Source organism: Schistocerca americana, chromosome 4 (genome assembly GCF_021461395.2).
Source record: "Schistocerca americana isolate TAMUIC-IGC-003095 chromosome 4, iqSchAmer2.1, whole genome shotgun sequence".
In the NCBI taxonomy this organism is placed as follows: domain Eukaryota; kingdom Metazoa; phylum Arthropoda; class Insecta; order Orthoptera; family Acrididae; genus Schistocerca; species Schistocerca americana.
In genome coordinates, this window is record NC_060122.1 from 485649699 (window position 1) to 485793877 (window position 144179).

Here is a 144179-nt window from a genome sequence, read left to right on the forward strand (position 1 = left end):
TTGGCGAAGAATTATACTTAATAGGAGATGTGTGATAGGTTACCTGTGATCAGCGGGCTTATAAAGTGTTGGTTTGTAAAGTTAATGTGGTCATTGTTCTGATATGTGCAAAGAAAGTAGCTTTGTCTTGTCATGCGGAAGGTATGGATCTGACGTGGAAAACTGTGATTTCAGCGAATCGATAGCTGTAAAGGAAATGAAAGACTTTTTTAAGCATAAAAGTACGTCCAGTCATAAGAATGGTACAATTTTGATATTTCCAGTGCCACAGTCGTCAGAAGGGGTCATTTTCGATACTTCGCCCATAGTCGAATGTCATCTGACTGAAGCTGCATATATAATCGGAAGTACAATGATAAATATGTGGCTAGTTTCCTTGGATGATTCTGCCTGGCGTGCGGGAGCGCGTGGTGGAGGTAGCCTGTGACCAGAACTACTGACATTTGTGGCTTATGGCGGGAGCCCCCCGAATTGGAGAGGCTGGGGTACAAGAATGCATCATGAGCTAACGGTTTCGTTCTCTAGGCGGCTGAATAGCGAACTAATACTCAGTACGTGTTGGGCAGCCTTTGTGATCGTGTGTGGTGCGAGTATTATCTGTGGAATTCTGAGAAGATCGAAATGGGCGAGTGTTTGCGCTGGACAATTATTCTCTCCCACGTAAACTGACTTGTTGACTGCTTGTGCTGCCATTCTACACATTTCTCGACTTTTTTTGGTTGAGAGAACATCGGTTGTGATGTGTGTGTTGTGTGCATCTAGATTGTGAAAAACAGTGGAAGAGACATCTGCCAGTTCTCTAGACATGAGAAACATACGATTGTAAGTATTAAAACTTTAGTAGACTTTGTAAAGTACAAGATGATTTGGAATCAGTTATATCATTGACATCAGAATTCATTAAAAAATACGACTGGAAACACCAGTTTGCTTTGCTTTAGAATTTTCACGTAAAGATTTTATCAGACGAGATAAGTTTCTAGTTACTCAGTAGATTGCAGCACATCCCACCTCGCTGCGCCTCGCTAAAAGTTTGGGTTGCTAGAGATATTATTTCCACTCTCCATCTTCGGAATTATACTGTGCAAGCTACAGATAGCATACTGCTATGTGCTTGATATCGAGAGCGATTGCGTAAATGGTATGATATTCTGTCAAACCATGTGAAAATACATGTTCTTTTAATCTCAGAGACGATCGCAAGTTGTTCCAGGAACCACAGTAGCAGACAGACCAGATCCGAAGGAGTACCATCAGCGGATGCCTTTGTGCCGGGGGAACCAGCCCAGCCTTTGTACACCAATTCAGAGAGTGGCCATTGTCTGCGGAAGGCGCTCTGATCACGCATCAGCCAGCGTGTGAGGTGGGCAGTTGCCTTGTGACCATTGGCTGCAGTGGATGACAGACCGACCGCACGGGAAATATCTAGTGCTGCGACTATAAATGGGGCACGTGCTTACGTTTTTGGGATCTGTCTGTCTTCGCGGTATGCGTATGAATGGCTAGTTGTCGATAGTTATATGCAGGATGCAGAAGTTTTCTATTGTGCAGGGTACAAACTGTGTATAGTGCCACAACCGAATGCCCCACATATCTGGATATTTTGTGATTCGACCAGCCGAAGAAACGGAGACCAACAAGGAAACCCCTTTCAAATTCTGTTAGGCACTGATGAAGCTATTATACGAGTACACGGCATCTCTGTGGCATTCACAGTCATCATTCAACATTTGGCACTGTTGACGCCCTATATAAGCGCTACCGTGTCTAGTACCAACACTAATTTAAACATGAGCAATACTAATGCACTCTCGTGACTATTCTATGGGTCACACAGGACTGCAGTTCAGTCGTTTACATATGCGCTAATGTTGTGTACGAATACGAAATTACATTGACACCCATTCAAGTCTTCTAGGTCTACATTTTCATCAGGCAGTGTAGATCAATTGGCGCCGGCCGTAGTGGCCGTGCGGTTCTAGGCGCTACAGTCTGGAACTGAGCGACCGCTACGATCGCAGGTTGGAATCCTGCCTCGAGCATGGATGTGTGTGATGTCCTTAGGTTAGTTAGGTTTAATTAGTTCTAAGTTCTAGGGGACTGATGACCTCAGAAGTCAAGTCGCATAGTGCTCAGAGCCATTTGAACTAAGATCAATTGGCCGTTACTTTCATTTTCTTTCGTTCTCAGAACAAATTTATAGTCATAAGCATAGTGACAGTCTACCTGCTCTTGGAATATGGTCGAACCAAAGTAATTCGTATCGGTGGGCAATGAAAAAGAAATAGTAAATTTCAATCGCTACCCCGCACGTCAAGGAGTCACCTTCGCTCTGGGAGTGTCCAGCCATTGGAATAAAATGAAACCAATATGGGAGCTGCAAGTAGACAATTGTCTCCACACGCACTCAGCAAGAGGCAGGTGGTGATAAGACGGTAGCAGTACATGATGTGATATATGAAAGAGTACAACAGCGAATGTGTTATTCATACATGACGTTTGCAGAATGGCTGGAAAAAAAAATAATATACTTGCTAGAATGAAAAGACACCGGCAGTCACCCGATGACGATATCGATCGAATGTTTCCTCATTTCATGCTCTCTGATTTCTGGAATCTTTTCAACGGACATAAGAGATCTCTGAAAATAAAAGTCCTGTTGCTTCTGAAATCGTTCCCGTCATCATGAGCTTCTTCTCGTTGTTCGAACCTCATTTTCTGCCTCAAAGTAATGTCCATAAATACCGATACACAATCAATTACGACGAGTTTGATTTCAAATTCAGATATTTTCCCATAATTGGCATTTCATCTAAATGATATGCAAGAAAGTGGGATTAAGTTATTATAAAAACTATTCTACCTTTGTTCACATGTAATTAATATTCACTAGCAACTCGCTCCGGCTTTTTACGGATAGCTCAAAGTATCTACGGTCGGACAACTTGTCTGGCGTAGCGGTTGTAAATTATACACACTGACTTGCCTAGTGAAGTAGTTTCCTTCACATACAGACAAAAAATCTTGGGGCTGTATACCTTACTGGGTTTCCAGACACCACCTCCTTTTTAGCTAAGCAGCACGTAGCACCAAGCACTGTCACGAGAAGTCACTCCAAAAGCCAATTAATATGGGACAGATAACAACGCATGTGTCATGCATTCATCATTACTATAAAGCCAAATGATTTACACAGACCCTCCTCGAAAATCAGTATATGTATTAGCAAAAACCTTATCAAAGTCTCTAAAGTAGTTCCTGAGATTGGCCATCATATAGAGACAGAAAAACACATCAGGGGACTATGAATTAGTGATGTACACTTTGAGGTGAAAAAGAGATAAAATGCATCCTGGAAGAATTATCCTAATGGGATAAAAACATAAGAAATAGGACGGAAATCGATAGATGTGACGTACATGTACAGACACACCAATTATTGTCATTTATGAAAATTTCTTTTCATAGCAGGACCCCTTTAGTTTCCATCTGCGGCATCCTTGCAGGCAGAGCGGTGCGTCGACCACATTCTACGCCCCGTGGGGCGGCCAAAGATATAGCTAGCTAGGCCATGACCGCCTATGGGCAGCTAACATACACTTACAAGCGATAACACTGGCAAGCTCTTACATATCAACAATACTGACTGGGTATGCCAGCTGCTATCACAGCTGACCAACAGGCTACGACAGGGAAGGAGACAAGCTCGTACACTAACGCATAAACAAACAGCTAACACTACCCTACACTGTGAATCCGATATACGAGCTATCGGACACTAACTGCTGAAGCCAATTGTTACAAGTATGCTGATGCTGGTCAAGAAGCCATGTCAGTATCCAGCTGCAGCCGGAGAGCAATAATGCTTCACAACGTCAAAGATATCCGCCTGCATGATACCAACTACTAACAAAAGTTGCCCTTGCATGACCTGCCGCAGGCAGCAAGAAATCCGCTACTGCTCTTACAGCCCAACCCAACTATTGCAGAGGCTTTCTCCCCTTTGGCTCTTGCCTTGGCACTTTTTTTCTTCTGCCCTTCAAACAACCACCCATCGTTCAACTTTCGACCCAATCTAACTCCAGGTGAGCGCGTATTAACGGTTAATCATTGCCACCCGTACGCAAACATCGCGGTACCCACATCCTGCCAGACCTCACTGAAATCTAAACAATATGTAGAGATGGCAATAGACCTTTTGTGTTGGGCATCATGCTGGTGTGAGCTTGGAGGCGCTCCAAGTTATATAAAATAAGCTAGAGCGTTTGGAGCATTATGGGTGGAGACCTCCAACCAACTCGTTATTTTGATAGTCTAACACAACAGTTGGACGTAATTTGGCATGATATCCCACAGGAGGACATAAAATAACTCTATCATTCAGTGCCAAGACAAATAACTGCTTGCATAAGAGGCAAAGACAGACTATCGTGTTATTGACTTGCTCAATTTCTGGAGCTCTTCCTCTTTAATAAATCATTCAATTTTTCAGAAACTGTAACCATTTGTTAGTCTGTGCATGTACGTCGCATCTATCGTTTTCTGTCCCATCCAGACCATTTATTTGTTGCTCGTTGTCATCTCTCTATCTTTCGTTCTTGTCTTTAGGAGTGTATATAGATTTATGAAATTATTTGAATACAGTATCTTCTTAGGTGAAGAAACACCCTGAAGAAGGTCGCTTGCAACAGGGACCGAAACGTCGGTAGTTTTATATACACTATTTGATCAAAAGTATTTGGACACCCCCAAAAACATACGTTTTTCATATTACGTGCATTGTGCTGCCACCTACTACCAGGTACTCCATATCGACGACCTCAGTAGTCATTACACATTGTGAGAGAACAGAATGGGGCGGTCCGCGGAACTCACGGACTTCGAACGTTGTCAGGTCACTGGGTGTCACTTGTGTCATACGTCTGTACGCGAGATTTCCACACTCAGAGACATCCCTTGGTCCACTGTTTCCGATGTGATAGTGAAATGGAAACGTGAAGGGACACGTACAGCACAAAAGCGTACATTCGGACCTCGTCTGTTGACTGACAGAGACCGTCAACATTTGGAAAGGGTCCTAATGTACAAGGGGCAGACATCTATCCAGACCATCACACAGGAATTCCAAACTGTATCAGGAGCCATTGCAACTACTATGACAGTTAGACGGGAGGTGAGAAAACTTGGATTTCATGGTCGACCGGCTGCTCGTAAGCCACACATCACTCCAGTAAATGCCATACGTCGCCTCGTTTGTGTTAGGAGCGCAAACATTGGACGATTGAATAGTGGAAAAACGTTGTGTGGAGTGACGAATCACGGTACACAATGTGGCAATCCAATGGCAGGGTGTGGCTATGGCGAATTCCCAGTGAACGTCATCTGCCAGCGTGTATAGTGCCAACAGCAAAATTCGGAGGCGGTGGTGTTATGGTGTGGTCGTGTTTTTCATGGAGAGGGCTTACACTCCTTGTTGTTTTGCGTGGCACCATCACAGCACAGGCCTACATTGATGTTTTAAGCACCTTCGTGCTTCCCACTGTTAAAGAGTAACTCAGGGATGGCGATTGCATCTTTCAACACGATCGAGCACCTGTTCATAATGCACGGCCTAAGGTCGAGTGGTTATACGACAATAACGTCCCTGTAATGGACTGGCCTGCACAGAGTCCTGACCTGAATCCATGGAACACTTGTGGGATGTTTTGGAGCGCCGACTTCGTGCATGGCCTCAACGACCGACTTCGGTACCTCTTCTCGGTGCTGCACTCCCTGAAGAGTGGGCTGCCATTCCCCATGAAACCTTGCACCACCTGGCTGAACGTATGCCTGCGAGAGTGGAAGCAGTCATCAAGGCTAAGGGTGGGCCAACACAATATTGAATTCCAGCATTACGGATGGTGGGCGCCACGAACTTGCAAGTCATTTTCAGCCAAGTGTCCGGATAATTTTGATCACATAGCGTACATTGAAAATGCGGTCACAAACCCAGAAAAATTTTACTGAATGTGACAATGGCCGCGGAAGCCTACGTTTATACTTTTATCGTTATGTTTTAAACCAGCGTGTCCATCACTTCTTCCACCACATTCTCTGTACATAGACCAAGGAAACTTCAACAGACGCCCTCTTCCTGATCAGAAATCTGGGGGTATCAAGTCATCGTATCTACTACAGTCCACGCTCCCAAATCAATTCTTGGCTCAAGACTCGAATACCTCTCTCAGTCCCCTGACACTTTTTCATTCCCTCCTCTTCCAGTCTGCACTTATCCATCACATATACTCCCTTCCCCACCATCTCTCTCCGACGTAGAAATCCAGTCCCTGTCTGTTGTCCTATTGCCCTTCAACGCTCTATGCTCCATTCTATCATAATATCACCACAGCACTAATTGTGGCCTGCGAGAAGCAGCATCGACTTCTTCGTCAAAGCACCTGCCTCACCATTGCCAACTCTGTTTTTATAGTAAATCATCGAATTTAATTTTCCATTGCATTTTAATGATTTTATTTTAACCTCTGTAACTAAAAACCTTGCTTTTGCATTAACGTAACTTCGTCCGAGAACAGCAATGTGGATGCAGCCCCCCGTGCTAGTATACGTTTTCTTTTGCCAATAACAGAACAGTCGCATCTAGTATTCTACTTTGCGCTGTTTCTGACGTGCTGTTCCGACGTACAAAAAATTTTGTAACGACGAACTAAGAGCCGATTTCTATTTTGTGATTTTGATGCATTTCAAAATCGTAGGTTTGTGCAAAACTAGGTAATCATCTGAATATGATTGTGCTACGTATTATTGCCCACACCCTCACTTATTTAGCTGCTGTTTCAAAATCGTGTCGCTGAACACCATGCTATCAAATGGATGGTTGCGATTACGAAATGTTACTCTTTACAGTTGATGATATCAGGAAGACAGAGCACTTTGTGAATACACGGCGTTTGATAAACTTCTGAAGGTCACGCCTTGTATGATGAATAGTTTAAACTGATGTCAAGTCTCTCCAGAAAACTGTCCGCTGTAAGTAACCGGACGTGAGCTGTATCAGTAAAGGCTGACGGATGTGGGGACCCAAACTGCAATGAGAGCATTTCCGGCGAAAAGTCCTCCTGGGGATTTGTTGTTTGGTAAGATATTGGCTCTGAGCACTATGGGACTTAACATCTGTGGTCATCAGTCCCCTAGAACTTAGAACTACTTAAACCTAACTAACCTAAGGACATCACACACATCAATGCCCGAGGCAGGATTCGAACCTGCGACCGCAGCAGTCGCGCCGTTCCGGACTGAGCGCCTAGAACCGCGAGACCACCGCGGCCGGCTGGAAAGACATTCTCCGTATGATTTCACGTTTACGGCGCTGCGTGAGACATCAGACAAAGATTGCTACTATGATTCTGTTGATGCGACGATTGTTACCGGAGCTAAATAGTCTATCAAGGAGGAAGAAGGGCATTTCTGTTTCGTAGAAGAGAAAGACGGTAACACCTTACTTGAAGCATGAAACGAGTTCATTTAATCTGAAACCCGACAATGTGTTCAGAATCGACACACACCATAAATCGCGCTCCACATAAATGTATACAAAGCAAGACAATTAAAGACAGCAAACCCTCAACTTGGTTTAATGGTAGCACTCAAAAACAGATCTTGTTACGAACTCGTTTGGAATGAGGATGTACATATACTAATAAGCAAAAATTCAGAGCAAATTGGTTACCGATAAGGTCTATGATCACGAAACCTATTTCGAGCAGAAATTTTAGGCTTTCATACACGTGCGTGACTTTCGAGAAGAATGAGAAGAACATTCCTAATTGATTCATTAAACATGTCGAACTTTGTTCCTAACAAACAGTACTTGCGCGAAATGTTCATCTTTGACCTCGAGAAATCTGCTGCGGAAAGTCATCGTCTACTAGTAGAAGCGTCTGGAGCACATGCTCTGTTGGGAACAATATGCAGAGATTGATTTCGACAATTCAGATACATCTGATTTTGAAGCGTGTGCTGAAACGCGTCCTGGTTGATGCTGTGTACCACGAGCTACTGAAAACGGGTCAAATGGTGAGTGCTGAAAGCTACGAAGCACAATTACTCAAACTGAATCGCGCACTTAAAGAGAAACTCCCGCAATATGCTCGTAGACATGACAGAGCTATTTTGCGCTGCGTGACAGCGGCACATGTTACAAACCTAGTGAAGGAAAACTTGAAGGGACTTTGATGAGATGTCTTAGCCCCATCACCCTTTTCCGTCACCGCATTAACCAGACATCTCCCGATCTGATTACAATATGTTTCGGACATTGGGCTCTCTAACAGTACCTCACATCTTTTTACGATCTAGGAAATTTGCTCCACAAGTGGGTCACCTCAAAACAATCTGATTTTTTTATCGCGGAATTGATTTGTTACTTCAAGAGTGGGAAAAGGTTATAGCTACCGAAGGACACTAATTTCCTATTTTCACTCAACAGAGGAAAGGCGACTGGACTTTATGGAATAACTGTACAATCCTGCATAGGATATGCGAAAGAACTTGCTCCTCTTGTACTATCATTGTATTGCAGGTCGCTGGAGGAGCGAAGCGTTCTCAGTATTTGGAGAAGTGCGAATGTCATTCGCGTTTTCATGAAACATCATCGAACACATGCTCAAAACTATAAGCTTAAATCGCTGACATCAGTACGATGCAGATTTTTGGAATCTGCTTTTAGTTCGCGTATTATGACAATTCCTCTGCTGGGAATAAAAGGTGTTTCCTCAAACAACGATCATGTGAGACTATGCTTGCTCGGTATGTCCATGAAATCCATAAGGTAACAGATACCGACATGCACCTGGATGCCACGTTCCTTGACATGCAGGAGGCGTTCTATACAGTTCCCGACTGTCGCCTAAGAAACAAAATACAAGTGTACCGAATATCAAACCAGCTTTATAAATGGATTGAAGAGTTCCTAGCAAATGGAACACTAGATGTTTTTCTTAACGGAGAGAAATCCTCAGACGTAAAAATGAATCAGGTCGTACCCCGAGCGAGTTTTATAGGATCATTGATTTTCACAATCCATAGCCTAAGAAGAAAAAAAAACGAGGCATCACGAATGAATTATCCGAATGGATCGGAAATCCGTATTTGTGATGCACATGTGCTCACAAATAACAATTTCAGGACAATTCAAGAGAAAGAGCTTCACAAATTGAGAAAGTCAATAATGCGTTCGTCCACTTCTAGCCATTGCGCAAGCAGTTATTCGGCTTGACATTGGTTGATAGAGTTGTGATGTCTTCCTGAGGGATATCGTGCCAAATTCTTTCCAACTGGCGTATTAGATCGTCATAATGTCGATCTGATTGGAAGGCCCTTGCTACAGTGCTCCAAACTTGTTCAGTTGGGGAGAGATCCGGAGACCATACTGACCAAGGTAGGGTTGTCGAGCACGAAGACAACCACCAGAATCTCCCTCTGTGTTCGGGCTGGCATTATCTTGCTGAAATGCAGTCCCAGAATGGCTTGCCACGAAGAACAACAAAACGGGCTGTAGAATATCGTCGATGTACCTCCGTGCTGTAATGGTGCCCCGGATGACAATAAAAGGGGTCCTGCTATGAAAAGAAATGGAGGCCATCACTACTAGTTACGAGACCACATAGGGAGCGACAGCCAGATTGATATCCTACCGCTGCCCGGGTGGTTTCCAGCCACGTCTTCGCTTTTCATCGTGGGTCAGTTCGACCCGAGACTCGCCACTGAAAGTTCTACTCCAGTAAGTGAGATTCCAGGCTGAAGACGTGTCTGCAGACTCACCAGACAACGGTGGGATACAAACTAGATTGTCGCCCGCCATACGACAGATATGATTCCCTGAGATATATCGTGCCATTTATATCGTCAAATTGCCGAGATGCTTGGAGGACCCTACCCTTAATTCTCGGAACGTTCTCAATTGGCAAGATATCCGGCGACCTTGCTGGTCAAAGTTGGGAAGCACAAAGACAAGCAGTGTAGAAACTCTCGCTGTGTGCGGGTGGGCTGTATCTTGGTAAAATGTAAGCCCAGTATGGCTTGTCATGAAGGGCACCAAACGGGGTGTAGCTCCAAGGGTGGTTCAAATGGCTCCGAGCACTATGGGACTTAACAGCTGAGGCCATCAGTCCCCTAGACTTGGAACTACTTAAACCTAACTAACCCAAGGATATCACACACATCCATGCCCGAGGCAGGATTCGAACCTGCGAGCATAGCAGCAGCGCGGTTCCGGACTGAAGCACCGAGAACCGCTCGGCCACAGTTCTAAGGGTGCCGCGGATGACAACTAAAGGGGTCCTGCTATGAGAAGGAATGGCTGGACGGTAGTGGGATACCTACCTGACTGTTGCCACCCACACGACCCGACAACCAGTAGTGATGGTCCGAGATGCCATTTCTTTGCGTAGCAGGACCCCTTTGTTTGTCCACGCGGCACCTCTACAGGAGAGCGGTACGTCGACGACGTCCTACGCCTCTTTTTGTAGGCCTTTATGGCAGCTATCCCGGTCTTACATTTACGCAAGATAATGCCCGCCCGTGCACGTGGAGAGTTTCTACTGCTTGTCTTCATGCTTAACAATCTTACCTTGGTCAGCAAGGTCAACGTTTGGCGCATCATTGGCAGGGCCCTCCAATCACCTTTTGACGATCAATCTCGCTGATTAGCAGGATTTGGCATCCCAGGAGGACATCCAACGACTCTATCAATCAAGCCAAGCCGAATAACTGCTTACACAAGGGCCAGAGGTTGACCAACTCGTTGCTGACTTGCTGAATTTGTGAAGCTCTTTGTCTTGAATAAATCATACAGTTCTTGTGCAATTGTAATCATTTGTTTGTCTGTATATGTGCATCACATCTGATGTGTTATTTCTTTCGACACATCGAAATTAAACACATAACCAGTTTGTAGTTGCCATACCCTTCTTTATTACAATCACATGCTCTTAATGAAATTAACAGTAAAAACGATTATAATAAAAGGCACCTGCCCTACAGAACCCCAGCAGGACTCAGATTAAAACATGAACCTATTTAATTCCGATGGACACAGATCTTTCAAAATAACAATTTTCAATTCTCACTAATTAAAACAATGTTTATAAAACCACCATTAATCAAATTTAACTGACATAACTGAATCACACAAACCTTTTAAACATGTTTCATGACTTACATAGAAACTGGTTTTCATATAACTCATATCAAATTCAAAAACTACTTCCAACAACAAAGACATCTTAAGCAATTCTAACAAATTAAAAGTATTATCAGATTAATACACTCAACTAGGCTTCTCTTTAGTATTACTTACAGATACGAGGATCACATACATTTCATCCCCAGAATATAATAATAGCATATTAATTAGTTTTAAAAAGGGGCTGTTTCGATTTTACGTTGAAAATGAGTGATGGACGCGAGCAGACCGAAAGGTTCTAACAGATACAGGAGATTCACGGATCAGAAGGTGAAATAAAACTATACTGAACTTTGAGCTACAATTAAGCTTCCTGAAAACCACCGGAAAGATGGAATTGCAGGACACTAACAACGTAAGACACCGATCCAGGTGCTTAAATTTCCCTCTTCCACCGTGATACCCCGATCGGAGTTTGCTCGCGTCGACCACTGGCAATTATCTGAAACATAAACACATCAGCGGCAGGCAACATTCTGTCGCATCAGATACACAAAACATATCTGCCCAACTGGTTATAAATAAACCTTTAATTATGCACGGCACAAAATGAACCCAAGCAGAACTAACCTAAGTGACCATTTGCCCAGTAACGGCTCTTAAAATTTGTTTAGCGAATTCTCTAGAACAAACAAATAAAATAATAACATAGAAAAAGGAAATACGGAAAATTATTTCGGCCCGCTCTCGAACGCCAGGCACATACTTACGTACTACTTGGTGTGACCTCTAGCTACGCATTAAGCACGGCTTCATGTCTGTTTGTTGTGCGTAGCTGGCACTTCCTTAAATGCCGTCAACATAACAGGCGGTCAGACCAAATTCAGTGACAAGTAACTGAAACAATCAAGATAGTTTTCAGTGCTCTCGAGTATTCAATTAACATGAACAGAACCCACCAAGGAACAATTCGACGACGCCTTTTCATTCACTTTGAGTAACATGTAACAGACCTGAAGGAAATCTGTTCTTCAAATCTCAAGGAAATCCCAATCACCGTCGGCAGTGGATCTGCATTCCAACGGCTAAACACGCCGCAGCAGCTGCCCACGCTCCTCCGTCGTACCGCTTCGGTCACTCGCCACGCTGCATGCATCCACAGCGCCACACGTCACTGTCGCTCACACAGCTGATATCCCCCACCAGGCGCGCCCGCGCCGCAGTTAAATAGCCATCCGCCAAAGATGCGAAGAAGACAAGCAGGCATCCAAAATCGACTCACAACGATCTGGATGACAATCGATGGAGACCGGCGCCAGCAGCGCACCAGCTCAACATCGAACCGCATTCGGGTAATTTCTTGGTTGTGCGTCTTCTTTTTATCTTATAGTGTATATCTCACGATACTACCAAGGCGGAAAAGTTAGCGAAATTCGAGCGAATACAAAACAGTAAAACCATCTTTTTTGTCGTGCGTCATCCGAGAATGAAACAGAAAAAAGGGGTGAAGGCGGAATGACTCAGGTACACCTTACACCCTCCGCCTAAAGGTGTAGGTGTAGCGCAGGACACTGACTCACTAGATACACAGTTGAGCCAGACGCGAAAGCAATCAGGGTGCCTTATCGAAGGTTGTCAGAACTAGAAGTCGCCTCATCTCCTCTCCGTAAAGACCCAGTTCCGCTAACGAAGAAAAATTTTTACAAAAATGTTCTCTTTCAAAAACACTCACATACAATTTCAACAAGAGATTTCCAGTTTTTTTTGAAACTATGCGTAATTGTGCGAATAACAAAAAGTTGTTAGAAAGTATTTGAACAATCCATGACGTCTCCAATAAGGTCTTAATATCGTTGTTCAAAAAACAGAATGATTCCTTCGTGGACCAGATTCGTATCAGCCATCGCCAGGTATAGAGTTGACTTACTAGTTTAGCAGACAGGATCACAAAAGAGAGCGAGTGACAGTATTATCAGGTTTATCAGTTTAATACTTCTAAAGGCTTGTTTATCGGAAGCACAAAGTAGGGTAGAAAGAGCTGCTGCAAAATCTGCTATATACGGGGGTTGGAACTTAAATAGTGGCAACTATTTATTCACAACCGATACAAAAGAGTTACATGTTTGCACCTGTTACTGTCCTTCAGAGTAGTCACCAGCGTTGTGTAGAACCCGTTTCTAGCGATGTGAAAGGCGTATATACCGTCAGCAGAGCAGGTTCTGTTGATGGTGCGAATGGAGTGGTCTACTGCCTGTCGAATCTCTGGAACAGTTCTGAAACGAATGCCACGATGTGGTTCCTTCGTCTTCGGAATCAAATCGAAGTCACAAGGACTTAAGTCCGGGGGTATGGTGGATGGTACAGCACTTCCCAGTCCCATTGACCGAACAGAGCAGCCACAGCTTGCACTGTATGCGCCCGCGCATTGTCGTGCAAACTGATGGGTGGGTTGCGCAGAAAGTGTCGCCGCTTCTTTCGAAAAGCTGATCGCAGGTGATGCTCGAAAAACGAACAGTAATACTTTGCATTGACTGTCTGCCGTGGAGGAACGTAATGCGTTAGGATAACACCATCACAGTCGTACACGAGAATCACCGTAACTTTCACCATACTGGGGCACTTTCGCCTTCGCGGTGACCCGTAATGACAGTAACAGGTGCAAACACTAACTCTTTTGTATCGGTTATAATAAATACACTCCTGGAAATGGAAAAAAGAACACATTGACACCGGTGTGTCAGACCCACCATACTTGCTCCGGACACTGCGAGAGGGCTGTACAAGCAATGATCACACGCACAGCACAGCGGACACACCAGCAACCGCGGTGTTGGCCGTCGAATGGCGCTAGCTGCGCAGCATTTGTGCACCGCCGCCGTCAGTGTCAGCCAGTTTGCCGTGGCATACGGAGCTCCATCGCAGTCTTTAACACTGGTAGCATGCCGCGACAGCGTGGACGTGAACCGTATGTGCAGTTGACGGACTTTGAGCGAGGGCGTATAGTGGGCATGCGGGAGGCCGGGTGGACGTACCGCCTAATTGCTCAACACGTGGGGCGTGAGGTCTCCACAGTACATCGATGTTGTCGCCAGTGGTCGGCGGAAGGTGCACGTGCCCGTCGACCTGGGACCGGACCGCAGCGACGCACGGATGCACGCCAAGACCGTAGGATCCTACGCAGTGCCGTAGGGGACCGCACCGCCACTTCCCAGAAAATTAGGGACACTGTTGCTCCTGGGGTATCGGCAAGGACCATTCGCAACCGTCTCCATGAAGCTGGGCTACGGTCCCGCACACCGTTAGGCCGTCTTCCGCTCACGCCCCAACATCGTGCAGCCCGCCTCCAGTGGTGTCGCGACAGGCGTGAATGGAGGGACGAATGGAGACGTGTCGTCTTCAGCGATGAGAGTCGCTTCTGCCTTGGTGCCAATGATGGTCGTATGCGTGTTTGGCGCCGTGCAGGTGAGCGCCACAATCAGGACTGCATACGACCGAGGCACACAGGGCCAACACCCGGCATCATGGTGTGGGAAGCGATCTCCTACACTGGCCGTACACCACTGGTGATCGTCGAGGGGACACTGAATAGTGCACGGTACATCCAAACCGTCATCGAACCCATCGTTCTACCATTACTAGACCGACAAGGGAACTTGCTGTTCCAACAGGACAATGCACGTCCGCATGTATCCCGTGCCACCCAACGTGCTCTAGAAGGTGTAAGTCAACTACCCTGGCCAGCAAGATCTCCGGATCTGTCCCCCATTGAGCATGTTTGGGACTGGATGAAGCGTCGTCTCACGCGGTCTGCACGTCCAGCACGAACGCTGGTCCAACTGAGGCGCCAGGTGGAAATGGCATGGCAAGCCGTTCCACAGGACTACATCCAGCATCTCTACGATCGTCTCCATGGGAGAATAGCAGCCTGCATTGCTGCGAAAGGTGGATATACACTGTACTAGTGCCGACATTGTGCATGCTCTGTTGCCTGTGTCTATGTGCCTGTGGTTCTGTCAGTGTGATCATGTGATGTATCTGACCCCGGGAATGTGTCAATAAAGTTTCCCCTTCCTGGGACAATGAACTCACGGTGTTCTTATTTCCATTTCCTGGAGTGTAGATGCCACTATTTAAATTCCAACCCTCGTATATGTGAACAGTTTGTAAGGATCCTGCTAGGTTTGAAAAACGTATTACCTATGAAGATAAGTCCGAATATGCTCTGAATTAAGAAAAATGCCCACTCTCACACCATGAAACAAACTAGTAAATGGATCTGGTTGTATAAATGTTACAGGATAGTACCTAGGCAGAGAAAGCTTACTTGGCGCTACAATTTTCAGTGGTCATAGCAAAAGGAAATTTAATTGACATGAATGTGAGTAATCGAAGCAAACATCTCACCAAGCAGGAAAGAGTGTAATGCAATTTGGCTTATAGTACGTGGACATGTGGACCCTATCTGTTACAATAGATCACAAATACAAAGCGTCAAATAAACACACTTTCTGTCGAATAAACAGCTTCGGATCTGCCTGCTGCGTGAACACCGACACTTACTTTTCATGGTGAAAAATCATGCACAGAACATCAAGTATACTATTCACAATAGCTGTCGCAAGTTTGCTTGTTAGTGGCAGTAAGACGTCGACTGTATTCGTGGTAATACTGCAAAATACATAAAAACGAATAAAAGTGTCTGAAGCTGTAATTGTTTCCACTTTCTGAATCCCGGCTGTTTTTCTTGCCTAAGATAATTACTAATCTGTAAGGTCTAATTATTTTATGAGTTTGGAAAATATTTCATTCTCCCACTATTGTGTTTGTAAACATCACTATTGGAAAATAACTGAAATGAAGCTGAAGAACAGTGGCTCCAATGTCGTGGAAGAAGAAAATACCATAGATCATGCTTTAGCGAATTAAATCTTTTATGAACTCCCATCTCTTTTAAGCACTAGTTGCTCACAAAGCAGAAAAATATTCGTGCAACGGAGACGTCATTGTAGCATCACAAGCCTCTTTTTCTAATTTATTTAGAGCATTTACCTTGAAATTTATTGAATTGCAGTATAACTGCGTCTTTTCTTTTTCAGAAACAGTGAGAGTGTTTAGCTAGAACTGTAATTTCACTTACACCTGCAATCAAAGCTAAAACCGTGTTTGCTCCCATGTTACATGTTTCTTCAGACTGCAGTGATCTCATAAAACGGAAGACCGGAAGGAAATGATGACTGTATGGAGGAATCTTCTCGAGAGCAGGACATTGATAACACACGTGGATATTGATGACATGTATCTAAAAAAACTAAAGTCATTTAGAATATTGGTAATATAACGACCCAACTAGCTTATATATATATATATATTTGCAGATTTCTAATAGAACTACACTACCGAAAAATAATAGTACACCGTTTTTTAGGTTTCTATATCACCCAAGAATTTGTTGTTGCAACAGTGCATATAGAGAACATGAAAGATTACATTTACTGATCAGTAGCACAAGCGGTTCTGATTTAGTAGGTGTCGATTCATCCTGAAACCCTCACCAGTAATATGCGGTGTAGCCTCCACGGGCGGCAATGCAGGCACTGATTCTGATACCCAGTCGATCGTACAGGTAGCGAATACTATCCTAGGATACGTAATGCCACGCTTACTCGACCCTTTCTTCTAGCTCTGAAAGAGTAGTTGGTTGACAAGTCGCGCGAGTCGCTTCTCGTCCCATCATGTCCCACACGTGCTCGACTGGAGGCAAGTCCAGCGTTTGTGCTGGCCAGAGAGTTGCTGCACGTCTTGCAGAGCATGTTTAGTTTCACGACAGTGTGTGGACGAGCATTATCCTGTTGGAAAAACACACTACCTTTCTGTTGCTCGAACGGCAAAAGAGCCGGCCGTTGTGGCTGAGCGGTTCTAAGCGCTTCAGTCTGGAACTGCGCGATCCCTACGGTCACAGGTTCGAATTCTGCCTCGGGCATGGATGTGTGTGATGTCCTTAGGTTAGTTAGGTTTAAGTAGTTCTAAGTTCTAGGGGACTGATGACCTCAGATGTTAAGTCCAATAGTGCTCAGAGCCATTTGAACTGCAAAAGAGCGGATCTAACAACATTATGCACGTACTGAGCTCTGGTTGGCGTTCCTTCCAGAAACACCAAAGGTGAACGAGAGTCGTAGCTTATCGCACCACAGACCAGAAGTCCTGGGGTGAAGCCAGTGTGTCTTGGACGAAAGCACTCTACAAGAGAGCAGCTACCAGGTCTACGTCGTACGCACAAACGACCATAACTTGCAAGCAGACAGAATCTGCTTTCATCACTGAACATCACGCCCCACCGCTCCATCTTCCAAGTGATCCTCTAACAACACAAGTCGAGCCGTGCACGTCGATGCTGTGACGAGTGGAAGACGGCGTAGAAGTGTGCGTGTCTGCAGTCCCACTGCTAATATCCAGTTGAGAACAGAACGTGTTGATATATCGTGGATCACAAGGTCTCTGACCTGCGCAGTTGCAACTGTACAGTCTCTCACTGCTGCACTTGCAATACGACGGTCCTGGCACGCGTCTGTGCTGCGTGCACGTCCAGAACCTCGTCTACAGGTGAGAGAACGCTCACGTGACCAGCGTCGTTCCACAACTGAGGTAGCACGTCCAGAACCACGTCTACGGGTGAGAGAACGTTCACGTGACCAGCGTCGTTCCACAACTGAGGTAGCACGTCCAGAACCTCGTCTACGGGTGAGAGAACGTTCACGTGACCAGCGTCGTTCCACAACTGAGGTAGCACGTCCAGAACCTCGTCTACGGGTGAGAGAACGTTCACGTGACCAGCGTCGTTCCACAACTGAGGTAGCACGTAAAGAACCTCGTCTACGGGTGAGAGAACGTTCACGTGACCAGCGTCGTTCCACAACTGAGGTAGCACGTCCAGAACCTCGTCTACGGGTGAGAGAACGTTCACGTGACCAGCGTCGTTCCACAACTGAGGTAGCACGTCCAGAACCTCGTCTACGGGTGAGAGAACGTTCACGTGACCAGCGTCGTTCCACAACTGAGGTAGCACGTCCAGAACCTCGTCTACAGGTGAGAGAACGTTCACGTGACCAGCGTCGTTCCACAACTGAGGTAGCACGTCCAGAACCTCGTCTACGGGTGAGAGAACGTTCACGTGACCAGCGTCGTTCCACAACTGAGGTAGCACGTCCAGAACCTCGTCTACGGGTGAGAGAACGTTCACGTGACCAGCGTCGTTCCACAACTGAGGTAGCACGTCCAGAACCTCGTCTACGGGTGAGAGAACGTTCACGTGACCAGCGTCGTTCCACAACTGAGGTAGCACGTCCAGAACCTCGTCTACGGGTGAGAGAACGTTCACGTGACCAGCGTCGTTCCACAACTGAGGTAGCACGTCCAGAACCTCGTCTACGGGTGAGAGAACGCTCACGTGACCAGCGTCGTTCCACAACTGAGGTAGCACGTCCAGAACCTCGTCTACGGGTGAGAGAACGTTCACGTGACCAGCGTCGTTCCACAACTGAGGTAGCACGTCCAGAACCTCGTCTACGGGTGAGAGAACGTTCACGTGACCAGCGTCGTTCCACAACTGAGGTAGCACGTCCAGAACCTCGTCTACGGGTGAGAGAACGCTCACGTGACCAGCGTCGTTCCACAACTGAGGTAGCACGTCCAGAACCTCGTCTACGGGTGAGAGAACGTTCACGTGACCAGCGTCGTTCCACAACTGAGGTAGCACGTCCAGAACCTCGTCTACGGGTGAGAGAACGTTCACGTGACCAGCGTCGTTCCACAACTGAGGTAGCACGTCCAGAACCTCGTCTACGGGTGAGAGAACGTTCACGTGACCAGCGTCGTTCCACAACTGAGGTAGCACGTCCAGAACCTCGTCTACGGGTGAGAGAACGTTCACGTGACCAGCGTCGTTCCACAACTGAGGTAGCACGTCCAGAACCTCGTCTACGGGTGAGAGAACGTTCACGTGACCAGCGTCGTTCCACAACTGAGGTAGCACGTCCAGAACCTCGTCTACGGGTGAGAGAACGTTCACGTGACCAGCGTCGTTCCACAACTGAAGTAGCACGTCCAGAACCTCGTCTACGGGTAGAGAACGTTCACGTGACCAGCGTCGTTCCACAACTGAGGTAGCACGTCCAGAACCTCGTCTACGGGTGAGAGAACGTTCACGTGACCAGCGTCGTTCCACAACTGAGGTAGCACGTCCAGAACCTCGTCTACGGGTGAGAGAACGTTCACGTGACCAGCGTCGTTCCACAACTGAGGTAGCACGTCCAGAACCTCGTCTACGGGTGAGAGAACGTACACGTGACCAGCGTCGTTCCACAACTGAGGTAGCACGTCCAGAACCTCGTCTACGGGTGAGAGAACGTTCACGTGACCAGCGTCGTTCCACAACTGAGGTAGCACGTCCAGAACCTCGTCTACGGGTGAGAGAACGTTCACGTGACCAGCGTCGTACCACAACTGAGGTAGCACGTCCAGAACCTCGTCTACGGGTGAGAGAACGTTCACGTGACCAGCGTCATTCCACAACTGAGGTAGCACGTCCAGAACCTCGTCTACGGGTGAGAGAACGTTCACGTGACCAGCGTCGTTCCACAACTGAGGTAGCACGTCCAGAACCTCGTCTACGGGTGAGAGAACGTTCACGTGACCAGCGTCGTTCCACAACTGAGGTAGCACGTCCAGAACCTCGTCTACGGGTGAGAACGTTCACGTGACCAGCGTCGTTCCACAACTGAGGTAGCACGTCCAGAACCTCGTCTACGGGTGAGAGAACGTTCACGTGACCAGCGTCGTTCCACAACTGAGGTAGCACGTCCAGAACCTCGTCTACGGGTGAGAGAACGTTCACGTGACCAGCGTCGTTCCACAACTGAGGTAGCACGTCCAGAACCTCGTCTACGGGTGAGAGAACGTTCACGTGACCAGCGTCGTTCCACAACTGAGGTAGCACGTCCAGAACCTCGTCTACGGGTGAGAGAACGTACACGTGACCTGCGTCGTTCCACAACTGAGGTAGCACGTCCAGAACCTCGTCTACGGGTGAGAGAAAGTTCACGTGACCAGCGTCGTTCCACAACTGAGGTAGCACGTCCAGAACCTCGTCTACGGGTGAGAGAACGCTCACGTGACCAGCGTCGTTCCACAACTGAGGTAGCACGTCCAGAACCTCGTCTACGGGTGAGAGAACGTTCACGTGACCAGCGTCGTTCCACAACTGAGGTAGCACGTCCAGAACCTCGTCTACGGGTGAGAGAACGTACACGTGACCAGCGTCGTTCCACAACTGAGGTAGCACGTCCAGAACCTCGTCTACGGGTGAGAGAACGTACACGTGACCAGCGTCGTTCCACAACTGAGGTAGCACGTCCAGAACCTCGTCTACGGGTGAGAGAACGTTCACGAGACCAGCGTCGTTCCACAACTGAGGTAGCACGTCCAGAACCTCGTCTACGGGTGAGAGAACGTTCACGTGACCAGCGTCGTACCACAACTGAGGTAGCACGTCCAGAACCTCGTCTACGGGTGAGAGAACGTTCACGTGACCAGCGTCGTTCCACAACTGAGGTAGCACGTCCAGAACCTCGTCTACGGGTGAGAGAACGCTCACGTGACCAGCGTCGTTCCACAACTGAGGTAGCACGTCCAGAACCTCGTCTACGGGTGAGAGAACGTTCACGTGACCAGCGTCGTTCCACAACTGAGGTAGCACGTCCAGAACCTCGTCTACGGGTGAGAGAACGTTCACGTGACCAGCGTCGTTCCACAACTGAGGTAGCACGTCCAGAACCTCGTCTACGGGTGAGAGAACGTACACGTGACCAGCGTCGTTCCACAACTGAGGTAGCACGTCCAGAACCTCGTCTACGGGTGAGAGAACGTTCACGTGACCAGCGTCGTTCCACAACTGAGGTAGCACGTCCAGAACCTCGTCTACGGGTGAGAGAACGTTCACGTGACCCGCGTCGTTCCACAACTGAGGTAACACGTCCAGAACCTCGTCTACGGGTGAGAGAACGTTCACGTGACCAGCGTCGTTCCACAACTGAGGTAGCACGTCCAGAACCTCGTCTACGGGTGAGAGAACGTTCACGTGACCAGCGTCGTTCCACAACTGAGGTAGCACGTCCAGAACCTCGTCTACGGGTGAGAGAACGTTCACGTGACCAGCGTCGTTCCACAACTGAGGTAGCACGTCCAGAACCTCGTCTACGGGTGAGAGAACGTTCACGTGACCAGCGTCGTTCCACAACTGAGGTAGCACGTCGAGAACCTCGTCTACGGGTGAGAGAACGTTCACGTGACCAGCGTCGTTCCACAACTGAGGTAGCACGTCCAGAACCTCGTCTACGGGTGAGAGAACGTTCACGTGACCAGCGTCGTTCCACAACTGAGGTAGCACGTCCAGAACCTCGTCTACGGGTGAGAGAACGTTTACGTGACCAGCGTCGTTCCACAACTGAGGTAGCACGTCCAGAACCTCGTCTACGGGTGAGAGAACGCTCACGTGACCAGCGTCGTTCCACAACTGAGGTAGCACGTCCAGAACCTCGTCTACGGGTGAGAGAACGCTCACGTGACCAGCGTCGTTCCACAACTGAGGTAGCACGTCCAGAACCTCGTCTACGGGTGAGAGAACGTTCACGTGACCAGCGTCGTTCCACAACTGAGGTAGCACGTCCAGAACCTCGTCTACGGGTGAGAGAACGTTCACGTGACCAGCGTCGTTCCACAACTGAGGTAGCACGTCCAGAACCTCGTCTACGGGTGAGAGAACGTTCACGTGACCAGCGTCGTTCCACAACTGAGGTAGCACGTCCAGAACCTCGTCTACGGGTGAGAGAACGTTCACGTGACCAGCGTCGTTCCACAACTGAGGTAGCACGTCCAGAACCTCGTCTACGGGTGAGAGAACGCTCACGTGACCAGCGTCGTTCCACAACTGAGGTAGCACGTCCAGAACCTCGTCTACGGGTGAGAGAACGTTCACGTGACCAGCGGCGTTCCACAACTGAGGTAGCACGTCCAGAACCTCGTCTACGGGTGAGAGAACGTTCACGTGACCAGCGTCGTTCCGCAACTGAGGTAGCACGTCCAGAACCTCGTCTACGGGTGAGAGAACGTTCACGTGACCAGCGTCGTTCCACAACTGAGGTAGCACGTCCAGAACCTCGTCTACGGGTGAGAGAACGTTCACGTGACCAGCGTCGTTCCACAACTGAGGTAGCACGTCCAGAACCTCGTCTACGGGTGAGAGAACGTTCACGTGACCAGCGTCGTTCCACAACTTAGGTAGCACGTCGAGAACCTCGTCTACGGGTGAGAGAACGTTCACGTGACCAGCGTCGTTCCACAATTGAGGTAGCACGTCGAGAACCTCGTCTACGGGTGAGAGAACGTTCACGTGACCAGCGTCGTTCCACAACTGAGGTAGCACGTCCAGAACCTCGTCTACGGGTGAGAGAACGTTCACGTGACCAGCGTCGTTCCACAACTGAGGTAGCACGTCCAGAACCTCGTCTACGGGTGAGAGAACGTTCACGTGACCAGCGTCGTTCCACAACTGAGGTAGCACGTCCAGAACCTCGTCTACGGGTGAGAGAACGTTCACGTGACCAGCGTCGTTCCGCAACTGAGGTAGCACGTCCAGAACCTCGTCTACGGGTGAGAGAACGTTCACGTGACCAGCGTCGTTCCACAACTTAGGTAGCACGTCCAGAACCTCGTCTACGGGTGAGAGAAGGCTCACGTGACCAGCGTCGTTCCACAACTGAGGTAGCACGTCCAGAACCTCGTCTACGGGTGAGAGAACGTTCACGTGACCAGCGTCGTTCCACAACTGAGGTAGCACGTCCAGAACCTCGTCTACGGGTGAGAGAACGTTCACGTGACCAGCGTCGTTCCACAACTTAGGTAGCACGTCCAGAACCTCGTCTACGGGTTAGAGAACGTTCACGTGACCAGCGTCGTTCCACAACTGAGGTAGCACGTCCAGAACCTCGTCTACGGGTGAGAGAACGTTCACGTGACCAGCGTCGTTCCACAACTGAGGTAGCACGTCCAGAACCTCGTCTACGGGTGAGAGAACGTTCACGTGACCAGCGTCGTTCCACAACTTAGGTAGCACGTCCAGAACCTCGTCTACGGGTGAGAGAACGCTCACGTGACCAGCGTCGTTCCACAACTGAGGTAGCACGTCCAGAACCTCGTCTACGGGTGAGAGAACGTTCACGTGACCAGCGTCGTTCCACAACTGAGGTAGCACGTCCAGAACCTCGTCTACGGGTGAGAGAACGCTCACGTGACCAGCGTCGTTCCACAACTGAGGTAGCACGTCCAGAACCTCGTCTACGGGTGAGAGAACGCTCACGTGACCAGCGTCGTTCCACAACTGAGGTAGCACGTCCAGAACCTCGTCTACGGGTGAGAGAACGCTCACGTGACCAGCGTCGTTCCACAACTGAGGTAGCACGTCCAGAACCTCGTCTACGGGTGAGAGAACGCTCACGTGACCAGCGTCGTTCCACAACTGAGGTAGCACGTCCAGAACCTCGTCTACGGGTGAGAGAACGTTCACGTGACCAGCGTCGTTCCACAACTGAGGTAGCACGTCCAGAACCTCGTCTACGGGTGAGAGAACGTTCACGTGACCAGCGTCGTTCCACAACTGAGGTAGCACGTCCAGAACCTCGTCTACGGGTGAGAGAACGTTCACGTGACCAGCGTCGTTCCACAACTGAGGTAGCACGTCCAGAACCTCGTCTACGGGTGAGAGAACTTTCACGTGACCAGCGTCGTTCCACAACTGAGGTAGCACGTCCAGAACCTCGTCTACGGGTGAGAGAACGTTCACGTGACCAGCGTCGTTCCACAACTGAGGTAGCACGTCCAGAACCTCGTCTACGGGTGAGAGAACGTTCACGTGACCAGCGTCGTTCCACAACTGAGGTAGCACGTCCAGAACCTCGTCTACGGGTGAGAGAACGTTCACGTGACCAGCGTCGTTCCGCAACTGAGGTAGCACGTCCAGAACCTCGTCTACGGGTGAGAGAACGTTCACGTGACCAGCGTCGTTCCACAACTGAGGTAGCACGTCCAGAACCTCGTCTACGGGTGAGAGAACGTTCACGTGACCAGCGTCGTTCCACAACTGAGGTAGCACGTCCAGAACCTCGTCTACGGGTGAGAGAACGTTCACGTGACCAGCGTCGTTCCACAACTGAGGTAGCACGTCCAGAACCTCGTCTACGGGTGAGAGAACGTTCACGTGACCAGCGTCGTTCCACAACTGAGGTAGCACGTCCAGAACCTCGTCTACGGGTGAGAGAACGCTCACGTGACCAGCGTCGTTCCACAACTGAGGTAGCACGTCCAGAACCTCGTCTACGGGTGAGAGAACGTTCACGTGACCAGCGTCGTTCCACAACTGAGGTAGCACGTCCAGAACCTCGTCTACGGGTGAGAGAACGTTCACGTGACCAGCGTCGTTCCGCAACTGAGGTAGCACGTCCAGAACCTCGTCTACGGGTGAGAGAACGTTCACGTGACCAGCGTCGTTCCACAACTGAGGTAGCACGTCCAGAACCTCGTCTACGGGTGAGAGAACGTTCACGTGACCAGCGTCGTTCCACAACTGAGGTAGCACGTCCAGAACCTCGTCTACGGGTGAGAGAACGTTCACGTGACCAGCGTCGTTCCACAACTTAGGTAGCACGTCGAGAACCTCGTCTACGGGTGAGAGAACGTTCACGTGACCAGCGTCGTTCCACAATTGAGGTAGCACGTCGAGAACCTCGTCTACGGGTGAGAGAACGTTCACGTGACCAGCGTCGTTCCACAACTGAGGTAGCACGTCCAGAACCTCGTCTACGGGTGAGAGAACGTTCACGTGACCAGCGTCGTTCCACAACTGAGGTAGCACGTCCAGAACCTCGTCTACGGGTGAGAGAACGTTCACGTGACCAGCGTCGTTCCACAACTGAGGTAGCACGTCCAGAACCTCGTCTACGGGTGAGAGAACGTTCACGTGACCAGCGTCGTTCCGCAACTGAGGTAGCACGTCCAGAACCTCGTCTACGGGTGAGAGAACGTTCACGTGACCAGCGTCGTTCCACAACTTAGGTAGCACGTCCAGAACCTCGTCTACGGGTGAGAGAACGCTCACGTGACCAGCGTCGTTCCACAACTGAGGTAGCACGTCCAGAACCTCGTCTACGGGTGAGAGAACGTTCACGTGACCAGCGTCGTTCCACAACTGAGGTAGCACGTCCAGAACCTCGTCTACGGGTGAGAGAACGTTCACGTGACCAGCGTCGTTCCACAACTTAGGTAGCACGTCCAGAACCTCGTCTACGGGTGAGAGAACGCTCACGTGACCAGCGTCGTTCCACAACTGAGGTAGCACGTCCAGAACCTCGTCTACGGGTGAGAGAACGTTCACGTGACCAGCGTCGTTCCACAACTGAGGTAGCACGTCCAGAACCTCGTCTACGGGTGAGAGAACGTTCACGTGACCAGCGTCGTTCCACAACTTAGGTAGCACGTCCAGAACCTCGTCTACGGGTGAGAGAACGCTCACGTGACCAGCGTCGTTCCACAACTGAGGTAGCACGTCCAGAACCTCGTCTACGGGTGAGAGAACGCTCACGTGACCAGCGTCGTTCCACAACTGAGGTAGCACGTCCAGAACCTCGTCTACGGGTTAGAGAACGTTCACGTGACCAGCGTCGTTCCACAACTGAGGTAGCACGTCCAGAACCTCGTCTACGGGTGAGAGAACGCTCACGTGACCAGCGTCGTTCCACAACTGAGGTAGCACGTCCAGAACCTCGTCTACGGGTGAGAGAACGCTCACGTGACCAGCGTCGTTCCACAACTGAGGTAGCACGTCCAGAACCTCGTCTACGGGTGAGAGAACGTTCACGTGACCAGCGTCGTTCCACAACTGAGGTAGCACGTCCAGAACCTCGTCCACGGGTGAGAGAACGTTCACGTGACCAGCGTCGTTCCACAACTGAGGTAGCACGTCCAGAACCTCGTCTACGGGTGAGAGAACGTTCACGTGACCAGCGTCGTTCCACAACTGAGGTAGCACGTCCAGAACCTCGTCTACGGGTGAGAGAACGTTCACGTGACCAGCGTCGTTCCACAACTGAGGTAGCACGTCCAGAACCTCGTCTACGGGTGAGAGAACGTTCACGTGACCAGCGTCGTTCCACAACTGAGGTAGCACGTCCAGAACCTCGTCTACGGGTGAGAGAACGTTCACGTGACCAGCGTCGTTCCACAACTGAGGTAGCACGTCCAGAACCTCGTCTACGGGTGAGAGAACGTTCACGTGACCAGCGTCGTTCCGCAACTGAGGTAGCACGTCCAGAACCTCGTCTACGGGTGAGAGAACGTTCACGTGACCAGCGTCGTTCCACAACTGAGGTAGCACGTCCAGAACCTCGTCTAAGGGTGAGAGAACGTTCACGTGACCAGCGTCGTTCCACAACTGAGGTAGCACGTCCAGAACCTCGTCTACGGGTGAGAGAACGTTCACGTGACCAGCGTCGTTCCACAACTTAGGTAGCACGTCGAGAACCTCGTCTACGGGTGAGAGAACGTTCACGTGACCAGCGTCGTTCCACAACTGAGGTAGCACGTCGAGAACCTCGTCTACGGGTGAGAGAACGTTCACGTGACCAGCGTCGTTCCACAACTGAGGTAGCACGTCGAGAACCTCGTCTACGGGTGAGAGAACGTTCACGTGACCAGCGTCGTTCCACAACTGAGGTAGCACGTCCAGAACCTCGTCTACGGGTGAGAGAACGTTCACGTGACCAGCGTCGTTCCACAACTGAGGTAGCACGTCCAGAACCTCGTCTACGGGTGAGAGAACGTTCACGTGACCAGCGTCGTTCCACAACTGAGGTAGCACGTCCAGAACCTCGTCTACGGGTGAGAGAACGTTCACGTGACCAGCGTCGTTCCACAACTGAGGTAGCACGTCCAACCTGTGTGGCAATTCTTGTGAGATAACGGGCGAGTCGTGGCGCCCTCAAAATATTCAAAGTTCAGAGCTGGCGGCCACCGCTCGCGCCGCTCGGCAAGGCGCGGCTCGTTTTAGCAAGCGCGTGGTGCCGCACCGCGGCCAGCGCGTGGTCTATCGAGCACGTGGCTGAGAATTCCTTCGTGACGCTGTGCGGCGGGAGGGCCAAAGATGGCGGACTTTGTGAAACCTTAATGGCAAACATTTCACAATTCGTATAGAAATTAATAGTAGCCAGGTGACTCATGATACCTCAAAAAGAAACGTCATTTTCACGAAAATTCTGATGGTGTAATCAGATTTTCAGTATCTTTATTAGTTTAAAGTATCTGACGGTAAATTATACAAGTAACACCCAGCAACAAATTTCCAAAATACACTCCTGGAAATTGAAATAAGAACACCGTGAGTTCATTGTCCCAGGAAGGGAAAACTTTATTGACACATTCCTGGGGTCAGATACATCACATGATCACACTGACAGAACCACAGGCACATAGACACAGGCAACAGAGCATGCACAATGTCGGCACTAGTACAGTGTATATCCACCTTTCGCAGCAATGCAGGCTGCCATTCTCCCATGGAGACGATCGTAGAGATGCTGGATGTAGTCCTGTGGAACGGCTTGCCATGCCATTTCCACCTGGCGCCTCAGTTGGACCAGCGTTCGTGCTGGACGTGCAGACCGCGTGAGGCGACGCTTCATCCAGTCCCAAACATGCTCAATGGGGGACAGATCCGGAGATCTTGCTGGCCAGGGTAGTTGACTTACACCTTCTAGAGCACGTTGGGTGGCACGGGATACATGCGGACGTGCATTGTCCTGTTGGAACAGCAAGTTCCCTTGTCGGTCTAGTAATGGTAGAACGATGGGTTCGATGACGGTTTGGATGTACCGTGCACTATTCAGTGTCCCCTCGACGATCACCAGTGGTGTACGGCCAGTGTAGGAGATCGCTTCCCACACCATGATGCCGGGTGTTGGCCCTGTGTGCCTCGGTCGTATGCAGTCCTGATTGTGGCGCTCACCTGCACGGCGCCAAACACGCATACGACCATCATTGGCACCAAGGCAGAAGCGACTCTCATCGCTGAAGACGACACGTCTCCATTCGTCCCTCCATTCACGCCTGTCGCGACACCACTGGAGGCGGGCTGCACGATGTTGGGGCGTGAGCGGAAGACGGCCTAACGGTGTGCGGGACCGTAGCCCAGCTTCATGGAGACGGTTGCGAATGGTCCTCGCCGATACCCCAGGAGCAACAGTGTCCCTAATTTTCTGGGAAGTGGCGGTGCGGTCCCCTACGGCACTGCGTAGGATCCTACGGTCTTGGCGTGCATCCGTGCGTCGCTGCGGTCCGGTCCCAGGTCGACGGGCACGTGCACCTTCCGCCGACCACTGGCGACAACATCGATGTACTGTGGAGACCTCACGCCCCACGTGTTGAGCAATTAGGCGGTACGTCCACCCGGCCTCCCGCATGCCCACTATACGCCCTCGCTCAAAGTCCGTCAACTGCACATACGGTTCACGTCCACGCTGTCGCGGCATGCTACCAGTGTTAAAGACTGCGATGGAGCTCCGTATGCCACGGCAAACTGGCTGACACTGACGGCGGCGGTGCACAAATGCTGCGCAGCTAGCGCCATTCGACGGCCAACACCGCGGTTGCTGGTGTGTCCGCTGTGCTGTGCGTGTGATCATTGCTTGTACAGCCCTCTCGCAGTGTCCGGAGCAAGTATGGTGGGTCTGACACACCGGTGTCAATGTGTTCTTTTTTCCATTTCCAGGAGTGTATAAACGCTTCATCCGATTTTGTCGATCGACGTGTCTTTAGAAAGATATTAGTGTAAACCTAATTGGCATGAATTACATGTATGTAACTTGAATAGTACATGAGGTATTGCAGGTAAAAGTGGAAGATTACTATCGATCGCGTCAGGCCATAAGTACTCACAATTACACGAAAAAACTGTTGCAGCATGCTTATAAATATGTTTATTCATCTATGTCTTTGTTTATATCCGATATACAGGGTGTTACAAAAAGGTACGGCCAAACTTCCAGGAAACATTTCTCATACACAAAGAAAGAAAATATGTTATGTGGACATGTGTCCGAAAACGCTTACTTTCCATGTTAGAGCTCATTTTATTACTTCTCTTCAAATCACATTAATCATGGAATGGAGACACGCAGCAACAGAACGTACCAGCGTGACTTCAAACACTTTGTTACAGGAAATGTTCAAAATGTCCCCCGTTAGCGAGGATACATGCATCCACCCTCCGTCGCATGGAATCCCTGATGCGCTGATGCAGCCCTGGAGAATGGCGTATTGTATCACAGCCGTCCACAATACGAGCACGAAGAGTCTCTACATTTGGTATCGCGTTTGCGTAGACAAGAGCTTTCAAATGTCCCCATAAATGAAAGTCGAGATGGTTGAGGTCAGGAGAGCGTGGAGGCCATGGAATTGGTCCGCCTCTACCAATCGATCGGTCACCGAATCTGTTGTTCAGAAGCGTACGAACACTTCGACTGAAATGTGCAGGAGCTCTATCGTGCATAAGCCACATGTGTCGTACTTGTAAAGGCACATGTTCTAGCAGCACAGGTAGAGTGTCCCGTATGAAATCATGGCGGTGAATCGAGGAAGTACAGTACATACTGACGAAAGTTGGTTGGTTGGTTGTTTGGGCAAGGAGACCAGACTGCGTGGTCATCGGTCTCATCGGTTTAGGGAAGGATGGAAAGGAAGTCGGCCGTGCCCTTTCAGAGGAACCATCCCGGCATTTGCCTGGAGTGATTTAGGGAAATCACGGAAAACCTAAATCAGGATGGCCGGACGCGGGATTGAACCGTCGTCCTCCCGAATGCTGACGAAAGTAAAATGAGCTCTAACATGGAAATTAAGCGTTTCCGGACACATGTCCACATAACATATTTTCTTTATTTGTGTGTGAGGAATGTTTCCTGAAAGTTTGGCCGTACCTTTTTGTATCACCCTGTATGCTGTTCTTGAAGAAATTGGTTATTTAAAGTCATTAAGATAGTACCTGCAGATTTTGTTTAATTGAAATTTTTCGTTTATAAATTTATGTTACTTTCATAATTCGCAATTTCCGAGTGATAGAAACCTTCGAGCATCCGATTCATGTGCGTATTCTTATCGTATACTGTAGACTCAGCAGTATTTGACCTGTAATGCGGCAACTACGTACCCTAGCCCCAAGACAACGAAACCAGCCAAAACTTTTAATATTTCAACGTTGAGTCGGAGGGTACGTAGTTGAGGGCCACCTCATTTCATGCATTTTGTATTTGAAAGCCCACATTCTCCTAAAGTACCATTCTGCCACTCGGGAGGCCACAATTTGACACCTTTTAAACTCGCTCAGATGGCTATAGAAAGCACGAGCGCGTCTCCATGGCGTGGTTACCTGATAGCTTCACAAGTTTACACCACACTGAGCCTTTTGGCTGTGAGCATTCCCTATTAAAGGATAAAAACAGTTGGCACTCTGTAAGCTATGCGACTACGCCATCTCTTGTCGAACCACGTTGAAACCATTATCAATATATCTACTATCCCCAGGTGGCATATGCCGTCATCGGATCGAAAGCGACATTGTCTTTCCAGGTTCACTATTCTTTTCCGCTAGTGTGTTTTCCTTCATACTGGATTTTGTGGAGTTTTCGTATATTTTATTTTCTGAGTGGAAATTATTGTGGCTGTGGACAGTAGATAACAACTAGTAGCAATTGTATAAAATGAATGTAAGTTTGTGCCTCAGTATCTGAACCGCAATCAGTGTATCGTCTGAAGGTCGTTACTGAACGTCAAGTTGCGGACGCTACGCCAAATTCTTCTTGATGACGGTAACAGAGGCATCTGTTCTGCTCGCAGTTCTCTCGCACTCTGTAGGAATTATACTAATTTGGATTGGTAGTTACCATCGCAACAATAACAGCGTCGAGGTCACATACCTGAATCTGATAATCACCGGCAGGTGATCCAGCTGCCATTGGAAACGATAGCAGTAGCAATCACCCTATCTCGCAATCAGTACATTCGGAGGCCACTATAGATTACTGCTGATCGGCCGATTAGCGTCCGTGCCACAAGTGGGAATCGAGAGAGCAGACCTCAGCTGTTAGCGTAGAGTTCCGCAGCCTTCGACAAGTGAGGCTACACCGCAGCCATGGAGAAGGGCAGCAGGCGGATGCAGTACCTGGCCACCTTGTCGGGTAAGTAGCCTGCCGGCTACTTTTTCACTTGGCAGAAGCCCAAACTTGTCGCCTCTACTTTAATTTGGAGAGTGTTATGGAGCCGAGTTGGTATTCGTGGAAATCCGCTCCCACTTCACTTACAGCACTCTCGTAATGTTCGTGCACCATGAGAAATTCACATTTTGTATCCATTTCAGCCTTTCTGGGAGAGAAACAGGATGTCAAAAATGCTTTGCTATCATTCTCCATTGACTCAGCTCATAGAGTTATCGTTTAACCGTGGGTTCCATAAATCACTGCAGGCGATTGTCTGTACGTGATGTCTCATGCCTGAAGTTTCAGCTTCGCACTGATTGCTGTGGAGCCAGTATTTACGGTACATTGTTGACATCTCATAAATTTTCTGAATTAAAACTAGGTAGTTTATTCGTCAACGAATCAGTCACAAAAGAATGTTTGACATACCATTTTAATGCAAAGAGATAAGCAATTAAATTTTTTATTAATTTACACACATAACAGTATTACCAGGCATGAAACTCCTTGGCAGATTAAAACTGTACGCCCGACCGAGACTTTAACTCGGGAGCTTTGCTTTTCGCGGGAAAGTGCTTTACCACTTTTTTTACAGTCTTTGATGATTATGAACTCCTCTAAGTTGTACAACCCACAGTACAACCATAGAGTAGAAAGATCTCTGGAGCGAGGGACGAATGTAAAATGGAACCTTTTGAAAGAATGTAGAACCTACAAAAGCCTAGAACTGCACAAGTTGTAGCGAATGAAGTTTTAAAATATTACCTAAATAAAAAAAAAATGACAATTCACTCCAGCTAGATTCGAACGCCTGTTCTTTATCTTCGTAAACCGTGAGCCTATCCACTTTTCTTTTTAATCACTTTTTTTTACACACGAGAAACACACCGAAATACACACTCAAATGGCAGTGCATTCCTTCAAAAAACGAAAATATTCTTTTTTCCAAAGCACATACTGAAGGCAATCAATTAAAATAAAGCAAAAGAAGTCATCTCGACAAAACAAAAGGGTGAAATCAGAATAACGTATATGAAGGAATGGGGCGTTAATTTTAACATGCGCCGGCCTTGGTGGCCGTGCGGTTCTAGGCGCTCCAGTCCGGAGCCGCGCTGCTGCTATGGTCGCAGGTTCGAATCCTGCCTCGGGCATGGACGTGTGTGATGTCCTTAGGTTAGTTAGGTTTAAGTAGTTCTAAGTTCTAGGGGACTGATGACCACAGCAGTTGAGTCTCATAGTGCTCAGATCCATTTGCACCATTTTTTAACATGCCCACACATTTTTCCTCCGTCACTTATACTTATAGAAGTGCCCACAAAAATAAAAAGGGGGGGGGGGGGGGAAATGACAACTAATCCAACGCCTTGCCGATGAAAAACAATTTGCAACATATTAGAAAAAAATTCACGATAACGGTGCTTCCTCAGCCACGTCCTATGGGCGGTGGCCAGATATTGGGAAAAGGCACACGGATCTGCGTCTCATCCACTCATCATCACGTAATGTTCAACAAGCCATATGATGGTATTGTTCTTCGATCGGGAGAAGAAGGTTAAATCGGGATGCACGAGAATCTCCCCCGAGATAACCGCCTCCGATGTCCTGAGGAGAAAAATCAATTGTCGGCAAAGCCACCTCCAATGGTCATGAGTGCAGGAAATCAACCGATGAGATAATGTATCAGTTTCATGGCAACGATTGCAGCGATCCGTTACACTGAGGCCACACGAAAAAGTCGCTCGTTGGTAGGTACAATATCATGAACAACTTGGTACCACGAGGACGCCACTTCCATCAGTAAAATCGGGAGGCTGATGTTAGACCAATCTTCCAATTCGTTTCTGGCGACAGGGATTCCACAGAGGGAATACTGTGTGGAATTGTCCAGCGGCTTAACAGCACTTTTAGGGAGAGATTCGCTTGGGAAAGGATATTTACTCCTAAATAACTGACCTCAAGAAAAAATTTCTTAACGTGCCGTAGTTTATAACAAATCCTATCAATATCTATTAGAGGTGTTAAACTCGCCGGTCGGATACAGTCATAAGGGCGAGCTGTAAGTGATTGGGGAGCGCGTTGACATGTTAAAACGGTGCGACGGATGAATAAGGCAGAAGCCTTAACACGAATGTCAGGGAGGCCCAAACCTCCCAGCAGATGAGGGCGCGCCATGACCCCATAATGCACGCGAAATACAGAGTGGCACCAGGTAAACCTGCCACTTAAACTTTGCAACTTGCGGTACATCATCGCAGGAAGTGGAAAGATTTGTGCAATAAAATAAGCCTTACTTAACACATACGTTGCCATGGCCCGAACCAGGGATCGACTCTCGTGTTCGATGATTGCACCCTGAATCTTGTCCGTGGCAGGCTTTTCAGTTTATCGTAGCCATCTTTAGCGGACAACTGTCAATTATAACACCCAATGTTCGATATCGGGTGACCTTCAAAGCCCATGGAATTTCAACAGCGTCAAATCCTCGCAAACTGAGTAAACGACATTTCTGGTCATTGACCCGCGCTCCCGTAAGACGAAAAAAGGCATCCAAAACTTCCTTCAAGAGTGGTATATCATCATGGGTACGGAGAAGAACCATAACGTCATCAGCATATGCACGAACGGTAAATCTTTCTCCCAGCAGCGACCAGCCACCCAAACGAGCAGCTATAGTTCGCAATAAGGGTTCCAGAAACAGCACGTAGAACGACATGGATAATGGACTCCCTTGAAGGACGCCCTGACACACCACGATGGGCCATTTACGTCAATGGGCGCCCGAATACCAGTGATTAGAGAGCTAAACAGTCGTCGTGCAGCATCGTTAAAACCAAGTCGTCAGTACTCGCATAAGGACTCCATGATTAACGCGGTCAAACGCTTGGTGAAAATCAATGAAAAGCAAAGCGCTTGGCACCGGAATGGTGGAAGCAACCGAAATTAAGTCACGACATTCAGCAACGGGTGTCAGAAGAGTACGACCCGGAAGACAACTTTGATGGCTCGCGATGATGGTAGTCAACAATACCTATAGTCGGCTATTGACCGCTGGCGCCACTATTTTATAATCATAGTTGAAGAGGGTTATCGGGCGAACCTGATCCACACGCAAACGACCCTCCTTTTTGGGGACCAGGACAATTTTTGCAACCTTAAAGCTGGGCGGGAGAAGGCCTCCGTGGAACACTTCATTCACCATGGAAGTTATCGTATCTCCTAGTAGGGGCCAAAATCGAATGTAAAATTCTTTGGGAAGATCATAGGGGCCAGGCGATTTGTGGGAAGGAGAATGTGCACAATATCATCATCGCGATGGAATACAGAGAAAAACTCTTCCTGGTGAGCTGGCGTAACAACACTATCAAGGAGGGAGGCGAAAACAGACGGTGGACCGTCTGAATCCACTTCAGTATAAAGCTCGGAATAGTATTGGTAAAGTTCACGCATTATATCACATTCGGAGGACTACTCACGCCCATCTAGAGAACGAATGGTAGAAAGACACGTCCTTTGAGATCACTTGTGAAGCCGGAGAAGATGATAGGGAGTGGTAAACTCATCCTGTACTACTGAACGAGGCTGGGAACGTAGTCTGACACCATCCATTTGCCTACGTTTGAGTTGGAGAAGTTTTGCCTTCACACGGTGGGCGTCGACGACCCTCAAGGGGGCATCACGAGCATTATCGTAAAGATCGTGAAGGACTGCATAATAAAATTCCCCAGTGCGCCTTATTTCAGCCTCTTTTTTCAGCGCTAAAATGCTTGAGTGTATTTCGAATCTGTGGTTTAGCAAAGGTAACCCACCATTCTAGAAGTGAGGGTTAACGCGCCTGGGACAGGGTTGTCCGCCGTCATACGTCTGCGATGATACCTTCCACAGAGGGGTCCGTGAGATGTAGAGTGTTTAACTTGCATAAAGGGCGCGAAAGATGGACCCGCTGCGGGACGTGGTTAAAAGTCATTGAAACAGCACATTAATCAGTGAAACTGGCAGGAATTACATCAATCGATGAAAGCTGACTACATATGCGAGCAGATAAATAAAAGCGATCCAATCGGCTACTTGAAGTGGCTGTAAAAAACGTATACCGCGCCATTGTAGGATATCTGCAAACCCAAGCATCCTGGAGATGCAAGGACGTCACCATATCATTAAGTTCACGACAAAATGTATAAGCTGGGGTCTGATCGTCACGGCGTAAGACGTCGTTAAAAATCGCCTCCTAACAAAACCTTGCGCGGGTTCCGTCGGAGTAAATAAACAACTTCTTCCTTATAAAACCGCGCGCGATCGGATGAACGACCGGAGCCAGACGGAGCGTAAAGAAAAATTAAGGTGAGGTCATAAAAACTACAGCCTATACCGCGACCATCATCTAGTGTTTCGAAGTTCGTCAGCGGGATACCAACTCGATAAAGCAAAGCCATACCGGTAGAATTTTCAGGCGCGACATTGCAAAACATAGAATATCCAGGACGACAAGAAACATCAAATAATACCTCTTGTAAACACACGATATCAGCTTGGGAATCGTAAATAAACTGCCGTAACGCAGCAAGCCGTAATTGGGAACGTACCCTATTAACATTGAGGGTTAGAAATGTATACGCCTGCATCCGTTAACACATGTAAGGTCAATAAAACAACACTAAGGAAAAAGCACTATCACGTCCGTCTCAACGTCCAGAGGCGGGGCAAAGAAGGTATAATTCTAGTCCTCCCCACCGGACGCAGAGGAATCCTCGTTTTTCTTTTTACGACGCGCCGCAGCACGTGCGTTTGAAAACGCTGTTTCACACCACTCCGTGAAAACATACACTCTTGATGTGGAGGGCTGGGGACACGTCAAGTACCGGTTTGATAGAGGAGCCATCGCCACTGCACTTATCGGAAATCTGGGAGCACAACTCAGAACGACAGCAACATCAGGTACAGAAGAGACAGGTAACGCAGTGCCGGTGTCGGGTGGCATCTCCTGAACATCAGGAAGAGAACCCGTAGATTCCTGTTGCTCTACCGTCTCAGCGCGGAGGAGAGGTGGTACTGCACTAGAACACTGGAAAGACTGGCCAGCAGGCGACGTCTCTGCGGGAACAACGGAACTCACGGGAAACGTCACGTCGACGGGTGAAGTGGGGGACGCAGATACAATGCACATTTCAACATCAACAGAAGCAGCTACATCCTCTCTGGTAAGACTGGAATCACAATTATCATCAATAGACAACTCATTACCGCCAGAAGGTGCACCCTCTGTCAACGCCGTGTCAGAAGAACGAGGCTGGAGTGGGGCGTCCTCGAAATTTGCACCGTCCTCAGTCCGCCGGCGTTTTACTTGCGCTGCAGGAGCCGTCGTCCCCTCATGGTCAGAGGCCGCACTGGTACGCGCCGGTAACGGTGGAAATTCGCGAGGAGTAGGGGGTAATGTTGCCCCTACATCACTTAAAACTGGAGACTGACTGAAAGCTGACTGCGAAGATACTATGGTTGCTAACGTTAAAGGAAGACGTTTTTGATAAGACGTCAGAACAGTAGTACGGCGCGAACAATCAGATCTTACATGACCGCGTTCGTTACAAAGAAAACATGCCCTGCATACGTAACATGGATTCGGTAACCACAAACAGTTAAGTGGGAAGGAATATTCTTTTTTAACGCGCATGTCCACAGTCCGGATACCATTATAACACTGGAAGCGATGTTGTGCTGACCAGCGTTTCCATCGGATATGCCGTATTAGTCCAAACGGAAGCAACGCTGATTTAAGAAATGAATCGTCCACTTCAGGAGGAAGGTTACAAACTCTAACCGGAGTATACTCGAGTGCCGCATTTTTAAGGAGGACTTGACTAACGGAACCATCGTGATGTGTAAACAGTACTTGAGAACCAACCAGGGACAAATGTCGTTCTACTTGAACGGGATCAGAAAACTTCACAAAGAATGCATACAAATCAGAATCAAAGTAAGCAGTATCTACCTGGTCAGGTGTAACACGGATAACATCAGCCAACCAATCGTGAATTTCTAAGGAGCCAGGTTGAACAGGACGCGTACTCTTGTCAAAACTGAAACGAACAGCAGCTCGACGAGGAACAGATTTAGGAGGCTCGACAGACACCGTGGCGCGGGCAGAAAACACCGCCGCCAAGAGGAGAATGACAACAAACTCTGCTACGCAACTACGATGTGACTCCGGCCGATACACCAACAAGACTGAGTAGCTTCGACACAAGCGGTGCTGCGGCACAGGCGGAAGTTAACGACAAACTGCTCGCTCGACGCGCAAGGCGACACTACCACTGAGCTACCCAAGCACGACTCACGACCCGTTAAAGACACTGTCCATTCCGTTCAACTGCTCTTCCAGGTCCTTTGCTGCCCCTGACAGAATTACAATGTGATCGACAAACCTCAAGTTTTTATTTCTTCTCCGTGGATTTTAATTCCTACTCCTATTTTTTCTTTTATTTTCTCTACTTCTTGCTCAGTATACAGATTGAATAACATCGGGGATTGGCTACAACCCTGACTCATTCCTCTCTCAATCACTGCTTCCCTTTAGTGCCCCTCGACTCTTACAACTGCCATCTGGTTTCTGTACATGTTGTAAATAGCCTTTCGCTCTCTGTATTTGACCCCTACCACCTTCAGAATTTGAAAGAGAGTATTCCAGTCAACATTGTCAAAAGCTTCATACCCCTCCTACAGGTCATAAACCTTGCGGGCCCACACATGAATACGTATGGCAAGTAATATCAGGGTTGCTGTTCCCTGCGATCTACTGCGTTGTATAGCAATGAAACCTACAACTTTACTTCAGAGTCCCCCGCAAGGTTTACATTCCTCTCTTATAGATTATAAACCTTTCGGGGGACTCAAATAACGTAAGATTCATTATTATTCAATGTAGTAGATCGCAAGGAGCAGCAACCGCGAATTACTTACTATACGTACCGAATCAGATAATTTGTGTTTACGCTCCCAATGCTAAATTTCGACTCCATGCTTCATCCATGTCTGGTGCATCCTATAGCATTCCTTTCTCACATCAGTTATATTAATGTAATAGTTTAATATTCCTGAGTAATTGTAAAGATACCCCTTATATAGTTTGCCCTTCATATTCAAGACTGGGTACAAGGCCAACTTTCAGTACATCGCGAATAGTTTTGTACTGATAATAGTTGTTATTGTTACGTAGCAAGTGACAAAGTTTTCTGAAATGATGGTAGTTTATACGAATATTCCCTTTATTGAAGTGACTGTTCAGGAAAAAAAATGAAGTCGTATGATATTGTTGGCTGAGAGACTACACTGGATAGATTGAGCCGCGTAACTGTAAAAGTTTTCTAACTCCTCCCAGAAAAATGAAAAGAATTAAGAATTTACATCAATGCGTCAAAGTATGAAAAATGTACGTCATTTAACAAGTACTAAAAGAGGTGATAAGTTTATGACATGACGATGGAGACGTGAGTTAACTATCTTTATTATAAGCATGATATGATGGGGTCAAATGGTAACTGAGGATAAGGTTGGGATGTGGGAATTATTGGACAGGTATACTATGGAAAAGGCTTTGGGGTGTGTTTATGGGAAGTAACAGATAGGTGGGATCCAGATGCGTAGTTAGAAAAGTTTCTTTCTAGCCTTGATTTGGGATGAGATGGGTAGGAAAGTAGGGGTAATTTTCAATGGATGAGTTCATAAGTCCATAGTCTGAGAGAGGATAAGCGTTTCAAGTTGCGCTCGCTGAGGACATGAGATGCTTAGAGATGGAGGGAAGGCTGATATAGCTACGGCACAAGGCCAAACTGTATTGCTGTCACGCAATTTGGAAATGGCAAAGTATGATACGGAAGAGGGTAGCTGAAATTAATGTTGATACATGGTCGAAGACAAAGCGGGCTTTGTTGTGGGAGAAGGTAGTAGTTTCATTGAGGTGAGATATAGTCTGGAGTACTAGAGAGATTTGGTGTAAGATGTGGGGACGATAGAAAATATGAATGCATAGGAAAACATATATTTCTATATCTTCAGCTTCAGGAGAAGGACGGAGGCAGTGAGTGGGGCAGATAGGTACTACTTGTTTGATGGTCCACTTACCGGAGAATGGTGGCGGTGCTTAGTTCAGCTGTTATAGGACGGGAGATTGTACAGATTAGGATAATCTTTGCAGACAGTATGGGGTTTTTCGGTGGGGACAGGTGGGTGGGTTTTGGCATTTGTTTGTGGGGAGATCACTGTACTGGAGGCACACAAGGCAATGGAAGGATTTGGGTTGGGCTTTGGATGGTTCGACTTCATAGGATTGCTAGTAAGTGATGGTAAAGTTTTTAGTTATGTGATCAATGATGGCAGAGGAATCGGTGTAAAGAAAGGCCGTATAGTGGGAGAATGGTTATCCTGATTTATAATTCGGCTTTGGAACTAATTTCCTATGCGATTTCCTTGACCGTAATCTCTGGGTTGACACCACTGAGTACAGCGCTGAGAATCGGCGGGTGGGATGAAGGATGTGTTTGTCCGGAGAGAGTAGAGGAAGTGGTTCGAAAGTGGAGTTGCGTAGTCTGGAAGGGGGAGTTTGGGAACATGGGGTTTGTAGTGACATGATGGCTATGTTATCAGCAGACTCTTTTCTTTAATTTGAGGATTTTTTGAATGCACAAGATCGGTAGTTCATTTGTACTATTTCGATTTCATGGTCTTCTGACTACGTGGGATTTTCGTGGGATTGTTAGATAGCACGTGGCGGCAGGTAGCTTGTGATAGTGGCAATGTCTCTGCGATAGTGACATGTGTGGCTGGATCTCATGGACTTCCTGGCACTGGTGCTGGAAATAGTGCCTGGTTGTGATGCTGCCTAAGGTACTGGTGATGATCCTGGAGGTGCTGGCCGTGATGGAGCTGGAACTGGCCCCGGTGATAGAGCTGGCGACCTTGGCAGTGACGGCGCTGGAGATGCTTGTGACGCACTGCAACGGTGCGTAAAGTTTTGCTGCAGTTTCTCAGATATTTCCTTTGTCTGTGAGACGGACAGCTACGACCATATCAGAAAGATTCTGTTCTCTTGCTACTGGGGTTTTATGCACAATGGACTTCATGTAACCCAACACGAAAAATCCAATAATGAGATAGGACTATAATGATGGCTATGGGACAGTGCCTTCTGTTCCAGTCAAACGATGAGGGAATATAGTGCTCACGGAGCTTAATACCCAAGTGACACAAAGCACGGTCATATCTCAATCGGGTGCTTTTACTGACAACATGACACACAGTTTCCAAAAACTGTGGCAGAGCACCTCGAATAAAAACCACAAGTTGATTTATAAGTGACCTGAGCCGTGTGGGGTAGCCGCGCGATCTAGGGCGTCTTGCCACCGTTCGCGCGGTTCCCCCCGTGGTATGTTCAAGTCCTTCGTCCTTAGCGTAAGTTAGTTTAAGTTAGATTAAGTAGTAGGGACCGATGACCTCAACAGTTTGGTCCCACAGGTACCTACCACAAGTGACCTGAAGCACACAACGATTTTCATTACTACAAACTTGGCTATCGTGGCAGTTGATAACATTATCAGTGTTGAAAGATACCACAACTGTGAACACACAAAATACAGGAACTTCAGCGCGGTAGTACTGCGCTGGCTAGTCCATTAACAGAGCTGAATTCTTGCTGCTCAACCACTAAACTCCACGCAGTATTCTTCGAAGTATGCATTTCATGGGAAAGTTGACGGGTACTTATGGAAGACACTTCTCCTACATCTCGTTAAATTCTACACTGTAAATATTCTTTATCAAGAACGTTGGTCCACTTTTTTTGCGTTGAACGGACCTAGTCTCTCATTAGTCCCCGTTCACAGGGAAAAATTTCTTCCAGTTAAAATGACATAGGAAGTGAAAATTTTCTCTGTACATTTGCTTCGTTTTCCTGGCAGCACATCCTTTACGCTACATATTACATGCACGTCTGCAAATTCATGTAACGAGTAAAGTTTCGTCGTTGAGGATCAGTCTTGAAGTGTAAACAGTGGAAAGTTTCCCCACAAGACACATCACGGATGATTGTGCATCGTTAACCAAGGCAGCCCTACCATCGTCGATGCGCTAGGTTTCTTTTCCTAAAGTATAGGTTGAGACGAGTACCTGCTTCACGCGGATTGCCTATTTAAGAGGTCGCACCGTTTGCAGTAGTTATATCTAGCCTTCCGTTCTTTGTCTAAAACTACTCAGCTAAGGATTCTCTACCCTCTGTACAATTTTGACACTTGGAAAACCCTGCATATTTTGTGTTATTGCCATCATTAGTAACTGTGTTATAGCTTCACCTCATCACTACTCGTTGCGGCTACTGTGGTTTCTGTAGGTTGACAACAGCCGACGAAGTTCCGTTTATAGTTCTGTGCGAACAACGGCGCTATTCCAAACAAATGGCATCAAGCGAACCTACACATAAATATTACAGTTGCTGAAAAAACTACAGATTATTGTGGCCAAACAATCAGTAACACATATACTCAACTTTCATGTGATCGTTGTGCAAATAGTCCTAGCCTCAGCAAGCGTCACATTCAGTGAACAAGTCCACTAAGACGCTGCAGTCGTAGAATGTGCGGCTGGTCCCAGTCCTCCCTCGGTCATGGGTGTGTGTGGTTGTCCTTAGGATAATTGAGGTTAAGTAGTGTGTAAGCTTCGGGACTGATGACCTTAGCAGTTAAGTCCCATAAGATTTCACACACATTTGAACATTTGATCAAGTCCAAAGTGAACAACTGTCTCCCCCTATCCCCCCAGCTCCCACCCCACACCCCCTGGCGATGTCTGCTGTTGTCGCTGGGGTGCTGACTTCCAGCCGTCGTCGGCGTGAGTGGGCTTCCTTCGGCTAACAGGTCGATAGTGGCCGATAGGTGACCTGCGATGGAACTGAGGAGCTCGATGGAAGTCGAACTGCATGTTAAGCCGCGGGACGCCACTTATGACCTGGTTTGCGCAGTAATTTGAAGCTGCACACTGCTTGTTCTACATGAATGCCGACTTCCAACACATAGGGCTTGGACAAAAATGTGGGAAGCGTGTAACTTTAGTTTTTGTATTTGACCACGAGCGACAACTGGGGAGTGTCATCAATACGTTGCAAGTGTCAGTCGTGGTCATAACGGTGTTTCTTTTCTGTAGATGTGAGTGTATTAGTCGGGGCTAAGTAAATTCGAACGTGGGCAAGTGGTTGCTGTTCGTATGGTAGGTGCTTCCGTAACGAAGGTAGGCGCAGCGTTTGATGATATTTCAAGAGGAAACGTATTGAGGACTTAGAGGCAAAGTCGGAAAACATCTTCACTAAGTCACAACGCCGATGAAACAGTATGTGTTGAGTGATCGCGACAGAAAGTCATTGAAATAAGAAATAGGAAGATCACTGCGGGAAAAGTAATTGGAGGAATGAAAATCGAACTCGAGAACCCCGTCAGCAATGAAACGAGATGAGGGCGTTCGTCATAAGCAGGGAATTGCAGGTATAGTGGGATTTCTAAAATCACTCATCGGTGATGCAGACAGAAAAACGCTGTAACAGAAAACCGTGGTGCCGAAGGAATATGAGCTCGACTATAGAGCAATAGAAGAATGTAATTTCATCGGATGAGTTTTTTTTTCACACTGTTTCCAACTTCTGATCGACTTAACGCCCCAAGGGGGTTCGGCGATGATTTGAGTAGCCATATCATGGTACTTCATAGGCTCCATGGTTACTACGCAAAGTGGCATTACTGCCTAGCATTTTTTGACCATTTTAGCTGATCAGACCTATCCCGTGGTGCTGTGCTTGTTCCTAAGAGAGGGCCCCTGTTCACACAGCTCGCATCGTCTAGGACTGGCTTAGTGAAAATGACGATGAATTTTCATATGTCTCCTATTCACAATTGTCACCAGATCTCAATGTAATTGAGATTTAGTGGTCTACTTTGGAAAGTGCATGTTGCAATCTAGTTCGACCGTCGATTTCTGAACTTGCCACTATTTTGCAGGAAGAGTGGTGTAAGATTCCCTTGAAAACCATACAGGACTTACATTTATCCATTCCGAGACGCCTGGAAGCTGATTTAAATGTCATTGATTTTCCTACATCTTATTATGCACGGTAATTTTGTTGTGTTTTGGTGTTATGAAACGTCCCCTTTGAACAATTATACAAGACTGTGCTTAAACTGACATACAATATTTTTAGCGCAACGCAATCTGACTTTCAAAAATCCCTACAAAAGAATGGCCCTGACTAACATTAAACTATACCTTTCAGAAATCACTTACCTCACAAAAATCTTCATTACTCGAACTACTGCAATACAGCGAGCGCCACTACTGCCAGCTAAATAAAAGATTCAAACTACGGAAGGCACTAACTACTGATAGGGATAGTTAGCAAATGAAAGATATTAATAGAGAACAAACAATGTATTTACCTTAATAGTCATAATATATGTAGCAGTTCATGACAAATTACAAAACTCCGCCATCTCTCTCCCCACATCCACCACTGCTGGCGGCTCACCTCCAACTGCGCAACGCTACGCGCTGTTCACATCCAGCTGCCGCTGCTCAACACTACTATGGCAGACAACAATGCAAACCAGCCACAGACTGCACACAGCACAGCCAGTGATTTTTTTATACAGAGGTGGCGTTACCAATAAAAAAACCTAAACAGCCTACTTACAGTGTTTCCATATTTTTGTGCACCCCTGTAGTTCATGTTATTCTGGCGACCTCGGCTGTAAGCCGCTCGAATTGCTAGCGGTTTCGTTCCGCCTGGTTAGTAGGCCACCATTGCATCCTATACTGCTAGAGGGAAAGCTAGCTTGCAGTGGAGCTTCCATTCAACTCTCGCAGTCACCTCATTCCTTCGCCCCCTCCCTCCACTTTTTTCCTCCAAGAGGATGTAATGGAGCATCGTCTGCTTCTGCTCTTATTGCTGTGGGCAAATGAGATTCACCTCCATGCTATCCTCAGAATGATCTGAAGTGAATTCTAGTCCGAGGCTCTGACGCCTTAGGCCGTGGGTGAGGCTGTTATTTCCTGCATAGTAATTTTTCAACACAGTTTTTATGGCCTTCTTTAAACCTTTCCATTACATGTGTTGTCATATCATTGTCTTGGTTGCGGAAATTTCCCAATAAAATTCGTGCAAGAACTTTAATACATACGGTGTTAGTGCTTCGAGAATGACTACGTGCGCTTTCGCTTTTACTGGGTATAGACTCCTTTAAATATTGATAAAGCTGTAGATTCCAGAAAAGCAACAATTAGTGTTTTCTTTCGTTTAATGTATATACTCCACTCTCATCAGTGTTCTGCACATATACACTACTGGCCATTAAAATTGCTACACCAAGAAGAAATTCAGATGATAAACGGGTATTCATTGGACAAATATATTATACTAGAACTGACATGTGATTAGATTTTCACGCAATCTGGGTGCATAGATACTGAGAAATCAGTACCCAGAACAACCACATCTGCCCGTAATAACGGCCTTTATACGCTTGGGCATTGGCCAGGGCAGCAGTCGAACATTTTCTGTATCCAGAAAGGCCCGTACAGGACCTGGAACATGCGATCGTGCATTATCCTGCTGAAATGTAGGGTTTGGCAGGGATCGAATGAAGGGTGGAGCCACGGGTCGCAACACATCTGAAATGTAACGTCCACTGTTCAAAGTACCGTCAATGCCAACAGAGGTGACCGAGACGTGTAACCAATGGCATCCCATACCATCACGCTAGGTGATTCGCCAGTATGACGATGACGAATACACGCTTCCAATGTGCGTTCATCGCGATGTCACCAAACACGGATGCGACCATCATGATGCTGTAAACAGAACCTGTATTCATCCGAAAAAAAATGACGTTTTGCCATTCGTGCACCCAGGTTCGTCGTTGAGTACATCATCGCAGGCGCTCCTGTCTGTGATGCAGCGTAAAGGGTAACCGCAGCCATGGTCTCCGAACTGATAGTCCATACTGCTGCAAACGTCGTCGAACTGTTCGTGCAGATGGTTGTTGTCTTGCAAACGTCGCCATCTGTTGACTCAGGGATCGAGACGTGGCTGCACGATCCGTAACAGCCATGCGGATAAGATGCCTGTCATCTCGACTGCTAGTGATACGACGCTGTTGGGATCCAGCACGGCGTTCCGTATTACCCTTCTGAACCCACCGATTCCATATTCTGCTAACAGTCATTGGATCTCGTCCAACGCGAGCAGCAATGTCGCGATACGATAAACCGCAATCGCGATAGGCTACAATCCGACCTTTATCGAAGTCGGAAACGTGATGGTACGCATTTCTCCTCCTTACACGAGGCATCACAACAACGTTTCACCAGACAACACCGGTCAACTGCTGTTTGTGTATGAGAAATCGGTTGGAAACTTCCCTCATGTCAGCACGTTGTAGGTGTCACCACCGGCGCCAACCTTGTGTGAATGCTCTGAAAAGCTAATCATTTGCATATCACAGCATCTTCTTCCTGTCGGTTAAATTTCGTGTCTGTAGCACGTCATCTTCGTGGTGTAGCAATTTTAATGGCCAGTAGTGTACATTTGAAGGCAATGAGACCTACCTCAACTGTGATGTTTACTATATAGACAAGGATTGAAACATTTAATAACAACTGTCGTCTCTACTGACTGAACTGCAGCTGTTTCATGTTCTTATAGGTTTTTACCGCATGACACTTTGATGAGGACAGTACGCATCACTTGCCTTAATTTCCATGAAGAATTCAGCTGGCCCATCATGGAGTTGTGTTCGTCAGCATTGGCAATGATAAAAACATACAGTGATGACCACCTGTTTAATACTCGTAATGTGTTGGTCCTCTTCTGTACGCAATACAACGGATATTATGCGCAAAATGGATTCGTCATGTCATTTGTAGATTTCCGGAGGTATGTGGCATCAGATGTCTATCCGAGGTCATGCAGTTCCCGTAAATTACGGTACGGTGGTTTGTGGACGTGGAGTTGGCACCCAATGGCGTCCCTGATGTGTTCCATCAGGCTCAGATCAGGCGAATTTGGTGGCCAGGGTTTCGCACTGAGTTCGCTATCATGCTCCTCATACCACTATAGGCCGATTCTGGCCTTATTATATGGACAGTTCTCCTGCTGGAAGATGCCATTGTCGTCATGGGAAACATCAAACATGAACGGATGGAGGTTATCTGCAGTAATGTTCACATACCACACATGGTGCCTTCAGTTGCCACCACTGATCCCAAGGAAGGCTAAATAAATCTCCTCAACCTGCCTGCGCCCGCGGTGCTGTGCATGTTTCGGGCAGACGTTCGCCTGGATGTGACATGGAATGTCATTCATCTTAGTGGGCCATAAGACTCTGCCCTTTGTCGGACACACTCCCGTTATCAAAAATCCCCCTTGTGGTCCGTATTGACGCTGTAATGATTTCTTATTCGTCTATTTTCTGCTTATATACTTTCATTACCGAGTCACATATTCGCAACGCCACCATGTGGCATTTAATCTCCGGGTGGGCAGTGGTAATAATATTTTGGCTCATTGGCGTGTTGGTCTGCACTGCTTGACAACTACTAAGAAATAGTTACGCTGTCGGATAGGAATAATCACAGGCGATAATGGAGACATGAAACGTGGTGCATAGGTAATACAAGTGGAGTAGCATATTTATAATGAAAAATGGTAAAGATTTCACAACACGAGGAAGTAGGATAACACACATACGAGGGGCGTTCAAAAAATAATGCAACACATTTTTTTTCTGAAAGGAACTGGTTTTAGTCGGGATTCACAAGCTGCGACATTGTCGCAGTATGACCAGTATATAGAATAAATTTGCTTTACTTTACGTCTATGATCACAAACTTTTCGTCAACAGATTATTGGATTCGGTCTATAATGACCATCTTCAGATCTGTTTTATAAAAACAATGTCCTAATGTACTGCATTTAACATTTGACGATGCCACTATGGCTGCAGTACATTGGGACATTGTTGTTTATTAAACAGATCTGAAGATGATCCTTATAGACCGAAACCGGTAATCTGTTGAAGAAAAGTTTGGGACCATAGACGTAAGGAAAATTTATTCGGGATTGCACTGCAACGTATTATTCCCCACTTTTGGCTACAAAGCCGTATATGTCAACATTATCTCCGTTCAGTGCGACGCCCTTACGCCGCCTTACTCGGAGGGCCGATATGACAGCGTAGTACCACTCTGACGTCAAGGTCAGAGCCAACGTCGTGCTGCATCAGTGACCTCCCCATCACTGGTTCCCGCGGAGTGGATCTTTCATTGGGCCAAATATATGGAAGTCGGAAGGAGCGAGATCCTTACTGTATGGTAATTAAATGCCGTGTGGCTAGGGCCTCCCGTTGAGTAGACCGTTCACCTGGTGCAAGTCTTTCGAGTTGACACCACTTCGGTGACTTGCGTATCGATGAGCATGAAATGATGGTGGTAAGGACAACACAACACCCAGTCCCTGAGCGGAGAAGATCTCCGACCCAGCAGGGAATCGAACCCAGGCCGTTAGGTACGACATCCCGTCGTGCTGACCATTCAGCTACGTGGGGCGGACACTATAGGGTGAATGAGGAAGAACCGTCCAATGAAGTTTTGTGAGCACCTATCGGGTGCAAAAACTTGTTTGAGGCCTTGTCATGGGGAAGGAGAAGATTGTTTGCATTTTTGTGGCGATGAGCACGCTGAAAGTTGATCGTTGCATCGAATAGAATAACTCCTTCGGAATCCCATAAAAAGGTCGCCATGGATTTGCCGACTGAGCGTGCGGCTTCCATAATTTTCTTCGAGGAAAGGCGGTGTGGCACCACTCCGTGGATTACCGTTTTGGTTCCGCTTTTCGAAATAATGAGTCCAAGTTTAATAGCCTGTGACGTTATTCGACTCAAACTATCACGATCAGCCTCCTAACATTAAAAAAATTCTACACAGTTGCTACTTCGTTGCTCTTCATGGTCTTCTGATAGGCGGCGGGGAACTCAGCGGGAACACACCTTTGAGTACCCCAACAGGTGGACGAGGGTGTCAGCAGTACTAACGGAGACGTCCAGTTGAGCAGCGAGGTGTTTGACTGTGATCCGTCGATCACTTCTAATGAGAGCGTCGGCACGTTCCAACATTGCACGAGTCACAGCTGCGTGCGAACGGCCGGCATTCAGGAGATCGGACAGGTTTGCGCGCGACCTTGTTGCGATGATGACCGCCTCAGCCAATGGCTCACCGTGCTTTCGTTCACCGCCAGGTCTCCATAGACATTCTGCAAGCGTCTATGAATAGCCATAATTCTCTGGTTTCCCGCCAAAAGAAATAACAGCTGTCTGCTTGGAACGCACTTCCCTTAGAGACGCCATTTTGAAGGCTACATATAGCGCCACCACCTCTCGGAACTTCATGAAACTATATGGGCTGAAACGGGAATATTTCACTACGTTCTACAAAAAATTCTGGATTTTTTCAACCGAAATTGACTGAGGAAAAAAATATGCTGCATTATTTATTGGAAACCCCTAGTACACAACGTCCATGTTTGACACCGGTCAGACTCCCAATATAACGGTCGATATCGGACTCTTAGTAAGAAATATGCCCCTCGCTGGGACGAGTGCATATTTAGCACCTGTCATTTATTCTGGCTACCAAACTGTTGAGGAGGCTTTGGGGGATATTGACCCACTCCACTCTCAAGGCCGTTTTCAGTTCTTGCGCAGCTCGGAGGGGTGGTGTTCGTTGTGAAGCACGTCTGCCATAAGCATAGCAGGTATGCTCTGTAGGCTTCAGGTCCGAGGACTAGGCAGGTCATTCGATGCGTTCAGTATCTTTACTTTCCAGAGGGCCCGACACCTCAGTGCTCCTGTGTGGACGGGCGTTGCTGTCCTTAAACGGAAAGCCGAGAAATATCGCATCGCTAATGAGATGGTCATGATCCAGAATAATCTCCCTGCAATACCGCTGTGCTGTAACGGTACTCGGTGCAATCGTATTCAGCTGTGTTTGGCTATTGCGTATAATGCCCGTCTACATCATAGTGCCTAGGCCATACCGATGATGCTCGTGAAACTCCTGTGGTATGTAAAGTGTTCCCTTCTTTCTCCACACTAATTGGTGACCAGAATCACTTGGCGCAGTCAAGCTGAATTCGTTGGAGAACATTTCTAGACCACTGTTGCTGAACCCGACCAACATGGTTCCTAAACGAACGAACTCTTTCGCGACGATGGCATGGTTGAAGCGCAGTGCATATAACAAGCTTCCAGCATGCAAACTAGTCTGATTTAATCGCCGCGAAATGGCGTGTATCGTTGGCGGTTGCAATGACTGCAGCGATCTGCCTGATAGTGAGATCAATATTCGTTTTCGCCACTAGGGCTACGTATCGATTCTCTTGAAGTGTGGTGGTCCGTCCACGGTGGTCCATCCACGATCATCGTCTTGCTTTCGTATAGTTTTCTCATCTTCAGTGGCCTATTATAGTCGAGAGATGACACTTTTGGACACACCCATTTCTGTTGCCACAGTAGGGACACTTCGATCGGCTTAGTTATCCAACTGTTCATCCACGATCGTAAGCATTCAAATGATGTCTTGCACACATGTTGTCGTACCACGCAGAATGTAGCATTATTCGGTTCCACGCCAATCTTCGTCAAACACTGTACTACATGAACTGTCGAATGCATACAGAGCGTTCGTGAGCAACAATTTCGGAACAAATTTTGCTGTTACATGTTTCATTCCCTAAGCATCCGGAAAAATTGCTCGCCATGAGCCAAAGAATATGCCGACATCATTAACAACCGCTCAGATGGTGATTTGGCGCTTTTCCACAACCATTTTCTGTACTTCCTCCACATGTCGTCAGTAATTGATGCGCTAGCGCGTCCAGGGTGGTCACAGTCTTCAACGTCTTCTCCACTCTCTTTGAAACTTTAATACCACTCGTAAACCCTTACTCATAATAGATTCGCAAAAAGCGAATGTCAACATTTCGAATGCGGAATGCGATGCTGAACCTTATTGCAATGTTACAGCAAAATTCAGGACCAATAATTTTAGTTTTTCGAATGCCGAAATCGCCGAATACTAGAAAACATTCATAACCTTACCGAGTGTCAGCAGTAAGCTGAATATTCAAAACGACTGAAAATTCAAACGTAAATCAGAGAAACGTTTACCAACAAGATGAAAAAAATGGATGCATCAAATCGGCGAAATTTAAAAAAAAAATCCAGATACTTCTTGATCGCACTTCGGATGGTCAGGAGATGACGTGTGGGCGCTGGCTCTGCCCGCAGAGACGCTGGTGTACGCCAGCGCAGGCACCGTGATGGGCTGGGCGTCGCCGATGACGCAGCGCCTGGAGAATGACGGCTACGCCAACGCGGACGAGGTGTCGTGGCTGGCGTCCGTGAACAACCTAGCTATCATCGCGGGCAGTCTGGCAGTGTCGCTGATGGTGGACTCTCCGCTGGGCCGCAAGTGGTCCCTGATGGCGGCGGGCGTGCCGCTGGCCGTGCAGTGGCTCGCGCTGGGCCTGAGTTCCAACCCCGGCGTGCTCATCGCGGCACGCTTCGTCGGCGGCCTGGGCGTGGGCGTCGCCACCTCCGTGGGCCCCATGTACCTCGCGGAGGTCGCAGAACCGGCCGTGCGCGGACTCTTCACTACGCTGCTGCAGGTAACGTAATCTCATCCCAGCAGCAACAATTCACGCAAGTTCGTCTACATACAGAACTACTACACACTGAGGTGACAGAGGTCGTGCCGGCCGGAGTGGCCGAGCGGTTCTAGGCGCTACAGACTGGCACCGCGCGACCGCTATGGTCGCAGGTTCGAATCCTGACTCGGGCATGGATGTGTGCGATGTCATTAGGTTAGTGAAGTTTAAGTAGTTCTAAGTTCTAGGGGACTGATGACCTCAGAAGTTAAGTCCCATAGTGCTCAGAACCGTTTGAACGATTTCTGACAGAGGTCGTGGCACACCTGATAATGACAGGTCAGGCCTCCTTTTGCCCGGCGTAGTGCAGCAAGTCGACGTGGCAAGGACTCAACAAGTCGTTGGAAGTCCCCTGCAGAAAAATTGAGCCATGCTGCCTGTATATCAGTCCATAATGGTGAAAGTGTTCCAGTACCGCATCTTGTGTACGAGCTGACGTCTCGATTATGTCCCGTAAGTGTTCGATGAGATTCATGTCGGGCGACCTGGGTGGCCAGATCATTCACTCGAATTGTTCAGAATGTTCTTCAAACCAATCGCGAACAACAGTGGTCCAGGGCAATGGCGTTTTGTTGTTTGGGAACATGAAGTCCCTGAATGGTTGCAAAAGGTCTCCAATTAACCCAACATAACCATTTCCAGTCGATGAGGGGTTCAGCTGGACAAAAGGACCCAGTTAGTAGCATGTGAACGCATCCTAAATCATTATGGAGCCATCACCAGATTCCACAGTACCTTGTTGACAACCTGAGCCCATGGTTACATGGTATCTGTGCAACACAGGAACCTTACCATTCACTCATACAAACCGAAACTGAGGCTCATCTGACCAGCTCATGGTTTTCAGTCGTCTAGGGTCCAATCGATATGGTCATGACCCATGAGAGGCGCTGTAGGCGATGTCGTGCTGTTGGCAACAGCACTCGCGTCTGTCATCTGTTGCCACAGTCCATTAACGCCATATTTCGCCACACTGCCCTAATGGATACTTTCTTCGGACGCCCCCTTGATTTCAGCGGTTATTTCACGCGGTGTTGCGTGTCTGTTAGCACTCACAACTCTACGCAAACGCCGCTGTTCTCGTTAGGTGAATGTCGTCGGTCGCTGCGTTGTCCGTGGTGAGAGGCAATGCCTCACCCTTGACTCTGTGGCTCTCGGAATATTGAATACCCTAAAGATTTCGGAAGTGGAATGTCCCGTGTGTCTGCCTCCAACTACCATTCCACATTCAAAGTTTGTTGCTTTCCATCATGCGGCCATTTCAAGAATTCAAGTACCTGCGGCCAAAGAAAATGACAATCACGAACAACAAACAGTTATGCTCAGAAGTGTTCCGAGGGTCGGCCTGGGGAGGAAACTCTAACCACAGTGTAGGTGATACAGATAGCCAAACGTAACACTAAACAATCGGGCTGCAGCGCAATGTACGGACAGCTGACGAACCGACCAGCCGCCTAATCAATTCCCTTCCACCCAACCAATAGCAAAACAGCCAAAGATATCAGTGAAGACGAGGATCGCAGCAGGATTATGTCTTAATAATTGGCGTATAAACACAGTTAAGGCACTTGGCACTTAGCAGTTCTCGCAACTAGTGCTGCACAACTCCGACCGCGAGTGCACGCTCTCAGCGGCCCCGGCCTGATCACACGCCACAGACACATCCTCGCTGCTTCGTCGCAACCGACCAACTGCCCGCACACACCATGACACAGAAATATAACTGCCACACCAAAGAAGTTACAGCAGTACTGATATCGATAAACACTGCTGCTGCCACTGACGGAGGAAAGTGAGCAACTCGTTCAGATAGTAACTGAGGGAGGAATAAGACGCCACTCGATGGTGACAAAACGCCCAAAAGGAAAAACGGCATTAAGGCGAGCCGACCATGGCTCAGCTTCGTCTGTGAGATTCCACAGAAAACATTAAAGTCCAGTGTACTTTGCTTAAGAGCCTCTATTACATCAGGATTTTCAGTGTCCACACTCTCATATTGTCGCAGTTAATCTTTCCAGGTAAATGAAAGATTGATTCGTCACTGAATATTTGCTTGGAGGCCAAATGTTCATCTTAAAGTGTTTCTTGCATAGTGGTGCAACATTACAGGTGCTGTCCGGCCAGCCAGTTTTAATTACTACACCTGCTGCAGACGGTACGGTATGAAATGTAAGTACCGACGGAATACGTTCATTGCACTTTGCTGCGATGTTCCAAATTTGCGGCTTGAACAGCAAATTGACTTTCTTGAACTGCGTATGAAACTTTCCCTCACTCTCTGCACAGTTGTATCTGGCACACTTGGCCGACCGGTACTTTTCTGTTTATAGAGACAACCAGCGTCCCTAAATTGTGAATTGTGGACACCAACGTACAGTGTTTTGCAAGTAACGAATCTGGAACACAGCAGCATTATCACAACGAGATATTAGGGAGGTACTGCATGCTGTACGGTCACCGCTAACGTTGGTTACAGAAGACCATATAAGCGCTCTGTCAGATTATTGATAACCGTATTACCTGCAAATGAATAGTCTAAATATGTCCTGAACTGAAATGGCCTCACATATACAAAGTTCATCCAATTAACTTTTATAATAATGCGATCTGTCTAAATTATTAAGAAAGAAAGATTTTTGTGTACCTAACTTGTCATAATAAACATATGAATTTACATGAGAAATGTGTAAACAATTGTCCTTATAGCTCAAATGTATCCATTGGGGATGCTGCACCCATTTTCTTAGCATAGCTCACAAATGGAAGACGTAAAGTAATCACACTTTATACAAAATGACGAACTTCAGTTCCATTAGCACTGACTTCAACTGACTTATCTTCTGTTCTGAGAAAGCATTCATAGAAAGACGGAGAGTATTGCTCACCGCGTTTACTGAGTAATGTACTGTTGATCGTAAAAAGCAATTCAGGATAATGGCTATCTTTTCTGTTGGCAAATTGCACTTTACGTTAAAAATTGTTTAGTACAGATTGCAAAGAACAACTCGCCCTAAAGCCATCATAAATGGAAAGAAATTATTGCAAAGAAATTCGAATGACTTTGAAAATATTTTATTAGGAAAGAGATGCAATTGCTCCAAAAATTTGGTTAAGTCGTCATGCCACGTACAACATTTGTGTACAGAAGGCTACATCACGTGAAATACTGGAAAGAAAGAAAATCTGTTTAGCTCGAAAAATGTTTAAAGAAGCACATTGAATGGGAATGTGATGGGTTTTAAATGTCCTACGATTCGAATGGATTAATGGAAAACCTCTTTTCTACGGTGCATCGAAGATCATCGACTTCAAAAAGCCAAAAGTGTAAAATTTCTGCACCAAAAAGACTCGCTGTAAAGTTCTGAAAACACCGCGAAAGTCGCCACTTCGAAGCCCTGCAACAGGAACTAGAAAATAGGCACGTATTAACGGTACAATGTCGATTTCATTTGTACTCGAATTTCATCCAATCATATAGTATCTCTCCACACCGTGTCCTCTCCTCCCCCCTCCCCCAACCACCGCCCGACGCGACATCACCGACCGATTGTACAAAACTGACAATATAGTATTGTGGAATCACGCCGTCCTCCGTTCGAAACGAGGTGCTCGAATACATTAGCTCGTATTATCGGAAACTCAGAGAGTGTCTTCCGACCGCCTCACTGACCGTATCACAGTCAGTTACGCTTACAGAAACCGACAGCTCGATAGTCGATATATTTGCAGTATATCTGCAAGTTTTATACACGTGAAATCATTGAACAGAGAAAATTGTGAAGATGACAGACAACTTTCATCTTGTGTCGTCTGCGTATCACTTATGTGCTCTGACTTTTGGACCATGCCCACCGTTAAGGCAAGACAAAAACATGGCGTGACTATATTTTAATGTGCCCAGAGGAGAACTTTCATTGATTCCTGGGACAACTGGCAAAGACATAATGTTGGGTATTTAGACTGGTGAATAAGTCCGCAGCGTTTTTCCATAAGTATAGCAAACACAGTCATTAATAATATACTCTCCTTCAGTATTTACAACAGCCTGCCAACGCTGGGGTAACTTTTCGATTCCGCGACTGTAGAAATCATGTGGTTTTGCTTGAAGGTCGTTCGGTACTGAGCGGAACAGGTGAAAATCTGAGGGCGCAAGAGCAGATGAATAAGGTGGCTGCGGAATGACTTCCCAACCCAACTCCTATCTAATGTTTTTTTATCAGTGTAATAGAACGCCGCCGGGCTTGAAGAAACATAACTTTCCGCAGTCTTTCTGGTTGTTGTTCTTGGATTGCGTCTACAAGACTTCTCAGATTTAGGCAATAAATGTCAGCAGCGATGGTTTCACCTTCGGGAAGCAATTCGTATTACATTACACCATTGCTGTTCCACCATATGTATAATACACTGAAGAGCCGAAGAATCTGGTACACTTGCCTAATGTCGGAGATTTGATGTTTTACTCGATGCCTGATATTTAAGGCCTGATATTCGTGAAATGGTCGTACTGGAAAATCCCCACTTCATTGCTACCTCGGAGATACTGTGTTCCAGCGCTGAAACTCACTTAAATCTTGATAACCTGCCATTTCAGCAACCGATCTGTCTTATAGAGGCGTTGCCGACCGCAGCGCCGTATTCTGCCTGCTTACATATCTCTGTATTTGAGTATACATGCCTATACCAGTTTCTTTGGCGCTTCAGTGTATTATCTTTTATGGAAGTGCGCAGGTCTCTCTACGGACAGTTGTTGCTTTGTTTGGGCTCATATGGTAACATAAGTAGACCATTTCTCGTCACCAGTAACGAAACACAATAGGAATGATCGGTAGTGTTCATGAGCCAAGTGATAAATAGCAAGTAGAGACGCACATATGGCCAACCATTGATTGTGATTTTCGCCTAGAGCATGCGGTACTCATATACCCGAGTTTTCAACCTTCTCCATTGCATGAAAATGTTCACGATGGTGGAATTATAATAGTTCATCACATTTGCCAATTTTCGAATACTCTGACGAGGATTAATACTTTTCAACGATATTCATCAGATCACGAAGGTCTTGCTGAACGTAGAAAGTCACGAATGTCCTTAGAACGAGAAAACCATTTTCTTACCGTGCTCTGTCGAATGGCATTATTATCCTACACGGCGCAAAAAGTTTCTGGCTGCCTCCAATGTTGTCACCCTTCCACTGAACTCAAACACAAGAAAATGTCGGACATGTTCCAACTTCTCCACTTAGCACTCCATTTTCTAGCATCCATAGCTCAACATACTACCTCCAAACGAGAAAATAACAGTCTGTAAATTCAAATGGCAACAGTGAGTTACAAAAAAAATTGACAATCGAGTAATAAACCAATAGCAGCCAGAATACTAACATAAAACTAACATAAAACACCAACCTAATATTTTAGTGGAGGACAAACACTTAAGGGGAGTACGACAGGTCGTGTGGGTATAAAACGTCGATGTTTATTTTTTATGGAAAATTGTTGTTTGGAGTTTTCTATTTAATTTTGTGTGCGTATCGTTGATTTTGTATGACTATAAGTATTTTTAATTTATTTTAAAATAATTTACTGCACATTTAATTGCTACAGGTTCCCTGAGCATTTATTTAGTTACGACCAGATATTTCGGCAACTGTTTCACCTATAAGGCAGTATTTTATGTTGATTTATAGTAAACATCGTGCTGCGTAGATTGGGTGCATTGGTTCCTGTGATATCACTATCTATTTGTGGAATAACGCATGGTATCATCCAAGTTTTGTATGTCATATTACACCTATCGTTGTATATATTCGTACTTGTTGCTTATTGAGTTGTGTTTCTCTCTTTAATATGATTTCATCAAAGGCAATATTAAAGACGAGAAGAAATAAGGGAAATAGTTTCTACAGACCACGTCCTGTTTGAAGTTTATATCCAGAGAAAGAGGTCAGGGCACGCAACACTCAAGAAAATTTTTCACCACCAAGTGAACAGTAATGAAGTGTACTTTGAAACCAGAGCTACTGTACTAAAATAATGTTTAATCAAACGACCTGCCGTAATTTATGTGGTGGAGATATAATAATTTTTAAAAAGGTCTTCAAAATAAACGGTTTAGTTTTTAGTTTGGAACTCTCTTGTTCGAGTTGTGAGAGTAAGAAATAATTTTGGTTATCTGAAAAATCTAAAAACAATAATCATTTTGAGACGAATTTCAGGTATTTCTATGGGTTAAGATGCATCGGTAAAGGACTTAGGGCTGGAAAAACATTGTAAGCTCTTATGAATCGGTTATCCCTCCCTACTAATATTTCATGATATACGGATGTTTTAGGGAAAACAGTGAAAGTAATTTCAAAGAGTCAGTGAAGTCTGAAACAGTGGAAACAGTGCCGAACCCCACGATGCCTGGGCGTGGTTTCACCTTGGTTTCGCCATGTGTTGAAGACACTCACCACAGCACTCCTCGAACAATTCGTCCAGTTTCCGAAATGTAACGGGGCCATCACAATCTGTCCTCAGTCGAACCTAGATATACAACGCGCCTTTCCCATTCTACACACAGGTAGCAAGCTCACTGATACTACAGGCACTGCTCGTGGGACTGAACAGCAGGCATTCGTGCCAGGTGATGCTGCTTCGCCTGTACGGGTTTATATCGATAGTAGGTCAGCGGTCATAATTTTCTGTTTGACAAGCGTATCTGTTTCGACTGTAATTTCAATGAAAAGGCTAGACCCCCAACCCCAATAGAACTTCCGTCTATATATGAATTCGTTCCAAGCAACTTACATACTTTTCCGTCCTGAGGCATTTCAAAGATGATATACACTTTACTGCCGAAACTTCAAGACAAAATGTGGCATATGAGGAAGTCCACATGACTGTTAAGTCATAAAATAACTCAAATCATAAAAAATTAGTTATTAATGCCACTACAATGTCATCGAAGTTCTCAATAAAAATTAAGGTTTCAATAGTTGTTAACTGGCTAACATACACCATGGGATTACAATATGATTCGAATGGTAATATTACATGCCACATTGCAACTGAGCTGATAGGATACATCATACTGAGAGACATTTGAAAAGAGAGGAAAGCATGCCTTTCAGTGTCTAGGATGAAATATCCTCGAAGACGAAGAGCAAAAGGATCTGCTCAACATCATTGTCAGGCAGTTAACATTGAAAGTAAGATAATTCTTGCAATGAGCGTTCTACAATATCAAAGCATACGAGAAAATCATGTGAAACGAAGCAACTTAATTTTTAAGAATGCAATATGTGTGAGCTTTCACAAGCGCAATTGTTGTGCGTGAGATAAGAAAATGTCAATTAAAGAGTCGAGCTACACATTCGTCTACATCCACTTTTTCTAGCGTTTACAGTTGCCATATTAGGCTACGTTTACTGTATACATTCCTGGAAATGGAAAAAAGAACACATTGACACCGGTGTGTCAGACCCACCATACTTGCTCCGGACACTGCGAGAGGGCTGTACAAGCAATGATCACACGCACGGCACAGCGGACACACCAGGAACCGCGGTGTTGGCCGTCGAATGGCATTAGCTGCGCAGCATTTGTGCACCGCCGCCGTCAGTGTCAGCCAGTTTGCCGTGGCATACGGAGCTCCATCGCAGTCTTTAACACTGGTAGCATGCCGCGACAGCGTGGACGTGAACCGTATGTGCAGTTGACGGACTTTGAGCGAGGGCGTATAGTGGGCATGCGGGAGGCCGGGTGGACGTACCGCCGAATTGCTCAACACGTGGGGCGTGAGGTCTCCACAGTACATCGATGTTGTCGCCAGTGGTCGGCGGAAGGTGCACGTGCCCGTCGACCTGGGACCGGACCGCAGCGACGCACGGATGCACGCCAAGACCGTAGGATCCTACGCAGTGCCGTAGGGGACCGCACCGCCACTTCCCAGCAAATTAGGGACACTGTTGCTCCTGGGGTATCGGCGAGGACCATTCGCAACCGTCTCCATGAAGCTGGGCTACGGTCCCGCACACCGTTAGGCCGTCTTCCGCTCACGCCCCAACATCGTGCAGCCCGCCTCCAGTGGTGTCGCGACAGGCGTGAATGGAGGGACGAATGGAGACGTGTCGTCTTCAGCGATGAGAGTCGCTTCTGCCTTAGTGCCAATGATGGTCGTATGCGTGTTTGGAGCCGTGCAGGTGAGCGCCACAATCAGGACTGCATACGACCGAGGCACACAGGGCCAACACCCGGCATCATGGTGTGGGGAGCGATCTCCTACACTGGCCGTACACCACTGGTGATCGTTGAGGGGACACTGAATAGTGCACGGTACATCCAAACCGTCATCGAACCCATCGTTCTACCATTCCTAGACCGGCAAGGGAACTTGCTGTTCCAACAGAACAATGCACGTCCGCATGTATCCCGTGCCACCCAACGTGCTCTAGAAGGTGTAAGTCAACTACCCTGGCCAGCAAGATCTCCGGATCTGTCCCCCATTGAGCATGTTTGGGACTGGATGAAGCGTCGTCTCACGCGGTCTGCACGTCCAGCACGAACGCTGGTCCAACTGAGGCGCCAGGTGGAAATGGCATGGCAAGCCGTTCCACAGGACTACATCCAGCATCTCTACGATCGTCTCCATGGGAGAATAGCAGCCTGCATTGCTGCGAAAGGTGGATATACACTGTACTAGTGCCGACGTTGTGCATGCTCTGTTGCCTGTGTCTATGTGCCTGTGGTTCTTTCAGTGTGATCATGTGATGTATCTGACCCCAGGAATGTGTCAATAAAGTTTCCCCTTCCTGGGACAATGAATTCACGGTGTTCTTATTTCAATTTCCAGGAGTGTATGTTACTTTTCAGGCTTTGGATTTAGTTTTTTCCTGATATTAATTCACCATTGACAAGGCTGATAGTTAAGCCCAGACAGTGTTGAACAATTTCAGAGAAGAGCTCGTAACACATTTACCAGATACTTTGATCCACTAAGCTGGCATCAGCCGTGATGTATTAAATGAATGTATTGTTCTTATTTTGGACACTAAATGTAATGCACTATCTCTTAATATTTTGAGATAGTTTTGAGCACCAAATATGGGAAAACAGAACTATTAGTTTTCAATCTTCAACTTGCGGCCTGAACAGAATACCTTATCTTAGACCATATCAAACGCACTAGCATATTTATTACCTCAACGCGATTAAACTAAAGATGACAGTGTCGATAGTTCAGGCTGCTAGCTAAGGTGGCTTTATGTGTTGTGAAACGTTCTGATTTGCTTATTGTGACATGCTGCAATCTTATCACGTTGACGGTCTGTCCGAAACATCAGACACCACATATAATTAAGGCGAGGACGACCAATGATCTCTTCAGTGAGGATGCAAACCAGGGTCGAACTCCTACGGAAATCGATGAAATGTCCCTAGTAATGAGGATTATGGTCAAGGGGCACTGCATTTGTCGTGTGTGGATAAGTCGAGAATTTGGGTCTCACGGGAGGCGTGCGAGGGCAGTCCGTGTAGTTGCGATGTTCACTGTGTTCGAATGGCTTAAGGGATAGCTACCCTTCGTAATAAAAAAAACTGAGTAAATGGATCAACGATTAACTTGAGCAAGTGTCGTGGGAACTCTGCCACGAGCAAATACAATGACCAGTAACGAACAAAATGAGATTAACCAAAAAAGAAAAAGTGGTCACAGCATCTGCCTATAAGCAGGACCAATCCCGGTCCAGCAAAAATTTTCTACTTTCCCTTTTGATACAAATCAGTGTCCACTCGCAGCTAATGTCTTTAATTCATTTGTGTCTTAATTCATAGTGCCTGCTGGTTTAAAATGGTGTCAAGTCTTTCAGAAATGTCCGAAAGAACAGGCACCACCGTAAATAGATATTGGAATGGTGTATAACATATTTATGGATCATATTGACTGCTTAATAATTATCTCCGTATAATAAATGTGACAATAATGACTAATTCAACAGATACAGCACAATTTTCTGAGTGTGTAATAAATTTGGTTTGTACCTAGTCAATATTTGCGTAAGTGTAGCAAATGTTTTAGAGCTGTGTGTACGTTTATTTTCATTCCGAAACTGGTATCCCTCAAAATTAATTTTACCTCAAAAAATAATTTTCTTACGGTTAAAAATTATGACTAACTGTAGTTAAACGATGTCAACATAACTAACAGTAGAAACATTTGTAAAGGTATGGTTTTCTTATGAACAGACTGGGTGTGCAATGTTTTGAAAGTTTTTACTGTATAAGTGTTGCGGCACCTTACGCTACTTTCCTTTTTACTTTTATTTATGTTCCATATTCATTAATGAATTCATTGGTTAACGAATATTGAGTCATAATTTTTAATAAATATAAAATCTTTTATTTTGAATTACTGTTTGCATGAATATCTGAGTATTCAGAATAAAACAGAATTTTGGTACAAAGATACGATACATCACATAGTAAACAAAATATTTTTTTTTATTTCTGGAGATTCAACAGTATTAATGATGTGCATAATTTTTTCGTTTAAGCAGGTCTGAGTCAAGTCTCAATTTATTTTCATACCACTATCAATTACAAACAAAAAATATTTTTATTAAAAAATATTGTTCAGTATTTGTGTGGAGATGATATAGTGAGATTTAGAGGACCTACTTTAACCAATTTTTGCTATTGTCTGAATATTTTCGCCATTTCAATGTACAACTTCTTTATTTTGTATTACTATCAAGGTTTCGGCCTTAAGCCATTATCAAGTACTATATCGAAAAAAAATTTGTACAAACGCATAGATAGTGAGGATGACCAAATTTAACATCAGTATGTCATTCCAACGTCAGATTTAAAATTATCAAATAATACTGCTTACATGATGAGTACAATTAGAGTTTGGTAAGTGAAGTCATTGTCAATTTCTATTGCACTGTGTGTCCCAGCGTGTAGATAAATACAAAATCAACGAAACATACGGCAGATAACGAACGTGTTTTCCAGTCATAAAACAATTGAGTCACAGAATGAAGATAAATACAATAGTTACATGTGTGGTGAACAAGGTCTGAAAACACATTGTGGAAGTTACTGGCTCACTGGTGGTCAACGAAACAGTGTAGGTTGTAAGCCTATGTTGCGTAATCTACGATTATGGAAAGATTAAAGGAACATTAAACCATACACGATTGGAAGAACTATGTTATCTATTAATAAATTTGTAAATACATGTTTGGAAGAACAGTATTATCTGTAAATACAAGGTGCTTATAGCATGAAGATATGAGTCCCCTAAATCATATACTGATTTAAATGAGAAACACCCATACATCAGTGCAGTGTAGAACAATTATCACCGTGACAGAACACAATCATCTGTCAAATCTTATTATAAAGCGGGTCTATGTGTCATAAAAATGGTCCAGAAAATTATGAAAGTTTGCCGTTAGTATTATTTCGATAATTTTTAATCTGACATTGGAATGGTATATTGATGTTAAATATTGGTCCTCCTCACGTTCTAGGAATTTGTACTAAAATTTTTGTCAGCGTTGTCCTTGATAATGGCTCAAGGCCGAAATCATGATAGTAATAAAGAAGTTGTTCAGTCAAAATGCGGAAATATCATTAAAACATTATTACACGAATGCGGCCCAAAAATATGAAAAGTTTCTCATTTTCCAATAGGTTGCAACATTTTAAGCTATCCTGAAATGATAGTCTTTACTGTGAGTGAATTCTAGAAGCTCCTATCCAAACCTTACGATCTTACAGAAATTTAAATGATTCATGCTGCCCGCTCTATGAGACAGTGGACAGAGGGAAATGATGTGTGAAGACCATCAAGGATATCAATGTAACTGCTTCACGGCTGGTTGCAGGTGGTGCAAAACATGGGCATCCTGTACATGTACGCCTTGGGGCCTTACGTCTCGTACGGGGGGATATCTGGTGCCTGCGTGGTGTTGCCGCTGCTGTTCATGATCACCTTCTGTTGGATGCCCGAAACCCCGTATCACCTTCTCTCCAGAGGTCGCCGCGAGGATGCCGTTAAGTCCCTTCTGAGGATGAGGGGCAAGACCGACCCCGATGGGATTCAGGTACGTCTTAGTAGTTAAATTTCCAAAAATGCTGAAGCATATTTTTTAGAGATTCTCGTAAACGACTGTCCACAGCTGTTAAATAATTTAAAAAAAGGCATATTTGTGCTATCAGTTGTACAATTGTATGTTTATTCTCTACGAGATTCGACTATTACGACTATCTTCGCAGCAGTCTGCCTGCTTAGCTAAATGATAACATGTTTGCCTACCATGCAGCGGGCGCGGGTTCAAAAATGGTGCAAATGGCTCTGAGCAATATTGGACTTAACTTCTGAGGTCATCAGTCCCCTAGAACTACTCAAACCTAACTAACCTAAGGACATCACACACATCCATCCCCGAGGATCTATCTTAAATTTTTCCATTGATCTTTTTAGTGTGGAAACGTCGGTATGTTATTTCAGCGTTTTTACAACTAACTAATCAAGGCTTCTCACTGTTTGTTTATTCATAAAACCAACCCCATCCATGCGGCAATTTGGTCCAGCATTTGGAGCGAGTTGGCTCATATGAGTTTATCACTTAAATTATTATGACACTGGTTATTTCATCGAAAATATATCGACTACAAGTCTCACAGTTTATGTTAATACAAATTCCTGGAGCCTTATGACAAAAAGTACGGTCATAAATTGTAATTTCATCGTTATAATAACAGGTTTACAGAAAAGTATGTCGAAAAAATTTTTATCGTCAATCTACGAATGACTAACCGATAGGATATTCACGGTTAAAACATTTAAAAAAAAGATTCGTTTCATATAACGTAACACATGTGTCCACCGCTTACAATTTGTGCATTGTCCATTCATCACCTGGATTGCAGTGAGAAATTTGTCTGAGTCACCTAAACACAGGGTACCCTTATCTTCTCATCTCGAAGAACCATCTATTTCTTTCTGCGCTTTTATTTGAAGAGTTTCATAGTGTGATTTACCTTGAACACGACCACTTTTTTTTTAAGAAAATAGGTTTTTACCCAGAAAATCTACATGTCCCTTCAAAGTGTTTGCCTTTTGCTCTATGTAGGTTTGTTGTTTATTTTGTAACGCAGCATTCACTGGACTGTCCGTCAATATTGCTGAAGTTCTTTTCCATTTGTTTGCTGGTGTTTTTATGCTATTTTTCTTCAGGCATAAGGAAGTAAGGGTGGTCAAGTGACGCGACGTTTAACTTAACAGGTGTTGTTACTGATAGCATAGGCCTACCACTGCTTACTTGAGCACTTGAATGACGAAGTTCAGCATTTATTCCGCAATCTTCAGTTCTGCATGTTAGGAATGAAGTCAGGAAGTAACTACCGGTAAAAATGTTTACTGCTTAACGGGGACATGCTTGTCGCTTTAATCAAATGGTTCAAATGGCTCTGAGCACTATGGGAATCAACTGCTGAGGTCATCAGCCCCCTAGAACTTAGAACTAATTAAACCTAACTAACCTAAGGACATCACACACGTCCATGCCCGAGGCAGGATTCGAACCTGCGACCGTAGCGGTCACGTTGTTCCAAACTGTAGCGCCTAGAACCGCTCGGCCACTCCGTCGCTTTAATCCAGCCAATGTATCTCTGGGCGTAATTGTGTTTGGTGTCCGCCCCCGGTAGCTGAGTGGGTGCCAGCACGGTAGCTCAGCAGCCGGCACGCTAGCTCAGCGTGTTCCGTCAGAGGGTTTAGCTACCCTCTGTAATAAAAAACTGAGTGAACGGATCAACGAACAACCTGAACGGAACGAGTGTCATCGCACGCCCGCCACGAACGAAAGTCAACGAACAATATGGAACACAACGACAAAAAAAAAAAAAGAAGCGTGTTCGGTCAGAGGGTTAGCTGCCCTCTGTAGTAAAGAAACTGAGTTAATCGATCAACAACGAACTTAAACGGGTGTCTTACGACGGCCGCCCCGAGCAGATGCAACGAACGAAAGCGAAAAAAAGGAGATTAAAAAACAAGAAAAGAAAAAAGTGGTCAGCACGACAGAATGTAAGTCCTCAGGGCCCGGGTTCGATTCCCGGCTGGGTCGGAGATTTTCTCCGCGCAGGGTGTGGGTGTTGTGTTACCCTAATCATCGTCATTTCATCCCCATCGACGAGCAAGTCACCGAAGTGGCGTCAAATAGAAAGACTTGCACCCGGCGAACGGTCTACCCAACGGGAGGCCCTAGTCACACTACGACATTGTGTTTGATACAGCAGTTTCGTCAATGCCTTGGAGGATAAGATCCAGACTTTGGTTACACTGGACCTACTAAAATTAATAAGTGTGCTTACTTACAAAAATACAGATGGTAGGTTGGCCCGGTGGGCCGACGTGTCCCTGTGCAGTGCCTGTGTTATTCTGAATTACAATGCAAGGTTCCTTTGGACATGGATGCGTGCAGGCACTGTGGCGATCCCAGCCGTTATGAAATACATTAAATGTATTCGCAGTTGCGAATACGGACAATCATCAGCTGTAGAACGGAATGACGACAGTGAAAATTTGTACCAGACTGGTGCTCGAACCCGGATTTCCTGCTTATCTCGAGCGGTCGCCTTAGAATTAGGCTGTCCGTATGCGACCCACGGTCAAACTGAAATTTGCGTATGTCGTCAACCATGCGTCCACAACCTGTACTCGTACATCCGTTATGTATATTTCCATACAGGTGAGACATTTTACTAAAATGTCGCTTGCATGGTGTCGGCAGATAAATATGATGTAGTAGTGCCTGTGTTACTCCGCAGCCGGCCGCGGTGGTCTAGCGGTTCTAGGCGCTCAGTCCGGAACCGCGCGACTGCTACGGTCGCAGGTTCGAATCCTGCCTCGGGCATGGATGTGTGTGATGTCCTTAGGTTAGTTAGGTTTAAGTAGTTCTAAGTTCTAGGGGACTGATGACCACAGATGTTAAGTCCCATAGTGCTCAGAGCCATTTGAACCATTTGTTACTCCGCGTTACTACGAAATGTTTCTTCAGACATATATGCATGTACATGCATGAGCACAAGTTGAAGACATATAGAACTTTGGGTCGGCCCTATGTCGTGCACGGACAGCCAAATGTTAAGGCGATCGCTGCCGATAAACGGAATATGTGGGTTAGAGCCCTGGTCCGGCACAAATTGTCATTGTTGTCATTCCATTCTACAGCTGATGCTTTCCATATTCGCAATTGCGAATACATTTAATGTATTTCATAAGGTCTGAAGTCGCGACAGTGCCTGTTCCTTTGGACATACATGCATGTCCAAAGGAACTTTGTTTCGAAATTCAGAATAACACAGGCACTGCAATATCGTAGTTATCAGCCGACATCGGGCAAGCGACTTTCAAATAAAATGTCTCACCTGTACGGGAGAATACATAATGAATGTACGAGTACAGGCTGTAGACGCATTGTTGACCACATGTGGAAGATTTTTTTATGAATTTTCTCATTTTGAGAAGACAGTAGGAGAGGACTGTTTTCCTTCATAAGGAACTTCTAAAGCCAAGATAGCATAAACATTTCTCTATTTAAAATAACTATTTTCTACAGACTTTACTGTCATCTTTTGGTTCTGAACGTGTTCATTTTAAATTGTACGTCACGTCATATGAGCGGTGTATATACGAACATGGCCATTTCAGTAAGATGCTTTACGTTTTTAAATATTTTAGTTATGACAAACCATTTATATTGTGCTGTTTTTATACACAGGACAACTTGTTGCGAGGTCCAACTCAAAATGGACACGTTTTATTAAAAAGAAAGATGTTTTAAGACCTGAAGATGACAGGAAAGTCAGTCGAAACCTGTAGTTTTAAATAAAGAAATGTTTACGTGATCTTGGGTTTAGAACGGTTTTAGCATTCAGAAATATTAAACTCCCTTTCTTTTCAAGGGGGTATTTCACTGAATTAATGGCTGTATGGGCACGTAAAAAAATATTTATTATTTTGCTCACACTACAACATATTCAAGACTTCGTGTGCGTCCCTTGGATGCGTTCACTTCCTCGCTCGAGAAACTAACTTCATTGATGCGTTTGTGGAAAAACGAAGATATTGCTGCCACCAACTTCTTGTGTCGGTGGCGTTTTCGGAAGGAACTTCAGCGGAACGAAACCGACTGGCCTTTGTGCTCCCACGCGCGATGTGCCACTGTCTCCCCTACATCTGTCGATGACTCACCATCCAAGGTTACATGCTGTGTTCTCCCTACTAAGATAGTTATGACACAAGTTAAAGAGAATATATTGGAAATACACTGATGAGCCAAAACAGCGCACCAACTTAATCGCCTGTTTGTCCGGCTTTGAAATGGAATAATATGTAACTGATTCTGCGTATCAGGAATCCGATAGTTGGTACGTTTGTGGAGCTGTGTGGCTCAGATGTCTACACACAGGTCATGTAATTCGTGTGAACAACGGGTCGCTGATTTGCTTACACGGTGATGGCGACCCAGCTGGGTGCCATAGGATTACATCAGGCGAATTTGGTCGCCGAGACACCAACGTGAGTTCACTGTTATGCTCCTCAAGCCACCGTAGCACGATACTGGCTCCGAGGCGCGGACAATAATACAGCTGAAAGATGACAAGTATGAACAGATGCAGGTGCTTTTTGTAGCTGTCAGCGTGTCTTCGATTACTACCACAGGTCCCACGCAAGAGCGGGAGAATGTCTCCCGTAGCATAATACTGCTCCCGCCAGCCTTCGTCCGTGGCGCGCTGGACTTTTCGATCCGCCCTTCGTGGAGACCACCATCGACCTAGAGCAGCAAAAATGTGATTCACACGCAGAGCCGATCGACGATGGTCTCGTGCCCACTGCAGTCGTAATTGACGGCGCCGGTGAGTCAACATGCGAACACGTAGGGGTGGTCTGCTGGGGAGCTCCATGTTCAACATGTACGATGAGTGGTGTGCTCACAAACACTTGTGCGTGCACCAGTATTGCGCTTTATCGACAGAGATGCCACTTCCATCCTACTTTATAGAGCAGACAAGCCTCCAAACCCCACGTTCTGTGAAGAGTCGTGGACATCCAACCATTTAGCGCCTATTGATACTTTCAGTGTTCTTCTACCTCTTTCCGTACGTGCTCACGAGAGTAGCACGTGAACATTAGACCAGCTTCTCCGTTTTCGAGATATTCATTCACAGACCCTGACTAACACACTACTGGCCATTAAAATTACTACACAAAGAAGAAATGCAGTTGATAAACAGGTATTCATTGGACAAATATATTATACTACAACTAACATGTGATTACATTTTCACGCAATTTGGGTGCATAGATCCCGAGAAATCAGTACCCAGAACAACCACCTCTGGCCGTAATAACGGCCTTGATACGCCTGGGCATTGAGTCAAACAGAGCTTGGATGGCGTGTACCGGTACAGCTGCCCATGCACCTTCAACACGTTACCACAGTTTATCAAGAGTAGTGACTGGCGTATCGTGACGAGCCAGTTGCTCGGCCACCATTGACCAGACGTTATCAGTTGGTAAGAGATCTAGAGAATGTGCTGGCCAGGGCAGCAGTAGAACATTTTCTTTATTCAGAAAGGCCCGTACAGGACCTGCAACATGCGGTCCTGCATTATCCTGCTGAAATGTAGGGTTTCTCAGGGATCGAATGAAGGGTGGAGCCACGGGTCGTAACACATCTGAAATGTAGCGTCCACTGTTCAAAGTGCCGTCAATGCGACGAAGAGGTGCCAGAGACGTGTAACCAATGCACCCTATACCATCACGCCAGGTGATACGGCAGTATGGCGATGACGAATACACGCATCCATGTGTGTCCACCGCGATGTCGCCAAACACGGATGAGACCATCATGATGCTGTAAACAGAACCTGGATTCATCCGGAAAAATGACGTTTTGCCATTCGTGACCCAGATTCGTCGTTGAGTTCACCATCGCAGTCGCTACTTTCTGTGATGCAGTGTCAAGGGTAACCGCAGCCATGGTCTCTGAGCTGATAGTCCATGCTGCTGCAAACGTCGTCGAACTGTTGCTGCAGATGGTTGTTGTCTTGCAAACGTCCCCATCTGTTGACAGGGATCGAGACGTGGCTGCACGATCCGTTACAGTCATGCGGATAAGATGCCTGTCATCTCGACTGCTAGTGATACGAGCCCGTTGGGATCCAGACGGCGTCCCGTATTACCCTCCTGAACCCACTGAACCATATTCTGATAACAGTCATTGGATCTCGACCAACGCGAGCAGCAATGTCGCGATACGATAAACCGCAATCGCGATATGCTACAATTCGACCTTTATCAAAGTCGGAAACGTGATGGTACGCATTTCTCCTCCTTACACGAGGCATCACAACAACGTTTCACCAGGCAACGCCGGTCAACTGCTATTTGTGTATGAGAAATCGGTTGGAAACTTTCCTCATGTCAGCACGTTGTACGTGTCGCCACCGGTGCTAATCTTGTGTGAATGCTCTGAAAAGCTAATCATTTGCATATCACAGCATCTTCTTCCTTTCGTTTAAATTTCGCGTCTGTAGCACGTCATCTTCGTGGTGTAGCAATTTTAATGTCCAGTAGTGTAATTTGGCTTGTCAGTGTATGATTCGCAGCGACGCGGGAGAGAGTGGGGGAGAGGACAGTAACCGTTGTCTGCGCGGTGCAGGAGGAGCTGGAGTCGATGGAGCGCGCCGTATCGGAGCAGCTGCGTGAGCGCCGGAACCCCCTGGCGGAGCTGCGCGAACTACTGAGACGCGCGCGCCATCTGCGCGGGCTGCTCGTCGCCGGCGGGTTGTTCTTCTTCCAGGTCGCCAGCGGTATGGTCAGCGTCTCCTCGTACGCCAACGCCATCTTCGACAGCGTCGACGCCGGCATCGACCCCAACGTGTCGGTGATGCTGCTGGCCGTCGTGCAGATCGTCGTCAACCTGGCCGCCTCGCTCGTCGTCGACCGCCTGGGCCGCCGGCCGCTGCTCGTCGCCTCCTTCGCCGGCTGCGCCGCCTCCATGGCCGGCGTGGGCACCTACTTCTACCTCCAGAACGCCACCGACACGGACGTCTCCACTCTCGGCTGGTTGCCGCTCACCGCCCTCATAGTTTATTACGTGAGTCTTTCTTTTTGAACCCCGCTAGCTTTGTCGTCTTCGTTTTCCTCGTCACCGTCGTTATCGACATCATCATCATCATTACTATGATCCTGATGGCATAATTACAGGAGGGTGTCTGTTCTGTCGGACTCACTTCTATAATTTTATGAGTACCACGGTTGTTCGACGAAAATGTTTCAGTGCGGATGCACATCCAACGTCCGAACAGCAGGAATCAGAAATATGTGACTAGAGAGTGCGAGCGGGAAGTTGGGAATTTCGATTTGACGGACGGCGTATCCTGATGGCCGAGGCAACTATTCTGGAGAAGCGGAGCCGTCGGATTCGAGTACCGGTCCGGCACACACTTTCAACTCTCGCCGCTGCATTTCCGCAGTGCCGTATGCCGCTGTAAGTTATTATTTGAAATTACAATGAAATGAATACCCTTAGCTGCATACAGGCGTTGATACAAGTCAACGGGGACAGTTGAAAATGTGTGCCCCGACCGGGACTAGAACCCGAGATCTCCTGGTTACATGGCAGAAGCTCTATTCATATTTCTTTTTCTTGTGTTTGGTCGTTGCGGACGTCACAGGACATCCGTTCAAGTTCGTTTGTTGATCCATCCAATCAGTTTTTCTTATTACAGAGGCCAACCAGCTCTCTGACCGAACACGCTGAGCTACCGTGCCGGCTTTTCGTGTGACGTGAGAGAGATGATCGTATGGGTCCATCTCAGAGACCGAGGACAGAGGATAGTGCGACTGCAGGGACTTATCTATAGCACGCCTCCCGTCAGACCCACATTCGCAACTTATTGTCCCGCACTCTATCCATAGTGCCCCGGCGCACCATACTCTTTACTCGTGGTAAACCTCCGATTCCCGTGAGAGTTTGGGCACTGTTTGTGCATCCGCACAGAAGAAGATGGTCAAATGGCGGGTAAGCCTTAACTACATATATATATATATATATATATATATATATATATATATATATACTCCTGGAAATTGAAATAAGAACACCGTGAATTCATTGTCCCAGGAAGGGGAAACTTTATTGACACATTCCTGGGGTCAGATACATCACATGATCACACTGACAGAACCACAGGCACATAGACACAGGCTACAGAGCATGCACAATATCGGCACTAGTACAGTGTATATCCACCTTTCGCAGCAATGCAGGCTGCTATTCTCCCATGGAGACGATCGTAGAGATGCTGGATGTAGTCCTGTGGAACGGCTTGCCATGCCATTTCCACCTGGCGCCTCAGTTGGACCAGCGTTCGTGCTGGACGTGCAGACCGCGTGAGACGACGCTTCATCCAGTCCCAAACATGCTCAATGGGGGACAGATCCGGAGATCTTGCTGGCCAGGGTAGTTGACTTACACCTTCTAGAGCACGTTGGGTGGCTCGGGATACATGCGGACGTGCATTGTCCTGTTGGAACAGCAAGTTCCCTTGCCGGTCTAGGAATGGTAGAACGATGGGTTCGATGACGGTTTGGATGTACCGTGCACTATTCAGTGTCCCCTCGACGATCACCAGTGGTGTACGGCCAGTGTAGGAGATCGCTCCCCACACCATGATGCCGGGTGTTGGCCCTGTGTGCCTCGGTCGTATGCAGTCCTGATTGTGGCGCTCACCTGCACGGCGCCAAACACGCATACGACCATCATTGGCACCAAGGCAGAAGCGACTCTCATCGCTGAAGACGACACGTCTCCATTCGTCCCTCCATTCACGCCTGTCGCGACACCACTGGAGGCGGGCTGCACGATGTTGGGGCGTGAGCGGAAGACGGCCTAACGGTGTGCGGGACCGTAGCCCAGCTTCATGGAGACGGTTGCGAATGGTCCTCGCCGATACCCCAGGAGCAACAGTGTCCCTAATTTGCTGGGAAGTGGCGGTGCGGTCCCCTACGGCACTGCGTAGGATCCTACGCTCTTGGCGTGCATCCGTGCGTCGCTGCGGTCCGGTCCCAGGTCGACGGGCACGTGCACCTTCCGCCGACCACTGGCGACAACATCGATGTACTGTGGAGACCTCACGCCCCACGTGTTGAGCAATTCGGCGGTACGTCCACCCGGCCTCCCGCATGCCCACTATACGCCCTCGCTCAAAGTCCGTCAACTGCACATACGGTTCACGTCCACGCTGTCGCGGCATGCTACCAGTGTTAAAGACTGCGATGGAGCTCCGTATGCCACGGCAAACTGGCTGACACTGACGGCGGCGGTGCACAAATGCTGCGCAGCTAGCGCCATTCGACGGCCAACACCACGGTTCCTGGTGTGTCCGCTGTGCCGTGCGTGTGATCATTGCTTGTACAGCCCTCTCGCAGTGTCCGGAGCAAGTATGGTGGGTCTGACACACCGGCGTCAATGTGTTCTTTTTTCCATTTCCAGGAGTATATATATATATATATACATATATATATATATATATATATATATATATATATATATATATATATATAGGGTGAGTCACCTAACGTTACCGCTGGATATATTTCGTAAACCACATCAAATACTGACGAACCGATTCCACAGATCGAACGTGAGGAGAGGGGCTAGTGTAATTGTTTAATACAAACCATAAAAAAATGCACGGAAGTATGTTTTTTAAGACAAACCCATCTTTTTTTGAACGGAACCACGTCAGTTTTGTTAGCACATCTGAAGATATAAACAAATACGTAATCAGTGCCGTTTGTTGCATTGTAAAATGTTAATTACATCCGGAGATATTGTAACCTAAAGTTGACGCTTGAAACCCTCGACGTTCAGTTGCGTGTTGTAACAAACACGGGCCACGGTCGGCGAGCAGCATCTGCAGGGACATGCTTACGAAGACACCGTGTTTACGAGTGTGGCTGTAGTGCACTGTTGTGGTTTGGTCTAGCTGTCGCAGTGTCCGCATGTAGTGCTTGCTGATATTGTTATTCTGCATTCGTCTCCGCACGCAGACCAACTGTAGTACACCGTGTTACCAGACGTCTGTGATAGTGTAGTGTTGTAGGATCTGTGACCATGGTGTATACGAACTCTGAAAAGGCGGAGATGATACTCATCTATGGCGAGTGTCGACGAAATGCAGCTGAAGCTTGCAGGGTGTATGCAGAACGGTACCCGAACAGAGAGCATCCAACGTGCCGCACATTGCAAAACATCTACCGCCAACTGTATGCAACAGGTATGGTCGTAGCACGCAAACGGGTCCGTAACAGGCCCGTCACAGGAGAAGCGGGTTCAGTTGGTGTGTTAGCTGCTGTTGCCATGAACCCACACATGAGTACACGGGACGTTGCGAAAGCCGGTGGACTGAGTCAAAGTAGTGTCATGCGCATACTGCATCGTCACCGCTTTCACCCGTTTCATGTGTCGCTACATCAGCAATTACATGGTGATGACTTTAATTTCGAGTGCAATTCTGTCAATGGGCATTAACAGAGAATGCGTTGCAGTTCTACCTGTTTACCGATGAAGCGGGTTTCACAAACCACGGGGCAGTGAATCTACGGAACATGCATTACTGGTCCGTGGACAATCGACCGTGGACTGTAAATGTATGGTGCGGAATCATTGGCGACCACCTCATTGGTCCTCACTTCATTGCAGGGGCCCAAACAGTTGCAACATACATCGCGTTTCTACAGAATGATCTGCCAACGTTGCTCGAAAATGTCCCACTGGAAACGCGTCGACTTATGTGGTATCAGCATGATGGTGCACCTGCACATTCCGCAATTAACACTAGGCTTACCCTTGACAGGATGTTCGACGGGCGTTTCATAGGACGTGGAGGACGCATAAATTGGCCAGCCCGTTCTCCTGATCTTACACCTCTGGACTTCTTTCTGTGGGGTACGTTAAAGGAGAATGTGTACCGTGATGTGCCTACAACCCCAGAGGATATGAAACAACGTATTGTGGCAGCCTGCGGCGACATTATACCAGATGTACAGCGGCGTGTACGACATTCATTACGCCAGAGATTGCAATTGTGTGCAGCAAATGATGGCCACCACATTGAACATCTATTGGCCTGACATGTCGGGACACACTCTATTCCACTCCGTAATTAAAAACGGAAACCACGTGTGTACGTGTACCTCACCCCTTATGGTAATGTACATGTGCGTCAGTGAAAAAGACCAATAAAAAGGTGTTAGCATGTGGACGTAATGTGCTGTTCCAGTCTCTTCTGTACCTAAGGTCCATCACCGTTCCCTTTGGATCCCTACGTAATTCGGTGCTCTCCAATACACACGATCGAACAGCGGAGGAGTGGTACTCAAGCGTCATCTTTAGGTTACAATATCTCCGGATGTAATTAACATTTTACGATGCAACAGACGGAACTGATTACGTATTTGTTTATATGTTCAGATGTGCTAACAAACCTAACGGGGTCCCATTTAAAAAAAAAAGTAGGTTTGTGTTAAAAAACATACGTCCGTGCATTTTTTTATGGTTTGTATTAACCAATTACACTAGCCCCTCTCCTCACGTTCGGTCTGGGGAATCAATTCGTCTGTATTTGATGTGGTTTATGAAATATATCCAGCGGTAATGTTAGGTGATTCACCCTATATATATATATATATATATATATATATATATATATATAGTCATTTTTTCCTTCCTCTCCCTTTCCCCATGGAGTTTCCTTTCCATTTCTTTGACGCCAAAATATTCCTGATCATAATCATCGTTACGGTCATCATCTATGGAAACTCATCGTGGATTTTTCCAAGGAACGATTCTGGAAATAATCTAAAATGGTTTTAAAAAAAAAACTGCAATCATAAATCAGGCTGGATGATGACTATCTGAATCCAGTTCATACAATCTCAAACCACCGAGTCACTTCGGAAATCTTCAAAACTTCAAAAGAAAACTCTACTTATGTCGTAATAAACGGTAGTTAAGCCCTCTTAAGTTGGTGTAAAATTAGATTTTAACTTGCAGTTAACCAGCACGGAAGACGCTGACCTGCAGTAAGGTCTGTTTGGGTTCTGGAGATATGTATAAAGGTCAATCAAATGAAAACCATAACCCATCACAACGGGACCATGGAATGGTTCCCTTCAAAAGTAAACACCACACATGTTAAGACATCAGTTGCACTGGCAGACAAGACGACAAATTCTTCTTTCGCACAACGCGGTCGGCCGCTGATGGATCTACAACCGCACACACTCTAGCGCTTCCTCTTCTGACTGAGACCGACATCTACGCTTGTCTTTCCTCAGGTCACGAAAGACGTGAAGATCACACGGTGGAAGGTTCTGGCTGTATGGTGGACGGTGCAGTGTTTCCGAACCAAATCGCTTAAGCACAGCCTTCGTCCGATTGGAGTGTGGGGGCGGCCGTTGTAGTGCAACGGGATGACTCCGCCCGGCAGCACGCCTGGGTGTTTTAACTTATGGCGCGTCGCAGTTTCTGTGAAGTGTCTTCGTAGCGTTGCGCACTGATTGTTGTTCACCGCTCGAGGAACTCAACAAACAGAGCGCCATCGCAGTCGGAGGAGGTCACCACGACCTTGCCAGAACCTCTATGAATAGCTTTGCTTTTCTTTGTCGGGAGAGATGTGGGATGTTTCCACTGTTAGCTTTATAGTTTGCCCTCGGACTGTCGGAATGCTGTCGAACGGATTCATCCTGTTACACGATAACGCCCGCCCTCCTACTGCCAATCGGACGAAGGCTACGCTTCAGCGATTTGGTTGGGAAACATTGCAACGTCCTCCATACAGTCCGGGCCTTTCACCGTGTCATCTTCACACCTTTGGAGACCTGAAGAAAGACATGCGTAGACGTCGCTTTCAGTCGGACGAGGAAGTAAAGCATGCGTATGGTTCTGGATTCGTCAGCGCCCGACTGCGTTCTACAGAACAGGAACTGACTCTCAATGGGAGTGATTATTCTTAATCGGAACCATTCCATGGTTTCGTTGTGACATGTGTTCGGTTTTCATTTGACTACCCCTCATAGTTGCTAAGCAGTAGTATCTTAAAAGATAGGTTAAAGCAGGCATGGGCAACCTTTGGTGACCCACGGCTCTGCTTCGCATTCTTGCTTGAGGTGGTGGTTCGCCTCATCACATGACCCAACACTCCTAGCGCGTGAAGTCAAAAGTATAGGTCGGTGACACTAAAGTTTATGGGTTAACGCTCTGATATGAATGCCTCTCATTTCCAAAAACGAGATGCCAACAAATTGTGCCTCAAAACACTCGTTTTTGAGAACACATTAATTGCAGTTAACTCCATCTTCAGATATTTACATTCAGTTACGCGTCGTGAACATTGTTCAAATAGTTCAAATGGCTCTGAGCACTATGGGACTTAACTTCTGAGGTCATCAGTCCCCTAGAACTTAGAACTACTTAAACCTAACTAACCTAAGGACATCACACACATCAATGCCCGAGGCAGGATTCGAACCTGAGACCGTAGAGGTCGCGCGGTTCCAGACTGAAGCGCCTAGAGCCGCTAGGCCACTCCGGCTGGCATGAACATTGTACTTTTACTTAAGACGTTTTGCGGCAGCCGTCTTAAAAAATTCCGTCGCAGAATTCTGCAACGCCCTTAGCACAGAAACAAGGTCTATGTCACTTAAATAAATGCTAGCAATTTAAGATAGGATGCCAGGCATCTTGAAACACCACTGAAAAATAAAAGCCTATAAAAACAACTGGTTGCACTAATTCATTATAAATTACTTTCAGTTTCAACAGTTGCAGTTTTCTAATACGTCCATAATGAACTAGAATTATTTATCAATGTAAATATGGAAATATCCGAAAATATGTTTGAGCCGCGTGCGGCTCGCGTTTGATGCCGTTCATAGCTTGACATCTTGTAATAGCGATAGTGAAGTTTACGTTTTTTACTGTGTTCGCTGGCATCACTACGTTTGCTCGCCTTGTCTGTACATGTGTGGCAGCAGCAGCCCTTATCGATAGCGCGTGCTCTGGTACCATCTTCGCAACTGCCTCTAGTATTTCCGGGTCGTGGTGTGTCGAAGAGAGGTTGGGACGGAGCAGCAGTGAGGTCCGGTCAGCCACTACTCTTCCGACCGCTGGCGACACACACATGCACTGTTCGACGGAAGGATGTGGTCGCGAGAGTGCACGACCACGTCAAGGACCCGATTCAGCGAGTTTTAGTGGAATGGATCGTGATATTCGAGTAGTGAAACTTTCACTTGTGTGTGTGTGTGTGTGTGTGTGTGTGTGTGTGTGTCTGCCCGTGGAAGTGACCTCATAGCAATAAGATGGCAGTCGACAATTATACTGGGAGCTTTCCCGTGCCTGACTTGAGTGCGGACGACGTTGTTTGGTCGTTCGGTCGGTCGTCGTAGCGGACGACGTACATTTGGTTCTCCGACCGCTTTTGGCTTCTCTGTGTTTGTGCTGACTTATAGTTCGTCCGTGTTGTTTCACAGTGACTGCTTTAGCATTGTGAGTTGTTGGTGGAATTGTTTTCCCTGATCCGTGTTATCTTGTGGTTTTGAATGAACAGTTATTTTAATGCTGTTTGCGTTCTGGATTTGGTGAGAGGTTGCGAGCGGACATCAGTTCGGTAGGGGCGCAGCAGTGAGCAGGTGTGTGCAGCGCGAGGGCAAGCCGGGGACGCTGGCGGCGTGCTGAGACTGCCGGATCGAGGAGGGCTAGCTGCGAGAGTGACGACTTGTTTGCACACCGAACTCTGGACATTTGAGTGAAGATTAACTGCTAATGCAACCTCGACCAGCCTTTGGTCGGCGGGTTGTTGCCCCTAGGGTCGCTGAGCCTGGTTAGTCGGTCGGTCGGCACTTAAGCTGCCCCTAGTTGCCATACCGTTACGTGAGTACAACTCTTGGCTGCCTGTTTCACCGCTTACAGAGCTGTAGTCAGCTTCCTCAGGTCGATCCAGGGAGCACTGTCTGTGGATAACTCCGTCTTATTTGGACAAGTTGTCATAATTGTTTAAAATTTACCCTAATGTTTTAACGCGTTATTCCCTTCCCCACTTGTAATTCCGGCCTTCAGCTGTTAATTGTTTGTAACACTGTTTGTGGCCTTCAGCCGACAAATAATTTTCAATCCTGTTTTAGTGAGGCCTTCAGCCATCACGATAGCCTGTTACAAGTTATTAACATTATTGGGTTTCAGTATTTTTAAAGTGTAATTGTCCACCTTATAGGTAATTCAGGCCATCAGCCGTTGTGTTTTTTTGAAATTGCTTCTGGCCTTCAGCCGACGAATAATTTTGAACCTTCTTAATTAGACCTTCAGCCGTTGATTGTGTGTAACATTGTTTGTGGCCTTCAGCTTTCTGTGAAACCAACGGTAACTGATTTGGCCCCGTCCACACCTTTCCTGCCTTCCCTAAGACCCACGTCTCAATGTTCCGGGTGGAATACAATGGTCTCTCTCTGCCTCTCTCCTATGAACGTTTTCCGCAGGCCGGTTTGAAACCAATCGTAGGTCGGATCCAGCCCGCTGGCCGCCGGTTGCCCACCCATGGGTTAAAGGAAGGGAAACCCATATTTATAGCACTTTTAAATTTACAAGAAACCTGTAGTCAGTGTTCACTGCGATACACCGTTTGAACTTCTGAAGTATTCAGGCATAAAATGCAGTCAGTGAAACGCTGTCTATAATTTGTAGAGAACGCACACTGCGGTTATGGGGCGGAGGACGTAAGGAGTTGAAACTGGACAAAAGGTCTTTGTGTCATAATTTGACTAAATGTGGGATGTATTGATAGGACACATCCTGAGGCACCATGGAACAGTTAATCTGATAGTGAAAGGAACTCTAGGGTGATACAAACTGGTGACGGAGAGCAAGATCCTAATTCATGTATGTTGCTCAGGAAAGTGTGGAAAGTTGCATCAAACCAATCTTTGGACTGAAGGCCGCTACAATACAACATTTCAACTTTCCTCCTGGTTTTCGTCACCAACGTGCCATTGGAGCGTTTCACATTCGGTGAACTTCAAAACTGGAATTCCTTCCCAGGGTCACCAGTCGCCGGCGTGACGAGTTTTGTAGGCACCAGTTTGTCAATCTCTGCATGTCGCACAATGTTGCTGACTTGAAGTTACAAGTGAATACATTAAAACGTGACCAAGTGGAACTCAACATCCTTAAATGTTTTAATATGTCACTCTGTGCGTGTGAGTCAGCCGTAAAAAATTTTGTCTGGTCACTTTCCTGGAATTCCGCTTGTCGATGCTTGCTTAAATCTGTGGAAGACCGATTTCCTGCTCATGCAGTTTATTTTTAGTTATAAGGCTTCTGAGTGGTTTGATGCGGCCCACCACGCATTCCTGTGCCAGTATCTTCCTCTTAGAGTAGCACTTACACCCTCCGTCCTCAGTAGTTTGTTGGATGTATTCCAATCTCTGTCTTTCTCTACAGTTTGTTCCGCCTACAGCTCCCATGCTAAGTTATTCTCTGATGTAACACATGTCCTGTCATCCTGTTCCTTCTTCTTGTCAGTGTTCTCCACATGCTCTTTTCTTCCCCGTTTCTGTGGGTGACCTCCTCATTCGTTACCTTTCCAGTTCACCTAATTTTCAATATCCTTCTGCTAAACTACACCTCAAACTCCTCGTTTCACTTTTTTCCGGTTTTCCCGCAGTCCGGAGTTGTTGTAAAATTTGGAAATTTGTGGTAAGTTCCTATCTGACCTAACTGCTGAGGTCATCGGTCCCTATTCTTACACACTACTTAATCTAACAAACTAACTTACGCTAAGGACAACACACACACCCATGCCCGGGGGAGGACTCGAACTTCCGGTGGGGGGAGCCGCGCGAACCGTGGCAAGGCGCTCCAGAATTCTTTACCACACGATGCTGTTGTCCAGATGTACATCATCCGAAATTTATTCCTCTTAGGTGGTCCTATGTTTAATATTAGTACACTTCTCTTGGCCAGAAAAGCCTCCTTTGCCTGTATCAGTCTACTTCGTACGCCATCCCTGCTTTGCCCCTCATGTACAGTTTTGCTTTCGAGGTTACTCCGTCTACTTTATGATTCTCACTACTGATGTTGAGCTTATCACTAATATCATTTCTGTTATTCCTCGTTACTTTCGTCTTCCTCTCAGTCTATAAGGGGTGTTCAAAAAGAAACGAGCCGGAAGCATAATTACAGAAACCTGTATGTTAGAAGTATTGACCCTTGCTGTTGAGATACTTGTCCCATTGTGACACAAGGCGGTAAATGGCTGTCTCATAAAATTCCTGGTGCTGCGATGTTAACCAGTTCCGCACGTACAGCTGGACGTCGTCGTTCGAGGTGAATCGTTTGCCTCTCAGAGCCTTTTTAAGGGGACTTTAGCTTTCACTGTCACTCGGCGGTCCTGGATGATGAGTGCATCCACCAGCTGGACGATATAATTGGAAATGCATGTGGTGCTCCAGACCGTGCATCATCGGCTTGTGACACGCCTTGACCCCTGCAAGGGTCATGCAGTGTTCGCCGTACACTTGTGACATTCGTCAATGAATGTCCATTCCTCCTACTCCTTCCGCTGTCAGAAAACGAACAACACCTCTTTGCTCTTCTTTTGACGCCTCCATGTCACTGTTTGCAATGCGACTGGCAGCATTGGACGATTGATGCATGCTGCTGCTAGCTCTGTATAGTCACGTGACGTGCACGCGTGCCCTCTAGTGACGGGCTGTGAACTTCCACGCTATGGTCGGAACCACACCTCGTTACAAACGCCACAACAGTATCCTCCTATCACCAGTTTGCGCATTCCAGACTCCGGCTCGTTTCCTTTTGAACGGCCCTCATAATTCTGTACTCATTTGATTGTTCATTCCAAGATCCTGCAATCTTTCTCACTTTCACAGAGGATGACAGAGTTACTGGAGTCTTATCATCGATACCTTATCGATCCCGTTTCACCCTTAATTTTGTCCCGCTCTTGAGCCTTTCTTTTATTTCAGTCATTGCACCTTCGATCTATAGATTGAACAATAGGGGCGAAAGACTGCATCCTTACTTCACATCATTCATAATCCAAGCACTGTGTTCTTGTTCTTCCATTATTATTTCCCATTGTTTCTTGTACATATTGTAGATTACTCGTCATTCGCTAACGTTTACTCATGTTTTTCTGAAAATTTCGAGCCTCTTATACCATTTCACATTCTCGAACTCTTTTTCTAGATCGGAAAATCATATCAGGCCGGGGTGGCCGAGCGGTTCTAGGCGCTACAGTCTGGAACCGCGCGACCGCTACGGTCGCAGGTTCGAATCCTGCCTCGGGCATGGATGTGTATGGTTCTAGGAGACTTATGACCTCAGAAGTTAAGTCCCATAGTGCTCAGAGCCATTTGAACCTCTTGATTTTTGTTAATTCCCGCCTCTATTTTCAAGCACAAAGTCAGAACTGAATGTCTGGTGCTTTAACCTTTCTGAGATCTTCATACACTTCCTCTACATCTTCATGTTATGGTTCTGACTGTATGTATACCTAAACTGCTGTTGTTGCCGTTGATTTTCTGTCGACTTATCATAGAATCGTTCACGGTTAGGCACTCTCTACCATAACTTACTATTCATAATGAATTCTACTCCCGTTACACCGTATTCAGCTGCTGATGATATTCTTCTATATTCGCCTGACTCGATATCTTTATCTTCCATTTCACTCTCAGACCGCCAATATATGAGGCTTTGTATTTCCCTCTTCAGATTTCCCAGCTTGCCCACCACATCAGACTTCCGGACTCCACGTCACGAGTCATAGTATGTTAGCCTTTCATTGGTCACCTCCCTCTTAGCAGCCCCGTTTCTGAGATCCGAATGGGGGACTCATGCGTAGTCGCTGGCTAGTGGAAAGACCATCAAGACACCTAGTCAATTGCAGCTTATATATCCTCTGGATACACAATGAGTGAATTAATTCAGTGGGTTCCATTGCCTTCTGCATCCCCCGCCATCATTGCTGATTCTTCGGACTGTTTTTTAGCATCTTCCCACCCTAAGAGTAGCAGGTTCTCCTGAAGCTCTGTCCATTCCTCCGTCCTCTTTGACAATTTCGCTGGCACAACGAGGGTGACATCTTATAATAGAAGCTTCGATAGCCATGCTGATGAATTTTATTCATGGGATCGAACCTATGACCCAGAACTCTTTGATTGCTAATCAATGACAGTACGCTCAGCTCTATCCATATACGAGGGTGAGTCAAATTAAAACCTTAAATTTGTAAAAATAAATCGAAATTTCGCGCCTTTATCCTGTAAGTTGGTAAGCATTCTGCAAACAGCGTGCAGAATGACCTGTAGGTGGCAGCATAGTGCAGATGCACACATACCGTCGCAGTATCAGTATAAAGATGGCCGCCCCACAGGTGTGAAACCTATTGAAATTCATCGACAAATGAAGGTTCAGTACGGTGATGCATGTTTGTCACAACAGCAATTCTACGAATGGAGTAGGAAGTTCGCAAATGGTGTGACTTCAGTGGAAGATGCTCCTCGTCCAGGTCAAGCACAACGAGTTGTGACTCCACAGAACATTGCAGCAGTTGAAGCCACAGTGACTGAAAACCCCCGACTGACGCTGAATGACATTGCAGCTTGTTTGCAGATTAGTTATGACTCAGCAGACCACACTGTGCATTATGTGCTCCAGTTTCACAAAGTGTCTGCAGGATGGGCGCCACGGCAGCTAACTCCTGAAATGAGAGAACGACGTGTTGATGCTTGTGAAGAACTTCTTCGGCGCTTTCAACAAGAAGGTGATGATTTCCTTGCAAGAATCGTTACTGGGGACAAAACCTGGGTTCACTTCCACCAACCGAAACGAATAGAGCGAGTAAGGAATGGCACCATTCCTCATCATCAAAGCCAAAGGAGTTTCGAGCAGAACCATCAGCAGGGAAGGTTATGCTGACTCTCTTTAGGGACGAAAAAGGCGTCATTTTGGAGCATTACATGGCTAGGGACCACTGTCACCAGTGCATCATACACAGATTCCCTAAAAAATCATCTGCGACCTGCAATCAAATCAAAGCGACATGGATCACTGTCATCAGGTGTCCTTTTGCAACATGAACATGCAAGGCCCCACACTGTCTGTACAACAGTTGCAACAATCACAGACCTGCGTTTTGAGTGTCTTCCTCATCCACCATATTCATCAAGCGATTTCCATATGTTTGGACCACTCAAAGACGCAATGGGAGGAAAGAAGTTCCGTTCTTATGAAGAGGTACGCCACGTGGTGCATAAGTGGTTGCGTAGACTACCAAAAGAATTTTTTTCTAAAGCAATTTATGAACTTCGTAAGCGCTGGAGGACTTGCATTGACCCTGGGGGAGATTATGTTGAAAAGTGATACAGCTTTGTATCACTACTGCATAATAAATAATATTTTAAAAAAATGTTTAAGGTTTTCATTTGACTCAACCTCGTATTACAAGTGTGTATATACGTGGTCTAATAGGTATAAGTGCAGATATTTTCAGATATTGTCACATGTGGTACCTCAACGTGTACTCACATTAGTGTGTTGGTTGTTTCTCAGCTGTGTCTCACAGTCTTTGCACAGACGTCATATAGTTTACTGCCTGATGTTTTCTGCATGGTCTTAACTGCACCACTAAGTGGATTACGCCTGTCAGTACAGACTAACCGACTTGCTTCCACGTGTCCATACTTTCACACTTGACCTGCTGCATAAGGTAAAACACGCATTAATGGCTTGCTCCTGTCATGTGTACTTGGATATACTAACCGACCTAGAAACATGCTACTCCTAATAGCTATAATGAATTAAATACTGATGTATCGTTGTTCAGCACACTGTTCCCAGTCACCAATAAAAATATCTGGATTTACACCCAATACATCCTGTGTATACAGGGTGACTCTCCTAAGAGTCGTCACGTGCATTTTCTCTGGTGTTTCACCAGATATTTGAAATTTGCAAAATGAAATTTTCACTCTGCAACGGAGTGTGCGCTAATATGAAACTTCCTGGCAGATTAAAACTGTGTGCTGGACCGAGACTCGAACTCGGGAACTTTGCCTTTCGTGGGCAAGTGCTCTATCAACTGAGCTACCCAAGCACGACTCACGCCCCGTCCTCACAGCTTTAATTCCACCAGTACCTCGTCTTCTACCTTCCAAACTTCGCAGAAGCTCTCCTACATACCTTGCAGAACTAGCACTCCTGGGAGGTCCCGAGTTCGAGTCTCAGTCTGGCACACACTTTTAATCTGCCAGGAAGTTTCATTTGAAATTTGGTTTGTGCATTGCGTTGCTGGTCTCAGCCCAGACGAATAGTGGTCATCGTGTCTCTAATTCGACGCCCAGTGTTGACGAAAAGCGTCGATTTGTTTCCAGATAGAAACAAAACGAGTTTTGAAACGGACTTTTACATGCCCATTCGATAGAGCACTCCCAAATCAGTCTAGTGCGATATTCGTTTCCTCAAAATGTATTAACAAGTACAGTAAAAAGCGAGGAATAACCAGTGGTCCAGCAGTGACAGCACTGCTCTGCACACGCTGTCTGGTACCGCCATGCATGCAGCGCTACTGCGTCACTAGTGTATTGCTGTTTGTTCGTCGTGTTTTACTGTTACTGTTAATAAATATTGGTAAAATGAATATCGCTCTAGAGTAACCTGGGAGCACTCTATCGAATGGACACGTAAGATTCCTCTTCAAAAATCATTTTGTTTGTAATGGGAAACAAATCGACGGATGGCGTCGGCACTGGAAGTCGCGTGAAAAGCGCGAAAAGCACTATTTTTTTGTTTGAGTCCAGGTACACAATGCAGAAACGAAATTGCAGTATCTGCTGAAACACCAGAGAAAAGGCGCCGGACGGCTTTATGAAAGATACGCTGCATGCAAGGTGAACTAGAACTCCGCCGACAAACTTTCGGAGGTGATACTAAGAACGAAAAAAAGAAAAAAAATATCTAGTAAAGACGCGTTCTGAAATGTATACGTTAAGAACTGCAAGCACTACTTCAACTTTGATATTATGAGACACATCTCTCCTACTAAAAGCTCTTTGCTTTCCATATTTTGGGTGCAGGTAGTATGGACCAAACCAACACAGAAATGCCCAGTAAACATGGGCTTTAAAATGTATATCTTAAGAGCTATGGACACTTGTTCAGAAGAAAAGATTTCTGTCAGAGTTGCGAAGACGAACAAGTGCTCATATATGTTAAGGCATGTACTTTAGAACCCGTCTTCTAAACAATTTTTTCTTATTTTGGTCCATACTACCGCTTCTCCAAACATGGAAAGCAAAGAAATTTCAGAAGAGACGTGTCTCACAGAATCGAAGGTGAACAAGTGCCCATAGCTCTTAAGGGTAGTTGGAACGCCCTATGGCTCAAATGGTTCAAATGGCTCTGAGCACTATGGGACTTAACATCTATGGTCATCAGTCCCCTAGAACTTAGAACTACTTATACCGAACTAACCTAAGGACATCACACAACACCCAGTCATCACGAGGCAGAGAAAATCCCTGACCCCGCCGGGAATCGAACCCGGGAACCCGGGCGTGAGGAACGCCCTATCTCGACAATGTTAAATTTAGTGACTTGGCTTTCCTGTGTTTCAGGAGCCCCTGTAGCCATTGACATGAAACTTGTGCAGGACATTAAACTGTATGCTCTGAGTCTACTGAACTACAATAATTACATTTCAGCCACTGTTTTCGGAAATACAATTTTATTAATTACGTGGTTAAAATTTTCTGTGCTTTTTTTGTACGTTATCCTAAATAATTTTCATTATACATAACATTATGTTCTTCTTTTACTACTGCAGACTCAGAATATGTATGTTACTACTACCTGAAAATTTGAATACTCTACTAGAAGTTGTTTCTGAGATTTAGGGAAAAATGCAACAGAAAATGTATATTTTCAGGAATGATTTCTAAAGTTTCAAAAGACTGTAACTCACTTAATATACGCTTAATTTTTGATTCTAGGTCACTCAGAAGCATGCTGCACCATACTGTATATCATCCTCTTGATCTTTTCCAAGTTTTTTCTTTTCTTCTTTCTGGACACGTTAGTGTCCAACTGCGCTGCATACTCCGCTTTATCAATGCGGACCTTGTCCATCCTTTCAAGTTCTCTAATGCAGTTTGCCCCAGGATTAATTCCCATATGCTTAGCACTTTCACACTACCAATGTTGCCATCATTAAAAGTAATAACAGCATCACTGAGTATCTTCATTCCAACAAAAACATTTTTTGGTAGGCAAGTCCATATAAGATTACTGAAAGACTCATTGAGATTTTGAGTCTGACCACGTAGACACTTTTCAGTAATTCAGGATTTGCCAGGTCTCTGTAAATAGGTTTTATGATATGCATGATATGCATGAACTGTATGAGTACTGGGCATTTCGGTAACTGCACCATGAATCAGGTCCAGAAGGGCAAAGGTAGCGTACTGGTTTTTCATCAGTTGACAGTCTGTCGAAGAAGGTAGCCCATACTGTCTGCTTCATTTTCAATAAATCCTCAGTATTATTTCTAATGGCCATCCCATAATAATGCTGTAGTTCATCAATCATTTTGTCTGTCAGCCTGCCTCTTACGGTTTTACAATCAGAAAGTTTCTTGTCTCTCAAAGTTTGTTTCAACTTCCTCAACGTGGTGCCCATCCTCTTCTGGACATGACCAATACAAACACGTAATTTAATCTTTATAACACAGCAATCTACAGCCTTCTATATAAAAAATTTCCGACTTTATTAGATCTTTAAGTAACGCACGTAAAAATTTTTACATTTTCATACGGTGTAGTTTATATTTAAAAAATAAAATAAAATACTTCCCATGTGAGTTTATAAGATATATATTATTTACTATTTTCGATTATTCCCTTTTGAGAGAGCGATTGAACTTGAGTAGTCATGATTTCTTATTCTTTCTTCGTCCTAACCAAATTGTCTTCATACGTTCACTGTGTTCTCTCTTGCGTTCTTCAGACCATCTTTTTCCCGTTCTGTTCTCCGTATGTTCTTGTTTAAGTGTGTGTTTCTGTATGATGTTTCTAAACTGTTCTCTATTGTTTACGTTGTCTTGTGTGATCCCCAGTTCTTTAATGTCTTCTTCATTTTCAATGATCCACTTTGTCTTGTTTTTGCTCTTGTTTACTATCTCGAATATTTGTCTTATGATCCTGATTTTATTCATCCTGCTAATATGTCCATAAAATTTCATCCTTCTCTTTCTAATGGTGTCTGTTATTGTTTCTATGTCTTTGTAAATCTCTCTAGTAGGCCTCTTCATCCAAATTCCTTCCCGAAACACTGGTCCATATATTTTCCTCAGAATTTTTCTTTCCTGCTTTTCAGCCTCTCTGATCTTAGTATGACCGTGAATCACTGTAGTTTCTGCAGAACAAAGTGCTTCTGGCAGGACTACTGTGTTGTGATGCCTTAGTTTCGCATTGACAGAAATAGATTTCTAATTATAGTGATTCCAAGTGAGCTTATATGCTTTTTGTAATCTGGAGATTCTATCTTTATTGGTTATTGAGTTCAGTCTTGATGGTTGGATTATCTCTCCCAGAAAAGTGGGCAATTTGTTCCACTTTCCCGTACTGAGTAGTAATGGGGAGATTATCTATAGATTTGTTTTCAATATACTGTGTTTTCTCGTAGGAGATGGGGCCCCTCCACGCCCGCACCAACGTGGTGACCAAACCAAAAGTTCTACTGTCACCTCCGTCAACATGTTAGTTGTCTAGTAAGTGGATCACAGGATGCTGGGCTGCGATGTTATCCGTGCGTCTGGGTAAGACTACGCATTAACGCGGTCCATCGGGTGATAGATAGTGGACGAAACGCGAGTGAGGGTACCGATTTGAAGATCAGAGGGAAAAAAGTGCCAAGGCTCGTGCCGTGGGAAAAAAAACCTCTGCGACAGTGGGGTGGGTAGTAAGAGCAGTGGTGGCTTACTAGCTGCGATAGTTCACGCAAGGTTGTATTTGTTAGTATGGGTATCATGCATCATTATCGTGGCAAGCGATGGCGGTGTATCCCAGTTTCTGCAGCCGCTACATTCCTGGCACAATCAAGATCGCTATACAGTAGTTGGAGATCGGCCATAGATCATCTCATTGTGTGGGGGATGTGTGGAGCTTGTCTGCATGCAGTGTACGGTACGGCTTCCCTGCGTGGTGCCAGTTATTCGGCAGTGTATTCCAGCTGGATATCCAGTAATGGCGTCTGATTAACAGGGGCTCACCTGTACCGTTGTGTTTGCGTGTGCTTGGCCATAGATGTTAGGTCCTTACAACTATGTCTTTTGGTCTTTTATGTTTCCATCCATGGTTGTGGTCGTAGTTCCCCAGATTCAGAATAAACGGGTTCTGCGAATGTCTGAAGTTTCTGTATAGTCTTGTGGGGAGTTTGTGGATTACCTCCGTGAGAGTCTCAAGTCGATATTCCCGGTGAAGGTCCGCGATGTGTGTGTATCGTGGAGCATTGCTTATGATTTTGAGTAGTTTTGTATGAGCTACAGACGGCGCAGGCGTGTAGGCGCAGCGTGTCCCCAGACAGGAGCTGCGTACGTCATCAGGTGTCGGATAAGTGTCATGTACATGGACCTCGACACCCTTCTATTCAGTGTGCTACGCCTGTTGAGCATAGGGTAGAGCTGTTTGAGCCTCGCGCTAGCTCGGTTGGTCATGTGTTGTATGTGGTCCCCCCAGAGTAATTTCCGGTCCAGCCAGACACCGAGGTATTTGACTTTCTCACGGAAACGTATTGGGCGTGCATGTAGAGTTATTGATCTGCAGTATCGGTGGTTGCGCAGTTGCTTCGGTCTTCTAGTGAACAGAACGGCTTCGCACTTGTCGACGTTTACTCTCACACGCCATTTCTCCAACCAAGGCTCAGCCACTCTGAGTGCAGTCTGTAGGCGTGACGTAATGTTTGATGGTTTCCAATCTTGCGCGAGGATGGCTGTGTCATCCGCGTAGATTGCCATCGTTGTGTTGTGTGTGGTTGGTGTGGTGTCACCGCCAGACACCACACTTGCTAGGTGGTAGCTTAAATCGGCCGCGGTCCATTTAGTACATGTCGGACCCGCGTGTCGCCACTGTGTAATCGCAGACCTAGCGCCACCACCAAGGCAGGTCTCGTGATACGAGAGAGCACTCGCCCCAGTTGTACGCGAACCTAGCTACCGACCAGATGTACGAAGCCTTTCTCTCTCATTAGCCGAGAGACAGAATAGCCATCAGCTAAGTTAATGGCTACGAACTTGCAAGGCGCCATTAGCCATACAGTGATTGTACTTAAAGCCTCCTGTGTATCGTCAAGATCGATGTACCTCAATCAATGAGTAAAGTTAAGTATTAAACCTGCTCCGTACTTTTCTTCCTAACATTAATTACGTATCCTGTTCCAGTACTTCACGCCCGTCTGCGTTAGTCTAGCTTGCCTTTTCAGCCATCTCAACTTCACGGTGTCGGCCCAGCTACCGACACAACAGTTGGGAGATCGTTTATGTAGAGGTTTAACAGTAGGGGCCCTAGGATGCTTCCCTTGGGTACTCCCGCGTCGTATTGATTGTTTTCCCTGCACGTCAGTGTTGAAACTCCTGTCTGTGAGGTGTGAGTGTATTAGACGCACCAGCCCGTCGGGGAATCCCGCGTCGCAGAGTTTGTGAATGAGGCCGTTGTGCCATAAACGGTCGAAAGCCTTTTCGATGTCCAGGGACAACGCCCCTGTATCTTTGTTTATGTTGAAGCCGTGTGTTATATGTTCAACGACCCTTGAGAGTTGTTGTGTTGTGGAGTGGTGATTCCTGAAGCCGAATTGCTCCGGTCTGAGGATGTCTTTTGCTATGCAGTGCCTAGTGATGCGTTTGAGAATCACCTTCTCTACAATCTTACTGAGCGAGCTCAGAAGGCTGATGGGTCGGTAATTTTGTAGGAGGCTGTGGTCTTTCCCCGGCTTCCTGAACGTCAGGATCTTGGCCGTCTTCCAAAAGGTGGGGAAGTGTTGGTGTTTTAGTATGGCATTCGTTATGTGTGTTAGGTACTCAGTTGCCATCATGCCATCATGCCATCATGACCAGGGGCTTTCCTAGCAGCAGAATGCATTATAGCCCAGGAGACCGGCTGTGCTAGCAGGTCGAATGTCGTCGCCCGATGGTTGGGCTAGAATGCGTGTAACCTCTTGAGATTTGTATACCATTTTATTCGGAAAATTGTAAATTTTATAATGAGATAAAAATCCGAACATGTGAAAAAAGATTTTTTTCCTTTCTAACTCCCCTTAAGGGATGCATTTTGGAGCTCATGTTTACTAGACTTTTTTTGTTCTTTTGGTCCACACTATCACTCTGAAAGTATGTCGGTGTAGTTCTGGTTCACCCTGTATATGGGTGATACAGTATTTTTGTCATCCTATGGGGATTCAGCACAACAAAACTCAGAAGAATAATCCAGCTGCATTGTTGTATTATCATACGTGGATGTCTAGTATGCGATGTTTTTTAAATTCCACCTGATTATGGCGGCGAGGTTTGACTCGTGTAGTAGATGTTGATGTCAGGATGCGTGTGTTCGGTGCAGGTGTTCTACTCGTTCGGGGCTGGCCCGCTGCCGTGGATGACGCTGGGCGAGGTGTTCGCGCCCGAGGTGAAGGGCGTCGCCATCTCGCTGGTGGGCGTCTTCGTGGGGCTCTTGGTGTTCCTCTTCGTGAAGGTGTTCCCCCTGGCGGCCGCCGCGCTGGGCGACCACGTCGTCTTCTGGGCGGAGGCCGCGTTCGGCGCCTTGGGGGCCATCTTTGTCTTGGTCGTCGTGCCCGAGACCAAGGGAAAGTCGCTGCTCCAAATCACGCAGGAGATGGGCCACAGCTCCTCCCAGCATCCGCCCGCGGCGAGCGACACTTCGAGCACAGATCTGAAATGAAGTTACCTGCATGTACATGTACTCTCAGCACGCCACTGTCCAACGCCTGCTGGAGGGTACTTCACAGCAGTATTAGCGTTTTCCGATCTTGTTCCTTTCGTGTATTGTGAGATGGGAAAACGATTGTCTGTATACTTCTATAGGCGCTCTACTCTTTCTTGTACGAGGTGCGCCCCGAAAGTAATAAAAACTTAGTGTAGATACAGAAAAAGCTATTTACTGAAAAAAGCTACAGATTTCTAACTATCTTCCTACATAGTTTCCGCCATTTTGGTCGCCCGTGTGGTAAGGTAGCACTTTTTGTATGCCTTCCTCCTGGGCCGTTGCCGCCTGTGTTGTCTACCAGTTGTTAACATGGTCTCTTTGATCTCGCCACTGTTATGAATGTTTTTGACCTCAAAGGAGCGTTTATAGCTGCAAAAAGGAGATGGAGATCGCCAGGAGCTCGGTCACGGCTTGTTGGTCAGACTTGCTTCAGCCATAGTCCTGCTGGGGTTCTCGCGTCTTCTTCAGAGGTCAGAAGTTGTTATGGATCAAAACCTCCAGTATCGTCTGTAAGCTTTACGTGGCGCTTACACTATACTGCAAAACGCTGTTTCATTATCATCTCATAGGAAAATTTGCACTGATTGTTTCACCTCGCCGCAAAAAATGCACCACTACAATGCCGTGTCTATCCCAAAAGACTTTGCACCCGACTTTTCGATGTGTTAAGATGTTTTTGTATTCAGTTTTTATTGGAGACGCACTGTGTCTTCATTCAGATGACTGTAGTCTCAACATATCTTACGAAGGTGGTGAGCCATAGCTCGTAAATATTTGAAGAACGTCATTATTTGCCACCAAGGGCTGCTGATAAAATTTGTGTATTCAAGTTTCACGCCACGGACCGTCAGCAGTTTCGAAAACATTTACAACATCACACTAAACGATGTAAAATCAGTGGTGTCAAACAATAAATTCGTCGTGTCGTTTCGATTGGGGATTTCATAAGCCACCATATCTTCACACACGGTCACTATCTTGCTTGGAAAATCACCACCACCATTGCTGTAACGTATCAATATGTCAAATACATTGTCCACAACAGTTTTTTATATGGCTCTCCAAGAGGTTTTGGCATCCAACGAGCATAATTTTCGAAAATTTGGTTTTTAGAAGATGTGTTCTTGAAATTTGTGCGATGTTCTTAGAAACATTGGATACTTTAATTTGGGGTTTTCCTTTACGAGTTCCTCAACTGCACGAACCCTTCATTAACCAAACATGGACGCCAACTTCCTTCGTCCTTCACATCCTTCATCATTTTTTTCAATGAACTGTCAGACTCATCTCATTATCATCGCATTTTCATCGTGAACTTCGCAAATCTGTCGATCTATGTCGACTGGTTTGTGTTCTTGTATTCAGAAAATCAATTACAAGTCTAATCTCACACTTGGAAGGATTTTCAATCAACCTCACCATTCTACACAAGAATTATGCAATATAGACAATATACAGGCAACTCGAAATTGTCATCTCCTTATCCTTGACTCAAAGTAACTACTGCGCTTGCACTGAACTATGATTCTAGCGCTGCCGCCGAAAGAATTACAAACTGAATTTACTTTCTCGACTTAGGGGAAGGGCGGCCGTTCCGGACATGGTAAAGTTCGCTTCAGCAACGAGACATACTGGTGATGGGGTTATATCTATTCTGAAGCGCCATGACCGGACTCATTTAACTCTTCTTAGGAGAATTAATGTAGAGGTGGAACGTCTGCATGGATCAGGTGTGGGGTGTCACATTAGTGTGTTTCCTTTTAATTTTATCAGGAGGTGGGACTATACTAGGCACGGCCTTCAACTCAGCTGGAAAGAGAAGGGAAAATTGTCTGGTTTAATAGCAAGGGGAGTCAATATCACGTGTGGTGAAGTACCAGTTGCCACAAGTGGCAGAACAGTAGTTTCTTAAGCTAGGGAGGGCAGAAACAAAAGATTTTCAGAGACAGGTTGAAAATAACATTCACTTTGATAAAACAGACAGCCAGAAAACAAATTTTAATGCACACAATTCAGCAAACAGCCCCTGATTGAAACTGGAGATATTCAAAAATTGACAGAAAAATTAGGTTCATCCAGCTGTAGTTCATCCAGTACACAAAATCAGTTATCCTTATCGCATCAAAATGCTAGAGGACTGAGGGGTAAGCTAAATGAGTTGCTTATTTGTGCTGAAGAATTAGAGTTGAGCAAACCAGCTGATATAATATCCCTCTAAAGAGGTACAGATATGCTAAATGTTACAAGATTCAGGTTAACATCTTAAATGTGGAGACAAGAGAAGTTGCCACATTTGTCAGAAATTGTTTTAGTTTCAAGAATGTTGATATTAATAAATTTTGCTCTGAGCAGCGCTTAGAAGCTTATGGAACAGAATCAGTATTTAATAATAAATTATTTGTAATGGTAAGTATATGCACAACACATTGACGAAACTTTAACCTCTTCATAAAAAATCTGGAAGCTCTCTTGTCCCATCTCACAGTAGAAAACAAGAAAATAGTATTTACTTATGATTTCAACGTGGATTTATGGAACAAATCTGTCAGTGGACAATTGTTGCAATCAGTTACTCTGTCATTCAATTTTATTCCTACTGGGAACTTCGTAACTAGGATATACAGGGTGGTCCATTGATCGTGACTGGGCCAAATATCTCACGAAATAAGCGTCAAACGAAAAAACTACAAAGAGCGAAACTCGTCTAGCTTGAAGGGGGAAACCAGATGGCGCTATGGCTGGCCCGCTAGATGGGGCTGCCATGGGTCAAACGGATATCAACTGCGTTTTTTTAAATAGGAACCCCCATTTTTATTACTTATTCGTGTAGTGCGTAAAGAAATATGAATGTTTTAGTTGGACCACTTTCTTCGCTTTGTGACAGATGGAGTTGTAATAGTCACAAACATATGGCTCACAATTTTAGACGAACAGTTGCTAACAGGTATGTTTTTTAAATTAAAATACAGAACGTAGGTAGGTTTGAACATTTTATTTCGGTTGTTCCAATGTGATACATGTACCTTTGTGAACTTATCATTTCTGAGAACGCATGCTGTTACAGCGTGATTACCTGTAAATACCACATTAATGCAATTAATGCTCAAAATGATGTCCGTCAACCTCAATGCATTAGGCAATACGAGTAACGACATTCCTCTCAACGGCGAGTAGTTCGCCTTCCGTAATGTTCGCACATGCATTGACAATGCGCTGACGCATGTTGTCAGGCGAGGCGTTGTCGGTGAATCACGATCTCAAATATCCGTCAACTTTCCCCACAGAAAGAAATCCAAGGACGTCAGATCGGTGAACGTGCGGGCCATGGTATGGTGCTTCGACGGCCAATCCATCTGTCATGAAATATGCTATTCAATACCGCTTCAACCGCACGCGAGCTATGTGCCGGACATCCAACATGTTGGAAGTACATCGCCATTCTGTCATGCAGTGAAACATCTTGTAGTAACATCGTTAGAACATTACGTAGGAAATCAGCATACATTGCACCATTTAGATTGCCATCGATAAAAGGGGGACCAATTATCCAACCTCCCATAATGCCGCACCATACATTAACCCGCCAAGGTCGCTGATGTTCCACTTGTCGCAGCCATCGTGGATTTTCCGTTGCCCAACAGTGCATATTATACCGGTTTACGTTACCGTTGTTGGTGAATGACGCTTCGTCGCTAAATGGAACGCGTGCAAAAAATGTGTCATCGTCCCATAATTTCTCTTGTGCCCAGTGGCAGAACTGTACACGACGTTAAAAGTCTTCGCCATGCAATTCCTGGTGCATAGAAATATGGTACGGGTGCAGTCGATGTTGATGTAGCATTCTCAACACCGACGTTTTTGAGATTCCTGATTTTCGCGCAATTTGTCTGCTACTGATGTGCGGATTAGCCGCGACAGCAGCTAAAGCACCTACTTGGGCATCGTCATTTGTTGCAGGTAGTGGTTGACGTTTCACATGTGGCTGAACACTTCCTGTTTCCTGAAATAACGTAACTATCCGGCGAACGGCCCGGACACTTGGATGATGTCGTCCAGGACACCGAGCAGCATATATATCACACGCCCGTTGGGCATTTTGGTTACAATAGCCATACATCAACACGATATCGACCATTTCTGCAATTGGGAAACGGTCCGTTTTAACACGGGTAACGTATCATGAAGCAAATACGGTCCGCACTGGCGGAATGTTACGTGATACCACGTACTTATATGTTTGCGATTATTACAGTGCCATCTATCACAAAGCGAAAAAAGTGGTCCAGCTAAAACATTCATATTTCTTTAGGTACTACACGAATATGTAATAAAAATGTGGGTTCCTATTTAAAAAAACGCAGTTGATATCCATTTGACCTACGGCAGCGCCATCTAGCGGGACAGCCATAGCGCCATCTGGTTTCCCCCTTCAAGCTAGACGAGTTTCGTTCTTTGTAGTTGTTTCGTTTGATGCTTATTTCGTGAGATATTTGGCCCGGTCACTATCAATGGACCACCCTGTATACATGCTCTGACTCTCCTATTGATACTATCTTTGTAGACAAATTTAGACAAAAAAAGCCATATCACAAACCCAATAGTAAATGGCCTAACTGATTATGACATGCAGCATCTTATATTCAATGTTGAAATTTGTTAGGATAAAAAATCTATTAAATCTGAGCAAGGAAGCGTAATAAATCAGTAAAAAACTGAGAATTTCAGGAGACTGCTCAAACACATGAACTGGTTAGATGATTACAACACTTCTGACTCAAATGGAAAATAGAAGGCATTAATTAATAATGTTACTTCCTTATTTGAAAATCCTTTTCCCCTAAGGGGAACTCAAATCAAACTTAAGTCTAAAAATAAACCATAGGCTACACAAAGAATAAAGATATCATGGGCAAAATGGAAACTGCATTTACTATCTAGAAACAGCTATGATGTTAGCATTGTAATGCATTGCAAGGGATATTGCAAAATATTGAAGCAGGTAATCCAGAAATCTAAGCAATTTTACTATGAAAGAAGGTGATTACATGAGGTAACAAAATAAAAGCTATATGGGGTATAATGAAAACAGAGACAGATGGGATCAGAAAGGAAGACGAACAGATAGTTCTAAAACAAATGAGGCATTGGTAACAAGTGCATGTAGTATTGCAAATTTTTTAAACAAGTATTTTGTTTCTGTTACTGATAGCTTGTGGTTATTAGGTTCAGTAAACAGTGGAATGGAATGTCTGAGACCAGTCTTTACAAATAACTTCAATAAAATGGAAATGACACTGGCAACTCCCAAAGAAGTAGCAGCCATAATAAAATCCTTAAAATCAAAATATTCTATTAGTTATGATATATCAATGAAGTTAATCAAGAGTGCTCATGTCAGTTGAGTTTTATCTTGCCAATCACTTATCAGAGAAACATTTCCAGACTGGCTAAAATATACTTAAATCCCAGCTCTTTACAAGAAGGGGAATAAAGAGTTACTGTCAAAACATCAACCAATTTCACTTTTGTTGGCTTTTCACAAAATATTTGAAAAGGTTTTGTTTAAACGTCTTCTTAAGCATCTGACTGCAAATAATGTCCAAGTCATAGTTTGGGTTCCTTAAGGCTATTTACACGTATAGTGAGAATGTGCTTAATTCATTAGATACTGTTTTTGGCTGCCATCCTTTATTGTGAAGATAAATTAGAGGCTACTGGCATATTCTGTGACCTATCAAAAGCCTTTGACTGTGTGAATCACAGCAATCTCTTATGTAAATTACAATATTATGGTGTCACTGGCAGTACAACAAAATGGCTTGAGTCTTATGAAACTAATGGGAAACAGAGGGCGTCATTATGAAATACCTGTAGAGTAAGCAAACAGTCTTCATCTGACTTGGAGTTACTTACACGTGGTGTTCCTCAACGTTCTATCTTTTGTCTGCAACTTTTTCTTGTGTACATTAATGAAGTCTCATATGTTACATTGCCAGATGCTAAGTTTGATTTGTTTGCAATTGATACAGACGTTGCCCTAAATAGCAACTCAAGTACAAATTTAGAAATGGCTGCTAATAAAAATTTTATTGGCATCAATAAATGGCTTAAACCTAATTCACTGTCATCAGACTTTCAAATGACCCTCTATACATAGTTCAGAACGCATAAGAGATTTCCTTCCAGCATGAGTATAACATATGGGGACATTCAGATCGAAGAGGTTGAAAGTGTTAAGTTTCTGGTATTACAAGTCAATAAGAAATTCAGTTGGGAAGGACATAACACTGAACTGCTGAAGTGCCTAAAGAAGTCTGTATTTGTTATGCAAATGATGTCAGATGTAGGATATATAAATATATATATAAAACTTGCGTAGTTTGCTTACTTTTACTCTATTATGTCTTATGGGTTCATATCCCAGGATAACTTGTCAAACTGAACAATAGCTTTTACAGTAAAAAAGCTTGTAATAAGTCTCATGTGCGGCATATATCTTAATAACATAATGTAGAATATGTTCAAGGAACTGGGTACTCAAATCACTGCATCGCAGTATACTTATTCCTTAAAGAAATTTGGTGCAAATAATATGTCTGTGTTTCCAACGAATAGTTCAACACTTATTATCAATACTAGGAATAAGAAAATTTACATAAAGACCTAAAATCACTTACCTTGATCCAAAAAGGGGCCCAGTATTCATGAACACACATTTTCAATAAATTGCCTGGAACCATTAAAAATCAGGTTTCAGATAAACCACAGTTTAGCAAAGTTTTAAAGACTTTTCGATAGAGAACTCCTTCTACTCTATAGATGAATATCATAACAGGGACTGTTACACCAGCTTAAGTAAAAACGTCTGTTAGATTTCAATTTTGACACCACTTTGCCACAACAGTCACGATTAGGTATTTTGTGTATGATAAATTTATTAATAGTGCATAACTATATTTCATTCTGACAATGTATTAGTTGTGTAAATATTAGAAGTTCCAGTTTACTGTAGTGTATTCACATATTTTGACAATGTCCTGACAAATGATCAGAGAAGTGAGTATTACATTCAAATTTTCTATATTTTCTATGTTATATTTTTTGACATTTTCCACACTGCGAGAATTATCTCATTTTCGGGGCTACGGAATGGAAAGCGAATCTAATCTAATCTAAAATAAGAGACCATAATGTCTGGCGAATTTTTTAGGTAAATTCAATCATTCTACAAACACAATATTACAGGACATACAGTCTGACTATCCTTATACCAGCCAAACTTTTTCATTCTAGTTGGAGGAAAGGAAATCTCTTATACAGTCAATAACCCAAAAAATACCTAAGTGATCATTACGTCCCATGAGGTAGGACGTTGTAGCAGCATAGCTAAAAAGCGCTACATGAAATGACAATACAATTTACATATTGAGGGTAAAATATTAATTATGTATCATAACCGCATTTTTTTCTAACAAGGGAACCTCCCCATCGCACCCCCCTCAGATTTGGTTATAAGTTGGCACAGTGGATAGGCCTTGAAAAACTGAATACAGATCAATCGAGAAAACAGGAAGAAGTTGTGTGGAACTATGAAAAAAATAAGCAAAATATACATACTGAGTAGTCCAGTTTCTCACAAACAAAAGTTTACAGCTAATTCGATTCCTAGCTTGCCCGAGCGCAACATGTGGAATTAAATATGCATTTCGCAACTAATAATACTAATTAAGAAAATGACCTCAAGTTATCCATTTATCATCTTAACAGACATGGGGAGTGCCATAAGAGCATTAAAATATGAATAAAATATGTAGGGTGCCGCTACATGAATAATTAAACCCTCTTACAATACACGACCCTTGTTTAGAAATGTCCGCAGGTGAAGTTGTGCCAGGGTTAAACAATGACCCAAGTTCAGCAACGACACTTTCTCTTACTATTTTGCTGGGATGTGGGAAACTTGATTTTATTTTTAGTGGAAATTTTTTAAGCTGAAAACTGATACCAAACTACATCGTAATTATCGTCACTCGTGCTCAATGTCAAGCCTCATCCATTCATTCGACTATGCTGCTAATTTATTTGCCGACATAATTAGAAAAGCAAAGTAGTAGCGAGAAATTAACCTCATATAATCATTTTAGTAAACCATCTTTTAAACTCATTCATACCAATATAATTTCCATAAAAGAAGTCTGATTGGAAGCAAAACTTCATCATTATTCACACTTGGAAGGATTGTTATCGTGGCCCCATTGACACACGTGAAAACTTTACGGTAAACTGAACTTATTCATACCATTTGTTTTACAGAGATAATTCATTCATATACTTCACAGACCATTCTAAATACATGAAACATTACATTGTGGCATGACCACATAAAACACAAACATAAAATGAGAAACATCATATAATTAAAACATAAATATTTTAGCATGAAACAAACTTTCCATGAGCACAAAAAAGGAAAATTAAAAAAGTCAACTCATTATTTGAGTCAAATCGATATTCTTGGATGAGAACATATGACACGAAATAATAATATGAATCCTACAGAGTAATGTCAACACAGACACTAAGCACAACATTAAATTCACAGAATGAAACGAACCATGTTACAAAGGTTCTTATGTTCTACGTTACAACCAAGTTCATAAATTCAGATCAACTATACATAACTACAAAAAATGTCACTGGTAAACAAAAGAAGGAATATCAAAATAATGTGCTGTATGCAAACACTTATCTACCTGCGAGGTAGCAAATTGAAAATCATCGACTCTTTTACAAGCAGTTGTGTTATGGTGAGGCAGAAGAAAGTGCACATAGTTAAACCTGCAGCTAAACTCTCGTGTATGCTGTAATAAAAGTATACGATGTATAACTTATTCTGTATTGACAACTACTATTACACAAAGATTAATGTCCCTGTAAAATGCAGGCAGTGAAAGCAAAACAATTATACGTAGAAAAACACTAGTTTTGGAGTAATATACCGTTCAAGACACGCTAATACTTATTGGCACAGGCACACTGAGAACTTTCAGTTGAGTTTTGCACACGATATAGCACTCGGCAAGAAGAAAAATGTGCGGAAATCACCATTCTGTTTCAGAGTTCAGGCAACGTGAATCAGAGGACAGGCGTGACAGGTTTTGTGGCAATTTGAGGACCTTTACTCCTACGATTGTATGACCATGCAAGTTCATAAGCCCAAACATGTCTATATTAGATTAGATTAGATTAATACTTGTTCCATAGATCATGAATACGTCACTTCGTAATGATGTGGAACGTGTCAGGTTAATAAAAGATGTCTGTACAAGATATTACATTACTCAAAATATTGCATGACACTAATGTTTAATTTGTTTTTTTCCCTTAATTTATATCTAAAAATTCAGCCAATGAGTAGAAGGAGTTGTCATCTAGAAATTCTTTTAATTTATTTTTAAATGTTAGTTGGCTATCTGTCAGGCTTTTGATGCTGTTTGGTAGGTGACCAAAGACTTTTGTGGCAGTATAATTTACTCCATTCTGTGCTAAAGTCAGATTTAACCCTGCATAGTGAAGATCATCCTTTCTCCTGGTGTTACAGCCGTGCACACTGCTATTACTTTTGAACTGGGTTGGATTATTAACAACAAATTTCATAAGTGAATATATATACTGTGAGGTTACTGTGAGGATTACTAGATCCTTAAATAGATGTCTGCAGGATGACCGTGGGTGGGCTCCAGCAATTATTACACGTTTTTAAGCAATGAATACTTTTCTACTCAACGATGAATTATCCCAGAATATGGTGCCATACGAAAGCAGTGAATGAAAGTAGGTATAGTAAGCTAATTTACTGAGATTCTTACCACCAAAATTTGCAATAACCCTAATAGCATACGTAGCTGAACACAGACGTTTCAGTAGACCATCAATGTGTTGCTTCCAGTTTAACCTCTCATCAGTGGACACACCTAAAAATTTTGAAAATTCTACCTTAGCTACAGACTTCTGTTCAAAGTCTGTATTTATTACTGGAGTTGTGCCATTTACTGTACGGAACTGTATATATTGTGTTTTATCAAAATTTAAAGAGAGTCCGTTTGCTGAGAACCACTTAATAATTTTGTGAAAAACATCATTTACAATTACATCACTTAGTTCTTGGTTTTTGGATGTTATTACTATACTTGTATCATCAGCAAAAAGAACTAACTTTGCAACTTCATCAATGTGGAATGGTAAGTCATTAATGTATATCAAGAACAGTACATTAATGACTTACCATTCCACATTGATGAAGATGCAAAGTTAGTTCTTTTTGCTGATGATACAAGTATAGTAATAATGGATACAGTTCATGACGTGCCGTTTTGGTGGAGTCACAGTACAAGCATTAGGTGAGTTGTCATTTATTGGAATGTTCATTACTCACAGATACATGTTGCAAGGTTGTTACTAAAAAACAGTTTAAGTTTCATCATATAGCAAATTGTGAACTGGAGAAGTTCATTGCACTTGCTGTTTGCACCAAGTTTTACGGTTCAGTGCACATCCCCATCTACACACACACACAGAGAGAGAGAGAGAGAGAGAGACACGCACACTGACCAGCCAGAATGTTGTGACCACGGACCTAATATCGATATACAGACGTCCAAGCGATAGCAGCGTCACCTGCGAGGAACGACTGTTCGTCAGGCACCCGCACAGTGGACATAGCATCTGTGACCATGTTGTCCATGTATAGAATGGGGATGCCGAGCGATCTATCTGAGTTTGAACAAGGGCAGATTGTGATGGCCCGCAAGCTTGGCACAAGCATTTCAAAATGGTTCAAATGGCTCTGAGCTCTATGGGACTTAACAGCCGAGGTCATCAGTCCCGTAGAACTTAGAACTACTTAAACCTAACTAACCTAAGGACATCACACACATCCATGCCCGAGGCAGGATTCGAACCTGCGACCGTAGAGGTCGCGCGGTTCCAGAGTGAAGCGCCTAGAACCGCTCGGCCACCACTGCCAGCCACAAACATTTCTGAAGCTGCACGATTTGTCGGGCGTTCGAGGAGTGCTGTGTTGTGTGCCGTGGCGAAAGCAAGGTGAAACCTCTTCCAGACGTCGTGGTGTTTTGCGGCCACCCCTTATTACACATGTCAGACGTCGTAAGCTGGGTAGGCTGGTAAAACAAGGCAGGCGCCGAACTGCCGGTCTTTAATTCTGTGCAGAGTGCAAGTGTGTCTGAACATACACTGAACCGAACACTCCTAACGGTGGGCCTATTTCAAACAAAAATATGAAATTTTAACTGACTCATTTCTTCCTTCTTATATGACACTCAGTACGACCACGCTGCCCGAAGTCAAAAAAACTTGAAGACAATCAAACTTTATACTGAAGGTGAAAAGTGGTACAGCTCTCCCGGACCTACCCTCCGCCATTACGCACGACACACAAAATTGTCCATCCTGTACTAGCTAAACTGCGCATTGTTAAGTTTGTCATTGTTACTGTATTGTATTATATTGTGTGAAAGTATGTTACTAATCATGCTACAAATATAACGTACTGCTGCTGAGTTAAAATAAAAGAAAGAAAACATACCTTCGCAGGCTAGCACTAACTGCTCTAAGCAGCAAATCCCAGTAATGAATTATCTCTTACCACGAATGCCTTCATTCTGATTTCGTGTTTTTTTGGTCGTTTCTTTTCATATATTTCTCTTGTTTCCTCTTTATCTCTTTCTAGATGTTTCAATTTCCGGTTTCCATTTATTTTATGTGCAAGCAGTAGTACTTTGAGCGATCGCTCGACGTTAAAAAAAGTTAGTAGGATGCAAACAATCACAATTACATACATTTCCATACAATAACATGAGTTACTTAATAATTGTGCGAGAGGGGTCGCTTGTTGCTTCCACCTCTGCCAACACAAATATTTTAGAATTTTGTTACCGCAATGAAGATTGGATCCCGGATTGGTGTTGGGAACGACGCAATAGAGGATATGGCAAGATTGAATTTTAGGAAATGTAATTTGCACGTCAAGATCTGGTAGTCGCTCTTTGCTGTATGACTGATTTGGAAAAAAAAAAAAAAAACTCTGACTTCTTTTCTGCATGACTGCAGGTTCCTCACAAACATTAAGTGAGAGCGGATATTGCAAATTAGTAGTAAAACCACGCCAATGGTGAATCGATGCCACATCGAAGTGTTACGTCTTCCCTGCTAGAAGTGCTGAAAAATAAAATTCATAATACAATGTATAATTAAATGAACATGTGGACTGGTTAACTGATACTAAAACGGCACTTAAGTAAATCAGAATGACTTAGTATATTTTGAATTTACTTCAGCAACAGTCCACGACTTTTACATTTCAAAAGCTGAAGGCAGAAAGACAAGTGCGAGAGGCAGGCTTGTCCTAGTTGCTCTCAAAAAATTTGAAGGCTGTGCCTTCTTTTATCACACAGATAATACAAATATGAACATCGACTCTGTGCTTGAAATCTTTATACAAATGTTTTACACAAAACATAGTTGTTTTAGAAAAGTGGTATTACCCTATCGCGTCTTCGAGTCACGTTGTCCCATTACGGTCTCTACTTTACAACTAGATTCAGTATCTCTTCATTAGTTAGTCGATCTACTCACATAATTTTTAGCATTCTCCTGGAACACTACATTTCAGAAATTTGTACTACTTATCGTCCCCATTTCATTTGCGTATTAAGCTATACCGTCATCAAGAAGTACGTTTTTCTATTCGAAATATAACATTTGACGTTCGCATTGCCATTTGTTAGAACTCGATAAGTATATCTGAAGGAGAATTTAACATAACATTTTACAATACTAAATCAGTCATGTTTTCCAGAAATTATAAACACAGTGTGCCAGTTCTCTTCCCTACTGCCACAACGTCGACCTTACATGATGGATTTCATCCACTCGTTATGATAGAAAATCACAGGGCTGTGTGTCGGCGGAAAACGCACGTCAACATAGAGCTATAGCCGTGATACACAGATTCGGTAGACAACGTTAACGGTCATTTATCATTCCATTAGGCAGCTTAAGTTTCTAGTTAAACACAGTTTCTGTACACTTACGAAGTTTGCAAATTAATGTCTCACATAAATAACGGAAAAGTCGCCACTTCTGGAAATTGTTACTTTCTCTGTTACATTTTACGATCACCTACATACTACAATGTGCGTAACAGTCTTGTGAAAAATATTCTGTCAGACGTCTCTGAAGATCCTTCATTACTCTATTACAACTGGGACTTACGTACATTGTTATCTGCATCTATGAAAGGAATATGAAAAGTCCAAATATTCAAATAACGTATAAAGAAGGTAAGAAATAATATACGACTTTCGCTGCCTGTTGAAATTGTAGGTATTCTCAATTCCGTTTCAGGCGTCTGAGAGCTAACACATGTCTGCATGTTAATCTGTGCACAATAATACAGACATCTGCTTTTTAACAACACTGTACAATGTTATAATGTCTCATCTTTGCTCCGCAAACACTCTAGGTATATGAGGGTCACGTGCAATGAATGAAAGTATGCTAAATACGATACTTGTCTCTGTGGACCAAAAGAATTCGATAAACATCTTTATGCAAACTTTCTTCATAAATTTTTGCCTGTACTTATTGACTTTTAGTTTTGCTGTCCTTATGGATACCAAGTAAATTTACCCACGAACTTTTGAGAAAGAAATATACAAAAGATCCACATGCTATTTTGGAGGTGCACAACATTTTATCCGTCATATGTATCTCTGTCTTTCACTCGTCTGCCAGGCCACAATGTGCGTTCTTGCATAAGCTTTTTGCCTGCCTAGTAACACCAGCTGCTCCTGTTTCCTCGCACGCTGTTAACCAAACTGACGTCTTCGCACCTCACTGCAAGGTGACTTAGCACATTTAACTCCACTGCTCGTCGCACACAGATAAACCTAGCCTTTCGCGGCAAATTAGTGACGTCACGCAAATAACAAACTTCCGGGGCTGTGTGGGCAGTAGCAGCTCAATTTCATTTGACTTGCAAATTATGCCTCCGATTGATACATTTTGCAAATAACATAATACAATGGTGTGCAAAATTAAAGCAACAAACGGAAATTTTGCAAGGTTGCGTTTATTTTGCCGCTAAACAGTAAGATGATAGTAAAGCAGGAACAATATAAAGAATACAGAACGTAAGCAATTGCAAATCTGTTCTTCGGTTTTTTCCAACTTAACGGATTTGCACACACATTCCGACAACTGATTAATGTGCTGAGTATGGGGTTTTACCACCTCTTCCAGCAATAAAGGCCTGACAACGACGGAGTACGCTGTGTACAATGTCATTAATCTCATGTTGTCGCAATAACGCCCATTCTTCCTGCAGAGTTCCTCGCAGTCTGGGAGAGGGGATAGTGAATTCTGACGTGATGCAAGCCGTCTCCCTAATGCATCACACATTCTCTAAGGGATTCAGACTGGGAGAGCGAGCAGGCCATGCTCTATGAAGTCGAGCATTATTGTCCATTAGTACGAAGTCTGGGCCCACAGCACCTCGCAGCTACCGCACATGAGGTATCGAGATCTCGTCACGATACCTGACAGCAGTTAAACCTTGCCGATCCACCCGTACAATTTCATAAAGAACTCTTCGAGTGATCAGCATAATCTCTTCCCACATTATAATTGATCCTTCTCGATATCGATCTCTTTCGACAATGTTTTGGTCCCGAGATGGTGTTCCATGTATCCTCCAGATGCGAATTCGTCGACTCACTCTCCAGACCAGTTCGGGACTCATCTGTGAAATGAACATTGGCCCACTGTTCGTCCGCCCAGGTGGCATGCTGGCGACTCCACTCTAGACGTTCCCGCCTGTGAAGACGTGTCAGAGGCACACATACAGCAAGTGTCGACAACAAAGGCCACTCTCCCGAAGCCTTCTGTACTCAGTTTGCCCCGACACAACTCGTCCAGTCGATGCTGCGAGATCAGATCCCAGTAGCTGTGCAGTACTAAGGTGCTCCCTTGCAGGCAAACAACGATCTTCTCTTTCTGATGCCGCACACAGTCGGCCCTGTCCTGGTCTTTGGGATGTAGTTTCGGTCTCTACAAACCGTCACCATGTACGAGAAGCAACAGAACGATTCACTTTAAGCCATCGGGCCACATCGGTTTTGCGACTGTTCAAATGGTTCAAATGGCTCTGAGCACTATGGGACTTAACTTCTGAGGTCATCAGTCCCCTAGAACTTAGAACTACTTAAACCTAACTAACCTAAGAACATCACACACATCAATGCCCGAGGCAGGATTCGAACCCGCGACCGCAGCGGTCGCGCGGTGCCAGACTGTAGCGACTAGAACCGCTCGGCCACTCCGGCCGGCTTTTGCGACTGTCCTGCTTCCATTTCTCGTGCTCCTTCCGACTGTAGTGTGTCAGGCGTCTTCTCTGTGCCACACTCCACCCTCTGTGACTGTGTAAACAGCGATTGGGGATGTGGGACTACCCTAAAAATGCTACCCCGTTTGATGGGTATCCTGACGTCATGGCTGGCGTGGTTTTCCGCTGACCGGAATGCCATCTTCCATGCAAAACACGATCGTACCGACATCTACTGACAGCTGGTTTGATTATATCGTGACATAGACATGGGACGGAGAAATAGCGGTTTGTTGCTTTAATTTTGGACACCAATGTATTTCACCAAAAACAGAAGAAAATACACACGATATTCAATAATATTTATTGTTTGCGCTATCTCGTGTAAACCAGTATTTAATCGTCGTAATTTCACTGCAAAAGTTTGAGGTTTCTGAGAATCACTGCAGATGCAGTTCCCGGATGCAAGTACTTGGCTAACTTAGCGGCCTGTAACTTTGCGTTTGTTAGACATGCATACTGTTCCTCAACAGCAATCGTCAATGTTTGCCCATATATCACAGTAAAATGTAAAATACAAAATGAAGTACCGACTTTTGCAAAAGAAAAACATTCAGAAGTCCAAGACATCTTCCTGATTACTCAGTGTTCCATCAATAAACTGTATACTTAACACAATTCTTCGCTACCCTCTCCCATACCTTATGAAATGATACTTAATTGATGACACACGTCATTTGGAGCTCATGAAAAGCGGTGGATGCATGGTAGAAGAGTTAGGTAGTTATCCGAGCGACGCTAACGTCGCTGCTCAATGATTTGATGATTCCACCGCGGTAACACTGGGAGAATGTGTCATTCAGTACCATGATCGACATTAAGTGAACGTGTTGTTAAAAAGAAAAAAAAAGACTGAATTGGTGCAAATAAGTTGCCGGTGAGGACCAGAACTATGCCAGAACGTTATGTGATGTATAGAATCAAGTACAGATAGCGGCAAACTTACGCTCTTTTGTGGATCTAACGAATACAGAAGTGGTCTTATCAACATACGCCTGGCATTCGAAGCTTGCTCTACATCCGATAATTTCATTTTCACGAATTATCAGGGCCGAAACCTTTTACAAAGTACTCAACAAACTTCTTATACCCTCACTGTTACAACAAACACCATCCATCTTTCTTTCTTTTCAGAGTGATAATGCTTCTATTGACAAAGGGAAATCCACGACGGACACATTTGACGATACGGAAAGGAAATAAAGCGGCTAGCCTCATGCCCTGATCCCAACCCAACTAAATATTTCTGATATAGATTCACCGAACAAGAAACTACTCATCTCCAAAGAAAACACTACAAGCATCATTTAATACCGTGTAATTCCGACTCTGGGCTTGATAAACACCCAGATTCGGTTAGAAACGGAGTCCACAATGTTGTGCACGTACGTCGCGTCCTGGTTAAGCCACTCGCTGAGGATTTGGTGCCGCAGTTCAACGAAACTGGCGGGATACTGGTGTTGGCGTTGACGTCTTACCTGCTGTTCCAACATGTTCCACAAATTTTCTATGGGGTTCGAGTCCTGTGTTTTTACAGGCCAGTCGAGATGTAATTGGATAGGGGAATTTTTGCGAAAACGGGTCATATATTCTTCCATCCCTACTAACTTTGCTGTTGTCGTCTTTATTTGCCTGTGTAAGCAATAGCCATTTGCGAGTTGACCGACTCCAAATGTTCTTTGCATCCAGTTCTCGTCACAACTTTCTTTCACTAACAGGTTGTAGCGGACTTTCATTCACAGCCTGCAGCAATTCCTCTCAGGTTTCGAATCGATTCTGATTCACAAGCTGTGAAACTCATCAGCAGTGCTTCTCAGTCAGGATCTATACCCGTCCACAATTCCGATGTCGCGCTTCTTGGCCATTTATGTTAAACCTCTGCTTATATACAAGCTGAATGTTCCACCGTGAAACACCAACAAATCCAGCAACTTCACACACCGTATGTTTAGCAAAAGTGACAAAAGGCAGATTTCAGAGTAATTGACGGCTCAACACAAAAGTTTTGCCTCAAGTACAGATAGTGTCGAGGATCAGTGGACAAAGTTCAAAACCATCGTACAATATGCGTTAGATGAGTACGTGCCAAGCAAGATTGTAAGAGATGGAAAAGAACCACCGTGGTACAACAACCGAGTTATAAAACTGCTGCGGAAGCAAAGGGAACTTTACAGCAAACATAAACATAGCCAAAGCCTTACAGACGAACAAAAATCACGCGAAGCGAAATGTAGTGTGAGGAGGGCTATGCGAGAGGTGTTCAATGAATTCGAAGGTAAAGTTCTATGTACTGACTTGGCAGAAAATCCTAAGAAATTTTGGTCTTATGTCAAAGCGGTAGGTGGATCAAAACAAAATGTCCAGACACTCTGAGACTAAAATGGCACTGAAACAGAGGATGACAGACTAAAGGCCGAAATACTAAATGTCTTTATCCAAAGCTGTTTCACAGAGGAAGACTGCGCTGTAGTTCCTTCTCTAGATTGTCGCACAGATGACAAAATGGTATATATCGAAACGGATGACTGAGGGACAGAAAAACAATTAAAATCGCTCAAAAGAGGAAAGGCCGCTGTACCTGATGGGATACCAGTTCGATTTTACACAGAGTACGCGAAGGAACTTGCCCCCCTTCTTGCAGCGGTGTACCGTAGGTCTCTAGAAGAGCGTAGCGTTCCAAAGGATTGGAAAAGGGCACAGGTCATCCCCGTTTTCAAGAAGGGACGTCGAACAGATGTCCAGAACTATAGACCTATATCTCTAATGTCGATCAGTTGTAGAATTTTGGAACACGTATTATGTTCGAGTATAATGACTTTTCTGGAGACTAGAAATCTACTCTGTAGGAATAGCATGGGTTTCGAAAAAGACTATCGTGTGAAACCCAGCTCGCGCTATTCGTCTGCGAGACTCAGAGGGCCATAGACACGGGTTTCCAGGTAGATGCCGTGTTTCTTGACTTTCGCAAGGCGTTCGATACAGTTCCCACAGTCGTTTAATGAACAAAGTAAGAGCATATGGACTAACAGACCAATTGTGTCTGGATTCAAGAGTTCCTAGATAACAGAATGCAGCATGTCATTCTCAATGGAGAGAAGTCTTCCGAAGTAAGAGTGATTTCAGGTGTGCCGCAGGGGAGTGTCGTAGTACCGTTGCTATTCACGATATACGTAAATGACCTCGTGGATAACATCGGAAGTTCACGGAGGCTTTTTGCGGATGATGCTGTAGTATATCGAGAGATTGTAACAATGGAAAACTGTACTGAAATTCAGGAGGATCTGCAACGAATTGACGCATGGTGCAGGGAATGGCAATTGAATCTCAATGTAGACAAGTGTGCCGGCCGGTGTGACCGAGCGGTGCTAGGCGCCCCAGTCTGGAATCGCGCGACCGTTACGGTCGCTGGTTCGAATCCTGCCTCGGGCATGGATGTGTGTGATGTCCTTAGGTTAGTTAGGTTGAAGTAGTTCTAAGTTCTAGGGGACTGATGACCACAGATGTTAAGTCCCATAGTGCTCAGAGCCATTTGAACCATTTTGTAGACAAGTGTAATGTGCTGCGAACACATAGAAAGAAAGATTCTGTATCATTTAGCTACAATATAGCAGGTCAGCAACTGGGAGCAGTTAACTCCATAAATTATCTGGGGGAAGCCATTAGGAGTGACTTAAAATAGAATGATCATATAAACTTGATCGTCGGTAAAGCAGATGCCAGACTGAGATTCATTGGAAGGATCCTAAGGAAATGCAATCCGAAAACAAAGGAAGTAGGTTACAGTACACTTGTCCGTCCACTGTTTGAATACTGCTCAGCAGTGTGAGATCCGTACCAGATAGGGTTGATAGAAGAGATGGAGAAGATCCAACGGAGAGCAGCGCGCTTCGTTACAGGATCACTTAGTAATCGCGAAAGCGTTACGGAGATGATAAACTCCAGTGAAAGACTCTGCAGGAGAGACGCTCAATAGCTCGGTACGGGCTTCTGTTGAAGTTTCAAGAACATACCTTCACCGAGGTGTCAAGCAGTATAATGCTCCTTCCTACGTATATCTCGCTAGGATAAAATCAGAGAGATTAGAGCCCACACAGAGGCATATCGACAATCTTTCTTTCCACGAACAATACGAGACTGGAATAGAAGGGAGAACGGATAGAGGTACTCAAAGTACCCTCCGCCACACACCGTCAGGTGGCTTGCGGATTATGGATGTAGGTGCCATGCGTACGGTCAAACACGATTGCCCCTGTTTGCAATTTACCCATCTTTACTTACAATGTCCGTTTGAAATATAAATTTCTCACTGACCGCCACTATCTTATGCTGACTTAGAGGCATTGCGCTCGGGTTTGAGCACATGACTCGATCGCTGCGCCATCTGTAAAGGCTTAACGAATCATCTGTGTTCCGTCGTAACCACAAGCGGCGGAACGAAGACGAAGAAGGGAAGATCAGAGAAGGTAGTGCGGCGACCTCAGCCAAACAGCCCACTGACAAGGACCATGCCGCGCCAGGAGCGACCTCTGCAAGAAGTTAATATAAGCGCCGCTCCTGCCAGCATTGGGGGCTCAGACCGGCACTCACAGAACTGTGAGGCATGATCCCTATCAAGTGCTTACTTGGACTTTGTCTATAGCGAAATTACTGTTCGCATGTCACATGCGACACCTTTGTAAATACAAGTTCAGTATTGTCAATCTGCTTTATAAAAATAAAACTACTAATCTTATTTGGTTGAATTGTTGTATAGCATTCCGAGAACGCAGCATCCCTTTAGACACCCTATAAGCGACGAGTAGGCAAGATCCAACAATCTGTGTGTGCTTACTGGGCTGACTAATTTCCTGTCCGGTGAGCTTAACTAGAAATTGGCTGGAAGTGGCTACAGAACTTATCTAGCTGTAGAAGAGATGGAACTAAACATCCTCCGAAGCCTTCCTGAAAGGCAAAAAAGGAAAAAAAACCATAAAGGGGGAAAGATAAAAAAAGACAAATGAGATCGAACTCGGTGAGACCTCGTTTACTGACCTCTGACACAGTATTGATTCCTGCTACGCTTGATCAAGGTTTCATAGTCAAAAAGTTTTCAAGTCAGTCTCCGTTATGTGTATTGTGTATGACGATGTTGCCGGCCGAGGTAGCCAAGCGGTTCTAGGGGCTTCAGTCCGGAACCGCGCGACTACTACAGTCGCAGATTCGAATCCTGCCTCGGGCATGGATGTGTGTGATGTCCTTACGTTAGTTAAGTTTAAGTAGTTCTAAGTTCTAGGGGACTGGTGACTGTTAAATCCCATAGTGCTCAGAGCCATTTTTTTGTATGAAGGTGTAAAAAACGCAAGCTTGAGAGTCGTACATTTTATAGTACAAAGCCAAACACAAAAAATAAATAAAAAAGGAATCGACGCACCACAGAGTTATGCAAATTGGTCACAAATTGATATGCACTCAGGTATCGAAGGAATGTGGAAAATTGCAAATTTCGGCAGGCGGTGGATGAGTCTGTGACGCTACAACGCAATTTCATCTGGCAGCTGGCAAGCAGGAGACTTGTCTATACCAGAGCATAAAGTCTGTGCGAATTTCATTTCGTTTACGCAGTTGGACAGTAACTATGCCTCGCAGACAGGCGAGTGAACAATGCACGGAGATGTTAACATTTGTGAGAGGACGTGTAGTTGCGTCGTTGCGCTCAAAGAAGCCGGTTAGAGTGACTGGTGAATCGCTTGAGATTGCAGTAGGAGTGATGCGAGTACTCGACGAGGTTGGCAGGAATGGCTGAACGACAGCCGAACACAGTGTCAAGTAGGAAACGGCAACCCTAGAGCAGTAGAACCCAACCTTTCTTAAACCATTACCCCTGTGCGCAATGAGACATCTAGTAGCCTCTCCCTCTCCAGCCCCTGCCGTCTGTTGCCCCCCCCCCCCTCCCCCCGTCCCACCCGAGCATTATCACCAGCTTCACCACTTTTATTTTCAAAATGATGGAATGTGAATGACATTTAGTTTTTGTTTGTTTGAGTGTGTGTATATGTGGATGTGGATGTGTGTGTGTGTGTGTGTGTGCTAGAATGAATGACGAAGGAAGTAGCGGTGCATTGCAAGTGCTACCGACAGCTCGTTCTCAGAGAAGGAAGCTAATTATCCACAGTGAGGGGAGACACTTGTTACAAAATATTCTTCCCCTGCATTACTTATCTCCATTGCCGCATTTGCTTCATCTGCACACTGCAGCTCCACTTACAATCAACTAAATTAAAATGTGTGCACTGTACCTACTGTTCGTAAATCACTTCACTGTTGCACTCCTTACTTAGGAACTGGCAAAAATCGGAAGACTCCAGGCTGTTAATGCTTTATGTCTGACCAGAGCCACGAGTAATAATAATAACAACAATAATAATAATACTATACTTTAGTAGCCCTTGTGTAGTTACTGCTGTGTCTTGCTGTCAATTAATTCATTTATCTACACTCATGTTCATAAATTAAGGATAATTGCAGAATGTGGTGCCACACAACGTGGCACTACACAAAACTGGCGCTTATAGCATAGGCACATAGGGTACGCACATGACACAGATCTGTAAGTCCATGGTATTGGTGATAAGTTGAGAAAACCGTCCCGAAACGTATGTGCTACAAAACGCCACTGTTCCCTGCGCGTGTGCCCCGACATCAATATGGGATATGATCACCATGCACACGTACACAACCTGCACATTGGGTTGGCATACTCTGGATCAGGTGGTCGAGCAGCTGCTGGGGTATAGCCTCCCATTCTTGCACCAGAGCCTGTCGAAGCTCCTGAAGTGTCCTAGGAGTTTGAAGACGTGCAGCGATACGTTGACCGAGAGCATCCCAGACGTGCTCGATGGGGTTTTGGTCCAGAGAACAGGCAGGCCACTCCATTCGCCTGATACTATACTTCAGTAGCCCTTGTGTAGTTACTGCTGTGTCGTGCTGTCAATTAATTCGTTTATCTACACCCATGCTCATAAATTAAGGATAATTGCCCCCACGATGGCAGCTCGGTGGGGCCATGCGTTATCATCCATCAGGCGGAAGGTGGAACCCATTGCACCCCTGAAAAGGCAGACATACTGGTGCAAAATGACGTATCGATACACCTGACCTGTTACAGTTCCGCTGTCAAAGACAAAAAGGGGTGTACGTGCACCAATCATAATCTCATCCCACGCCATCAAACCACGACCTCCATACAGGTCCTTTTCAAGGACATTAAGGGGCTGGTATCTGGTTCCTGGTTCACGCCAGATAAAAACCCGGCTAGAGTCACTGTTGAGACTATACCTGGACTCGTCCGTGAACATAACCTGGCACCACTGTTCCAGTGAACATGTGCTGTGTTCTTGACACCAGGCTTTACGGGCTCTCCTGTGACCAGGGGTCAGTGGAATGCACCTCGCAGGTCTCCGGGTGAATAAACCATGTCTGTTCAGTCGTCTGTAGACTATGTGTCTGGAGACAACTGTTCCAGTGGCTGCGGTCAGATCCCGAGCAAGGCTACCTGCAGTACTCCGTGGCCGTCTGCGGTCACTGATGGTGAGATATCGCTCTTCTTGTGGTGTTGTACACTGTGAACGTCCCGTACTGTAACGCCTGGACACGTTTCCTGTCTACTGGAATCGTTGCCATAATCTTGAGATCACACTTTGTGGCACACGGAGGGCCCGTGCTACGACCTGCTGTGTTTGACCAGCCTCCAGTCGCCCTAGTATTCTACCCCTCATAACGTCATCAACATGCGTTCTTTGAGCCATTTGCAACACACAGTCACCAATAGCACGTCTGAAAACGTCTGCACACTTACTCGCTGCACCGCACTCTGACATGCACCAACAACCCTCTGCGTATGTGGACTGCTACCAGCGCCACCGCGCGACGACCGCAGGTCAAATGAAACGCATTGTCATACCCCGAGGTGATTTAAACCCGCAAACCGCCCATCAGACCGTTGTTTCACCATGTATCAGCATTATCCTTAATTTATGAGCATGAGTGTATTTCGAGGAGCATAATGAAGCAATTTCTGGAGTGCTGCAGGTACTATCTAAAATTTTTAGTAGACATATCCTTGAGATATTTAGCATTTGTTACGTATATGTCTCACTTTTATCATCATCATGTATGGAATAAAGCACAACATTCGCATGTAGTGAGTGGAATATGTGGTGAACCTGTAACCTCCGCCGCGTTAATGCCACTAATTGACAAAAAGTAATTATTAATAACGTATATAATCTGTATTAGAGTCTTACAAAACTGTGATAATAGTAACGATCTTTTGGAAACAATTTAGTTTCGTGACTGAAACATGATCGAATCGTTTAGTTTTTACCCCTCAAAATTTTTCGTATTACCCCTCAGGGGATAATACCCCAATTTTGGGAAACATGGACCTAAAGAGACGACAGACCCAGAGGACCCAGAAATCGTCAGAGAGGCAGTCAGAGTCCCGAACTTAGCGTTATCATCAATCCGATATGCATCCGATGCTTCAGGATCATTACCAAGCGACTAACAGAAAGGAGACTGAGCTCACTGTACCCCTTGCACCGGCTGTCATTGAGCTCTGTTCGTTTACAGTGGTGTCGGGCGCATTCGCTGCAATTTCATTGGCTGGAGTAGAATTGTGTTCAGCGACGGGTCCCGCTTCGAACTGAGCCCAGATGATCTGCGAAGACACGTCTGGAGACGCTCCGCACAGCGATGGAATACCAATCTGAGTGTCGCCCGCCGTACGGCCCGACAACCAGGAATTACAGTGTGAGATGCCATTTCTTTTCGTACAAAAGCACCATTACAACATTGCGGTGCATCAACGATAACCTACGCTCCGTTTCGTTGCCCTTCATTGCAAGCCATCCTGTCCCTACATTTCAGAAAGCTAAAGCCCACTCGCAAACGTTGAAAGTTGGCCAGCATGTTCGCCGGATCTCTCCACAATTGAGAACGTTTGAGCATTAAGTGCAGTATTCTCCAATCGGCTCGGGATTTTGACTATCAGACGCGCCAGTTGGAGGGAATTTGGCACGATATACCTCAGGAGGACGTCCAACAATTTCATCAACTGATGTCAAGCCGAATAACTGCTTGCACAAGTGCCACATGTGGACCACTGCGTTATTGACTTGCTCCATTTGTGAAACTCTTTCTCTTGAATAAATAATTAAATTTTTCTGGAATTGTAATCATTTGTTTGTCTGTGCAGTCTTTTTTTCCCTTAGAGCGTAGCCGGCCGCTGTGGTCGAGCAGTTCTAGGCGCTTCAGTCCGAACCACGCGGCTGCTACGGTCGCAGGTTCGAATCCTGCCTCGGGCATGGATGTGTGTGATGTCCTTAGGTTAGTTAGGTTTAAGTAGTTCTAAGTCTAGGGGACTGATGACCTCAGATGTTAACTGCCATAGTGCTTGGAGCCATTTGTACCTTAGAGCGTTTGATACAATGCCCATCCCGGTTACAAGGCAAGATCGGCTCCGAACGTCGCCTACACGTTGGCCTTTGCGTCGCTTTCTGGTAAATCCTGTATGTACTTTAGTTGGAGAAAATCTTTGTGCCCTTTAGCACTTTAGACTGATGTGTCAGTAGCATCCCTTCTCAAACGCAAACGCAAACTAAAAACTTGCAAAGTAACGTTAGTTTTAATATCTAATGCATAATTTACTATTTTTATTGAATATTAATGTATTTTATTCGGCAATTTATCTTCACTGGACAGAAACTTTTAATAATACTTCGCAGATCGAATGTTGTGTTTTATTTGTCTATCAGAACATCCGAGTTTTTATCTCTTTGTCTTTACTTTCGCCGGTATCAACATTAGTACGAGAAGAAGACAGTTCTGATTGCTCTCATCAAGTAGCCACTATATGACCAGCCCAGGGCGATTCGGTGATGTTACAAACTTTCGGGGATGATGAAGAAGGGTAAAAGTATCAATTCGAGATAAGGAATCCTAGTCTCGAAACAGAAGAGTCGATAGTTGTAGGTGAAAATCGTTCTGATACCTCTGACGGTGGGATACCTGTAGCCGAACCGTTGCTGCTGAGGCAGTGGGGTAGGCAGCTGTCAGAGGTGCTAGTATGGACCGAAACAAGTGGACAATGCGTACCTTAAGAGCTATGAGCACTTGTTCATCTTCGTTACTGTGAAACACCACTGAACAGGAGGCCATAGCTCTTAAAATATGCATTTTAGAGCCCATATTAACTGGACACTGTCTTCATGTTTTGGTCGATACCATCACCCGTCAAAATATGGAAACGAAAGGTCTTACACAGTATCTAAGATGAAGAAGTGCTCATAGCTCTTAAGGTATGTATCGTAGAGCCCACGTTTACTCGACTTTTTTCTTGTTTTGGCCTATACTACGGCCTCTGATAGTTACCTGCCCTACAATTTCAGCAACAACGGTATCACTACAGGTGTTCCACTGTCGGAGATATCAGAACAGTTTTCGCTTACTCTCGATTCGGTCGTTTCATACTGATACATTTACCCTTCTCCATCATTACGGAATCACGCTGTATAATGGAATGATGTACAACACTCAAGGACGTAGCGATACTAAATGGATGGATTTCGGAATGATTCAGATTGAGGTAAATTAACGCATACGCATTTACTCAGTTTTATCTAGTAACCCGAATGTACTCAATCATAGTTGTCTTTTTGTGTTGAAGACTATTATTAATATCGTGGAGGTGCTCGAGGTTCCGATGTAAGCAACTCCTAGAGACAGTAACTACAGGTTAACGGATGCAAGATACTAATCCCGTAGATTCCTTTGTTTGTTAAAGAACAGGAAATATTACTGTTGTTATTATTATTATTCGTTATTATACGGGCTCTTCGTAATGCATCGACTGACCAGTTTTTTTAATGTTCACGGGCATGCACGAGGGAACAGCAGAACTCTCACGCGTTTCTAGTTGTGAGTAGATAACCATTAATTATCTGGAATGTAACAGTTATAGTGCACAATGACATGTCTCGACACTGACCACCTCATTTGTATCAAAAATGACATTTTTAGTGGACAGAAGATTAGAGCGGTGCGTCCCGATAGGTCAAGGAAGAGGAAGGAAACCTGTCGCTACCTTTTCACACCTTAGTATACGAAAAGCAAACAAAACATAAATCACGATGGCCGGACTGGCCATGAACCCGAGTTCTCCCGAGTGCAAGTCAAGTTCTTTCTTAGCCACTGTACCACCTCTCTCGGCAGATGAGACTGAATTGCAGAATATGTCTTGCAACTTTATTTGGTAGCTACTCAAAGGAAAGCATCTGTGCCTGCGCTCCCAGCGAGGAAACAGCCCTCTTGGTGACCATGCAGAGGACTTACAGGAATTGCGAGGTATCTTTGAAAAGGATTTCAGAAATAGTTTTGAACTTTTTCCCATTTTGGGTCTTTTGGTCTTTTGGTCACTCAGACAACTCATTTCCCGTTCCGCCGATTTCCGGTAATGATAGCGTCGTCATTCATCTAGTGCAACATAGTTACATACACTCAGAGTTTCAATCGGTCCATCGGGATCGGGGCTGTAGAGTTTCCTCGTACGCCTTGGCTTCATCTTTCGTTAATATAGACTGGTCATTAGTAAAGGCCAGTCATTTTAGAGTGACTCTTATTCCTTTCTCTTTTCCAGTTTGGAGTCATTTGAAGTGTTTTTCGCATTCTCTGATTATTTTTTTCTGTACGTTGTTGAAGTGTGGCGAGCGGTGATAAGCCGTCTCCTTGTCGGACTCCAGTACGAATTTCGAATAAGTTTGAGATTTCCCCCAAGAATTTCACCTCACTGAGGTGATTTCAGACAAAGTTTCCTATGATGGCTGTGGTCTGTCTATTGACTCCTAATTCTTCTAGGATATTTATAAGAATTAAGAAATCAAATAAGAATGGAAAACCAAGAACGGAGTTTCCCGATTATAAATTATATAAGACAGGAATGTAGTCTTTCGCCCTTACTATTCATCTATACATCGTAGAAGTAATGACGGAAATGAAAGGTTCGAAAGAGGGATTGAAATTCAAAGCTAAGACTTATAAATGGTAAGATTCACTGACAACATTCCTATCCTCGGTGAAAGTAATGAAAAACTGCAGGACCTATTGAATGGACCGAACACATTAACGAGCACACACTATGGACTGAGAGAGCACCAAGAATGACGAAAGTAGTGACCGGTAGCAAAAGTGTGATTAACGATAAATTTAACAAAAAAATGAGTACCACGAAGTGAAGAGATCCTGGTAAGTTCAAAACATGATAGAAGAAGTTAGAAGAATATAAAAACCAGAATAGCACGTGCAAAGAGAGTATACCTGGCCAGAAGACCTCTAATACAATCAAACATGGGCCATAATTTGAGGAGGAATGTACGCCTAGAGCGTAGCATTAAATGGAAGTGAAACTTGGACTGCGGGAAAGTCGGAAAAGTAGAGGATCGGAACGTTTGAGAAGTAGTGCTATAACAGGATGTTCAAAATTAGGTGAACCGATAGGAAAAGAAATGAAGAAGTTCTCTGCAGAGTTGGTGAGTAGCGGAACACTTGCAAACCATTGACAAGAAGAAGGGACAAGATGATAAAACATGTGTTCAAGCATCGAAATAACTCCCAAGGTAGCCGAAGACAGAGTTTGGAATATGTACAACACGTAATTGAAGGCGCTGGGTGTAAGCGCCACTCTGAGAAGATGGTACAGACGAGGAATTCGTGGCGGGTCACATCAGACTAGTGAGAAAACTGATGATCCAAAAAATAAAAACAAAAGCAAGATAATACTATTGTGACAAACTCTAAGCAAGTTGAGACTTCCATTTTCCCTATCTAAGCTGACTTTTAACCTTCACAGAGTATCAGCCTCTTGTCGCTGAGTATTTTAATAACACCACTTGTTTGTGCGATATCTCAGATGATAGCCAGGAAGATTACACGCAACAAATTTGATTGCCACGTTCACTCGATAGGAATGCGACAGCTTTCGAATCAGTAATCTTTGTAAAAACTGACATATGATCTATTTTGAGAAAATTCGCTTTCAGTGATTTTACAACAAATTTCATGGTCCATCTAAACTGCATAGATTTCAAATTTTCAGTCTGATTTCGGTTCAATGGATACATATTCTCACCTGATTAAGTCTGCTACAAGAGTAATCACTCAGTCTCTATTCGGAATATGCATGCCATGTCATGGAAAAATACATGGCCTGCATATTGCTCATAGAAATTGAGTGAATACTCTGGTAGCTGAGATACTCAGGCCTAAAGATGATACCAGGGCACCAAAATCGGCCATAAAATTTGGGATATATTCACCCTAGACGTACAATAAAATCTGTTGCGAAGAATAAACTCTCTCCTTTATTACAAAATTTTATTTATTACAAAGTTGTGTGCATAACATTTACCCCATTTTTGACCCAGTCAACTGGTGCCACTAACCAATACACCACATCTGTGCAACATATGTTGTTTTGATGCGTACGTGTATCAGAAACAAAGTCACATGTGGCCATCATTCAGGCTTTCACAATCGTTGTGCTACTCCGACTAGGTGTGCGTCTGAGAGGAAGAAGACGTGTTCGTGACGCAAAAGAACTAGTAGCAGAAATCAGTAGCTTCTAGCTCAGTTTTTTTTAAGAAAACTTACCTGGAAGCTGATTTCTACTACTATCGTACATTTTATTAATTTCTGACTCACTGTTTTCAATAAAAATTAAAAGAAACTTTTTTTTAAAGGTGACCATAAGGGAAAAATATTTTCTGAAAAAAAGTGAATGGAAGAAAAAATCGTATATAAGAAAATAAGGAAAACGAATCCTTTTATTATATTTAAAACATATATACCGAAAATTTTTCTAATGTTTTCTTCTTGGGCGGTCATGGGATTTTTAAAAACAGGAAAACATTTCCTAGCGAGTCGCCTTCCCCTCGTTTCCGAGTTACAGGCCTCTGGCCCTGTGTACACGACACTACAGGAAGACTAATTTCTGCATTAACTGAAGTGCTTCATTTTTTTCAGGTCTTTTTATTAGGTACATTGGCGAAGATAGAAAGCACGTTGTCAAATGACTAGCTCTCCCCACATTTGACATACCTAAGATTTCGGCAGATCTAGGGCCACAGTCCTTCAGTTGACGTACTTGTGCAGAGTTCGACAGAAAACGCAGGTCGGCAGTTTGTGTACGTGGTTCGTATTCGGGAAACAAAGCTGATTCTAATTTATTCATTTTTATTACATTTATGTGAAGAGACGAATTGGAAACAACATGTAAATGTCAGTGACAATACTGAAATTAGTATTAAAAACAATAATTTACATTTGAAATGAAGTACGTCCTCGTATTAAAGTCATTGGATCTTACATCAGAGCCATGTGTTATTCAGTAAAGAAATGACACATGAGTGAGATGTACATTCGTGTTCATGTGAGAGAGACAGAGTAAACAGGAAGCTGTGGTTTGATAAGGAGCAGATTGCTCCAGCTGCAACCATTGAATTTTCTCTCAAGTCAGTCAGCCACGAGGTTTCATACAGACAGGAGTTACACATGAGCACTCACCTGCAGGCAGTTTCAGACATCGATATTTTTTTCCAATCGATTTTAAAAGCTTAAAATGCTTCATAAGCTATTACAAATTCTCAGTTCAAATTCTATGCTGTGCATCATATGTAATTACTATTATATTATACATTATATTATAGATATTATGTTATACATTACTATATAGCCCAGTGTGTTATTCTGAATTTTATCATTAAAAGTTCCACAAAGTTTATTCGTTGTCTTCTGACTCGTAATAATATATTTTCTATAAGTCATGTTAATCACATAGATCAATAGTTCATTATGAAATTGTATGAAGCTAAGCGAGTATCTGCTTTAAGTGGTATAACTAGTTTAACATCAAGAAATGTGTCGTAACCTTTCAGAAAATCATTTGGAGGATTAATATTCCATGTTTTCTTTGGGAAAATTTCGTTTCTTCTATTTTTCACATATTTATTCTGTAACTGAATGTGATCAAATGATGAAGACTCGAGTAACTGATTATTTTTAAGATTATTCTGAAATGTAACAAATATGAAATATGGCATGTCAAATTCTGTAGAGTTATAGAAATTTTTAATTTCTACTCAAAAATCTTATTACCACTTAATCCTGCAAATTCCATAGCTTGAAGTTCATAAAAAGTTGTTGGAATTTTCGGATTTTTAAGTATATTTTCTCGTTGTTCAAGTTCAAAATTCAGTTAATATTCACAAATTGGTACACAAATCTCCATAGATTCTACAACAATTTTACCTTCTTTGGAATAATAATTTTTATTTCAACTCCAGCTCAGTTGAAATCAGACCACCATAAAATAGGATCGCCAGCACTTCAGCTCCAAGTAAAAATTACAGTCAATTCTCCTTCCCAAATAATTTCCTCATAATCTTTTAAAAATCTGCCACTGTTCCAATTGGATAAAGTACTTCATTTTCCTTACTCTTTATTTTTCCATTATTAAGAATATCACCTTCCATACTTATCATTTTAGTAACAGATGAAATTAAATTCAATATAACTGATGAAGAAATAAAGAGATGTTCAATTCTAGATAGAATATTATTTCTTTTCTTCATGGCAATAAAATCGCACACTTTTCCATATAATTATCGATTAATTTGTATTGGATTTTCTATCATCTGTTGGACAATCTGTACCATCAACTCCACTAGTACTGAAGCTCATGTATAATTGTGCATGGTTATGATATAACCATCTATCACCAATATTTGTATTAATTTCTTATGTCAGTTGGACACATTTCGATTATTTTTTTTCTCATTTACAGGGAAGGGGTAAAAGTGATAACTCTCGATTTTGTTCACGATGTATTAAGAAAAAGTATTTATTAAAGATTCGGAAATTTATAAAACAACTGTAACACAAACACCATTAAACTATGTCAAACTACCATTTTCATCAGTTACAGTAATTTGTAATGCTGAGTAAGATCAAAAATTGGAATATTTAGTGAAAAATTTGGTTCATGAATTATTTTTCCACCAAATCCAACATTAGGCTTCAATGGGGAAATAATATTAGTTGCTCAATGAAAATAATCAATATGTTTTTCAAACTATCCTTCACCTAGATTAAAATTTATATTAATTGACTCGAATGGAAGAATTTTAGGAAAATCTTTACCAATGGTCTTTTTGCTTCCACTAAACCCAAGCATGCTCCCGATAATATCTTTTATATCCATGTATAATATACATTGCTCTCAATAGTTACTCACTTTAAAGTTTTATCTGCTTTAATGTGAATATTTGGCATCTTTGTATGAATAAATTTTTTCTGTTTTTTAACAATACTGATCATCACAATACAATTTTTTATTTTTTTGTTTAATATTTGGTGTTAAAAAATTGAATAAGAAGCAACAAGTGCCACACTACTATAGCTGTCCCACACATATACAGTTAATTCATTTTGAGATACGGCGATTTACCATTCAACTAAAAAGATGACCCGTCTATCTTAAAAAAATTTATTTAATTAAATGACAACTGATTGGGTACCAAAAATTAGAATTCCTGAGGAGAAATCAAAATATAAGCAAAATGTGCAAGTTTATGATCAATTGATTGTGGAAAATTGACATTAATGATTGACAACTGTACGTATAGGTGTAAAATTAATTATTTGTGCATTTATTCTAAAAGCCACCACTACATCAACAATTTATAAAATGATGTGAAGAAATTGAAGATAAGCATAATGAAAAAATGCTACTTTTATTGAAAATAAAGATGAAATTTTTCTATTAGATCAATGTCAAAATAATTCAGCTGTAGTTTTTCATGACTGCATTCTTAAAAATCAAGATGTAGTTAGAAATGGCCTTGTAGTCTGGTCCCTTCAAACTAACCAACCAAAGCAATTAGTCAGAGATAATCTTAATTTTTGAAATATTTTTGGACAAGATGACGCAAATTTGATCCTATTTACTGTGAGTTCATTGAAGATGATTTTGAATTTTTCGATTTTTAAAAAATGTGTGCTAAATGTTGGAAAGATCAGTCTGGATTTCTTTACGGCAGACATGAGTAGAAAACCAAATGAAGGTAAGTTCAGAAATAAAATACAGCATTTCATAAACATTGAATAACAAGGTTAAACATAACATAAATGTTAAACAAGAAACAACCTAAATGTTAAATGACTAAATACAATTTGTTAATGTTTTTCATTTATGTTAATTTACAAAGTATGGCCAGGAGGTTGTCAAAATAGCCACAAAATGGGAGAGTGAATGAACAATCAAGAAAGAAACAATCAAGAACAGAATATGAAACTTATAAGTAAGAAGATCAACCACTTATCGATACTATCAAACAAGTAAAACAAGGAATCGAAGGTTTATTGACAATGTTCAGAAAGCTACTGATTCCCTATCGTTATTTTCATCCAGAACAATTTGGAGATTTACCACCAATAAGACAACCACATGACTGGTCTGAAGATGATACTGGTAATATGACTACACATGAAATGAATCATGAATAGAAGATGTATTGAATAAACATGAAAAGAAGAAGAAACATAGCTGCAACTCAGGGTACAATTAAAAAATAGAGGAGAGGAATGTTAAATGATAAAGGACAATGATTATTTTAAAAGAATGAATTGTAAGTGAAAGTATGTTAAAGTATAACAACAATAGTGAAGATTCAACTTTTGGATTAAGACTTGTTGGTCAATTCAATTCTTCCTGGTTATATTTACAGTGGTTCTGGAACAAGATTAGAAGAAAGATTACCTGGAGGTAATAAAGGAATTAATCCAACAGGTGAAGCTTGTAAAAAACGCCTATTGAGATTTGGAAAATACATGAACCACATATGGAACTTCAGTAAACTGCAAAAGATGGAAAGTATTCTCAAGATGCTCCATTGGTGAAAAATGGTCTGCAACTGCAGTTAGAGGAATAATGTGTGAAAAGCGAAAATTAGGTATGGGCTTAACTTGGATGACAATGGTTGACAGTTACAAAAATATTAATCGTTATAAATATTAATCTACATAAAACAATAAGTTCAGCATTTATTGCAAATTGCTGCCTAGTGGCAAGAATAAACCAAAATTAATTAAAGTTAAAAATTGAACAAATAACCAGCATCAATCATTTTTAACTATTGCACAAGAACGAAAGAGAGATAAGAAAACTGATGGAAATTTACTTATTACATTAGGTATTCCCATTGCAAAAGAGGTAATGAGTATCTGCTGAAAAAAAAGATGCATCTAGACTAAGAAAACATGAAGATAGATTACTACCATTACTACAGGTACCATTACCATATCAGGCAACTAATGGTTCACCAGAACAACAAAAGAGATAATTTGACGATGGAGAAGAAAGCTGGTGCTAGAAAAATATAATCGATTTCAAAAATAGCTCTGAGCACTATGGGACTCAACTGCTGAGGTCATTAGTCCCCTAGAACTTAGAACTAGTTAAACCTAACTAACCTAAGGACATCACAAACATCCATGCCCCAGGCAGGATTCGAACCTGCGACCGTAGCGGTCTTGCGGTTCCAGACTGCAGCGCCTTTAACCACACGGCCACTTCGGCCGGCAAATAATCGATTTCTATCCAAATCCATATGGTAAGTTTGATATAGAAAAACATGGTAAGGAATTAAAAAACAAATACTTTCTTGGTGAATTCATGATCCACAACACACCTACTAATTCAAATACTACTAAATGCGGAATAGTTGATTTATATACATCTGATCATGTTGGTACTCATTATATTTGTTATTATAAATCAGAAAATAAGAAAATTTTTTGACTCATTTGGTGATAATATACCGAAAGTATTATTAAAGTATTTAGGAAATAATGATTATATTATACTGCTAAGGGAATACAGAATTCAAACAAATTTATTTGCAGTCAGTTATGTTTATTTGTTTTAAAACTGTTGTCATAAAATTATAAATTTAATGATATTTTAAATTTAATAAATGGAGATTCTTGAAAATAAATTACATCAGTTAAAAGTGTTATGAAAATTGGGAAAAATCTAAGAAAACATATAATCAGAAATTGACCCAACAAGATGAAGTTTAATTTAAGAAATTCATATGGAATTATTTAGCAACTTTAAAGTAACTATAGGATATATTGATTTTAAAGATGGAACATTAGTAGGAGTAAAAGATTTACGATCCAGTTTCAAAACAATATTTTGATAAGTGTTAACCCATCTTCTTACAAAACCTGATTACACAAGTATATTAACACACCTCAGTAACTATGTCACTACAACACATTTAAATGAAAAGTTTTAATATCTTAATAAAACTAATCTAACTAATTACTTTACAAAAATGGAAGAAAAAAAGCTTTTTCAGGTTACGTCATAGAATCAGATTTCACGTGGTACATAAGTCAATTACATAATCTTCAGAAAAGAATTTGTGACAAACATAAACCGAAATTTCGTTTTGTTAGGGGTGATCATATGTTAAAATATACATTTAAATACAATTTATAAATGAAAAGAATTATTTTTTGGGACCGATATACATTGTGATTTCTCACCCATTGATTTTAAAATAGAGATAAAAAGATGTAATGTTGATGACTTCGAAACTTTATATCCATCAAAGTTCAACAATCCATTACTTGAAATAAAAATGAAAGATATTTATATCTAAACCAGTCACTTAAAACTGTACCTATTTCAGGTGAATTACTCAATAAGATGTACTTATGTGGACTCAAATGATGATGACAGAATCGAACAATAAGTTAAAGCTTATTAAAATTTTATCTACAGATATGGAGCACAGTGCCTCAAAGTCACTCGAACAGAACAACCACATCTACTGTTTGAAGTGTGAAAAATTTACTGAAAAACGTAATCCTCACAGAATAACAACTAAAAATGGAAGACAAAGAACTGAAGGAATTTGTAAAACAAAAAAGAGTAAAGTCATTAAAATATTTTTAGATAAACAGGTGACCAAACTGGTCACACATTCAAATACTGGTAATATACATGAAGTAATTATTAATGATTTACATAAACAGATAAGAAAAAATTAACAAATGACATTGTCTCACATAGAAATAAAGGACATAAATATTTGCTAACTGTAATTGATGTCTTTTCGAAATTCTGCTTGGGTTATTCCAGTTAAAGATAAAACAGATAAGCATGTAACAGAAGCTTTTTAAAAATTTATAAAAATAGATCTTAAAAAATTCTAAAGAATTTTGAAAGAAAAACTTTAAAGAACTGATAAAAAAATATAATCATTATTCAACTTTTACTGAAAAGCATCTGTTACTGAAAGATTTAACAGATCATTGAAATAAGAGATGTGGGAAAACTTAGAATTACTTGGAAATTATAAATGGATTAAACTGATTTGAAAACTAGTTGACAACTAAAATAATACAAAATATTCAACAATAAAAATGAAGCCAAGAGCTTACTGATAAGTGCACTGTTCAAAAATGGCTCTGAGCACTATGGGACTTAACATCTATGGTCGTCAGTCCCCTAGAACTTATAACTACGTAAACCTAACTAACCTAAGGACAGCACACAACACCCAGTCATCACAAGGCAGAGAAAATCCCTGACCCCGGCGGGAATTGCACCCGGCACTGTCGTATTATCTTTGAATCGACCACTGGATTTTCCAGTTTGTGGGGGAGCTTTGAGCTCAGCCGGACACAGCAGCAGTGAAGTCAGGGATGGAGTGAAAGTGAGGTGCGGACAGCCAATGCTCGCCAGCCGCTGGCAATACACATGAAATGTCTGATGGTAGGAGATTGGAGCTGGACGACTATTGGTCAGTCGTTCAGTTGGTTCTCTCATCGGGCGACATGTATTTTGTCTTTTGACCATTTCTGGGCCTCGTCACTTGGTCATCTTTCCGGACGTGGATCGGATCCTTCCTTGTGCAAGAGTTACCCTCTGCATGTATGGGCACGAGCCAGAGTGCCTGGGTCGCCATCTCTCCGAGTTCCGAAAGGACATGGAACTGAGTCACGCTGGAGCTGCAGTCAGCTTCGGACAGCCCAGAGTCGCCCAACCGTCGCCGACAAACGTAACTTGAGTGGGAACGACCTGCGATGGTCGTTAGGTCGGTCGTCTCATCAGACGACATGTACCTGGTCGCCGACCACTTGTGGAAACTCTCTGTGTGTCGAATTGATTCGTCCTTGTTGTTCCACAGTGATTGCTTTTACGATTTTTCGTGTTCTTGCGCAAGTGTGTTTACATCGAACTGTGTGTAGCTTCTGTTATTTCCACTGAGCACATGAATGGTGTCTGCATACTGGAATAGGCAGTTGGTCGGTTGCAAACAAAGAAAATTGATTAAGTTGTTGATTGGTTCTTCGGCCGTCCCTAGCTCGTGTTGCAAATAGATTGTTTAGTGCTATGCTTGGCTGCCTGTCTCACCTACAATGCAGTTAGTGTTTCCTCCCCAGGCTGAGCCTGGGAACACATCTGAGCACCACTGTTTGTTGTTTGTGATTGTCATTATACAGGGTGATTCAAAAAGAATAGCACAACTTTAAAAATTTGTATTTAATGAAAGAAACAAAATATAACCTTCTGTTATACATCATTACAAAGAGTATTTAAAAAGGTTTTTTCACTCAAAAACAAGTTCAGAGATGTTCAATGTGCCCCCTCCAGACACACGAGCAATATCAACCCGATACTCCAGCTCGTTCCACACTCTCTGTAGCATATCAGGCGTAACAGTTTGGATAGCTGCTGTTATTTCTCGTTTCAAATCATCAATGGTGGCTGGGAGAGGTGGCCAAAACACCATATCCTTAACATACCCCCATAAGAAAAAATCGCAGGGGGTAAGATCAGGGCTTCTTGGAGGCCAGTGATGAAGTGCTCTGTCACGGGCTGCCTGGCGGCCGATCCATCGCCTCGGTAGTTACGGACAGATAAGTGCCAATGTGGTGGCGCTCCATCCTGCTGAAATATGAATTGCTGTGCTTCTTGTTCGAGCTGAGGGAACAGCTAATTCTGTAACATCTCCAGATACTGTAGTCCAGTTACAGTAGCACCTTCGAAGAAAAAGGGACCAAAAACTTTATTGGCTGAAAGGGCACAGAAAACGTTCACCTTAGGAGAGTCACGTTCATACTGAGTTGTTTCCCGCGGATTCTCAGTGCCCCATATACAGACATTGTGACGGTTGACTTTCCCATTAGTGTGAAAAGTTGCTTCATCACTAAACACAATCTTTGAAACGAAAGATTCGTCTGTTTCCATTTGAGCAAGGATAAAATCACAGAAATCGATTCTTTTAATCTTATCAGCTGCAGACAGTGCTTGAACCAATTTCAGACGATAAGGTTTCATAACTAACCTTTTTCGTAGGACTCTCCATACAGTTGATTGTGGAATTTGCAGCTCTCTCTGCGAGTCGATTTTCATGGGCTGCGAACAAATGCTTGCTGGATGCGTGCTACATTTTCATCACTCGTTCTCGGCCATCCAGAACTTTTCCCTTTGCACAAACACCCATCCTCTGTAAACTGTTTATACCAACGTTTAATACACCACCTATCAGGAGGTTTAACCCCATACTTCGTTCGAAATGCACGCTGAACAACAGTCGTCGATTCACTTCTGCCGTACTCAATAACACAAAAAGCTTTCTGTTGAGCGGTCGCCATCTTAGCATCAACTGACGCTGACGCCTAGTCAACAGAGCCTCAAGCGAACAAATGTACAACTAAATGAAACTTTATAGCTCCCTTAATTCGCAGACAGATAGTGCTTAGCTCTGCCTTTTGTCGTTGCAGAGATTTAAATTCCTAAAGTTGTGGTATTCTTTTTGAATCACCCTGTATTTGGTCACAGGTATTGTGCCAGGCTTTCAGCCATGTATTAATATTGTCTGTTATATATTTAGTATATGGCCTCCAGCCGAACTTCATACCAACTTTAAGATTAGGCGTTCAGCTGTGTTTAATTTACAATTCATGTTGCTCTGTATTTAGGCCTTCAGCTGTGTTTGTTTCAGAATCTGTGGCTTTGATACGTAAATTTATTTTAAATTTTTGAAACGGACTTCAGCAGTGTGCTGTAGATTTTTATCTTAAGGTTGTCTTTAATTATTCTTGAGTAATTGTTTGGGCCTTCAGCCAACAAGACACTTGAAGTTTTCTTAAGATGTTTTTCTTTTGCAATGTGTAAAGGCTTATCTTTAAAGTCTCTCTTTTATTATGTAAAGAAAAGTTCTTTAATTGGGTTTCAGCCAAAGAATTAACATGAATTTTCCTTAATATGACCGTTAACCAGTATTTGTAAATGCTTGGCTTTTAAAGAATTTCCTTTGATGATCTGAAATACTATTTCGGCCTTTAGCAGATAAGATTTTGTAATTTTTTTTAAAAGTAAGGCCTCCAGCCAATACTCAAAATCCTGGTGTTTTAAAAAAAATCATTTAAACTTATTCTGGAGAAGTTACTTGTTCCCTCAACCATGAATTTATCTATGTTGTTTTAAAGAGAAAACAGTGCATTGGTTTAAGGAATAAAGTTGTGTGTGTTCTTGTTTAACTAACAGTAATTGACCTTGGCCCCTATCCACAACCTGGTCCGCTCTGTCCTGTGAAACCAGATCATAATTCATATCCTAAAAGACAAGCAACTTGATTACAATAAAACCACAGATTATTTTTTTCATCACTAATCATAAACAAATGTTTTTTATATTTTAGATTGATGTTCATAATGTCTATGATCGACTCCATTAATTATAAAACTTTCTCAAGTGAGTAATCATGTGTTCAAAAAGGCGTAAATGTTGTTACAACACACACAAAATATTGAAACATCCAGTGAGTTAAGTGAAGAAACCTTAAAACTTATGTATCAGCCTAGATATGGTGTAAGAAATTCCTTTGGTAGTTATAGAACAAGTATGTATAAATGGAGCAAATAGTACATAAAATGGTTCTTTATAGGAGCAGTTAAAAAATATTAGAAGTAACAGAAAAAACATTTCATTTATGGCAGAAATGTACTGATAACAATAATCCTAATTCTTTTAATTTGAAATGAAAGGCGATCGCATTAAAATGAAATATATGATCATCAGTGTCCAAAAGATCTAGATAGAAAATATGTTAGGTCATGCATTTTTTCCAACTATGAACAATGATCGAGTAGAAATGCATATGGATAAGTATGTGCTGTGGTAGTTGGAGACTGACAGAAATACACCAAAACATCAAACAAATCTATTTGAAGTTTTAGTTCACAAAATTCGACACTCATGACGTTTATATCATTCAGATGTTTTTGGTGCAATAATATATCTGTACTATATTATTTCACAAATAGAATTATTTCACAGTGACATTGATGGTATACAAAGTTTGGTAAAAAAACAACAAAATCGACTATACCAAAATATACACCAGTTATTCTACCAATATAAAAGAATTAGTCAAGCCATTAAGTGAAATTAATAAATTCGTTCAGTTATCACTTGCAGTTAAAAGTTTATATATTTATAAGTTGCCATTTTGGGTAGGAAGTGATATGAATGCACAATAAATAATCAATTGGTTAACATTCTCACCACCAGATTTACAAGAAATAAATGGAGTGTATCAAAGGAAGTGATACAAATACACAATTAATAATCAATTGTTTAACATCTTCACCACCAGATTTACAAGAAATAAATGGAGTGTATCAATGACTGAATAGTGAGTTATTTTATTTGTTGATGACATGATGTATATGGTAAATTAACAGACATTAGAATCAAAACCCGAATATCCAAAGTCAATAACTAGTATGGGATTATGTAAGAAAAATTTTAAATGATGTGTTAAATACTTATTATAGTAGAACATTTTTACTCTTTAATGAATTTTTCTACGTGGATTTAGATGAATGTGATCTTAGATATAATTTATGAGGGATTATAAGTAGATAATTTCCATGTTTAGTTATGGGATTAAATTCTGCATTCACATATGTTAATAGATTATTGTATTTCTAAAGGGATGATGGTCTTCAAGAATATAATGATTTCACAAAATTTTTTGTTAAAACTGGTACCCCTGGTTTGTCTTCTTTTCGTATGCATTTCAATAAATCATCATAATTAGATCTTGAACTAATAATTATATTGAAACATACATTACAAATGTTTGAAACTTTATAAAGATCTAAGAAATATTTTTATAGACATAGAAGCTCTCAACCAATGCCTAAAGCTGTCTTCAAACGACATGGAATCCAAATTATGTAAATATTGTAACACTGTGAAGTCAACTGACAATTTTACTTCACAAAAATACATAAAAGGTAGTTATAGAACGATGTGTAGACAATTCATACATGAATATTATGTAAAAGTTTTCAATGAAAAACGAATTTCTTGTGTGTGGGGAAAATTACTTCTAAATATTATTATAAAAATCATTAAAACTAATTCCTAGTGAAGAACATTCGAAAATATTATTTTCCGTGAAAAATGATGAAATATGAGAAACTGCTACATCTACAGAGAAATGTAAAGTTTGCCAGGAAATTAAAGATTCAAATTGAATTTACAGAAATCCATCACATAAAGAAAATGTGTTTTAGAATATATGAAGACTAACTAAAGTTTCTCATTCCAGTCTTAATTTTTAATTAGCTATTAAATAAGAATTCCTCCCAGTGAATTTAGAAATCTTAGTTTTTTACTAATGTAATAAATTTTGTTTTTCATTAATAGAAGACTCAAATCGAAAACTTCATGGTTGTTCAAATTCATGATAACTATAAAAGAAGAAATTTATAAGTTTAAAAGTATCTCATCCAATTATATATATTAAGAGACATCAAGGAGATATTCCTTGGAAACAGTTATCTCGTTTTGAATAAATTTTCGAAACTAAAGAAGATAAACCATTGAAAAAATGTTTCTTTTTCTACCAACATCTTCCAAACAAAAAATAGAAACACATTTAATGATTATTTAATTGATGAAGCATTTTGCAATGGGGTACAAACTATAAATTTTGAAAATAATATAGACTCAATCGAACCTAACGTTTTTTATTGTGGTGAAACTGAAGATTATGAAAATTGCAAAAGATAATCTAAAAATACATGACAGATTGAAAGTCACTTTAAAACTCTTTTGCGAGTACCAAATGCAGTCAAGTAAAAATGTTATGAAATTTAAGTTACAGACAGTAAACTAAAGGATCAAAAATTAAAGAGACTAAATTCATTAATTTACGAATGGTGCACAATATATTCTATCAAGAATGGGTAATTTTCAAGCACTTCGATCAAGATGGACATTAAATAGAATTATTGGTTTACAATTAGGAATTAACAAATGTGTTCCATTATGAGGATGATCTTACATTGAATTACCAGATAAAATAAAAATAAAGAAGCACATGTTAATGCAAAAAATAATGATTAAAAATGTATTTTATGGTGTATAAAATCTGCATTATATCCTGTAGATAAAATGTGGGAAGAGCTAATAAATATAATAATGTTGGTAATCATCTTGATCAGAAACTTGAAAATTTTGAGTTTCCAGTAGTGACTGATATTCCAAAAGATGAGAATAAAATTTATGTATCTATTAATGTTATTCATTTGATGAAAATATATCCATCAACAAGTAAATCTCCTTTATTTCAGGGATGTAAGTAATTCACACCATTGTTACATAAATAATTTATCTATACTTGTTTTGAGTCAAATTAATAAACATGAAACAGCAATGATTTATTTGTGATTTTTGTTCACTGCATTTCATTAGCAATGAAAAATTAGATAATCACAAATCAAACTGTTTAGTTAAATACCATTAAAAGTAGAAATACCAGTAAAAGATTAATATGTACATATTAAAAACTATCAATATACAAAAAATTCCATTTGTTATTGATGCTGATTTTGAAAGTTTGCTATTGAAGATGGATATCTGTCGAACAAATCCAGAAAATTCAAATACACTGAAATATCAAAGGTATGACCCAAGTGGATTCTGTTATCCTATCAATTACACCAATGGACATTATCAAATTCCTGTTGTATACAGAGTACTAAATCATCAGAAAAATTTATCAAAAGTATAGAACAAGAAGTTTAAGATATTGGAAGAATTTTTCTGAAATTGAAGAAATGAAAATGCCTGAAGAACAATCAAGACATAAGATAAAAATTTGGTACAGTGTGTGTCATTACTCACACAACAATAAAAAGATTCATCATGATCCTTTAATTGGAAAATATATAACATCATCATGTAACAATTGTAATCTAAAACTGACACATCCAAGTTTTGTACCAATTTATTTACATAATCTCCCAGGATATGATTCATATCTGTTTGTAAAAGAACTTGGTTATGAAAAAAAAGACGAATTTATATCTTGAAAAAGAAATTTCCCCATTATGTGAGGCGCCCTTTAGTGCCGATTGAAAAATAAATTTTGATATGCAGAAATCAACTGAATTGTTGTTAATTAAAAGATGCAGTCAGGTAAAAGAAGATAAGTTTAGAGTTTGCCACTAACATAGAGTTAATTAATAATTCAAGATTTGGTCTAACCTGCTTTGATACTGTGGAGTGGACTGACAGCACACATCATTTGTTGGCCATATGCCATGCATTATGCACAAATGTGCTGCATGGAAATTGCGTTTACAGATTGGCTTAACAGATCTCAGGGACACAGGAGTGGCTGTTACAAATTCAAACATCAATTATGTTCAGCAGCAGCCAGCAAACGATATTTCCGCAGTCTTGCTGTTCTCCTAGCTGAAACATAGACAAATTGGCAGGCAAGGTTAATGTTGTTGCAATGAAACATTTGTAAACAATAATATTTATACTGAGGATACTTTCACACATATACATACTTTACACACCTTGACAATATCTTGCAAGTACAACTGCTTGTTACGAAATCATTCAAGAGAGCAATCAATAAGCGAGAGTGATCAACAATAGTGGAGACATCAACACAGAACAGGCCTCAGGAGAGGTAGGAATATCAAGAAAGAGGGAGACAGATGCTGCTTGTGTTTATATACAAGTAGTCAACTGAAAGCAAATTTTACTGACACTTTTCCTCAGTCCCTTCCTGTTCTAGAAGCCTCTTGCATGGAAAAATGGCCAAGAGACTTTGCCACATTCCTTTCCAATGCAGCTGATCGCATAAAATTTGACTGTTGGCGCCGCTTGCGCTGTATCTGATGCATTATTTAACAATTAAAACATACAATTGCTGCCTTTCACAAATTTTGAAATCTGTATGATCTCCCACATTTAAGAATCAAGTAAAATTTTACACTAAAAAAGAATTTAAAGACAATACACGGAATTAATACAAAAGTACAGCATTTGCTATGTAAGTTTACACAAATTACTTTGGTTTTGGAGCTTAAATTTAATTACACATAAAAATAAACATTTCAAAGAGACAGATTTGATACCCAATAATGAAGATGAGGTTTATTGACATATTTGAATTTACGCTTCTTCACTTGTTAAACATTCATCAAATTTGAAGAGAGATTACATAAAATCTTGGAATCAATTTGAAAAGACATGATTACCAGGAAAAGATGATTTTTACAGTAAACTAAATGAATGTGAAATAAGTGATGGAGTTTATAACTGTGCAAAAATAGTTTGGTAAAATTTTAATTTAAAAATCTTGATGAATTCATTATCTATATCTTAAAACTGATGTTTTTTATTGGCTGATGTGTTTGAAAATTCTAGAAAACCTTATGCAAGAGTGTACGGTTTAGATCCATCTTGGTATTTTACAGCACCTGGTTTATCATGAGATGCAATGTTAAAAATGTCTAAACAACAAATAGAATTATTACATGATTATGACGTGCTTCTTTTGATTGAAAAAGGAATTAGAAGTGGTACATCACAGAGTTGTAAAGGAAATGTCAAAGCAAAGTATAAATATATGAAAGATTACTATGTGAAGTATTTAGATGCAAGCTATTTGTATGGTTACTCTATAATTCATTATTTACCAGATGGCGGATTTGAATGGGATAAACCAGATGCATTACCATACAGACATTATGCATTGTAAAAAACATCTAAAAATATTTCTGTATAAATGGAAGCATTTCTGAAAAAGCTCAACAACATTAGCAATACTAATTTTTTAAAAAACATATTACTGATTGTGAATATTTACTTACCAGATTCAAAGAAAAAATATGTTTTGAACTCAAGAATATAAAATTATTTTACTTAATAGATTTTAAAAATAATTAAAAAATAGGATCTTCAATTTATTGAAGAAAATAATCTTAAATTGAGATCTAAAGGAATGAAGAAGTTGAAAAAAATGAAAAAGAATTTCCTGATTTGGAATTTACTCTGTGAATCTTTCTAAGAATTTAATTTTTTCCTATTAAATTTTGTAATCTTTAAATGGACAACACCAAGGAGTGTAGTCAGTGCACAGATAAAAACTTATTACAGAATTTCATAAGGATATACATGAAAAAGATTGCTTTCGAAATATTTCTAAAGAATGTGTTAATAGATACCTGAAAATTAAAGCTACATATGATTGTGGTAGAACTGTACATAAAAGTACACTAGAGAAACCCGAAAAATCAACAATTCATAAAATTCATTGTCTGATAAGGCTGAAAGAACTAGGAAAATTTTGGGTAATGAATCGAACATATGAAAACTGTTTTTATTTTCTTTCATTCACCATTTCTATAAAAAAATAGTTTTTTGTAATAAGTAACTGTAATAAGAAAAATAATTATTCCTCTTAATTTTTTATGTATTTTATAATAATATGAATGATTTTTTAATTAAAATAAGTGAGTTTGATTTAAAACTTGGACGAAAGTAAAATAATTCAGTAGGATCTGGGTAAATTTTTAAACGAAACGAGTGAGCAAGTGAAATGGGTGAAAGAGTTTTCTTTAAAAATTGATCCAGAACCTGCTGAATTATTGTACTGGTACTACTTCTACAAGGCAAATATTGAAATTCACTATTATAAACAGGATTTATTTTCAACTATTATCCTTCCATCAACACAATAAGTTTATTTCTTAATTAATTAAGTTTGTTAGGAGATGATAATAAGACACGTATAGCTTTGCGTATTCACTATTAGATAAAATGCATTACGCAGAGACATTGAGCACTGACATCATGCAGTGCCTCACATACTGTCGGTGATGTCTGCTTCACAACTGTCCGAATTCGAGGAAATTCCCCGTATTGCGAATATTACTCTGGCTTTTTACAATTTTTTTCTAAGAGACTCTGTCTTTTTCGCCACATTTAGGATCAAATTATTCTCCGATTGCAATCTCATGAGAAAGCAGTTGTTTCAAGTTTTTGTTCTAATGATGTAAAGGCATTACAATGAGTTTCCTGCCACATGGTAATGCAGTAACGTATTCACGGCCCAAACGATGCGAAAAATGAATGCAGCATTGATCGATGCGGATTCTACATGTCTCTGATTTTCGGACAACTAGATGTTACCTGAAATGCTCTCGAGCATTGCGTCGGATTGGTGTCGGTGGAAACTGCGCAATATATCAACGAAGCGAATGCTCGTCATCTTTAGGTTCGAATGGGGGAGCTGTAGTGTCTCACTAATTTATACAATTTATGATTTCCCACACTGACGAGATCTTGTATATTTCTTGTCGGATGCCGTAGAACGAAACAGTGGCATCACCCTCTTCAGCAGATAAAATTACTGTTTCTGTGTCGTCTCTTATACGAGTATAACCATGCGCTTTTTCCTCCTCTGTATCGACTTTCTGCTTTAATGTGGGTGTCCTAGTTATGGCCCTTCAACTTTCTCACCTTATTTCTTCGGCAGTCTGATGGCAATTTTCAGAACACCATACTCAACGAAACTGGTAAAATATGTTATGTGCTGAGTACTGGGAGCAGGCACGAAATTGGTATCACACTGTCACTCAGTGGTTTTTCTATTAAAGTAAGCAGAGTTCGTCTGCCTTCGTTTACTTTACTGCGATACTCGACGTGAACGAAGTAGGTCTTTGAAATATACTAACTGCCGCATCCAATCTGCAGTTGCCAAGCAAGGCTGACCCCTATTGACAGATTCGATGATATATTATCATTATGTGAAATTAGGCTTGTGGAAACTAATTCTTACCGTGTATAGCGAAGTCTTTCACGAATCCCCCAACTGATTTATTGTTTAATTCTCTTAGTGGTCGAAGAGCTAATTTAAAGGGTTAACATGACGAGTGATAGATTATGAAACTCTAATAAAAAAGTGAGAGTACAGAACAGCCTGTTCCTCTGATTGCGCAGTTTATGATTCTGCTGAGGTGTCTCGACAATAAGTAATGCAACACATTTTCTCTCAGCCAATTTCGTTTGAAAAATGCGTAATTCGTTGTGGGACACCGTGAAATATTCCCGCTTCAGCATTTGCTGTTTTATGAAGTTCCGATTGGTGACAGCACTTTTCGATGCCTTCATAAAGGCTTCTGTAACGTAAGTGCGTTCCGAGCAGAGGTGTTAATGAGTTGCTTTTGGCGGGAAACCAGAACATCGCTGATATTCATAAGCACTTGGAGACTATCTACGGAGACCTGGCAGTGAACAAAAGCACGCCGAGTAGTTGGGCTAGGCGTCTGTCAACATCGTAACGAAGTCACGCAAAGCTGTCCGATCCCCCGCGTGCCGGCCGGCCACACGCAGCTGTGACTCCTGCCATGTTGGAATGCGCGGAAACTCTGATTCAAGGTGATCGACGGATCACAGTTAAACACTGTTCAACTGGGCGTCTCTGTGGGTAGTGGTGACACGCTCGTCTACCATCTCAGAAATGTATACCCGCTGGGTTCCCCGCTGTCTAGCAGAAGACGACAAACAGCACTGAAGGACCATCTGACAGTATCGCTTGCGCGTTACGAGACTGATCGTGACAATCTTTTTGTTGAATATCGTCACACGGGATGAAACAAGAGTCCATCGCTTCGAACTGGAAACAAAACGGCAATCCATGGGGTGACGCCACATCACCTTTCCCCCGAAGAAAAAGTTCGAAGTCGCACCGTCAACCATTAAACTCTTAGTGACGAGTTATTGTATTTGATGTCCTCCCTCATGGTTCTTCGATCAACTCGGAAGCGTATTGTGCACCCATCAGGAAATTGAAGAAACGACTTCAGCGTGTTCGTTGCTACAAAAAGGCAAATGAACCTCTCCGTTTCCACGACAACACAAGGCCTCACACAAATCGGCGCACCCGAGAGGAGCTCACAAAGCTTCATTGGGCTGTTTTTCCTATTCAACGAATAGCCCAGATCTCGCACTCTCCATGTTTGGCCCAAAGAAGCGTGCACGTCACTGGGGGTTATTGATGCAGCAAGACGATGGGTCGGACGTAGACGAGTAGAGTGGTACAACGTGGGTATAAAGCCCTCCCAGTATTCATCTGAAATGCTTCAAAGCTCTTCCAAATTCTGTTTCTAGTACTGGATCCCCTGTCTCTTCCCTATCGACTCCTGTTTCTTCTTCTATAACATCAGACAATCTTCCCCCTCATAGAGGCTTTCAATGTACTTGTTCTACCTATCCGTTCTCTCCCCTGCATTGAGTAGTGGAATTCCCGTTGCACCCTTAATGTAACCACCCTTGCTTGTATAATTTCACGGAAGGTTGTTTTGACTTTGTTATAAGCTGAGTCAGTGCTTTTGCCAATCATTTCTTTTTCGGTTTCTTCACATTTTTTATGCAGCCATTTCATCTTCGCTTCCCTGCACTTCCTATTTATTTCATTCCCCAGTGGCTTGTATTTCTGTATTCCTGAATTTCCCTGAACACATTTGTAATTCCATCTTTCATCGATCAACTGAAGTATTTATTTTGTTGCCAAAGTTTCTTCGCAGTTACCTTCTTTGTACCTACGTTTTTATTTCCAACTTCCGTATTTGCGCTTTTTAGAGATGTCCATTCCTCTTCAACTTTACGGCCTACTGAGATATTCCTTATTGCTGTATCTATAGCCTTAGAGAACTTTCTAGAGTATCTCGTCATTCCGTAGCAGTTCTGTATCCCACTTGTTTGCGAATTGTTTCTTCCTGACTAATCTCTTGAACTTCAGTCTACTCTTCATCACTACAACATTGTAATCTGAGGCTGTATCTGCCCTTGGGTACGCCTTAGAATCCAGTATCTGATTACGAATCTTGGTCTGATCAAAACGTAATCTAACTGAAATCTTCGAATATTACCCGGCCTTTCCCGGATAGTAGGTCGTAAATACAGGTAACACTGTTAACGATATATGCTGTGACGCAAGGAGCCATCTTCTTTCCTACGCAGCGTGGATCCAAAAAATGGAAGTCTCCGATTTTCTCCACTTTCTTGGTGAAACAAATGCTAGGTTTGAGAGTGTTTATACGTTCTAAAACCCGGGTAACTGCAAGTACGAAACGCGGTCTGATAGTTCCGTGCAAACTTAATTATGTATATAGACAGGTCATCTGTAAGTTTTGATGAATTTGTTTGTATCACAAAATGTGACATAAATGGCGGAATCTTTTGGTATCATTGACCTAGAAGATTCAATTTTTCTTACAGAAATTTCAGCTCGATACCTCTAACCGTCTTTGAGAAAAAGGGTTCTTAAAAACCTATTGACAGGACAACACCGTGATCCTATAAGGGTTCCATTATTTTTACCGATTGAGGTACAGACCCTACAAACGAAGGCTGCATTGCGGCCTCCTGTGACCACATCACAGATTTACCGCCTACACATCTCCAAAAAGATTTCGGTTGTTCAGTTGCTGTTCAAAGAGAATTATCCTCGAAGATTTCCATAAAAAGGTTAGCTGCTACTTGTACTTCGACGATATAATGCAGCTGCCCAACGTTGCATCTGAAGTTGAAATATTATGAAGTTTCCATGAGACCCACTGACACAACTCCCGAGAACATCAAAAGCTATTACGTCAGGAAAACTTCAAACAGCATAACTGCATGCTACTTATGCAATATATCATGGCAGCAACACCAGCAACCGTTACGAAATGGCCTCGAATGAAAAACAGCCCACAGTTACTGTGGGCTGTTTTTCACTCGAGACTTATGCAATAATTTCAAGTGAACGGTTCATATTAATAGCAGACAGGTTGGCATGTGACAAGTTCGGTAGGCCTATCTGCAGGCTGACGCAGCGGCTGCCTGCTCCAGGTGGTATATTTAGGAGTGCCTTGTTAGATCATAGACAGCCAACATATAGACCGCGGAGACTTCTATCTCTGCCATATTTGAAACAAACATCTAACCCACGTGATGTAAGGTAAAGAGCCGAGTTTCTGACATTACGCTCTACGTGAAGTGGAGCCGAACGATACAGTTTTTCTCATTTACAGCTGAACTCACGCACTGATTTTAATAGTAGACCGATTTGTTTTATTAGTATACAGTTACAGTACGAAACATTGCACTAACAACTCTTTCTTTTTAGCAAGCGACAAAACTGAAGTTCTTCACTCATTTGCTGTATTAGTTGGTCTGCGAGTCTTATTTTTTCACCACTTTCACTAGAGTAGGAGACAAAATACCAGTTTGGGAGGAAGCCTTTATCTTTCTCAGTAATATATCTCAAATGTATCACAATGCTTTTATAAGAAATGACATCCGTTTCTACTCATAATTTTCGGTTTTTACAAAATACAAGTGTTTATGTTTTATGATTATTAATGCAGTAGAAATACCGAAAGAATATGAAGCTAAGAGGCATAATACAATGGTGTGAAAAATGCAACGACAAAAGCAACTTTCGCATGGTGCAACGCTGTCAAGTAATGTAGGATGAAACTTGAACTGGACCTGCAGCAGTGGTCGTCAAACTGTGGTCCCCGGGCCGCATGCGGCCAGAATCAAGTATTCATAAGGTCCGCGGTTCTCAGCCGTGTTTTATAATAATATTAGCGACCCGTCCCGGCTTCACACTTGTAGTACTACATACCTACTCCAAGACGACTTGTCCAACCGTAACCATAATTTTGAATATGAAGAGTTACAATAAAAATTTGAGAAGAATCTTAGGTAACTGAATGTTATCACTCATATTATATACACATCAAAAAAAGTTTTGTATCACCCCGGTTCTCAGAACTACTGAAGATAGACGTTGACTGTGGATACTGTATCACAGACACAGTCCCTTTGACTGTTCAGAGATGTCACTAAATCCACCCAAAGATGTAAACAACCATGCATGAGCAGCGCCTATTAGACGGAGGGTGTAGGACAGCCAATCAGTTCCAGTCTTTCCACCAGGAAGGAGGTACATGGCTCTTATTGTCTGCAGTTCAACCATGCCTAGACGGTCAATACCGCGGTTCGATCGCGACCGCATTGTTACTTTGTGCCAGGAAGGGCTGTCAACAAGGAAAGTGTCCAGGTATCTCGGAATGAACCAAAGGGATGTTGTTCGGACATGATGGGATACAGATAGACAGGATCTGTCGATGTACTGTCTTGCACAGGGCGCCCAAGGGCTCAAATGGTTCAAATGGCTCTGAGCAATATGGGACTTAACATCTGAGGTCATCAGTTTCCTAGAACTTATAATTAAACCTAACTAACCTACGGAAATCACTCACATCACGCAGGATTCGAACCTGCGACCGTAGCGGTCGCGCGGTTCCAAACTGAAGCGCCTAGAACCGCTCGGCCACAACGGCCGACCCGTCCAAGGGCTACTACTGCAGTGGGTGACCGCTACCTACGGATTATGACTCGGAGGAACCCTGACAGCAACGCCACCATGTTGAATAATGCTTTTCATGCAGCCACGACACCATGTAGCGCGGTACAGATGGGCCCAATAACATGACGAAAGGATCGCTCAGGATTGGCATCACGTTCTCTTCACCGATGAGTGTCGCACATGCCTTCAGACAAACGTTGGACACATGTTTGTGGGCAACCCGCCGAATTGCCGTTGAAGAGTGGGACAATCTGGACGAACAGTGCCTTGATGAACTTGTGGATAGTATGCCACTACGAATACAGGCATTCATCAGTGAAAGAGAACTTGCTACTGGGTATTAGAGGTACCGGTGTGTACAGAAATCTGGGCTATCAGGTCTGAAGGTCTCGCTGTATGGTGGTACAACATGCAATGTGTGGTTTTCATGAGCAATAAAAATGGTTGAAATGATGTTTATGTTGCTCTCTATTCCAGTTTTCCGTAAAGGTTCCGGAACTCTCGGAACCGAGGTGTGCAAAACTTTTTTTGATGTGTGTAAATGAAACGACTTAAACAGCAAATGCCACTTGCCGGCGTAGTTCCTGAGTTTGGCCCGTATCTGCAGACACAAGCGAGCAGGGCACTCCAATTTTTATGTGTAGAGAAGGGAAGAGATGCGTATAACAACTAGCAGCCGAATCCAAACATATTCAGACAGAAAGACGCGGCGGCGGACTTAAATTTATAACATTTACTGTATTGCATGTATATTTTATGTATGTAGACTGAAGCGGCGAGTGAAAATTTGTACCAAATCTGAGACTCGAACACGTATCTCCTGCGTACTAGGGACGTTCGCTAGCCACAAAGCCAACTTCACACAGTGGTTCACACTACTGTAAGAGTGTATCTGCATCTGGGTCTCAGGCTGTATCCCCCATTTACGTTCGACGGTGAGGTGATATTCCCTAACACGGAAAGCCTCGGCAATTCTGTTCGTGTGTAGATGAATTTGAAGTATACTGGGATGACAGTGAGAATTTGGATCGAAGAGGGCAATTCGTACAGTTGTGCGAACAGCTGTGCGAAGGTACCTCAGTGGCTAATGCACCTGCTCAGTAAGCGTAGACCCGGGTTCGATTCCCAGTCTTGGTACAAATAATAATAATTTCCAACTGGGAAAAGGCGATCTACAGCTAAACGTGGAATCCCAAATATGTTTCGTTTCTCACGAATTTCCAACATCACTGAGAGGTGTTTCTAGGTTAAAAAACAGAGATAGAAGTCTGTGGTCTGGCCAGGATTCGATTCTGCAACTTTTCGGTTGACAGTAACGTGCTAGGGCGCCAGCCCCGACTTGGATGCTGCCTAAGCATCGCTGCTGTCACCCGCTGCGGCGTCTGTACTGATAGATTGCAGTGCCACCGTTTATGCAGCG

At 43.6% G+C, this 144179-nt stretch overlaps 1 protein-coding gene across 1 annotated transcript; it reads left to right on the plus strand.

Moving 5' to 3' along the window:
- Positions 1 to 31392: 31392 nt before the first annotated feature.
- LOC124613571 (facilitated trehalose transporter Tret1-like) lies at positions 31393 to 91590 on the plus strand. The gene is made up of 5 exons (XM_047142286.1): positions 31393 to 31509; positions 50892 to 51271; positions 63183 to 63401; positions 70026 to 70463; positions 91058 to 91590. The coding sequence occupies exons 1-5, from the start codon at positions 31464 to 31466 to the stop codon at positions 91394 to 91396; spliced, it is 1422 nt and encodes a 473-aa protein (XP_046998242.1). The 5' UTR covers positions 31393 to 31463; the 3' UTR covers positions 91397 to 91590.
- The last annotated feature ends 52589 nt before the right edge of the window (positions 91591 to 144179 follow it).

Coding starts and splice junctions, on each gene's coding strand:
- LOC124613571 (XM_047142286.1), top strand. CDS start 31,464: ATGGAGAAGGGCAGCAGGCGGATGCAGTACCTGGCCACCTTGTCGG. Junction 63,402..70,025: donor CCGACCCCGATGGGATTCAG/GTACGTCTTAGT, acceptor TGCGCGGTGCAG/GAGGAGCTGGAGTCGATGGA. Junction 70,464..91,057: donor CCGCCCTCATAGTTTATTAC/GTGAGTCTTTCT, acceptor TGTTCGGTGCAG/GTGTTCTACTCGTTCGGGGC.